At 48.6% G+C, this 143,053-nt stretch overlaps 3 protein-coding genes across 7 annotated transcripts; 2 read left to right on the top strand and 1 right to left on the bottom strand.

Annotated features, from left to right (window-relative positions):
- Positions 1 to 34,798: 34,798 nt before the first annotated feature.
- On the top strand, positions 34,799 to 102,739 carry Myo7b (myosin VIIB). Its single transcript, XM_042055159.1, has 48 exons — positions 34,799 to 34,885; positions 36,284 to 36,428; positions 37,879 to 38,099; positions 43,049 to 43,162; positions 44,063 to 44,215; positions 45,660 to 45,844; positions 48,684 to 48,805; positions 53,199 to 53,341; positions 55,110 to 55,223; positions 56,941 to 57,094; positions 59,275 to 59,351; positions 60,230 to 60,349; positions 60,509 to 60,651; positions 61,818 to 62,028; positions 62,438 to 62,573; positions 67,410 to 67,573; positions 68,427 to 68,564; positions 71,902 to 72,054; positions 72,595 to 72,693; positions 73,662 to 73,756; positions 75,707 to 75,791; positions 77,293 to 77,511; positions 79,302 to 79,472; positions 79,586 to 79,795; positions 79,955 to 80,119; positions 82,999 to 83,126; positions 86,031 to 86,157; positions 86,758 to 86,877; positions 87,904 to 88,077; positions 88,891 to 89,118; positions 90,319 to 90,486; positions 91,611 to 91,728; positions 91,820 to 91,946; positions 92,970 to 93,133; positions 94,035 to 94,216; positions 94,835 to 94,965; positions 95,113 to 95,270; positions 95,725 to 95,878; positions 96,352 to 96,507; positions 97,497 to 97,602; positions 99,158 to 99,271; positions 99,554 to 99,641; positions 100,017 to 100,120; positions 100,562 to 100,747; positions 100,976 to 101,092; positions 101,943 to 102,026; positions 102,148 to 102,267; positions 102,638 to 102,739. The coding sequence occupies exons 1-48, from the start codon at positions 34,799 to 34,801 to the stop codon at positions 102,737 to 102,739; spliced, it is 6,780 nt and encodes a 2,259-aa protein (XP_041911093.1).
- A 756-nt stretch (positions 102,740 to 103,495) lies between these two features.
- On the bottom strand, positions 103,496 to 138,742 carry Lims2 (LIM zinc finger domain containing 2). 5 transcript variants are annotated; one of them, XM_038329239.1, is made up of 11 exons: positions 138,425 to 138,741; positions 136,129 to 136,264; positions 120,133 to 120,292; positions 117,490 to 117,556; positions 117,120 to 117,240; positions 107,812 to 107,961; positions 107,053 to 107,203; positions 105,868 to 105,960; positions 105,128 to 105,176; positions 104,822 to 104,897; positions 103,496 to 104,290 (listed from the first exon to the last, which is right to left on the bottom strand). In XM_038329239.1, exons 3-11 carry the CDS (start codon positions 120,286 to 120,288, stop codon positions 104,143 to 104,145), a joined length of 1,011 nt encoding a protein of 336 aa, XP_038185167.1. In that variant the 5' UTR covers positions 120,289 to 120,292; positions 136,129 to 136,264; positions 138,425 to 138,741; the 3' UTR covers positions 103,496 to 104,142. The 5 variants fall into 5 exon arrangements, with proteins under 5 accessions (XP_038185167.1, XP_038185169.1, XP_038185166.1 ...); XM_038329241.1 differs by lacking the exon at positions 136,129 to 136,264 and having other exon boundaries at positions 138,546 to 138,742; XM_038329238.1 differs by lacking the exon at positions 136,129 to 136,264.
- Gpr17 (G protein-coupled receptor 17) lies at positions 113,556 to 114,575 on the top strand. Its single transcript, XM_038329242.1, has one exon. It carries the CDS (start codon positions 113,556 to 113,558, stop codon positions 114,573 to 114,575), a length of 1,020 nt encoding a protein of 339 aa, XP_038185170.1.
- Positions 138,743 to 143,053: the final 4,311 nt, after the last annotated feature.

Raw genomic sequence — 143,053 nt, 5'->3', positions numbered from 1 at the left:
CTTCTGGATTATGTAGAAGATGTAGAAGATGTGGCAAAGTCTGACACTGGACAAATGAATGTAGATCAACAGTAGACAGACAACTTAACCCAATACCATCGGGAAACTCCTTGGTGGGTCTCTCACAGACCCTCAAGTTAAATGTGGTCCAGTCTTTCCTAATCACTGTGGAGAACATGTCTTGCCAGGAAAATTAAAAAATCCATTGCCTGTTGTGAAAAACCATACTGTTTTGGATGATGAAATAAACATGGAGGATGAATCAAAAATTCCAATAGGAAATAGGAAGCATTTATTTTGGCAGACTTCTATAAATGATCAAAGACCAAAGCTAAGAGTGCATGTAAATAGCATTGTAATTGAGGGATTACTGGTCACAGGTACAGATGTAACTATCCTTACTCCAGAATCTTGGCATCCAAATCGGCTTCTTTAAGAGGCAGATGTTCAATTCCTAGGAACTGGAACCCTATCTCCAGTGAAACAAAGCAAGTGATAGGTTGAATGCATAGGGCCAGAAGTACAGAAAGGAAGGCTGAAGCCATATGTGGCTAATATCGTATGAGTTTATGGGGTAATGACCTGATGCAGCAATGAAATACTCAAATTAACATTCCTACAGTCCCAGAAACTCATATTTCTGGGAAGGATATTATAAGGTACTATAAAGAAAGGTCACCAGCTATTCAGGCTATAGAAGAACACAAAGCAACTAGAAAGTCTTCAGAGGTACTAATACCTTTAAAATGGTTAACTGAGAAACCAATATGGGTTAGACAATGGCCTTTAACAGAAGACAAACTACATGTTTTAGAACAGCTGGTACAGGAGCAACTAGATGATCACCATATTGAAGAACAAATCATCCCTTGGAATTCTCCTATATTTGTTGTTAAAAAGAAATCTTGAAAATGAAGAATGGTGACAGATCTAAGAGCTGTCAACAAGGTTATCCATCATAGGGCCCTCTACAATCTGGAATTTCTTTGCCTTCCCTATTACCTAAAGGATGGCCTCTTATAGTTATTGATTTAAAAGATTATTTCTTCACTATACCTTTACAAGAAAAGGACAGAGAAAAAATTTCCTTCACAATGCCTACTTACAATAATTCTCAGCCTACTAAGAGATATCAATGGACTATCCTCCTACAGGGAATGCTCAATAGCCCCATTCCATGCCAATGCTTTTTAAGTCAGACATTGGAAATAATTCATAAACAATTTTCAATTTAATGGTAAATCTATAATTTACCATTACATGGATGACATTTTACTATCTGATTCAAATGCAGATACTTTAGAAAGAATATTTGAAGAAGTAAAGAAAGTTTTGCCTAAATGGGGATTACAAATTATTCTTGAAAAAATATAAAAAGGAGATTTTGTCAGTTACCTAAGTTATAAAATAGGTTTACAGAAAATTAGAACACAAAAGGTACAAATTAGGAGAAACTGGTTATGGATTCTTGATGACAGAAGGCACGTGTGGATCAGGTGAATACAAATCTTAATTGCGTTATATCATATTACTTTCCAGAATTTCTCCTACAGGAATTTTAATGCAGAGGATATTATCTTATCTTTTCACTACATAAACCAAGAAAAAAATTAACAATAGACCCAGGAGAGGTTATAGTGCCTTTTACTAATGATGAAATTTTAAAAATTATGGGAAGACAATGAACCCCGGCAAAGAGCTTGTGCTAATTTTTTTTTAGGAGAGATTAATAGCAATTATCCAAAAAGCAATAGAATTACCTTATAAAAAGAATTACTTGGATCCTTCTCTGCATTGTATGTGACACACCAATAACTGGAGCCCATACATTCTATACTGATTCAAATAAAGCAGGAAATGCAGGTTACAAATCAGAAGATTTAAGTAAGGTAGAACTCTCATGGTACTAAGGAATTTAAAGAACCTCTCAATATAGTTACTGATTCACAATATGCAGAAAGAGTTGTCTTACATATTGAAACCACTAAATTTTTACTAGATGATACAGAATTGACTTCATTACTCATTCAGGTTCAAGCTATAATCAGGAATAGGCCTTGTCTTGTATACATAACATACATCTGATCCCATACAAGTCTGCCAGGTCCTCTAGCACAAGATAATGCAGAAATTGATTATTGATTAGAAATGGGCTGAAGGCCTCAGAATTTCATTTAAAAAATCATGTCAATAGCAAAGGTTTAAAGAAAGAGTTTCCTATTACATGACAACAAGCTAAGGAGATTATAAAGAGATGTCCTACTTGTTTTTCCTATAACCAAACACCACTACCTGCAGGGAATAATCCAAAGGGTACTCAAAGGAATGAAATTTGGCAGATGGATGTGTCCCATTTTGCAGATTTTTGGAAAATTAAACTATGTACACACCACACCACTGACACTTATTCAGGTTTTCAATGGGCAACTGCTTTGAGCTCAGAAAAGACTGATTCAGTAATCACACATTTATTAGAAGATATGACCATCATGGGTATACCTGCACAAATAAAGACACAAAAAAATGTGTCTAAGAAAATAAAACAGGTTTTTGCTTATTATAATATAAAGTATATTATAGGTATACCAAACAATCTTACTGGTCAGGCAGTTATAGGAAGATCAAATCAACTATAAAGGATATATTAAATGAACATGAAGGGATGGAAAACACCACCAGAAATAGATTGTATAATGTTTTATTAACCTTAAATTTTCTTAATGCTAATGAAAAAGGAACAACAGTAGCAGAGAGACTTTGGATAATAGAAAAAGCTTCTGAATTAAATCAGCTGGTGTATTTCAAGGATGTGTTGACCTCACAATGGAAACCAGGAGATGTGCTATGTTTGGAGAAGGGGGTTAGCTCTTGTTCCCACAAGAGAAGAAAAGCTATGGATACCTACAAAATTAATAAGGATTCGGTTTGATAAAGAGAAACCTCTTGAGTAAGAGAAATGACAGTTCATTCACAGAGGAGATAAACATACAAGTGGTAAGGAAACCTCGTAAGGTTTGGGGAGAGTTCTGTTCTTGTCTTTACAGGAGAATACACATCTTCAGAAAGTCAAGAGACCCTGCATATTTGGATGCCTAAAGAGGAAAAGATAACTATCTAGAAAGGATCACCGAGCAAAGAGAATTATGAATACAGGTCATCTGCAGGGTAAAAGTCCCTGATTTTTTAGAGAAGACTATCCTTTTCTAAATCCAAGCATGTTGTTAAAAGAAAAATTCAGAGTTTCTGTCTCATGTCAGGATTCATCTGGAATGGGACAGAAAGAAGAAAGAATTTAGGAAAAATTTTACTTTTCTCTATACCTATTTTATACCTATTTTTGTCTCTATCATACCTTTCATTGAATATATGTCTACATAAATAATGTTTAAGTTTTCCACAATGAACAATAAATTTTCCTTCAGTAATCTTTTAAGTTTCCAGGAAGAAGATAGGGCCTTACAACAATGATTCCATGTGGTTGATATGATGTCATGATGCTGATAGCGCTACTTTAAGCCTGGTTTTGGGTACCAGCTGCTCAAGATGGTTCCAACTTGGTTAGCTGAAATGGTGTACCTTCTTACAATGTTCTGGCCAGAACTTCAAATAGGAACCTCAGAAAAACCCTATTGTCTACTCAGAGACTTTTTGCAATTATACCAGATAGTAATCTAAAAGCTTAACCATTATTTTACTTTCACAGGATCCCATAGAAAGAACATTGCCCCTATGACAGCTGGAAGTAATTCTAGAAGACAAAGTCCTCTCTGCCAACAAAGTTTGTCCTCAGGATTAGGGACATCAATTAGGGGTTGATTATAACTGGTATAGGATTGGAGTTTGGGGTGGAAATTATGTAGGCTCAAGGACTTCTTTGAAAAAAAGGGAAAATGGATGGGATAATAGGTAGATTAGTGTGAGCTTACTCACACTAATAATAATAGTGATAAAACAGAGTGAATGCTTGTGAGATATTATTTATAGGCAATTTACATTGGTATAGATTCTTATATAGTGATACAAATTGAAGTTATATTGAATATGCTCCTGTTTATAATATTTGTACACCTATGCAAAGTTATTTTGTCATATTGCATGCATGCATGCTTCTACCTCTGCTTAAGACATTTTGTATATTGATACAATTTTAGTATATATTTATCATACTGCACTATACATTTCTACCTCTGTTCAAGATACTTATACATTGTTTACATTTTGAGGTCATTGTCCTCATTTGCTGCACAATTGTTTAAAGATTCTATTAAGAAGTCTTAGCCTTTAAGCTATATAGATACTAAGAATTATAGGTCAATAGTCATCCATGTTTGTCATACTTATAGTTAGACTAATCAGGATTTTTATATACAAAGAGATTGTATTCCGCATAGATAGGTAATCTTCAACCACTTCAAAGAACTGTAGAATATGGCATTTAAATAACTCAGGGTCCTGTTGACATGAGACACAATTGTTTTTGGCAGCACCAATCTATTCCTGAGAGAATGTTGAGTACTGAAGACACTCCACTTGGAGCTTGTTTTCTTCTTGGTAAAACTGGCCTTTGGGCAAGGAACTGCCTATGCCTCGACCACTGACAAAATGCACAGTGTCTAGACAGGACAAGTAGGATACAAGAAAAAAGCCTGTCAAACCTTGCCAAAACAGGGTTAGACAGTTGTGAAATTTTTCCTGCCCCTGAAAATGGTCTGTCAGTTACTCTAGGCCTTAGCCAAAGTTGGTTGCCCCAACTTTGCAAATGAGACTTTGAGTGATGGCCCAGGTAGCCAGGTGTCTCTGTCATTTATTGCACATGTTGGAAGCTGCTTTATATTTTAATATTTTAATATTATTTCCCTTCTCAGGTCTTCAATGGGATTGAAGAGTAGATAGTCATAGTTACTTTCCTCTCATGATTTGAATATAGTTTTGTATTAGGCTTAGAACTCTCTTAGACAAAAGGGAGAGGTGCTGTGGGAACTCCTTCAGACAATAGCCTTTAAGTTACCAGACCACTTGGGTATGGTCTCTTATACTATAAATGCAGCCATAAAGCTTGTGCACGAAGGGTTGTACATGTGTGTGATCTCTATCCACTACTGGATTCAGTTCCTGTTCCCCGTTTGTGCAGAGGACTGTGATCTGTGAGTCTACCCCCAAATAATGAACCCTTTATTATACTCAATTCTGAGCTAGGGTGGGATTACTTTAAAGCATTCATCTTCAATAAGCCTTCTCTAGGGAGGAGCCCCCTAGTATGTTATCCTATAGCAAATGGTCAGCCTTTCAATCATATGCATGAGCAGTTTGTATTTATATATTTATGTGTTTATATATGTAACAACAACAAAGAAAAAGAGGTCATGATTTTGAGAGCAAGAGAGTAGGGCATAGAAGAGGTTGGAGGGAAGAAAAGGAAGGGAGAAAATGATGTAATTATATTTTAATTTCAAATGAACAAACCTAATAAAGTGATTTAAAAAAATGAGCTTATTTTAGCTCATATCTTTGGGTTCTCTAATGTGGTAAGGCTTTGAAGCAAGAAGCAGAGTGATGAATGCTAGACTTGCCCCTTTCTCTTTTTTATTTGGTCAGGCAATTAGGGTGGGTCTACAGTTACCCTAATCTGGATAGTCCTTCACAGAGACTCCCAGATGCTAACCCAATCCAGATACTTCCTTATAAATATGCCCAGACACTAACCTAATCCAGACACTCCCTTATAAACATGCCCAGAGGTCAACCCAATCCAGACACTCCCTTATAGACATGCCCAGACACTAACCCAATCCAGATACTCCCTTATAGACATGCCTAGACACTAACCAAATTCAGATATTCCCTTATAGACATGCTCAGACACTACCCAATCCAGATAATCCCTTGTAAACACACCCAGAGGCCAACCCAACCTAGACACCCCCTTATAGACATGCCCACATGCTAACTCAATCCAGACACTCCCATTTTTCTTTCTTTTTAAAAAAGATTTATTTATTTATTATGTATACAACATTCTGCCGCTATGTATGCCTGCATGCCAGAAGAGGGCACCCGATCTCATTACAGATGGTTGTGGGCCACCATGTGGTTGCTGGGAACTGAACTCAGGACCTCTGGAAGAACAGCCAAGTGTTCTTAACCACTGAGCCATCTCTCCAACCCCTCAGACACTCCCTTATAAACATGCCCAGACTCTAACCCAATACAGATACTCCCTTATAGACATGCCTTGACACTAATCTAATCCAGATACTACCTTGTAGACAGTCCCATAGAATCTTAGAATCTTAGATGGTTCTAAAGACTGTCAAGTTGACAATATTGATGACACAGGCTGCAGTGGCAAATGCTTATACGTCCCATTACTCAGCAAGCAGAAGCAGGAGGATCAGAAGCTCAGTGTCTTCCTTGGCTATGTAGCAGGTTTGAAGCAAGCTTGGGCTACGTCAGAGTCTTTCTTAAAAATAAAAGGGAGGGAGGGTCTAGACAGGCGATTCAGCCATTAAGAGCTTTTGTTTGCTCTTTCAGAGGATCAGAGTTTGGTTCCCACTACTCGTGTGGGCCACATACACCCGCTTGTAACTCCAGATCCAGGGGATACAGTGCCCTCTTCTGGCCTCTGCGGACACCTGCATGAGTAATAAAAACACACATGCGTACATAACTGTTTCTCTTCTAGGGCTGTCACCAGAGCTTTCTTGTTTCCCCCTTCTCCCAGAACAAAACACTTGGGGCTCATTGCGTTAGTGTTCTGCTTAAATAGCTGAGAGGAAGGGCACAAATGTCTCTCCTTAGACTGTCATAGTTACATGGCTCTCCTTATTTTGTCTAAACAAGCTTTCATTGCTACTTTAACTGTCCACCTCCCGAAGACCCTAGAACAGTGGTTCTCAACCTTCCTAATGCTGCAACCCTTTAATACAGTTCCTCATGTTGTGGTTATACCCACCCCCCAAGCATAAAATTATTTTCATTGCTACTTCACAACTGTAAATTTGCTCCTGTTATAAACTGTCATGTAAATAAATATTTGAGTTTTCTAATGATCTTTTGGGGTCACGACCCACAGATTGAAAGCCTCTACCCTAGAATCACTTCAGAACAAAATCAGATATCAGAGCTATCAGAACATCTCTGACATCGCTGGCCGCCGGTAAGGATGAAACTGCTAAGAGTTCCAAGAATATTTCTGGCTTTTAGTCAAAAAGGAAACTGGCTACATTTCTCTTCTGTCTTTTTACAGTAAACTGCCTAGTCAGTTTCTACTTTCTGTTCTTACCATCCCTTCACCTCTGAAGAGGAAAGCCTAACTGCTATTGTGGGGTTGGGACAGTGACTGATCTGTCTTCTCACAGCTGAACTTGGGGTGTCAGGTAATGATATGGCTCAGCAGGTAAGAGTACTTGCTATATCAGCATCAGACCTGAGTTCTGATTCCAAGTACCCATATAAAACAGCTGGATTTGGTTGCATACATGCCTGTAACCCCAGCATTTGGCGGGGGATGAAGGTTGAGGGGTCACTGAGCCTTGTTGGTTGTCAACCTAGTTCTAAGTTCAGTGAGAGACGCTGTCTCAAGGAAAGCAGATGGAGCAGTGGCTCTCAGCCTTCCTAATGCTGCGACCCTTTAAAACAGTTCCTTACGTTGTCGTGGACCCCAACCATATAATTATTTATTGCTACTTCGTAACTGTAATTTTACTGTTATGAATCATGATGTTTTCTGTGCTTTCCGATGGTCTTTGTGAAAGGGTTGTATGTAGACCAGGCTAGTCTCAAATTCTTAAAGATCCACCTGCCTTTATTTCCCTAATGCAGGGATTAAAGGCATGAACCAACAGGCTAGCTGCTGATGGTTCTTATGAAATTAGGAAGGACAGTTTCAGGAAGGGTACACAGTCACACCCAGTCCTTGATATAATCAAGAGTTAAATCTGCACAAAAGGCTGAGCTTTAAACAGGGAATGCCATCAGCAGAAAACAAAGCAACTCACATTTACTCTGATATACATTATGTAATAAGAGCAACATAGAAACAAAAAGAATGTCTAACCTCCTCCAGCCAACCTATGCAAAATAGTTAGCAGATCTTAGAACTGCTAGATGCTATCTATACATTTGTCTAAACAAGTAGTAGTCATCATTAAAATCCCAGAACATTCTAAAACAAGAACTGAAGAAGCAAACATCATAATTGGGCTGATGAAGCAGGAAAAGGAGCTACACTATATAAAACTACCAAGAACACTAAGGATGGAGTTCAACAGAGGCAATTCATAGCAGTCCAGAACTCCATCTCCCTTAGCTGATAACACGGAGAAACTGGATCTCTTGAATGAATATACGATTTTTTTCAACAGTCTCAAGGGACATCGTGACCTGCTAAATATGTCAGAGAGTCACAGTCTCCAAAATTTAAGGATTAGCTGGGCAGAGCTACCAACTGCGGACATAGAACCCAGTTTTGTGCCTCACTCTGGTGAGCTGGAACAAGCCATCAGCGTTCTGTCAGCCTCAGTTTCCCCACATGACAAATAAGGGGTATGTGTTCGAGTAGAAAGTTCAAGTCCTCTTAGTTGAATTATTCAAAGTCCAGGGAATTTCAATCTTTAATTCTGACCCCAACTCTTGTACTGAACCACTAGGTGGCCCTATATGAGCAGAAACAGACAAAGCCCCTCCTTCCTAAGACTGTTGGTCTGCATGCTTTCTCAGGAGCCACTACACACTGAAGCTACCAATGTCAGTGAGGAGGCGCTTTTGCAGCCATTTGCATGGGAGGATGTCAGTGTAAAAACAGGTTTAGGACACTCTAGACCTAACACGGACCTCTGCTCCAACTCATGCACACTCAATTTCAAAAAATTTTACATGTCGACTTGATTTAGGAGCCCCTAGTACCCTGATAGGGCATTATTTGAGTTTCCTTCTGGAGGACATCATTTGTGTGAGCTGGAGTGGTCTAAGAGGGAAGTATCTGTCATCGATGTAGGTCAGCTCCATCCAACTGGTTAGAGATCCAGAAAAAATAAATGAAGGTGAACTGGTCTGTTTTGTGGAATCTGGGACAGATATTTTCTGCTGCCTTGAACATCACACCTCCAGGCTGTTCCGCCTTGGACTCTAAGATTTGCATCAAGAATCCTTAAGTTTCCCAGGAGTTTGAGGCCTCTGGCTGTGGGTTGAACCAACTTGGAAGCATCCCAGGGTCTGTAGTTGGCAGATGGGTTGAGATGTCTCTCAACTTCCATCAGCTTCTTAAAAAAATATTGTGACTTATTTTTAATTTTATGTGTAAGTGTTTTGCCTGAATGCATGTTTGCTTGCCTGGTGCCTGTGGAAGTCAGAAGATGGCATCAGATCCCTTAGAACCGAAGTTACAGGTGGTTGTTAGCTGTCATGTGGGTGCTGGGAATCGAACCTGGGTCCTCTGCAAGAGCAGCCAGCATCCTTAACTGATGAACCATTGCTCCGACCCCTCGTCAGCTTCCGTAATCACATGATCCAATTTTCCTGGCAAATCCTATATTATAGCAAAATCAGTGAGCTCTCAGCCAAACTAACCAAAAGAAAGAGCAGACCCAAAGTAATGAAATTTGAGATGGGAGAGGCATTATAATAAATGCGGCTGAAATTCAGAGGGTCACAAAGAAATACTTTAAATAGTGCATATTCTGATATATTTAAAATCTACAAAATTAATAAATTTTTAGATATATATGATCTACCAAAATTAAGTCAGAAGAATATAAATAACATAAACAGATCTATAACAAGCAATGAAATTAAGGCAATAATAAGGAGTCCTACACTTAATACAATAAAGCCCAGGACAGGATGGATCTACAGCTTAATTTTACCAATATTTAAAGATGAACAGCCTAGTGTGGTGGTCTATACCTTTAATCCCAGCACTTGGGAGGCAGTAGCAGGTAGATTCCTGAGTTTGAGGCTAACCTGGTCTACAGAGCAAGTTCAGGGACAGCCAGTCTACACAGAGAAACCCTGTCTCGAAAAAACCATAAGAATCAACACCAGTTCCCCTCCAACTGAAAAGAAAAGGCCATTGCAAATTCAATTCAGAAAGACAGCGTAACCCTTATTTCAGAACTGGATGAACACACAAGGAAAGAAGGAAAGCAAATGTGAAGCAATTTCCTTGATGAATACTGATACAAAAATTCTCAACAAAATGTTTGCAAACCAAATCAAAAATCACATTTTTTTAAAAACCACACACCGTAACCAAGTTGGCTTTATTCCGGGCATGCAAAGAAGGCTTGACACATGAACATGAAAATCATAGTCAGAAGTAAAGAAATCACTGGCCAGAAACTGTAGTTGAAACATTGAGCTGTAGGTTCAGTAAAAGAGACTGTTAGAAACCTAGGATGGAAGGGCAAGTGGGATGGCTTAGCAGATAAAGGTCCTGGCCTCCAAGGCTGACAACCTGCATTTAATCCCAGGGACTCATACAGTAGAAAAAGAGAAGTTACTCCTGCAAGTTATCCTCTGACCTCCACATTCCGTTGTGCCCCCTTCTCAACAAATATATAAATTCAATTAAGAATAAAAGTATTAAGTTTAGTTCTCTGTGCATTAACTTCTTCAACCATAAGTTAGGAATAGCAATAATATTTATCTAACAGCTGCTATGATGATTAAGATCATATTAATAGTGATTCCTAGTACATAACATATATTGTCAACATTGTTTAATTAGGTTCAATGAAGATACAAAAGAACCTAATCCATGATTCCTGTATTAGTCAGTTTTTCTTTGCTATACTGAAATGCTAGAGAGTGGATGTTTTAATAAGGAAATTGTTTGTTTGTATCCTAGGAGAGCTTTAATTTGTTATGGAGCTAAAGATGACCTTGAATTTTTGATAACCTTCCAGGTGCTAGCATTAAAAGTGTGCACCTTCTTGTTTATTCAGTGCTGGGTACTGAACCCAGGGCTTCATGCATGCCAGGCAAGCCCTCTGCCAACTGTGCATGGCAGGCGAGCTACCTGTCCTAGTCACATCGTTGTGCACACCAAAACCATGAGTTTCAGTGACTCGGCATTAAAAGTTTAGTTCTTGTTTTTGTCAATAACATTGGCTTCACTAACAGGGCGGAAGTGGCACTGGACTTTCTAAAATCCAGTGGTGTTCCACCCTCCTGATGCTGTGACCCTTTAATATAGTTCTTCATGTTACGGTGAGGACAGTGTTATAAAGTTATTTTCTTGCTACTTCATAACTTTAATTTGCTACTGTCATGAATAGTAATGTAAATATCTGATATGCAGAGCATCTGCTATGAGACCCTGTGAAAGTGTTATTCTGCTCCCAAAAGGGTTGTGACCCACATGTTGAAAGCCACTGCTATAATCAGTCAGGGGGGTCCATTTCTTTCCAATGGCTTTGCTGTTCATGATAAGGAATTTAGCTCTACTTCTGTATGCTTACAGAGCAAGGAAGGGAAACTACAGGTTGGCACAGGTTTCAAATGAAGTTTCTGTGACTTCAGTCTGGTTTGTCCCCTCTGAAAGTAATGTTGAATTTTGATCGCCACTGTGGCAGAGTTGAGAGGTGGGGCCTTTAGAGACAATTAGGTCTATAAAAGAATTGTTAACAAAGCAAGGCCAAGTGAGGACACATCCCTCAGTCTGTGCTCCCTGCTGGTCCGAAGACTTCCACCTTTGCCCTCACCAACGAAGTGGGTGCCTTTTTCTTCCAGCGTGTCTTCCATCAGAACTCAGACCATAGCATTGATGAGCATGCCTACAAAGGGAGGCTTTGAAACATAAAGCAGACACATGAGAACAAGAAACAATTCCTCACCACATAGGGGCCAGTGGGACAGTCCCATCTACTAGCTGTCGGCCTGGAACTGGGGACTCAGTCTGAGGATAAGTCTCAAGTTACTCCTTGTGGATGGCTTATAGCTATTGGCAAGCTATGGCTCCACCCGACAGACAGACTCTTAGTTTCTGCTGTGCTTGACTAACATTATCAGCAGATAAATGTAAATTGTTCATGATCTTGATTTTTTTAAAGGCATGTCCAGGTGCTAGACAGACATCTCTATGGGTAAGAACACTGTGTGAGCATGAGGAGCAGTTTGGATTACAGCCCCACATATGGTGGGGAAAACCCTAGTGCTGGGACCTGGGGGAGACAGGAGGATGGTTGGAGCTTGCTGGCTCTCAGCCTAGCTCCAGTTCTCAGGGGAATAAGGTGGAGTGTGATAGAGCAGGACCCCTGATGTTCTCTTCTGGCCTCCACATCTGTCTCCCCACGAACGTGTGCCAACACCACACATAAGCGCGCACAAGCGCGCGCGCGCGCACACACACACACACACACACACAGTGTGACCCTCATGAATTGTGACTCATCTCTCCCATGCTTGCTTTTCCTTTCCATTTTCACCATGCTATGACGCTCCTGTCAAATGCCATTGACACGCCCTTGAAGTTCACAGGCTCTGGAACTGGCAGGCAAGAGCAGATTCTTTCCTTTATGAATTCAGCTACGGAAAACAGAACACACAGAAGTATGATACCTACATGTGCTCTAGGTCAGCTCCTCGGCATGCATGAGGCTGGGAAGAGAATTACAGCGGTAGACCAGGAGAAAAGGGAAGCTTGTCTTTGTACACACCTGGGAGGGGTAGGAAATCTATCCCAGGGCTTAGTGGCAACTCATTGAAAGTGCTTACCTAACATGTACAAAGTCTTGCGTTCCATCCCCGGCACCAGCGATGACTATATTGACAAATAAATTAACTAGATATGTGTAATCAAATATCTCTTAACAACAAGCCAGGAACACAGCAACAGCATTTGCCTGGAGCACTGAGATTTCACACAGCCAAACTTTGTTTCTCCCTCCCAAGCCTTTCAGGCTCTTCAGGGCAATAAGAGTTGAAGCTGGGGGCATGGCTTTGTTAAGTGCTCTCTGCATAAGTGTGAGAGCCCTAGTTCAGATCCCCAGCACCATATATGATCCATGCATGTGCACTGGGTCCCAGTGCTGGGGAGTTGGAGATAGAGGGGTCTTGGGGCTCTGTATAGAGAAGAACGTGGCAAGTGACTCATGCACACTGAGTACTTCTCCCCCACCCCCTGTTGACTTGGATGACCCTCTGAGTGAGCACCTCAGAGGCTTTGTGATAATAAACCACCATTAGCTGGGGGCCCTTTCACCCTAGGCAGAGAACAAGGAGGCTATCTGATCCATCAGGACTTTGGTTCTCATCCCATCCATTCTAGAAGGGCTATATCAGGGCTGCTGGTCTAGAAAGATGATAAGCACTGTGTGTAAGGACTTCAAAGTCCTCTACTGACCATTCCCTGTGTCTTCCCTCCTTGATGAACCTTCCTGCCTCCTAAGGCAACCATGGGCAGGGTTCACATTCCAAGACATTTACCTGACCCTGTTGGCCTCTTTCTTATCCCAGCCTTTATGGCACCTATGACCCATCCATGGTTCCCAACTAGGTGTGCCTCTGTTCCTCCAGAGACACTTGGCAATCATGTCTGGAGACATTGTGACTTGTCACCACTAGGTAAGACACCTTAGTCAGTGTATTCGTTACTCTTCTTATTGCCGAGATGAAACACCCGATAGAACACTTGGCATGTTTTAGAGGCTTTCAGAGAAGAGCGGGATGGTTACTACTGTCAACTTGACTGCACATGTCGGATCACTTAGACTGTCTTGAGATGGTTCTCATCTAGGAGGGATTTTGTTGTTTGCTTTCCACTCTGGAGACCAGACTGGAGAAGTATGGAGTCACCCTCACAGTGGGAAGTCAATAGTTTCAGAGCCTAAGAGAGCTCTCATGCTCTGTATCCTTGGCCAGGAAGCTGGTGCCCAGCTCGCCTTTCCCTTTTAGGAAGTCTGAAGCTTTACCCCACAGAATGGTTCTGCCCCCAGTGAGGGTGCAATGCCCACCTCAGAGGCCCCACCCCACAGAATGGTTCTGCCCACAGTGAGGGTGCTATGCCCACCTCAGAGGCCCCACCCAATAGAATGGTTCTGCCCACAGTGAGGGTGCTATGCCCACCTCAGAGGCCCCACCCCACAGAATGGTTCTGCCCACAGTGAAGGTGTGATACCCACCTCAGAGGCCCCACCCCATAGAATGGTTCTGCCCACAGTGAGGGTGCTATGCCCACCTCAGAGGCCTCACCCCATAAAATGGTTCTGCCCACAGTGAGGGTGTGATGCCCACCCCAGAGACCCCACCTTACAGAATGGTACTGCCCACAGCGAGGGCGCTATGCCCACCTCAGAGGCTCCACCCCACAGAATGGTTCCATGCAGCGAGGGTGTGATTGCCCACCTCACTAACTAACTAACTAACTAACTAACTAACTAACACTCTCCTAAGTAACACTAGATCCAAGTAACTCTAGATCCAGTCAAGTTGATAATCAATGTTAACTATCACAGTTTCTTCTCAAAGTCTCTGAAATAGGATGTCTCAGGCTGGACCTGGTGGTACAGGTAACCCCAATCAGTTTGTGGGACGCTAAGACAGGAGTGTTGCAAGTTCAAAGCCAACCAGGGCTACAGAGTGAGTTCAAGGCAGATTCTGGGCAACTTAGTGATAACGTGTTTCAAAACCAAACATTTAAGTTTGTCTGGGTTCACTTACAGCAAGAAGGAATAGGAGGAGCGGGAGGAGGAGGATGGAGGGGAATGTCTTATCCATCACGGTAGGTGGGAGAGGATGGAATCAGGATTCAGTGGGATTGGCACATTGTAACCCAGTGCAATAAGCCCTGGGTATGGCATCAGGCTTTGGGCTATAGTTTATCCCTGTACCTTTGGACATATGACTTGAGCAAGGTTTTCAGTTCCTTTGACCATAGCTTTCTTACTACGACATGGGGATAAGCAGTCTTCCTAAGTGGAGTTTTTGAAAAGGACTGAAGGAGACCGCATTGCAAGGAGGCTAGCATGAAGAACAGACTCGTTACCCCAGTTCTGTAAAACACTGCGAAGAGTAGCTATGTTGCTGTACAGAGTTAAAGACTAGCGTGGCTCTTATAAACCAGATGGGAAACTAGGAGACCACGGATGGTAGAGCTGAGATGGAACCTGCACTGGGCTGTTTCAGCCGCTGTAATGATGCTACAGTGGATTGTCATTGGATAGTGTGCCCCATGGCCATTTTCTGCCTCATCTCAGAAACGCCATTTAAAGGCTAGCAGAGGATGGGGCTGGGGAGATGGTTCAGTCAGTAAAGTGTCTATTGTGCAAACATGAGGATCCATAGGACCCGTGTCCAAAGTTGCCAGCAGCATGCACCTATACTCCCAGCACTGGGAAGGCAGAGATAAAATGATGTCTGGGGCTTGTTTTTTTAAATCATTGTGCCTCTTTTTTTTCCCTCCCAGAAAGCATAGAGGATACCGGGTAACCAGGCAACCTAAGTAAACAGGCAGGAAGCTAATGGTTCCTGATCTGATTTGCACATTCACCAGACGCAGCAATTTCTATGGCTTTGGTCTGGAGTTTGCACTTATTGCTCTAAGTGGTAGAAACAAAGAGGAGACCCGGGTCTCTAAACTATCAGTTTCGGTGTATGCTGTTATCAGCCATTCCGATCGTGGTCATTGTGAGTCTGTGGCACCAGCAGGACGTGAGTTTTTCTCTGGGTTGTGGTTAATTATCTCTTCTGCTGTCCTTGAGAGTAAAGCACAAGCAGTAAATTTCCTGAACTAAAATCATCAGTGAACTGAGGTGAAAGTGAGCATAGGGAGTGAGGAATCTTTTAAGTGAGGTAAAACCAGGGCAGCTTATTCTATCTGAGCGGCTATGAATCAGCAGCTTTGGGCAAGTAGAAATTCTGTGTCCTTTGAGATCTGTGAATATTTTAAATGGGACGCTCTCGCCTGGCCCCTGTACACAAGTCAAACACCTGCTGATAAAGATAATTGCAGGAAGGCAGATCTCTGCGTTTACCTAGGAGAGAGGAGCTAGGTCTGGCAGCGAGAAACCGCTTTCACACGTAGCTAGGGGAATGTGATCAGGGAACCCCAAAGTTGTAGGAAACAGTTCTGAACTGTGGGAATTAATTCCCACCTATGTAACAGAAGGGGAGACAGCTACGGTGAAACAAACTGAGGGAAAACTGAATAAATCCTCTTTCCTTTTCTCACTCACTTTCATTTTATTTTTATTTCTGAGGCAGCCTCCAGCCCAGGCTGGCCTCCAGCCCCCTAAGCAGTTTAGGATGCCTTGAACTTCTGACCCTGCTGCCTCCACTCTGCTGAGTGTGGGATCACAGGATGGGTTCCCATGCCCGGGTTATGCGGGGTTGGGGAGGAACCTGGGGCTTTCCTGCGTTCTGGGCAAGCATTCTATCAACTTAGCCATGTTCCCAGCCCTCGTTCGTTTAGTTGCTTTTATTACTCAGTCTAGAGATTGTCAAGTGAAGCCTGGTTTTGTTCGACTCCTGTTGGCATTGCTGAGGAAAATTGTAGTTAGACTTACTTTAGGGACTGCCAGCCCCCAAATAATAACACAAAAACTTAATATTAATTACAAAAACTTGGGCTTTAGCTTAGGTTTGTCCCCAACTAGCTCTTAAACCTTAAATTAACCCATTTATATTGCTCTATATTCTACCACATTTTTTTTTACCTCTTCTCCATTCTGTACGTCTGACTTGCTCTGTGTCTTGCCAATGTCTCTCCTGCACCTACATTCATCCCCCTGAGTTCTTCTCTCTGCCTGGAAGTCCCACCTAACCTCTCCTGCCTAGCTATTGGTTGTTCAGCTTTTTATTAAACCAATCAGGTACCTTAGGCAGTCAAGGTAAAACAGTGACACATCTTCACATAACAGAAAATACCTCTACATGGGCTCATGGTGGGAATGGTTACTACATGGCTTTTCAGGACTTGGAAGTCACTTCTGTCCATCCCTGTCAAAATGACTGCTCTTCCCTTGGACCTTTGCAAATATCTACTAGGTGGATTCTTTGACAGAAGGCTCAACACAGCACTTTCAGAGCACAGTAGCCCTGACCTCCTCTGGCCATGGGCACCATGAAGGTGCCAGTAGATGGGCATATACCTAGACCCTTCATGTTCCTTTCCTAACAACTGCCTCTTTCAACTCAGCTCACCCTGCTTCTGCAGCATTGTTTTCAGGACCCTCAAAATAAAAATTTCACTAAATGTCATTGGCACTTGCCTGAAATTTTAAACACACAAGCATAGAGACAGAGTCAGGATTAAAGCTTGCCTTACTTCATAACGAGTTCAAGGCCAGCTTGGACTACAGATGATCCTGTCTCAAAAGAGAAAGAACAATTAGCTAGGTATCCTAGTGTATTCCTGTAGTCAGTCTCAAAACTTAGGTGATAAGGGCTAGGGTATCAGTAACTCAAGGTCATCCTTGGTCACACAGACAGTTCAATACCTGTCTGGACTACAAGAGACCCTATCTGAACTTTTTCTTCTTCTTCTTCTTCAGGAAATCTCATGCGGGAGTGAAATTAGCTGGAATCCCTGGAGCCTGGTGAGGAATGGCTGAGGGTGGATCTGCAGAGGGGTGACTGTTGCCAAGGAATATATTTTGGGAAATAAATTTTTATATGTGTATTTTCTGGGTTTTCTTATATCCTCTCTATAAATTGTAACACTTCTGCTGGCAAAGCCGGGAGAAACAGAGTTCTGGCCCAAACTGTGACTAAATCCTGTTCCTTCTACTAATTCTTGATTGCTAGGATTTTGGTAAAGTGACGAGCGCAGGGCTTCAGATCCCAGCTTCTTTACACCTAAGGGCCCCTACCCCACACCCCGAAGATGGAGAGCCAGACTTTTCTCCCTTATCTTTACTTGTCTAATTTGTAGATAAACCTTTGCAAAGCCGATAAACTCAGTGCTTGTTATGGGCAGGACTTACGATAGACATAGCAAAAACACAGCACCGATCCAGTAACCAGACGGGAGTTTAGGTGGCTACGGGCTGGTCAGAGCAACGGCGCACTCTGAATGAAGGCTTTGACTGTGGGAACAGGTGACAATATTATGCCCAAATCCACGAAGTCTCTGCAAAAGCCAACAAGGAAACCGAGTCCCGTATGTAAAAGCAAAGAGCCTTTATTTTAACCAAGTTTGTAAACTTGGTCTCTCCGCATGTCCAACGTATTGGAATAATTGGAGAGCTCCAAGCTCAATTAGAATTGGGTTTTTACAATAGTAAAGGTGGGGGTGAGGGGTCTCTGAGGTCCAGGACCCCTGATTGGCTGACATTTGTCTAGGGGTGTTCTGGTGAGGTGCGCTGGCAGGTGATCCTATCTACAGCAGTTGGAATGCTAGGCATTTCCTTTGAATGGTCTGCTCCTGGGTGGTGGTGGGTAATCTGAGCTTGTGGTTCACCCTGCAACCAGGTATTGCCTCAGGTACACTACTGAGACAGACCTCTTATTAAATTTATTGAGGTGATATGACTAGCAGGTGATATGACTGGAAATAAAGAACTTCCTTTGGGTGACCTGTTCATACTTGGTTTATCATGGCTGGCCCCCACAGACAACTTTCTCCAAGTACCCCGGGTTACCCTCCAATTCCCAGTTCTGGCAGAGGACTGTCTGGTGGAAAGACCTGGACCTACTTCTGAAATAGGAGCATTTTTTTTAGGCAGGGTCTCATGTAACTCAGACTGGTCTCAAACATACTTGGTAGCCAAGGATGACTTGTGACTCCTAATCTTCCTACCTCTGCATATTGTTTCAGGCTACAGAAATGGGTCGGTATGCCCTCTCTAGACAGGGCTTCATGCTCGCTTGGCGTGTACTCTGCCAACTCTACCAACCAAACGCCCTTCAACAGAAACGTTTAGAAAAAGCAGCCTAGAGGCCTCATGGAGTCCTCCCTGAGAGAGCGCAGGAGGGTCTCTGGCCGTGGACTTCCGGCAAGTCTCCACCCTGCCGCTCACCCCTTTATTCTCCACTTTCCTACTAGGGCTTAGTTTATGTTCTCAGTATAGGCTGGTGCAGTGCTTCTCAACCTGTGTCTTTCGGGGTCCTAAGAAACTTTCACAGGCGTTGCTTATCAGATATCCTGCATAGTAGATATTTACAGTGTGATAAAGTAACAAAATTACAGTTAAACGAAACAGCAATGAAAATAATTTTAAGGTTGGGGGTCACCACAACCTGAGGAACTATATTAAAGGGTCGCAGCATTAGGAAGGTTGAGAATTACCAGGCTAATGGTTCTGGCTGCTTCCCTGCCTTGGCCTCAGCTTTCTCTCAACTGGGACAGCTCTCTTCCAAATTGCTGCCTGCAGGGCCAAGTACCTCCGAAATCCTGAGAGGTGGGAGGGAGAGAGGGAGAGAGAGAAGAGAGAGAGAGAGAGAGAGAGAGAGAGAGCAAGAGCGAGAGCTGACTGGCTCTAGTTCAGACAATGACTCCTGAGGCTTCTTGTATCCAAGACCTTTATATTGCCTGCCTGACTTTGTTGGTGTGGACAGCCCCTTCTAGGGCTGCCAGTCCTCTAGGGCCAGGAAACACTCCTTGCTCCACTTCCCTCCAAAGTATCTGTACTCGGAGGTGGTGGATGTGGCTCAGTTGCCTAGTGTGTGTGAACGCTATGACAGATGCCCATGTTGTTCTCCAGTCTCCTCCAGCTGGGGTCCCCTATAACACAGCCCAATTCTGCCGCTCTTTCCCTGCATTTAGAATTAGCTCTTGAAGGTGAAGAGCTCCCATCTCCACCTCGATGATTTTATTATTGTTGTTGTGTACATCTGTGTGAGTTGGCTGTGTGGGTGTGCCACAGCACAGATGCTGAAAACCAAAGGTCAGAGGACAGTTTGCAAACCCAAGTTTTTTTTCTTGTACCACAGGTCCTGGGAGTTAAACTGAAGATTTCAAGCTTTCATAACCATCTCTCAGGCCCCTTCCTCAGCTCTGCTAAGGATGGACTCTCAGAACTGGGAAAATGCTTAGAGACAAGGATGGAACAAAGGATGTAGATGAATGGCCAGGGGGAGATATACAGAGGCCATGTGTGGGGACAGCAGGGCACAGACCCTTTGTGCCTTCTCCCGTGCCTCTCTCCCAGCATCTCCTGGGCTCAGTACCTGAAAGCTAATGAAGTCTTGTCCAAGAGCTTTACTTTCCCAGAGGTCGTGGGAGTGGAAAGTTTAAACTCTCCTCTTAAATAGCCGTTCTGGTGACTGGTATCATCCCGAGGCCCTCTGGGGTCCCCCACCTAAGTCGCAACCAGAGCGTAAATCTCAAGTATTATCAGAGAGCTGCGCTGTGAGTAAGGAAACACACTCCACACACCTGGGGCACGCTAGGGTTTTGTGGGTTCTGTGATACAAACTAGGAGGAAAGATATTCTAAAGAGATGCTGTGTTACGAGAGCATTGAGACAAAGGTACCCAGAACCAGAACTCCCTCGGGAACCTCGTGCTGGCAGAAGCTGAAGCTTGGTGCTCGTCAGAAGAGGAGCTTGTCCCCATAGGAGAGATTTCACACAGAGCCAAGAAGTTCTGATAACTTGTCAGGCTTACCCTGCAAGAGAGATGAGCGGAGACAATGGTGGGTAGGTCAGTAGTGGGCAGTACTGCATCCTGGACCAGGAGTGTTGAGTTAGACCCACCTCTTGCCCTCTGTTTAAAACTAGACCCCATGTCAGGATCTAGAAGGTGGACTTGGGAGGGTCACTTGATCTCTTTGTCCCTCTACACAGTGTGGCTATAAAGAATGTGGTGGTTTGAATAAAAGTGGACTTTATAGACTCATAGATTTGAACTCTTGGTCACTAGGGAGTGGCACTATTTGAAAGGATGAGGAGGTGTGGCTTTGTTGGAAGAAGTGTGTCACTGGGTGGGATTTGAGGTTTTACAAAGCCCATTCCAAGTCCAGAGTTTCTCTCTTCCTGCTGCCTGTGGATCCATATGTAGAACTCTCAGCTACTTCTCCAGTACCATGTCTGCCTGTGGGCCGCCATGTTCCCCACCATCATGACAATGGACTACACCTCTGAACTATAAGACAGTTCCTGTTAAATGCTTTCCTTTATAAGACTTGTCATGGTCATGGTGTCTCTTCATAGCAATAGAACATTGACTAAGACAATAAATAAACCTCCCTTTTCTGTTTTTGGTTATTACTTTTTTTAAAAAATAGGCCTGTTGATGACGACTGGCTTGGCTGAGTTGGCTAGGGATACCAGGGCCCATCTAGGTTCTGATTCTTAACTTTTTAAAGATTTTATTATTTCACATACATTCACATTTTGCCTGTATGGATGTCTATGAATGTGTCAGATCCTCTGAAAATAGAGTTATAGGCAGCTATGAGGTGCCATGTGCTGGGAATTGAACTGGATTCTCTGAAAGAGCAGCCAGTGCTCTCAACCACTGAGCCATCTCTCCATCTCCCCACCCCAAGATCTGATTCTTAAAACTCCAATATCAACACTCTATCTCAGCCCCTAGTCAGTACTCGGATGCTCAAGAACAGAGGCCCTGACTGTCTTCCATGGAGTCTCCACCACCGTTTGAAGACACTGAACTGCCTGGACAGTCAGCTGACTGTCACCTAGGGCTTGGGAAGTGATAAGCAGAGCACTTCAGAGGACAGACCCTGAGGCCTCTGAGAAGAAATGGTCCGCGGGGCCGCTGAAGAACAGTTTCTGGGCTGCTGGCTGGGGCTGCAGGAGGCCTGTGGGAGTGGATGTTCCCGAGACAGAGGACAAAGTCCTGTAATAAATTACGTATACCCACAGTGCTTAGCCACTTCCTCTTGGAGCCCTTCTACGTCTTCTGTCCTTTCTCTCCTATACTACCCAAAGCTCGGAACCTGTCTCTCTGCCTGGATCTTTCAGGTGCCCAGGGTGGAGGGACAGAGAGTCAATAGGACCCCCATACTCTGATCCTGACAAGGTAAGAGAGTCCTGGGATATGTGGAAGGAGGGACTCGAGGTAGGAGGTGGGTCTGGAGACACAGACTGGGGAGCAGGGTGGGGCAGGCCTGCGGAGCTGAGGGCTGGGATGCTCCTCCAGATCTAGGAAACCCAAAACCTCAGTTCAGCAGGTAATAGGGCAATTGATGTGGGCAGCAGGCTTACGCTGGGAGGCTGAGAAGGATGAAGAAGGGCTATCGAGTCCTATACTACAGGAGGGGCGGGCCCTGCTCAGAGAAGCAGTCACTGCTGCTGCCTTCTGTCTAGTCCTCTCTGCTGGAAGGCCTCCCATGAAATCCAAGGGGCTGAGGACAGCACAGATACCAGGCTGAGGCCCTGTTGTGCCATATGAGGAAGCCCTCTATATTTGTGAGATGCTCTATAGGCAAGAGACTGAGATCTGGGGCTGAGGTGCCTCAGCAAGCAGCACAGCTGATCTTGATTTCCACCTGGGTTCATCCACTTGATCCACAGAGGCAGGTTACTGTGTTTAGTCAACTCTGGGGAGCTAAGGCACTAGTTTGTGTCAAGACAGGCACTCACTGGCTTCAGAGCCTTCTCAAGGTTTGCCTGTTGGGTAAATGAGATGGTAAAAGAGATAGATACAAGGCTGTGGATACATCAGTTTTGGGATTGGTGTGTACCACCCCCATCATGGAGGAGGAAATTGAAGACTGAAGTCAGTAGAGACCGCCTGAGTTTTGGTAGCTGGCAGTGTGGGGGTCCCCACCCTGAGTCTCCTAAATTGGGTGTGTGTGTTTCCAATTCCTAGACACCCACTCAGGATCTGCTTGATATCTGTGGGTGCCAATTTTGTTCTAACTCGTAAGACCTCTGGACCATGTTCAGGATTGTAGCTTTAAGAAAAAGAAAACTATGAGGATTATGAAGCTCTCATGCTTGCCCAGTAAGCACTTTACTGACCGAGCAATCTCTCCAGCCCTCCCTTGTGCTTGAGGCCCGATAAAGCTCACTCCACTGGTACTGCTTGCTCTTTGGGATTTCCAGCTCACACTGAGCAAAGGCACAAAGGGACAAGTGGCATCAGCATACCTGATGAACGCAACAGCCAGCCTCTTCTCTGACAATGCACACACCAGCCAGCCTTTTCTCTGACACAATGTTTGGTCTGAAACCCCAAGAACTGTCTCTAGCTCCTACAACAAAGCAGGGACTCAAGCAGGAGCTGTCATGGAAGTTTTGGGGTACTATCCTATTAATTTAATCTGAGCCCAGAAGACACCCCAATTTCTAGGCTCTGTGTCCCAGAACAAAGAGCTGGACCAGGGACACATGGATAATGATAGAAATGGAGACCGTTTATTAAGAAAGAGAAAGACACTCTGATAAACACCTGCATTATTGAAAGGAAACAAAACAGTGGCTTTATGTAGTTTTCATATACAGCAATAACAGAACAGGATTAAAAATAAACAGGAAGCCAGGCAGTGGTGTCACACACCTTTAATGCCAGCACTCAGGAGGCAAAGGCAGGCAGATCTCTATGAGTTCGAGGCTGACCTGGTCTACAAGAGCTAGTTCCAGGACAGGCTCCAAAGCTACAGTGAAACCCTATCTTGAGAAACTAAACAAACAAACAAACAAAAAACCAGGAAAGCAAGAGGAAGAAAAAATTCAAGGTAGGAAAATATAGTGTAACTGGGCAAAGAGAATGGAAGTGAGTCAGAGGGCTGGGAAAGGTCCTAGGCTCCAAGGCCCTGAGCCACAAGTCTCCACCTCTCATAGGTCATTGATGTAACCACTGCCTTACCTGGAATATGGAGATTTCAGGGTGTTTCTTAGCATCTTCTTCACTGTTCCTTTTCCCTCTTTTCTCTTTCCCAATAAGTTTCCTTGTGCCCTTGCTGGGAACCCTGTTTGTTAGGCAAACAGGCTCTGGCTTCTCACCACTTTGCCGAGGTTAGTATGCGTGTATACATATATATGTATATATACACAACATACATACACATGCATATATACAAAATGATTATCTTGCAACTAAAAGGAATATTATACCTGTAACTCTTGAACTAATAAATTCCTTAACAGCAACAACTAGGGTGTGGCCCAGTTGGTAAGCTGTTTGGCTCGCATGAGCTAAACCCTGGGTTCAGTCTTCCTCAGTGCATAAACTGTATGTGGCGATGCATGCCTGTAATCCCAGCATTTCAGAGAAAGAAGGAAGGTCAGGAGTTCAGTTATCGTTGGATACAGAGTGAGTTCGAGGACAACCTAGATTCCATGAGACTCTATCTCAAAATAGATATAGATAGATAGATAGATAGATAGATAGATAGATAGATAGATAGATAGATAGAAAGAAAGAATAGGTAGGGAAAGAAAGAAAAAGAAAGAGGAAAGAAAGCAGGAAGACAGGAAACAAGAAACAAGCTTGCTCTTGTATGAGAGAAGCATACGAGCTTTTGATTTCTTAGACTCTGGCAGACTCTTTAAGGTTGACCATTCACAGTGACCTTTTCTGGGATTCCTCTGGACCACTAGCCAGGCCTGAATACTGTTTGCCTGGCCTGTTGAAGTGTACTGATGTCCACTGAACCCCTGCCCTGGTTGTGGTTCTTTCTCCCTGCAACAGCCTTGCCTTTCATTGGGTGGTGATTCCCCATATCCTGGACCCTGGCTCTGGTACCATGTGGAGAACAGGCAATCTCTGGTGACCCAGATAGCTTCTGTGACTTAATCAGTCTTGCCTGGCCACAGATGTCCTTTCTGCCCAGAGAATACGCATACCCTTTGGGTAGGCAAAACTCTCTTATCCTTGGGACTGGAATTTCATAGTCCAGGGTCAATGCTGGATTTTCTTTTTGGAACCTAGTCTTCTTGCCTGAGAGGCAAGAGGTCTCCGAGAAGAGCACAGGTTCTGTAGCTTACATGACAGAGTCTGGGCTAAGTTCCCCGCATGCTCTGGGAAAGCCCACAGCACATAGCACCCACTTCCTTCAGCACTCTGGTCTCCTCCCAGCCCATTCCACAAGTGTCCTTCTGCTGCTCAAGAGCAGTGACATACTGCGGTAATTCTGTGGAAAGCTTTGGGAACCGGAAGTTCACACTCCACCCCGTCGGGGACAGTCACCTGTTAACCTCAGGTTAACCGGGATGGTGACCCCACGTGTTCATCTCCATTTTTTTCAGAGTTTTCAAGGGGGCCTGGGCTAGCATGAAGGCCTCACATTCTCAAAGGGCAGAGACTTTCAAATATAATAGTGTTCCCTTCAGGACTGTGCCTCATCTGCCTGTCTGAGAAGATCTATGTATGTATGTATGTATGTATGTATGTATGTATGTATGTTTGTATGTATGTATGTGTGTGTGTATGTGTGTATGTGTGTGTATGTATGCATGTATCCATCCAGCCTTTTGCTAATCAGTTCACCCACCGTCCATCCATCTATCTACACATCCACTAATGTAATCATTAATCTGCTCTCTTACTCACCTCAGTCCGTTTGTCAGTCCATCCATTCGCTGGTCCGTGTGTTCATTTAGGCAGCAGACTGATGCCCAGTGAGTTCTCAGGTCTCACACAACCGTGGGAGAGCCATACACAATGCCACATAAAAACAGGCCCAAGTGCTAAAGCAGAAAATGGAAGCTTCTGCATGTAACGTGACTAAGTCTGTGCGTTCCAAACCCAGGTCAAACACAGAGACATGAAGATAAGAGAGAGCATGAGGTATTTCAAGGCCTGCATGAAGTTCAGGGCATCCTGTGTGTAGGGATGGCTTGTAAGATAGACTATAAGCTAAAAAACTAGGCAGGTGATGATACTGAAGAGTCTTAAAAGACAGCTAGGGCATTCAAATCTGCGGGTCTCTGGGGGCCATTCTTATTCAAACCTCCACTGTTCACTCCCTGACCACAGTCGACTTGTTCGAGAGATTTGCTTGTCCCAGCCTTCCCATCTGGGATTACAGGGGTCCACCCTGATACTAGCAAATTGCATTTTGGGCTTTTCTTAATTTTATTGAATTTTTTGTTTGTTTGGTTGGTTGGTTAGGCTTCTGGTTGTATTGAATTTTCTTTTTTTGATTTCTGGAGGGGGGAGTTGTACCAAATTCTGGTCTATATTTTTAAAAAATTATTTTTTTCTCCTCTTTACTTTAGAATTATATTCTTCTTCTTTCCAGTTTCATCACACAGAAGCTCAGGTTCTAGATCTTAGATCTTCCTTCTTTTGTAATGTGTTCTCTTGGTGATCAACATTGCCCATGTGGACTTCCTTCTCTGGGCTGCACAAATTTTGGTCAGTTGTATTGAGTTGATATTTATTTAGTTGATATTATTTCACTTTTTACTTGAGACTTTTTTGGCCCATGTGTCTAGAGATATATTTATTAATATCCAAATATGTTAGGACTTTTTATTTGTTTGTTTGTTTTGTTTTTCTGAGACAGGGTTTTTCTGTGTATGCCTGGTTGTCCTGGAACTCCCTCTGTAGACCAGGCTGGCCTTGAACTCTCAGATCTGCCTGTCTCTGCCTCCTGAGAGCTGGGACTAAAGGTATGCTCCACCACTCCCTGGAATTTTCTATTTTTCTTTTTTCTCTTCTTCTTCTTCTTCTTCTTCTTCTTCTTCTTCTTCTTCTTCTTCTTCTTCTTCTTCTTCTTCTTCTTCTTCTTCTTGTTATTAATTTCTAGTTCAGTTGAATTGTAGTCTGAGGAGATGCTTTACATGATTTATTTTTTTTTTTAATCTGGTAAGGTGTGCTGTAGGCAGAAGTTTCTGTCCTGCCCACTAGTTCCTGAATAACCGACACAGAGGTTTAATATTGATTGTAAATGCTCAGCCTATAACTCATGCTTGTTACTAGCTAACACTTAAATTTAAATTAACCCATATTTCTTATCTATGGTTTGCCACATGTATCTGTAATTTTTTCTGTTCATATGAGCAAAATCCCAAACCCACCACTCAGTGTGCTGATGGAGCTTGCATTGGTGGCTCAAGCTCGCAGGCAGTAGCTAGAGACACCTTTCTGTCTAGTGGCCTGTGTGAGAGACTATGGGAACATGCCATGTGGATTAGCTCATGGTGTGCTGTCAGCTGCCAGGAGATGTGTTTTACTGTGGCCAGCATGAGAGACATGAGACTGGGAAGCCGAGTTGGCTCCTTTTTTGTGTGTTTAGAACCTTTTTTATGGTTTTATGTGAATCTTCGTTGCCCAAGAGTGGGCACCAGTATGCATTAGTGCCCAGAATGAAATGTGAACCCCCTTAGAAAATGTTCCATGTGAGATTGAAAAGAATGTATATTCTGCTGTTTTGGGACAAAGTGGTGTATAAAAATCAATTTGTACACTTTTAGTGTTGTATTTGGTTGGTAGTGGTATTGAGTTAGTCTATTTTTCATACTGGTTTTCTGCATGCTGATTCTCTCCATTTCTGAAGAGCCAACTGTAATGGAGGATTCTGTTACTTCCTCTTGCATTTTTATTCCATTTTGCCTTATTATTTTAGAATTCTGGTGTAAGGTGTATAGATGTTAAGGACTATGTTTTCTTTGAATATTTAATCCCTTACCATCACGTAGCATTTCTCTTCATTTGTTGTCTTTTTTAACCTAAAATCTGTTCTCTATGTAATTGTATGTGTATTCCAGTTTTCCTTCAATGAATGTTAGTGAGATAAGTCTTTCTTCATCTCTTTAATAACACTTCTGTCTTTATAGTTGATGTAGATGTCTTGTAAACAGCATATAGTTGGCAGCCACTAATTTTTAAAAGAAAAATAGTGGCCACTCTTTGGATGTGAGGGAAGAATAGGATGACTCCTTCAGCAGTTGCTAATGCCATTCATTGAGATAAAGAATGCAAGAATGGAGAAATTTGGAGGAGTAAAGAGATGAAGTACTGAAGTCACACAGAGTTTGCATACTCAAGGCAGATCTTCGGGAGAAGTCCAGAGAAACAGGCCTTCGTTTGGGCCTGGTGGTGGATATGACCACCAGAAATGTCGCTTTAGGACCTAGAATTGTTAGGAGCCTGGCAGTAGCCCTAGGCCTTAGGAGAGGTTTAACTGTGGAATCTGCAACTGGAAGAGAGTACAGTGAGGTCAGCTAGAATTCTTTAGCCCACATCAAGCACAGGACAAGAGACTTGGGGACTTTATGGGCTCTGCTTAGGCAAAGAAATGAGGTCTGACCCCAAAGCAGCCCTGTAGCTGAACTTGTCTCTGCCCCTCAGTCACATCTTCAACCTCCAGTGTCTGTACCTTCCCACCACTGAGTCTGGTAGAAGCTCTAGTGGAAGAGTTAGCTAACTGAACGGTGGAACGGAGCATAAGAGCTGCATGGCAACAGCATTGCTCTGCCAAGTCATAAGCAAATCTGAGATGACCTGGGCAGAGAGACAGAGCTGTTCAGAAGAAAACCCATCTGTAGGGTTCTGTCCAATCCTCTTTAACAAGTCTCTGAGGCCATGGCAACTCTAGTCCTGCATCAGGCACTTTGTAAGGTCATGTATCTAACCTTTATGCCCCTCTTTGCCTCTTCCTCAGGCACAATTTTGAAGCTAAAGTCTGTGAGGTCCAGCCTCATAGCTTCTCGCTTGGCCAGCGAGGATTGAGGATGAATCACCTCAGAAACCTAAGACTTGTTGATGGCCTTCTCAGCATTTTGACAGACATTTGTACTTCCTCACAGCAGAGGATATGGGGACGAGGCAGATTGTAGAATTAGAGAGAAGATTCTCTTTCTTTGCTTACCAGTTGAAAAGCTTTGGTGAACAAGGTAGCTCAGTTGGTAAAGAGCTTGTAACATGGCTAGATTCCCCCAGCCCCAAATCCCACATTACAAAGAAAACCTGGGCATGGTGATATACACTTGTAAGTTCTGGGAAGGTAGAGATAAGTTATTCCAGACCAACGAGAGACTGTCTCTCAAACCCAAGATGGATGGCCCCTGAGGAATAGCATCTGAGATTGTCCTCCGGCTCCTGTTGTGTGACGTGATTCCTGGGAAGACGTGAACAAACGTTTACTCACCCCAGAGCCCACAACAGGCCACTGAAGCCCTACTTGGTGAACCAGTGAGTTTTATTGGGGTTACTTACAGGAGTAGAAATAATTCGAAGACAGCTGCTTTGCCAAAGCCCATCCCAGCATGGGTGACAGGGGGCAAAAGCTAGAAACCTGGAGCATACCACACAGCCTGCAGGCAGCTTGACAAATGGGAGTGTCTCTCCTGGGCAGCTCAATTAGTCTGAGCCTCTTTCCTTCCTTATTTCTGTCCTTCTTTCTTCCTTCTTTTAGATTTTATTTCTTTTTATTTTACATGTATTAGTGTTTCTTCAAAAGCATGTCTGTGCACCCTGTGCACAGAGTGCTTCTGGAGGGCGGAAGAAGGTGTCAGGTCCTCTGGGACTAGAATCGTGGTGGTGCTGGGGATTGAACCCAGGACCTTTTGAAAAGCAGCCTATGCTCTTAACCACCGAACCATCTCTCCAAAGCCAAAGCCCCATCCCATGACCTGGACTTTTCCAGGCAACCTGGCTGCTCTCTGCCTCTTCTGACTGGTTCCGTTGGTATGAACCTGCTCTAGGCATCTCAGTGTGCTGAAAGTCTCTCTCAGTTGTTCTTACTGCTCATATAACTTGTGGGATCTAGTGACTCTGATGTGTTTCAAGGACTTCATGAGGCTGTTGCGTTGTTTGCTTTCTGTTTTAGCAACACTCCCTGCTTGATGGAAGATGGAATGTTTCGCCTCCCTTTATAATGCCCTGCCTCTTAATGAGCTTCCCTCTAAAATGAAATGTTTTATTTTGGAGAAATGATTAAACAATGCCTTCATCACATATTTGCATTCATGTACATACGTACCTGTTAGGAATAATTCTTAAGACGAGCCTCTCTGCCAATGCAAATAATTCCATCAGACCAAATCAGACCAAATAAAAGATGCCTGTGTTTAATAAATGCAGTGCTCCCGGGTGGCTGGGAGCATGGCGCGTGGGGCGGGGGAGGGGGGGGGACAGAGAGGGAGAGACCACGCAAAACTCGAGACCACGTGTTTCTTTTCTGGGCGGCAGCCTAAATAGCCTGTGGGAGTGGTCCTGACCCTCCCTGGGGAGTGATCAGTGCTTGGCAGGCTTTCCTGGAGGTGGAGTTCAGACCAAGAACTCCCAGGGGGAGGGGGTTTGAGATGGAGCTTTCTGCTACATCCCTGCTCCAAGGGTGGGTGCCAGGGCCTGGGGTGACACTTTCAGTCAACCATCCCAGACTCCTTAGATGAAGGTGTGTTAGAGGGCTGGGGTCTCACTTTCAATCAAACAGTACCCACACATACACGAACACACACATGCCACGCTTTGGGAAAGTCTCAGCATTCTCCAGCTTCTGTGTCCCCACCCCCCACCCCATAGAATGGTTGCTGCCATCAGAGCTGCCCCATTACTGGGCATCCTTACCCAACCAAATAAGCCATTATTGTAACAACACCATTTCCAGGGGTTTCCCATGCCCTGTCAGTAGATAGCTAATGCCTGTGTCCCTTCTGGCTCAGGCCTATGCTAAAGGCAGGCAAATGAGAAATGAACACCACAGATACAGCAACTGCCTCTCCCTTCTAACATATCAGAAAAGGAAGGACAATAGCATTCAAGTCAGAAGAACAGGAAGGACATCTCCATGAGTGGGAAGATTGGGGACCTGACTTCTCCTGCCACCTGAGTGCTTCCAGCCAGAAGCTGGGACAGATTTGGAATGTGGTTGATCTGGGCCTAATTTCCAACTATATTGTTCATTAACTAAGTGACTTTTCCTTTTTTGAGCCCCGGCTAAAAATCAAGAGGCAGGTCTGTAATCCCAGAAATTGAGAAGCTGGGACCATTCTGAGCTATATGAGATACTGATTAAAAGGTTTAGATCAAGTACAGTCTTACTATTTTATTGCTATGAAGAGACACCATGACCACAGCAACTCTTATAAGAGAAAGCAGGCTTGCTTTCATGTTCAGGGGCTTATTTCATTCATGATCATTATGGCAGGAAACATGGCATCAGGCAGGCATGGTGCTGGAGAAGTAGTTGAGAGCTACATCCTGATCCACAGGCAGAGAGAAAGTCTGGTCTAGCATGGACTTTTGGAACCTCAAAGCCCACACTCAGTGACATGCTTCCTCCAACAATACCTCGGTTACTCCCACAAGGCCACACCTCTTAATCCTTTAATCTTATCAAAGATTTCCATTCCCTGGTGACTAAGCACTCAAATATATGAGCCTATGGGGGCCATTCTTATTCAAACCACAACAACTAAACAACCAGTGTTGAGCCCTTTCCAAGACATATGGTGATGGCTAGTTTGCATGGATATGGGGACCTGTTAAAATTCTGGACTGGGTGGGCATGGTGGCAACATGCTTGTAATCGAGATCTTGGAGATAGAGACAGGGGGATCCCAAGGACTCACTGCCCAGACAACCTAGCCTACTTGTTGAGTTCCAAGTCCCAGTGAAAGACCTTGTGTCAAAAACCGAAGTGGGTACTGAAGAAACGGCTTATTGGGTAAAGTGCTTGCTATATAAATACGACAACTGGAATTCGGGTACAAGCACCTATGTCTGTACCATGAGCATGGGGCTGCCTACCTATGGAGACAGGGATCCCCAAGGAAAACTGCCTAACTACACTATCTGTGTCAGTGAACTCTGGGTTCAGGGAGAGACCCTGCCTCAATACATAAAGCAGAGATGACCAAGGGAAACATCCAACATCAACATCTGGTCTTTACATACATGTGGGCACATGTGTGCATCCCTCATCACACAATATACCACACATACACAAAAGGGAGGAAGGAAAGAAGGAAGGAAGGAAGGAAAGGAGAGGGAGGGAGGGAGGAAACAAAAAAAGGAGAGACAGAAATGTGATAAATGGTATCTTAAGAGTTTCTATTGCTGTGAAGAGACACCACGACCTTGGCAATTCTTATAAAGGAAAACATTTAATTTGGGTGGCTTATGGTTTTAGAGGTTTAGTCCATTATCATCATAGTGGGACATGGTGGTGTGCAGACAGATATGGTACTGGAGAAAGAGTTGAGCGTTCTATATCCTGATCTACAGGCAGCAGATGGAGTCTATGTCCACTTGACTTGAGCATAGAAGGGAGTAGCTTGAGCATAGAAGACCTCAAAGCCCACCCCACATTGACACGCTTCCTCCAACAAGACACCTACTTCAGCGAGGTCACCTTCCTAATAGTGCCACTCCCTATGAGCTTATGGGGGTCAGTTACATTCAAACAACCACAGATGGCTCCTGGGAAACAACTCCCGTGGTTGATCTCTGTCTTCCACGTGTGTGTGCACACAACATGCGCATACATACACAGGAATACTCCCTCTCCCCCCACCCCAAAACTTGGGCTTTTGGATGACAGGGCACTGCCCTACTCCCTGAATGGAGCCCAGAACCAAGGGCCAAGTGTTCTCTGGAAGGGATGTAGAATGAAAAGAACAAGAATCACCTTCTTGCCCACAGCTGGGAATGTGACCCACACATCCAGCTATTCAGAGCTGTTCCTGGGGTCAAGCTCCAGTCAAGACTCTCATGGACAGGATGGGTGGTCAAACCCTCACTGCACCTGTGCCTCAGGGGTTCCATGCTGGCAGGCCCTGGGGCTGACACTCTGCTTTGTCTCCTACAGGACACAGGGAGCCGCTGCCCTGGGATGTCGGCGTTCCACCTGGTAAGGACAGCACTTAACCATGGATGTCTCCCAAGGCTTGGTCGAATCACTTTCAAGGAAAGAAGAGTCAAAGAGACCCCAGAAGGAAAATTCCAGGGACGGGGGTGGTGATCAAGGAGTAGGAAGAATTTCTATTCTTATTGGAAGAAAACAAGTGTGGCTAACACTTGCATCTCTGCAAAGTGGCCACTTGTGCACAGAAACTTCTCACTTATATTCAGGGGCTTAAAAGGGGGGTTGCTGGGGCAGGGAGACAGCTCAGTCCGTAAAATGCTTGCCTTGCAATCATGAGTGCCTGAGTTTGATACCAAGAGCCTATAATAAAAAAAAAAAAAGGAAGAAAGAGAATAAAAGAAAGGGGGGAGCCAGGTATATTAGGTATTTCCTGTAATCCTAGTGAGGTTCAGTTGTCACCCTGCCTAATTGAGTCAGTCAGTACCAGTATCTTAGCTCTAAAAGCATGGTGGACAGCCCTAAGGAAAAGCCAAGTTCGTCCTCTGGCCTCCACACACATGTGCGTATCCATCTATTCGCATGCTGTCACCTTTGCACGTGCACTTTCACACTTGGGGCAGGAATGGGGACTTTCCACTTGTCCTCCACGACCCTGGCAGAGAGCCTGCTCAGGGATGACAGGGTAGGCACGAGCCTGGGTGATCCTTGTTCCATTCACTCAGTAAATGCCTGTGTTCCTGTGACGAGGTAATGTCTCCATGTGTAGGAAGTGGAGTGAGATCTTGCTAATTTAATCAAGAAACCCAGAGAAAATGCCCTAGCCTTAGAGTGATTCAAAAGGAAAAGAAGTGGGGGTGTGCTCTTCTTCCCAGGTACTGTGAGATGCAGATCACGTAAACTGTGATAGCTGAGCCCCTCGCAGGGCATAGAAGAATGGCAGTTGTTTGGCTCAGAGGACAGTGTTGCACAATACTACTTTACCAAAAGAAAGCTTAGTTCAAACTTACAGACTTAGGGCAATGCAATACACTAATATGACCAGTGCACACACTGTTAAACTTTATGGCTTTGTGAGTTTCCGGGTAAACCTTCTAGAAAGCTCAGGACACTCTTTATATGGTACAGAGTGAAACCATAGCTGTGCTTCTGGTTTTGAATGAGTGTAAGGAGCTGCTAGAGAAAAGCAGTAGACACATAGCAAACATGTGTTATGTGCTATTTATATATTACATGTTATAATTGATGATTATAGCATCCGGAAGAGTGCAGCTGAGGAAGACCTGTCAAAACTATGACCCTGGAGTTAGAATTTAGAAAGGGATGGCACTGTCCTGTTCTTTCTCCATAGTCTGTCCATGGACCTAGTGCTGGAGGGTCAAATAAAAGCCAGAGCACCCAGGGCTCAATGGGGTAGAAACAAGCAGACAGAAAACGAGGAGCAAAGGGGTCTTGTGAAGGGGCAGACTACTCTACCCTAGTCAGAGAAAACAGGCTTGGAAGTACCAGGCAGACCGAGCAGACCATCATCTGAAGGGTGAGCATCTCCTGGCTCTCCAGTCTCCCCACTGAAATGACTTCTCTTTGTACCCGTCTATTGCAGCTGCTCCTAGCAGCAGCTTGCCCAGCATTCTGCAATCTCTTCTCTAGATTCTGGCTGGGCCTGTGCCTCCCCAGGTTGTTCCTAAGTTATTCTGCACACTCACAGAATTTTCCACACCTGGATGTCTCCAAGTGTCAGGTCCCATTGGTGCTGGCTAGTGTTGAAGACATGCAGCTGGAAAAATTCTTAAGTCCTCTCTAGAAGTCATTAAATATGTAAAATAATGTGTCATAATTAAAACAAATGTCATCATCAACAACAAAATAACCCATCATGAAGGTCTGGTGTCTCCTCTTTAGTCTAATGTGAAAATACATTGACTTTATTGCTCTAAAATATGTCCTATGTTGGGGCCCCCATTCCCTTGATCTCAGGGAAAATCAGAAAGTAAAGAAAACACCTGGGGAATGGGATTGGGACATGTGACTGAATGCTCTTGGCACAGGAAATTCTAGAGGTCAGTGATCCCCAGAGGGCTCACTGGTACCAAGAAGCTTGACCGGCACCACCATTTTAGTCCATTCCACGTGGTTCATTAACCAAGATGGCAGTAAAGTCACATGGTGGTCAGCATCTTAATGATGTCACTAACAAAGATGGTGGCCAAGTCATGTGGTCATCTCCATCTTGATGAGGTCACCAGGCAAGATGGTGATGAAGCGACATTTTGCTTGTTGCTTATGGTGAGCTCAGCTCCATGATATAATGAGCACATCCCTCTATCAAAGCACAAGTCTCTGTGGTATCCACCACATATATCACAGAATGAACACATCTTCCCATCAAAGCAAAAGTCTTAATGGGATTCCACCACACATATCACAAATTGAATGCGGACAGTTACCCCTTCTCTTAAAATAAAGGCGCCAATTAGATTAGCATGGGTATAGACAGCACATGTGGCTTGGGCATATATAACTATAACTATATAGGCATATATAAAATATAACTGTGAACTTTAAATAGTGTCATTTAGATCACATTTTTACCTCCCCTGAAATCCTAAGAACAAGCTGTTGTTAGGGAAAGAAGCTCATAGAAGAAACAGAAGGAATGAGGGGGTGCGCCTCATGAGGGGGTGTGCCCCATGAGGGGGTGTGACCCATGAGGAGGTGTACCCCAAGTCCTAAACATGACGTTATTGTTCTAGGAACACATGGAAGAAACTTGGAAGGAGAAAGTTTGGTTTTTGAGTTTTTGCTTTGTGTGTGTGTGTGTGTGTGTGTGTGTGTGTATGTGTGTGTGTATGTGGTGTGACATTTTGTCCCACCTGAGTATGGTGTGGGCTGAGAGCAGATGGATCTGTAAGTACTGATGGGTAGGGGAGCTCTGGATTGGCCCCAGAACTTGAGAGTTGGTTACTGTCTGCCTGGTGAGTCTGTTTCCTTAGACTCCTTTTTACCCAGTTGCTTCCCATCCTGGCTTTGAGAGAGTTAACCTCATGCCATAGAGATTTCTCCAACTCCAATAACCAATCAGATTGGCACCCTCTACTAATGGAGGTTCTATTTTTCATATTTTGATGTTGAATGTTGTCCTATGTTAAGTCATTTTTTTGATTAAAAAATAAGTCAGCAAGGACACCCACGAAGCTATGGGTCACAACCCCACATTTGTGTCAACAGCACATCTCATCCACTCTCATTCAACCTCCAGGAGGTCCCAACCAACCAGGAAGTACTTTGTCATTTCTCTGTTTCCATACCTACTGTGTCTTGCACACAAGAGTTACCTGGTTGCCATGGTATTTTCCAACCCTCCCCACATTCCTGAGAAACTTTCTGTCCTGGTATCTTTATTTATCCAAAAGAGTGTTGTTTACCCTAGGTCCTGGGGGTAGGCAACGCTACAAAGGGAAAGGGGTACATCTCCCCCAAGTAAGGGGATCCAGCACTCTCTGCTATGAATTTGAAATCCCAGAGAGCCCCCAAACTGTTGGGGAAGAGTAATCTACTTCACAAAGGAACACATTTCACAAAGTGAAAGTACCTTGGCAAAGCAATTTCTCTTTTTTGCAAAAGGATGTACCTGAACCCAACCCAGGCTAGTGAACATACTCACTCTGTTTATCCCTGACCTAGGTGGTGATTGCAGCTCATTCTGTTGGTGGGAACTCAACTTCACAGTCTGACAAGTTGGCTAATGGGAGCAGAGGGAAGGGAGCAAGCAGTTCAGGAAATATGAGCCCTTGTCTAGCTGATAAAAAACAACAGACAAGCCCAGGAGGTGGTGGCACTCACCTTTAAATCCCAGCACTGGGGAGGTAGAGGCAGGGGGATCTGTGTGAGTTAGAAGCCAGCTTGGTCTATAGAGAGAGTTCCAGGACAGCAAGGGCTACACAGAGGAAAAGAAGAAGAAGAAGAAGGAGGAGGAGGAGGAGGAGGAGGAGGAGGAGGAGGAGGAGGAGGAGGAGGAGGAGGAGGAGGAGGAGGAGGAGGAGGAAGGAGGAGTAGGAGGAGGAGGAGAAGGAGGAGGAGCAGGAGGAGGAGGAGAAGGAGGAGGAGCAGGAGGAGGAGGAGCAGGAGGAGGAGGAGAAGGAGGAGGAGCAGGAGGAGGAGGAGCAGGAGGAGGAGAAGCAGGAGGAGGAGGAGCAGGAGGAGGAGGAGGAGGAGCAGGAGGAGGAGGAGAAGGAGGAGGAGCAGGAGGAGGAGGAGCAGGAGGAGGAGGAGCAGGAGGAGGAGGAGCAGGAGGAGGAGGAGCAGGAGGAGGAGGAGGAAGAAGAAGAACAAGGAGGAGGAGGAGCAGGAGGAGGAGCAGGAGGAGGAGGAGAAAACAGAACAACAAAAACCCACAAACATTTCTCACATGGGCTGACTCCATTTCTTACCCATTGTGAACAGAGCAACAATGAACACAGATATGCAAGTATCTCTGTGGTAGGATGCAGACCTTTGGGTGTGCCCCATGTATGCGAGGGGACACAGTAGAAAAAAAACTGCTGATACAAAGTTTTTATTGTAGATGTGAAAAAGAGAACAGCCAGAGGCATCTGTAGAAGTCCAGAGCAGAGAGAGAAAGACGTAGACCGAACATGGTTAGCAGACTGGACATGGCTATTCTTACAAAGAAGAGAATAGCCAGAGAGAGGGAATAGAGATAATAGTGAGAATTCATTAGTGGAACAGGTGGGGGTGGGGTGAGGGGAGACACTTTGTAAAGGAAACAAAGAAGTAGGTGTCTGGAAAGAGAGAAGCCTGAAGAGGTGAGGTGGGCTAAGCTGTGTGCCGGGGTACTTGTGATGCTGAGAGGGCCTGGAGGCCTTTGCGCTTTGATATGCTAATACAGGTATATGTCAATGGATCCATATGTCCCTTCTGCCAGAGGTGAAGGAAACAACTCTGTTTGGTAGATGGGGACTGGTTTCACAGGTTCCTGAGGAATGCTGGCTTTTATCTAACCCAGAAATCTTCCTTTAGTCCAGGTTGAGCTTATTTCTGGATATTTGGCCTGCTTTTTGGAGTTTGCAGAATTGGGGTTTCCTTCAGACCTGACACCAGGAGTGGTGTAACTATGGGCCAATTGCTACCGTTTGCACACCACAAATTCTTAGCAAGTTGCTAGCGGCTTCTTGGCTGCTCATCTATTCCTTAGTGAGGGTCGTCCAGGCAGCAAACCAATCCTTTTCTCTCCTTGCAGTCTACGTGCCCTGGCTCTTTGTTCTTTGCATTCCCATTAGCTGACACCTCATCATTTGGTACAGACTGGGAACACTCTTCTTCTCTTTCATCTCTGGTTAACGTAGGTTTCTCTGCAAGGTATTTCTTTTCTGTCTTTGGATCCAGCATGCTGTTTCTGCTGCCCAGTGCAGTTGTTCGCACAGAGTCTCAGCCTTACAGTGTGTTGCTCACATTGTCTTATGCAGCAGGAAGCAATAGCTTCACTTTACTTGATAAAGTGGTATAGGCAGGGACCTGGGAGATAGATAACTCAGTTGGTAAAGTGCTTGCCTTGCTAGAAATGGATCTTGGGGCTCTCTGGTCAGTCAACAGAGCCTACCTGGTAAGCTTCAGTCAAGTAAGGGACTCTATCTCAAAAAACAAACAAACAGACAAACAGAAACAAGGCAGCCGACACCTGAAGAATAACACCTGAGTTCGTCTTCTCACTTTCCCATGCTCATGCATGGATGTACCTGTGTGTGTGCACACATGTGCGAACACATGCACATCAAGTTAGATAGACAAAAAGTTTAGAGGATTGGCCCTTTGGTTTTCTGCAGCCTGCTGAAGCTTTTAGTGACTCCCTTTAATGTCCCCTCTACCTCCCTAAAGAACTTATGGTTCTGCCTGATATTTTGGTTTTAAGTGTTGTCTGTTGTTGACTTCCTTAAGTGCCAGCCCCACCACCTGCATGATTACAGTGTCTATCTGTCTTCCACAAAGGGTTACATCCTAGTTTCCAACAGACACCCAGGCTTGCCTTCTATATACCCAAAGATGACTTCGAGCCTCTTTTCTTCTGTGTGTATATGCATATGTGGTGTCTTTGCCTGTTTAAAGCATGTTCATACATGTGGGCATATGAACATGTTTGGGTATGCATATGTATACGCACATCAAGGCCCATGGTGGGTGTTTTTCTCAGTCTCTCCACCTTGAGCCGAAAACTCATATACCAAGGTGGTATAATGAGACCACCATTCTGCATGTGGCCATTGTCGACCTAATTGTTCTTATGTTACCTGAGATCCTATGTGAGCTTTTCCCTTGTTGTATTTTTAATTGGTTTCGGTCTGTGTGATGGTTAATATTGGTTGTCAGCTTGGCAGGACCTATGCCCTAGTTTGCTTTTCTGTTGCTGAGATAAACATCATGACCAAAAGCATGTTGGGGAAGAAAGGGTTTATTTGGCTTACAGGTTATAGTTTATTATCAAGAGAAACATGACAAAGAGCTCAAGGCAGGGACCTAAGGCAGAAACTGAACCAGAGGCCATGGGAAAATGCTTCCTACTAGCTCGCTTCCCATGCTTGCCTAGCTTGCTTTCTTGTGCAGCCCAACACAGGACCACTGCTACAGTGGGCTGAGCCCTCCCACTCCCAATCATGAATCAGTACCCCATAGATAGGCCCACAGGCCTATCTGATGGAGGCAGTTCCTCAAGTGAGGATCTCTCTTTTCAGGAAACTAGTTTTTGTCAAGTAGACGGAATAACCGGTATAATTTAGAATCTAGAGACAGGCCTGTGTTTCTGAGGAAGTTTCTAGACTGGGTTAACTGAATGCAGGTGACACCATTCCTTGGTCCCAGAATAAATAAAAAAGAGAAGGTGAGTTGAACATCAGTGTCCATCTTCTCGGCTCCCAGACTACAATCTTTCCTTTTCTTGGTTTACTGCCTTGTTTTGGCCTAGCATGTCCCGTGGTAGTTATCTGAGAGAGGATGCACATTCTGAACAACTCCTGTGTTCAGATATAGTATAGGTATGTGAAGTCACCAGAACACAATTTTCCCTGAAAACTGGGAAGCCTCTTACTGTTGACTTCTGACTTCTGGCATTGCTGTGGTGGAGTCTAAAATCATCCTGTCACCAGCTCTTGATCTCTTGTGTGACATTGTTTCTCTCTCTCTACATGCACTTCTGATCTTCATAATATTGTCCCCAGGAACTCTGAAACATCACTGTGATGTGTCATGACTGGGTCTGTTCACCGAAGTTCTCCGTGAGCTCAGTTGTCTGTTAAGAAAGCTTATGGGAGTAACAGCGACTCTTCAAAAATGTTTGTACTGATCAAACAAATTTTATAGGCACACATGTATTTGTTCTTTGCCTTAAAAAGCTTGTACTAACATGTATAAGCTAACATGTATTAAGCTTATTATTGTAGCCATTTATCATACACAGTAGTGTTAAGTATCTTCATGTCATGTATCAGATCTCTAGAAAACCCGGCTCTAAACCCATTGAACATTGCTTCTCTTTTAGCCCTTGAGAACCATCTTTCTATTTTCTGTTTCTATTATTTTGACTCATTTACTTACTTCTTGAACAGAGTCATGTGGTATTTGTCTTTTTATGATTGGCTTTTAAAAAAGATTTACTTATTTTGTGCGTGAGTGCCTATATGTATATATACGCACCACTTATATGCTTGTTGCTGAAGGCATTAAAGCCCCTGGAACTGGAGTTACAGATAGTTGTGGGTTGCCATGTGGGTTTTGGGATCCAAACCCCAGACCTCTGCAAGAGCAGCCAGTGCTCTAACTGCTGAGCCATCTCTCTGGCCCCGTTGTTTTGTCCCCTCCATTCCCTATGAGCTCTGGAAGCTCGAGTCTCATTCTTCTCCATTGTTTCCTGACTCCTGAAATCTTCTGCCTCTTCCCCGCACTTCAGTACAGCTTTATAAACCACATTAAAACACTGGCCCACAGCACCCAGCACTCAACGGCCTTTTCCTTCTTTGTGGCTCCTTCCCTCCCTTTTACTACAGTATCTTCTTATGCAGAGCTGGGAAATGGGAATGGGCTGGCTGGGAAAGCATGAGGACCTGAGTTCCAAACCTGGCACCCATGTCAAAAAGCCAGGTATAGTGGCGTGTCTCTGCCACCCCAGCCTTGGAAGGCAAAAACTCGCTAGACTGCCCAAATCTGTGAGCGCCAGATTCAGTCAGACGTCCTGTCTCAAATAAGATAAATAAGGCAGAAAGTAATTGAGGAAGACATCTGACATTGATCACTGGCCTTCACATACATGTGTACACACACACACACACACACGTGCACACACACACACACACAAGTACACAGAGACATGTGCACACACCTTCCTAGGTTGGCTCCTTTGGTATCACTTTCGTTGCACGAAGTTTTCTTTGTTGTTTTTTTTTGTTTTGTTTTGTTTTTCGAGACAGGGTTTCTCTGTGGCTTTGGAGCCTGTCCTGGAACTAGCTCTTGTAGACCAGGCTGGTCTCGAACTCACAGAGATCCGCCTGCCTCTGCCTCCCGAGTGCTGGGATTAAAGGCGTGTGCCACCACCGCCCGGCTGCATGAAGTTTTCTTAAATCTGAAGGAAGTTTCTGTGGCGATGGTCATGGTGGGTCAACGTGATGTGAGACTAGCAAAAAAAGAAAGAAACAAACAAACAAAATAACTGTTGAGCATTTTTCAACGAAAATTTTCCCAGTCAATGACTGCAGTGATCCCCCAGGGGGCGCTCCTTCTTTCCTGCCCCGCAGACATTGATTCCTGTGAATATGGATCCACTCTAATGAAGGCAGGCCAGGGAAGCCCCAGCTGCTGTCTCTAGTCCTGACCTCTGCTGAACAACAAGACGTGTAGCTGCTGCCTGTCAGGACCTGAGCCCAATAGACATTCTAGATCCTTCTGGACTCTATGGATGGCAGAGGATGCGGGGAGGTGTCAGTTTCCTCCTGCAATTTCCCTCCTGTCTGCTGACAGCTCAGCCATCTCCCAGGGTCATGAGGAATGATTTTTGTCTCTGTTGTCATGCTCCTAGTCACTTACGGTGACTCTTGAGAGGATGCAAGTAAAAAAGCTGACTCCACTCTTGTGCCGTTTTCAAGGTTATTTATGGTTACTCTTTCTTTCACAATTTGTGCACATGTGTATGTTAGTGTGCTGAGGGGACACATGTATGGGCTTGAGGGGATGCGTAAGCGTGGACGTGGAGGCCGGAGCACTCTCTTGGCATCATTCCTCGAGTGCCACCCGTCTTCTTTGTTTTGATTTGTTTTTTATTGCACTTATTTTGTTTATTTGTATATTTGGAGTGTGTGTGTGTGTGTGTGTGTGTGTGTGTGAGAGAGAGAGAGAGAGAGAGAGAGCCTACATATGCTTGCACACACATGGCACACATAGAGGCCAAAGGACAACTTTGGTTTCCTTCTTTGAACTATAAGTCCTGGGGCTGAAACTCAGGTCATCAGGCTTGACAGAAAGCACCTTTACTTGGTTTTTGAGATGGGCTCTCTCACTGGCCTAGGACTCAAGTCATTCAGCTGGCTGACCAGTGAACACTAGAGATCCTCCTGTCTCCACTTCCCTGGCACTGGGATTACAAGCATAGATCATCAGCATGCCCAGCTTTTTTAAACAGGTGGGTGCCAGGGATTGAACTCATCTCCCCAGCACCCCATTTTCAAGTCTGAGACAGTCTCTCCTTAACCACCCTACCTCACTGCCTTCCGTGATTATTTGGATGCTATTTGTTTCCTCTGATTTTTTCCATCTTAGTGAGAGGTGCTGTGGGCAAGGCAGAGCCCCGGCCCTGCCGAGTTCATTGGTTGATGTAGGAGTGTTTTTATCTATCTTCTGTTTCATTGGTTAATTAATAAAGAAACTGCTTGGCCTGATAGATTAGAACATAGGTGGGTAGAGTAGACAGAACAGGATGCTGGGAGTGAGGCAGATGCCTCGGGCAATCGTCATGCCTCTCCTCTCTGGGTCAGACGCGATGGAGCCAGCCGCCAGGTCAGACATGCTGAATCTTTCCTGGTAAGACACCACTCGTGGTGTTACACAGATTACTAAATATGGGTTAAAGCAAGAGAGAGTTAGCCAGTAAGAGGCTAGAGCTAATGGGCCAGGCAGTATTTAAAAGAATACAATTTGTGTGTTGTTATTTCGGGGCATAAGCTAGTCAGACGGCTGGGAGTCGGGTGAAAAGCAGGCCTACTCACCTCTCAACAATTGGTCTAGACACAGGCAAGCTTGATTAGCGGTGAAGAGCCTTCTGAGAATGGACAAAGGAGAGGGCAAAGAGATGGGAGAGAACCCTTGCCACCAGGGAGCTTGGGGTTGCAGGCGACAGCCCCAAGACATGTAAGTCTCTAGTGGGAAAGGGAAGGGAACTATGACTCAGACCAGTGTCCCTTCTCTGATCTCTAGGGTGATCATGTGTGGCTGGACCCTCCCTCCACCAGCAAGACCGGTGTGGCCATCGGAGGCATCGTCAAAGAGACAAAACTGGGAAAGGTCTTGATTGAGGATGATGAGGGCAAGGTTGGTATTGGGGTGCCTCTCCACATCCCTCCCCACAGGGCTCAGGCCCTTGCTTGACAAAACCATCAAGGAAATCCATTTATCCCTGAGGCAGCATAGACCACAATGGAGTCCTGCACAGGTGGAAGGACATATTTGTCTTGAAAATGTTTTGAGAGTAACAGTTGAGAACTGTCAGGGGAGCAGGAAGAAGTGAGGAGACGGACTGAAGCAGGGAGGAGGGAGGTCCAAAGACTGACGTGTGGAGCAAAGGAGGCAGGAGCAGCATCGTGGTGAGAAAGGTGAGGAAGGGACACCGATGTCCAGGTTAGAGGTGGACAGTTCAGAGCGGTCAGGCTCATCCATCTGAGCAAGACAAGGACAGCCAAGGGCAGTGAGGGGCAAACACCAGTCACTTAACTCCTCCTAGGGCTGACCTCCCTGTCCCCTGTCCCCCAGGGGCTATCAGGAGAGACACATGCAGACAATGGCCTACAAAAAAAAAGGTTCTGACTACCTAGACGTTCCAAAGACTGGAAGGAAGTAAAAACAAACAAACAAACAACAACAACAACAACAAAAACCCAGTTTCCTTCAGTAGTGCTGTTGAATGCTAAAGCTACTTTTATTTGCACTATTCTACACCAAGAACTCTGGAGGCTTCCAACAGCAGCCTAATGTTAAAGCAAACTCCCAACTGCTAGTTCCTACAAACCTATAGGAAGCTCATCTCCAGGCCCAGCTCCATATGGATCCCAGTCTCTAGACAGGTGCTGACCAAAGCCACAGATGGATCTGACTTTGTCATAGGTATCCCTTGACTCAAACCAAGATCAAGCCTGGCTAGAAACCTGAGACTATGGAGGGGGGGGGGGGTTTAGAGGGCTCACCTTTGTGGAGAGTTTATGCCTGTCATTACAGGAACACTGGATCTCTGCAGCGGACCTCAACACCCTCAGCCCCATGCACCCCAACTCAGCCCAAGGAGTGGATGACATGATCCGCCTAGGTGACCTGAACGAGGCAGGTGTGGTACACAACCTCCTGGTCCGCTACCAGCAGCACAAGATCTACGTGAGTTCACTGGTGTGGTGTCCTCGGGGAAGCTGGGGGAGTGGGTCAGAGCTTGGCACGGCTCCCCTTCCTTACTCAGTGAGATGTTTGGGTGCTTGGGCTTCCTCAGTCTCAGCTACCAACCCAAAGAAACAGGAGCAAGGCTAGAGAGCTACCTCAGTTGGTGCTCGCCTAGAATGCATGAAACCCTGAGTTTGATTCCCAACACACAAACTGGGTATAGTTGTGTACACCTGTAATCTCTGCGCTAGGAGGTGTTGGCAGGAGGATTAGAAATTCAAGGTCATCTTCAGCTATATGAGTTTGAGACTCGTGTAGACTGGGCTGCGTGAGACTGTTAAAAAAAAAAAACAAGTCAAACTGGGAACACCATACCATGCGGGCTGAGAGGCTAATGCAGAGGGACAGCACAGTGCCAGGCACACAGTAGACATCCAATGAGTGCTGCCCTTCCGTAAGTGCCCACTGAGTCTGCTCTTCTCTCTGTGTGCCGAGCAGCCCTGATCAGACAGGCTGGGTGGACACTGGAGGATGGCGGGGTGGGCATAGCCTTTAGTCTCCGTCAGACATGTTGCAGAGACAGTGTCATCAACAGAAGACCCTTACCCACTTGGAATAGAATCTTGTGACAGCCTAAATCCAGGATCCCTTCCACAGGGTGAGGGGAACGTATGGACAGATGAGGGTCCTCTTTCCAAACAAGGCAGTGGGTGGAGGCTGGACCCAACTCTCATCTCACTTCTCCAGAAGTCCGAGATGGAGTTTAGGCTTGGCATCAGTGTCTCTTGGTGTGCTCAGGGCTCTGTTCAAGGGGATGTGATCCAGAGAGTCACTGTCTGGAACTCACTTCTGTGTGGCCTGAGCAGGCAGTCTGGCTAGCTTGGGAGTAAACTGGGGAACACGAGCAAAGGGAGGGTTTAGAGAAGGGGGCAAACTTCAGGGAGGGTTGCTGAGGCAGTGTGCTTCTTCTTTGGCCCCCAGCATGTCAAAGCTGGTAGGACTGTACGTTTGGAGTGCTGCCTCCTCCGTATTCCTTCAGGGGTCCTTCACAGGTCCTCAGAAGAATAATCCAGTGGCCTATTGTGGGACTCTCTGGTCTCCCCTCCACAGGGGCAGCTGTTCTGAGTGGGGACAGGGTATTCAAGAGCAGGCTGTATCCTGGGCTGAAAATCCATAGAACATGTGATTGGGGTCAGTTGGGGTCGCAGATGTCACCCAGCCATCACAGAGATCTCTAAAAGAAACAGCCCAAAACTCATCTATACACTCAACCCATTTTGACTGAGCCTTTTGTAAAACTAGATAGCGTGCTATACATCTATAGTTACTGACAGCAAGCCCCCAGAAGCTCACCGTCCTAGTGGCTACCCCATGTTCGCAGAGGAAGGAGCCAGAAGCTCCCTCCCAGGAGCGGCAGGGGCTAACCACCTACTCCCTTCCCCAGACCTACACAGGCTCCATCCTGGTAGCTGTGAACCCATTCCAGATGCTGCCCCTGTACACCCTGGAGCAGGTACAACTCTACTACAGGCACCACATGGGCGAGCTGCCGCCCCACGTCTTTGCCATTGCCAATAGCTGCTACTTCAACATGAAGAAGAACAAGAGGGATCAGTGCTGCATCATCAGGTGAGCTCAGGCCCCATTCCTGTTGCCTCCAGGGCCCAGCGGATCCTGGAAAGAAAAACACACCCCTCTCCCTGAGGCTCTCCCAGGGCCTCTCTTAACCACAATTCTTAGCAGAGATGTTTGTCCAGAACTGCTCCTGCTGCCCTGCTCCCAATGACATGTCCCCCGCACCTAAGGACACGTTCCTCCCCATCCTAAGGACATGTTTCCTGCACCCTGAGGATATATTCTTTAAAGACATGTCTTCCATACTCTGAAATCTCTGGGGGCTAGCAGGGTCAGGTGCCCCTCTAGCCCCAAGCCTATCTCTGCTTCCCTGCCCGTCCCAGCCTGACCTCCTCTGCACGGACCCTCCTGCTGAGGAAAGAGATTGTGAACGGAAATAGAATCCCTAACTTGGTATTGCAATCATCACCCACTTATTCATGAATTTCTTTATTCATTCATTCGAAATCTTTTTGTACCCCAGGCCAGAGACGTAGCTAAGCTGCTAGCATGTTTGCCTAGCATGCTAAAGCAGAGAGTCCACACCACCGCATAAACCAGGTGTAGTTCTGAACCCCTGTAATCTGCAGCATTCAGAAGGTGGGGGCAGGAGGATCAGAAATTCAAGTTCATCCTTGGGTATACAGCAAAATTTAGGCGAGCCTGTGTTACATTTTCGTGTAACCCTGTCTCCAAAAGAAAAGTAAATAATAAATAAAAAGATCGTATTGGCCCTCCCTGTCCTAACACAGGAAACAACAGCAGGGAAAAGAGATGCCAACTTCTGCCCGAGGGCTCATTTTCGCAGAACAGTGGCCTGGCAGGTGGCAGTAGCACGTTTGGATGCAGGTGGTAAGAGCGTTGAAGGGAGCGTGACTGACGGGGAGGCTGCCTCTCTGAGTAGGGACACCAGGACGGCATCCTAGTATAGATGCATTTCATGCTTCCAAGTCACCCAACCTCTATCTGGAGAGGTCGGTGTTCTTCCCCAGTGATGTTACAGGCGTGGATCTAAGCCCCAGAAACACCTGCTGAAGTTTCTCAGCTCTTGGGTCCCAGGCTACGTGGTTAGAAATAGATATCATTTTAAAGAAAGGAAATACGCCCCCGAGAGTGGGAGTGGGCTACTGAACTGGAGGAAATCATCTTCTCTAAAAGAGCCAGGCCACCAGCCACAGAACCCTTTGTAGGTTGTTTACATAGCCGCGCCCCTCTCCCTGTAGTAACGTGAGCTTTTCTCACATGTGCCCTGCTGTGCACAGCCCACGTAGGAAGGGCTTCCAGGCCTTCTCTGTCAACTGGCTTCTCTCGTACGTTAAGCTTGGTGAGCTTCCTCCAGTCCCTGTTTTCTGCTACAGGTCCATAGATAGAAAATTCAAATTCAGTGCTCCAGAGAAGATAGGGAGGCATTCTGGAACCTTTATCTAGTCCTCCCTGCCTTGCTGCAACAGAGTCAGGCAGAAGGGCAGGCTCCCTGGAGCCTGGCTCCTTGTGGTGATCTTCCGTGGCATCTTGAGTAAGCCTGGGTTCTCCTTTGGCCCTGGCCTCTTAGCCTTCCCTTGGTTGCTGTCACAGAAAATCAGGCTTGAAGGTGGCTCAGGAGGGTGGGGACCCTAAGTGGCATCAGCACATCTTTTACCTAATCACTTTTTTTGTATTTGTTTCTCAGAGACAGAGTCTTAGGTAGCTCAGGCTAACCTCAAATTTTCTATGTAGCTGAGGATGGCTTTGAATTTCTGATGCTCTTACCCCTGCCTCCTTAAGTGCCGGGATTGTAGGCACATAACACAATGATTTGTGTAAGCAACACTGGATATTGGCATCAAAGCTGGCTCTCCAGGACAGTGAGCAAGTTCCACAAGTCCTGCCGTAGGAAAGACATCTAACAAAGCAATGAAGGACGAACACTCACTGTTTCATCATGGTGGAGAAGGCACCAAGGCAAGGGAGTGAGGCAACTGGTCAGGTGGCATCCTCAGTCAGGGAGCAGAGCAAGACGAACACTGGTGCTCAGCTTGATTGTTCCTTTTTATTCATCCCAGCACCCCAGTCCATGGGAAGATGGTAGGTTTTCCCTCTTCAAGCAACCATTCTAGATAAGTGCTCCCCGACATGCCTAGAGGCTTGTCACTATGGCGATTGCAGAGCCTGTCAAGTTGGCAACCAATACCAACCATCACACAGAGCTCCTTGCTGATGGAACCCGGGATTCTGGACGTCTGTCCAGGTGACGGATGCTTCTGCCCGGGTGCTGCACTGTCAGCTGAAAGACACTGAGTCACCTTACTTGTTCTTTTTTTTTTTTTTTTTTTTTTTTTTTTGGTTTTTTGAGACAGGGTTTCTCTGCAGCTTTTTTAGAGCCTGTCCTGGAACTAGCTCTTGTAGACCAGGCTGGCCTCGAACTCACAGAGATCCGCCTGCCTCTGCCTCCCGAGTGCTGGGATTAAAGGCGTGCGCCACCACCGCCCGGCTACCTTACTTGTTCTTTAAGGCAGCCCTGGAATAACCCAGGTCACAGTGTGCCAGGAGTCTTTCAGCCTAGCAGGAAAGAAAAGACAATACACTGGCTTCTACCAGGGGTGCTCCGCTTGTGGACATTGTCTTCTACAACCGTACTGAGTGACATCATAGTCATCCTGGAGCACAGGTGGCCCACAAGCCACAGGTTGGGCATGCCTGCATCATAGATAGTCTGAGATGCCCAGGGGACATCTCAGTGTTGGATTTCTTCATGGGCAAATGTGTCCCTGTCAGCATGGGCCAGATACAGGCCTGAGGGATGGGGGCAATAATTTTTAGAAAGTGAAGAGGCACTAGGTGGTGTTAGGCTAAATTTCCCTGCACTCTCTGGCAGTGGTGAGTCTGGGGCCGGGAAGACTGAGACGACCAAGCTCATCCTTCAGTTCCTGGCTACAGTCAGCGGCCAGCACTCGTGGATTGAGCAGCAGGTCCTGGAGGCCAACCCCATCCTGGAAGGTGAGCTTTGATCCTGAGGACTTGGACAGCAACAACCCTCCCCTCTACACAGTTATGGCCTTCAAGTCAGGGTGGGTAACAGTGGTGTGCGGTCCCCAGGCAGCACGAAGGGGACAGCTGGTTACTCTACACTTCCCTGGTGAGTATTTGCCACCAGATGTACAAAGATTTCAGTCAGATGTAGTAGCATGTATCTTTAACCCCTGCTCTGGGAAGGCCAAGATGTGAGGACCTTGAATTTAAGGCTTGGGCTGCATAACAAAACCCTATCTCAGTAAAAAACCCAAAGCAGAGGCTGTAGAGAGATGGCTTAGCTGGGAAAACGCTTGCCATATAAGCATGAGATCCTAAATCCAATCCTCAGCACCACGTCAAAGCCAGACACAGTGGCACTTGTAATCCCAGCATAGGAGAAGCAGAGACAGGCAGATCCCTGGGGCTCAAATGCCAGCCAGCCCAGCCTAACAGGCAAGCCTTGGATCCCAGAAAGGGAGAGACCCTTTCTCAAAAACACAAGGTGGACCACCTGAGGTTATTCTCTGGCCATACTGCACACACATACACACACACACACACACACACACACACACACACACACTACCCCCAAAGGAAAAAATGCAGTATTCCTTTATATATAATGTGTATGTGTGTGCAGTATAATGCATTTTTTATTTTTTTAATTTAAGTAACATTTTTTTCATTTATTTTACATACCAACCAGTTTCCCCTCCTTCCTCTCCTCCCATTTTCTGCCCTTTCCCATTCATCCCCCTACCCATTTGCACTTTCTCCATCTCCATTCAGCAAGGGACAGGCCTCCTGTGGGCTTCTACAAAGCATGGCACAGTGAGTTGAGGTGGCTCGTCCCCTTGTGCTGAGGCGGTATAGTATTCCTTTTTAAATGGGGTCCCAAGATAAAGCCAGTCTGAGAAATGTCTGTGTGTGTTTCTAGGTCCCTGAAAAGATGCTTCTGGGTTACTTACCATTAAGGTTGCAACGGGGAAGCCTAAAGAAGACAAAGAGGAAAAAGCAGGAGTCGGCAGAGCAAGGATTCAGGCTCAGCTGCTGACTAGATGGTTAGGGAAGGGAAGAGAGGAATCAGGATTGGACAATGAGGAGCTCAAGCTAGATGCCTTGGTAGCATAGGAGCTAATGCCTCACGGCCACCATGCCTCACAGCGAGAGGCCCTCAAGTCGCATTTTTTTTTAGCGAGCTCACAAGACCAACCTAATGACAGGCTCTGGGTCAAACTTCCCCTTAGAAGAGTTGCATTAGGTCCCAGTGCCCCACCACTGGGTGTAGTCCCTGGTAGAGGTGGCCCACACACCTGTTACACTGGCCCCAGGTCTGGTCACTGCTGGGCACAATTTATCTCTTTCTCTCCCCCATTTTTACTTTTTTTTAAAACTTTATTTAACTTTATTTCATGCGCATTATATAATTATATATAATGCGCATTATATATTATATAATGATGTCAGATTCTCTTGAATTGGAGCTACAGACAGCTGCAAGCTGCCACGTGGGTGCTGGGAATTGAACCAGGGTCCTCTGGAGGAGCAGCCAGTGCTCTTAACCACTGAGCCATCTCACCAGCCCTATTTTTACTTTTTTTAATCCTATGGTGGGATGAACATGTGTGTGCAGATGTGCACATGTATGTTAAACATATGAAGGTCAGAAGCCAACCTTAGGTGCATTCCGCCTTTTGTTTGAGACACTGGCTTAGAACAGCACCACGTAGGCTAAACTGATCAGCTCCAGATACTGCCTTCCACTTTACCATCGGTGAGATTATAGGCATGTACCATTCTGCCCAGTTTTCACGAGAGTTCTGGGGGCTCAAACTCAGGTCCTCATGCTCACAGGGCACATGTATGTGTGCACATGCAGATGCCATAGCACACTTGTGGAAGTCAAGGGACAACTTGAAGGTGTCGTTCTTTTTCTTTCCACTAAGTGAATCCCTCGGATTAAACTCAACAGGCTTGGTGGCAGGCACCTTCACCTGCTGAGCCATCTTGCTAGCCCACGAGGAGTTTAGAGTTGGGATGTGACCTTGAGGCCTGCCTGTATTTAAAAACAAATTGAGTGGAGTTTTGTGTGTGTGTGTGTGTGTGTGTGTAATAAACACGTGTGTGTGCACGTGTGTGTGTGTGCGCGCGCGCGCGCGCGCGCGCGAGAGAGAGAGAGAGAGAGAGAGAGAGAGAGAGAGAGAGAGCATGTGGTGCTTCTAAATGTGGCTGTGGATGTCTGAAGAGTCCAGGAAAGGTGTCAAATACCTCGTAGCCAGAGTTACAGGCATTTGTGAGCCACCAAATGTGGGTGCTGGAAACCAAGCTCTGTTCTCTGCAGGAGCAGAACAAGCAAGTGCTCTGAACTGCTGAGCCACCCCTGCAACCGCCACCTCGATTTCTGATCTGAGACTCTCACTGAACATGAAGCTCTCTGATGGGCTAGACTACCTGGCCAGCAAGTCCCAGATCCTCCTGGGTCTGCCTGCCCTTCACAGGCAAACACGCATGAGAGCCCTCCCAGTAGTCCCAGTAGACTGTCATTACTACATGTTTGACATGAGCTACTTCATTTTGATTCTGGCAGTTTTCACGGTGCTGTGTATCACATGAGAAGCTGGCAGTAGCAGCTCTACCCAAGTTTCTTTGGGTCCATACTACAACCCACATACCTCCTTCTATAGCCAGCTTCTCTGGGGCGGAGCCAATCGTTACCACTCCCAAATGAGCTCGTGATATCCTTCCCCACCTCCACCTTGTCACCTGAGTCATCTTTCTTCCCTCCTTCCTTGATTGCTTGATTTCTGAGCATTTCTTCAGGAATACAGTATTGACAACATTTCCATCCTTCCCCTCTCCTCCTCCAACTCCTCCTGTGTCCCCAGCTTTACTTATGACCACTTCAAATGTATTTTAACAAACTTCCCCTGAGAAGAGTTGCATTAGGTGCCAGTGCCCCACCCTTGGGTGTCGTCCCTGATAGAGGTGGCCCAGACGCTTGTTACCTTAGCCCCAGGTTTGGTAGTTGCTGGATACAGATTATCTCTTTCTGCTTAAATTCGTGACCTCTTCTTCTACAATTATTCTTATATTTTATTTATTTATTTATTTTTATTTTATGTGTACGAGTGGTTTGCCTACATATATGCCTGTGCAGTGCCTGCAGAGACCATAAGAGGGGTCAGATACCCTGGAGCTGGAGTACAGATGATTGTGAGCCACTATGTAGGTGCTGGAAATCAAACCCTGTGCTGGAAGGACAGTCAGTGCTCTTAACTGTTGATCCATCTCTCCAGCCTCATCTTCTTCAGTGTGTGTGTGTGTGTGTGTGTGTGTGTGTGTGTGAATACAACATGCTAAGCCTATTTAGTGTTGCTCATATGTGTGTGTATATATATGTATATATATGTGTATATATATATATATGTATGTATGTATGTATGTATTTTTGGCTGCCCACTTAAGAAACACACCTGAGGCAGGCGATGGTGGCATATGCGTTTAATCCCAGTACTCAGGGAAGCAGATGCAGGTGGATCTCTGTGAGTTCAAAGCCAGCCTGGTCTACAGAGTGAGTTCCAGGACAGCCAGAGATACACAGAAAAAAAAAAATCTGTCTTGAAAAAACAAAAACAAAAAGGAAGGAAGGAAGGAAGGAAGGAAGGAAGGAAGGAAGGAAGAAAGAAGGAAAAGAAGAAAAGAAAAGGTAGCACACCTGCTGTGTTGGCCTCAGAAGTCTCCCTGCCCCCTACAGGCACTCGCAGAAGGCAGCCTCAAATTCTGAGCCTAGCACTGACAGCTGTGAGCCACCTCCTGCCACCGCTGTCTGGGTCAGCCTTCTTAGCTCTTCCCTTGGGTCTACAGTCAGGCCGGACTCCTATTCTATAACAGCCCCCTGAATTCTGACCAGCTTGCTTTCCTGTACTGCCCTTTGCCTACCTGGACAGCCTTCCTCAGCCTTCAATTGCAAGCTTTCCACTGTCAGATTTTAGACTATGGGCTTTGCAAGCCATATTCACCTGAAGCAGCCTCTTTCTCACGCTGCTGAAAAGAAGTACCAAGGCCCCTACCAGAAGTCCGGCCCCCACACTCCCATTCCTTCCTCAAATGCAGCCTACTCCTCAATTATGCGGCAGGAAACCTCCCCTTCCTCTGCCATGTGGGCCTGAGCTCTCCTCAGGGCTTCAGACACGCTGCCGATTGGCAGTGTTGGGGTCATGCTGTCTGTCTCTCTGTCTAATAATAAACTTCTTCCACAGAGGATAACCGCCTTACTGTTGATCCTTGAACCCTAGACTCCAGACCTCCCCTCCACCTCCCCTGAGACAAGATGACCCCTAAATGGAAATGGTCTCCTTTCTGCCCCTTCCACTTGCAGCCTTTGGCAATGCCAAAACCATCCGCAACGACAACTCCAGCCGCTTCGGAAAGTACATTGACATCCACTTCAACTCCAGCGGGGTGATCGAGGGTGCCAGCATTGAGCACTTTCTTCTGGAGAAGTCCAGAGTCTGTCGGCAGGTGAGACTCCACTCCCCCATCCCCACCCCCGGGGTTCTTCACTGTCATGCTCAGCCTGCCTCTGTCACCTCCCGGATTCCATGTGTTTCTCAATGTTGCCGCAAAGGGAACAGTTGCATTTTCCCAGCATTGAATTTCTTGCCTATATAGCTTGCACATATGCATATATAGTGTATGCATGGACACATGTTTGTGTGCATGCAGATATACATGTGTGCACATTTGTGTGACGGCCAGACGGCCGATCTTGGATGTCTTCCTCTATCACTCACCACCTTACTTTTGGATACAGGTCACTCAGTGAATTCGAGCTCACTGATTCAATAAAACTAGCTGGTCAGCATGCCCAGGGATCCTGTTTCTGCCTCCCCAGCACGAGCATTACAGATGTACCCCACCATACTCAGCTTTACAAGAGTAGTGGGGATTTGAGCGCATGTTCTTGTGCTTGCGTGGCAAATGTTTTACCAACTGAGCCACCACCCTAGCTCCAACACATCTATGCTCCAACACATCTATCTTTCTGCCTTTCTTTTTCCCTTCCTTCCTTCCTTCCTTCCTTCCTTCCTTCCTCCCCTCTTTTTCCTTTTTTTTTTTAACTTGCTATGTAGGTGCAGGGGCAACTTTGAACTTCTCATCCTCTTTTCTTCATTCTTTGGTGCCTACCAAGCCTCACCTTCACTTGAATTAACTGAGGCCTGGCTTGAACAAATCTATGGCAAGGTGCTTTGGAAACGGTGGCAGAGGGAGCTGGATAACAGAATAGAAGGTCATGTGCCAGGACTGGGGTCAGAGACAGGAAAGTCCCTGGGGTTTTCTGGACAGCCAGCGTGGCCTACCTTCCTGGTTCTAGGCCAATAAAAGACCCTGTCTCAAAAACCAAGACAGACTCCCAAGTAACTGCATCCAAGATTGTCCAGTGGCTTCCATATTCATGCTCGTACATGCATACCTGCACACACAAGAACACACACTCTTACACAAACAGAACTATATATAGATACATTATATAAGCAAATTTTATAAATGAATTTAAGGTCTAGAAGAAATACTAGCCCTGAACTGCTTCTGTGGAGGGGGAAGTGGAGATTTGAGGAAGGGGAGAAGCAAAGTAGAAAGAAAGCTTACTTCATGACGCCACACACAGATGAGAGTCTGAATTTTCAGTGAGGTTATGGTTATAAATAATATGTATAAACCCCACATCTACCCAGGTGGTGCTACCTCATGCCTTTCATCCCAGCACTTGTGAGGCAGAGACAGAAAGATCTCTGTGAATTCTAGGCCAGCCTGATCTACAGAGCAAATTCCAAGAAAGCCAGAGCAGAGATGTTATACAGAGGAACCCTGTCTCAAAAAAAAAAAAAAAAAAAAAAAAAAAAAAAAAAAAAAAAAACAAACAAACAAACAAAAAAAAACTAAACAAACGGAAACCAAGCAAATAAACCCACATCTACACAAGCTCACGGCCACAGGCTCTCCAGAAATCACAGAGTGACTATAAACCCCAGGAAATGCTGAATTGCAGAGCTCTGGACGACCTTCTGGGCTAGGAAGTAAGGTCAAGGGGAATCTAAGGCCAGGCTAGCCTCTTGGCTCCTCAGATGGTGTCCAGAATCTTCTGCTACTTAGAACACAAATGACCAAGGGCTTTATACTGGTCCTGCCTAAATGGCAGAGCCACATGTGGCTGGGAGTTCTTCAAGCTGAAACTGGAGACATTCTGAAGGACTTGCTAACACGTCTCTTCCGATGTCCTTCCTCCTAGGCTGCGGAGGAACGTAACTACCACATTTTCTACTGCATGCTTATGGGGATGAGCCCGGAGGAGAAGAAACTGCTGGGGCTGGGCATGCCCTCTGACTACCACTACCTGACCATGGTGAGCCCCCAACTCCTCTTCCCAAAGGGAAGGGTTAGCACATGTTCAAACTTCAATCTTGACTGCTGAGGTGCTTCTCTTCTAGTTGGGCCCCGAGGTGAATGCCTGGTCCCCTTCCCTCCTGTTTGGAAGCAATTTTGTGATCACCTTAGTAGCCCTTCTCCAAGCTCTCAGAACATGAGCTGAGCTCTCCCTGACCCCTGCTTTCCAGGACAGTGAAATTCAAACAGCTATGGGTGACATGTTCTACCCCTTGGATCACTTTCTTCTCTTACCCCTTTGACTTTGAGGTAGTGGTCAATACTTCAAAGTCTTAGTCAGTCCTTGCCTAGAACATGGCAGGAATTGTGTTTTGGGGTGTCACAGTGACCAGATTTGACCTCTACTCTATCATCTATGTGCCGCTCTGGAGGTCTCACCATGCAAACCTCTCTGATAACCATTAGTTACTATAAATTCGAGACCCTTGGCACAACCTCACACTTCTCCAAGATCTGACCCTTGCAGCAGCCTTTGGGCCCCACCTCCCAACTCTGTCCCATCAACCTCTGCCGTGAGAAGCCCAGCTCAGACACCTTCTGCAGGAAAACTTTCTCCACCTCCCAGTAGGGCTAGGCTTGGCCTCTTTGGTCTTAACACTGGTAAGAGCCCATGGCAGGTCTTTGGTCTCTTACCTGCTTTCTTAGATCTACAATAGCTGTGAAGAACTGTGGGTAATTGGTTCGTAACTCCTAGCGAGGAGCACAGGCCCTGCTATGTAGTCAGAGTTAGAAGTGCTTCCTAAGGGAACAAGCCCACTGGATGCCCTAGAGGCAGGCCAGGCTCAAGATGGCTGGATGATGCATAGAAGCGCAGAGAAGGGACTCACTCATGGTCACCCAGTGCTGCCTGAAATGCCCCGGTGTGCTTTAGCTGTGGTGCCAGCAAAGCTGTCAGGGTCAGAGCCTGGGCCCTGGCAGCTCTGACAAGCCGGGCTCAGCCACCTCTCCTCAATAGACTAAGGAAGCAGACAAGAGTTCAGGCAGACACTCGGGAGGCAGAGGCAGGCGGATCTCTGAGTTCGAGGCCAGCCTGGTCTACAAGAGCTAGTTCCAGGACAGGCTCTAGAAACTACAGGGAAACACTGTCTCGAAAAACCAAAAAAAAAAAAAAAAAAAAAAAAAAAGAGTTCAGGCAGAGGACAGAGAAAGATCTCTTCAATGTGGCTACACCCGGAAGAGGCATATGGTCAAGTGTCCTCCAGGCTGGTCTGTATGTGGGGTCCTGATGTGAAATTTAGCTTTAAATGGAAGGCAAGAGCTATGAATAACTAAGCAGCCTTGCCTTAGCTCCAGTCCTCACAAGACGTGGTCTGACAACTGTCAGATCTGTGTGAAATCTCTCCTTCTGGCTGGCACTGGCCTTTTTTGTCTCCCAGATGAAATTCTTGTTTCTTAGGGTCTATTGTTTCAACAGTCTAAAAGCCAAATGAATGAGCACATGTGTCTCCTTAGAGGACCTCTGTGTGGTCTTGCCTCTGGGAATCCATTGATTGATTGATTGATTGATTTTGCTAAGTTTGGTTACATGGATGTTGCCCTTCAGAGTCCACCCAGGGCTTATAAGTTGACTTTTCGGGGAAACTTTAAGTTCCTAAGCTGTCTTGGCCTTCCCGGCTCCTAGCTGGGGAAGGTGAGATCCCGGTGGTTCTGTCAGCTGAAGTGTCCTGTTCCGGTAGGGGAACTGCACATCCTACGAGGGGCTCAGCGATGCCAAGGACTATGCACACGTTCGCTCGGCCATGAAGATCCTCCACTTCTCAGACTCTGAGAACTGGGACATCAGCAAGCTGTTGGCAGCCATCCTCCACCTGGGGAATGTGGGGTTTATGGGTAATGTTGCTCTTGTCTTGCTAGCACCCCTGGGGAGAAAAGGGGAGGGATAGGGCAGCAGGAGGGAGAAGTCTCTGGGTTCTTGTGCCAGAGGGACCATGTGATTCCACCCAGTCTTGGAAAAATACATCCTAAAATTGTGGCTATGATTTTGCAGACCTCACAGGTCTGAGGAACAGATGTGAAAGCATGGGCCCCTACAGGGAAAGAATCAGATCCTGGTCCAAGCAGACAGCTCTCAGTGAGGCTGCTGACATGCAAGCATGGGACCTGAGTTTGGATCCTCAAGACCCATGTAAAAAGCCAGGCATGGTGGCATGTGCCTGCAATTCCAGTGGTAGGCAGGCAGAGGCAGGAAGGTCCTAGACCTCACTGACAGGCCAGTCTAGCTGAGACAGTGAGCTCTAATACGGGGAGAGATTCTGTCTCGAAAAATAAAATGAAAAATGGTTAAAGAAGACCTCCAGCATCAACCGCCAGCCTCCACAGGTGCACACACACCCACACAAAAGATCGTTTAAAAGAATCAAGTCAGTCACTCCATGGTTAGCGGGGACCCCAGAGAGTTACCCACTCATGGCCAGAGTGAACTAAAGTACACGAAGCCACTTGTAAACCCACAAAACCAACCTGTAAGAAGTGAAAGCGCTAGGAGGGTTAAACGGTACTGGCCCGCAGCATCCTTAGACACTGGCCAAGGTTGACAGTTCTCTCCAGAGGAAAATGCTGATAACCTAGGTCAGTAATAACTCTTTTGAATAGTTTTTCAGACACAAATCCATCATGCAGCTGGAAACAAAATAGGAAGTATGAAAAAGAAAGGCGGGCATGGCATGTGGAGGCGGACACAGTGGTGGGAAGATTGCCTGGCCAGACCAGATAGAGAGCTCATGCCGACATGAGCTCAGGCCTCAGGGCTGGACAGATGTTTGTCACACAAGCTTGAGGGATTGAATTTGGATCTCTGGAACCCACAGAAAAGTCCTGGATCCCAGTGCTGGGGAGGCTGAGACAAGAGGATCCCCAAGGCTCACTAACCAGTCAGTTCAGCTAAACTGGGTGAGCGTTAGGTTTAGTGAGACCCTGTCTCAAAAACGTAGGGTGGAATCTGTGTGTATTTGTAACGCCAGTGACAGTGAGAAGGTGGTGGCCATGACAGGCTGGGCCCTAGAGCTCCCTGGCCAGTCAGTCAAATCAAACGACCAGCCCTGGATTCAGTGGTAGACACCATCCCTTAAAATATAAATGGCCAGCAATAGCTAAAGATACCCAACATTGACATCAGGCCTTCATACTTACATATATGCCTGTGTAAATGCACCCACATCCACACATTAATGCACAAACACTACATGTGTTAATGATGTACACATACATATACACTACACACATGTACATGTACCACATAAACACAAAATATAAGGTGGAAAATGATCGAGGAAGCCACTTGTTGACCTCTGGTCACACATATGTGCACACACATGGACAGGTACACACACACACACACACACACACCCCACTCTAAGTTTTATGAAAGCCATTTTTTTGCTTTTTAATTACCTTTTTATTGCCTACGTTATGTTCCCATATGGCACTTAGGAGGTGTGTGTGTGTGTGTGTGTGTGTATGTGTGTGCTGTGTGATGCTTGCTATTTAACCCAGATTCTTATGCACAGTAGGCAGGCACTCTACCATGATGTCACACCCTCAGTATCTGATGGACAGCCAGCCATTCCATCAAAGAGGAGGAACTGGAAGCAGAGATGTAGTCAAGAGACTGCTGCCTCCGGGTGGCATTCCGCTACTACATCACCTGACTTCACAAATACATACATGCCTGGGCTACTAAGGACAGCACAGTAAGCCACAGAAGCTGGCAGCCTGTCTTCTCTCATAACAGATCCCAGTCAGGCTCCCAAGAGCCAGTGTCTTCTCAGTCTTCCCCCATTGTCCCAGGGTCCTGACCTAGCCAGAAAAGAGGACCATAGCCTGTTTCACCGGTTCAGCTAAGTTGCTAATGACTGGTGGCCAGTGGGGACATTCAGCCTCCAGGGAGAGGTTCCGGGAGAGGTGGTTTACTTCCCTGAGTACAGTGCTTGCTAAGGTGTAGACACAGCCTGCCTGGGCCTTCTATGAATCACATCAGAGTTTTCTCTTAAAAATACTCCTTTTCTCCGCAGCTGCGGTCTTCGAGAACCTGGATTCCTCTGATTTGATGGAAACTCCAGCCTTCTCCTTTGCAATGAACTTGCTAGAGGTATTGGATCATCACATCTGCTAGTTCAGAGTCTTGTGAGAAACCTTGGGGGCCTCGGCTGTTAGAGCCCAAAACCTGATTCTCATAGCCCTGTCCAGTTCCCCATGAGTGTTCCCCACACTCTCCCAGGTTCTCAGCCCATCTGCATACAGTGGACTCCTGGAGTAAGCACCAGGGTGGGGGCAGGGTGAGCGACTATGTACTTCAGTGACATGTCTTCCTCCTGTATTCCGTACCTCCCCTACCTTCCAGTGGTTCTATGCTCCACGTCTTTACTTCTCACCCACTCACTCCCTATGGGTTTCTCTTGGACTTCAAGCCCCGTGCCCATCAGAGTGTGCATTTTGTCTTATTCCACATCAGGTGTGCATTTTTCTGGTCCAAGTTAGTCTGTGGCTCAGCACTGAAAGTTCCAGAAAGCGAAAGAAATCCTCACAAACGATTCGCCTCCCAAAGTTCCCTTTCCAAACATCACTGACACATAAATTTGGGGATCATACGTCCAACATAGAAACTCAGGGGCACACATTCAAACTATATCAGGTGCTCCAAAACTTGGCTCATGCCATCTTTGTCTTCTCTGCATGGTGGGGAGGGCTCACTCCCCTCCAACCTTCCTTTGCTCTTTTTCCCAGGCCCAAAAGACCAGAATGTTCAGGTTTACCAACAGGCCGTCTTCCACAAACATTGCAAAAGGCACTCGTGAGACCAAGGCTGTGATCCCCCACGGCCCTGGTTTGGGTCCAAAACATTTCCCACCATCAAGGGGTCTTTGGTCACAAGAGGGACTAGGAACAGGTGTGAGTCCCGAGCCAGGCTCTGCTGCGCAGGTAATGATGCAGCCCTGCAGGTAATGATGCAGCCCGCTCCCTTCCCAGGTGCAGTTCCAGGCTCTCCGAGAATGTTTGATCAAACACACTATCCCCATCCGTGGAGAATACGTCACCAGGCCCTTGAACATTGCACAGGCCGCAGACCGAAGAGATGCCTTTGTCAAGGTACAAAGCCACAGGGCAGGGCAGAGATGGATGGGCAGGTCCCAGCTTTGGGGGTAACATCCCTTGGGAGGCCAGTGTGAGCAATCTACATGCAGCCTTTCTGGGTGATAGCCTCTTCCTTTGCCTTAGAAAGCAAAGCTTCACCCCATGTCTCCCCAGGGCATCTACGGGCACCTCTTCCTATGGATTGTCAAGAAGATCAATGCTACGATCTTCACACCACCAGGCCAGGATCCCCGAAGTGTGCGGAGGGCCATTGGTCTCCTGGACATATTTGGCTTTGAAAACTTTCAGAAAAATAGGTATAAAGACCTTAGCCTCCATTATTTCTGAAAGTAGTACACGAAGGGTGAGGAGGACAGCTTGTCATGCGGGCTTGAGTCTTCTCCTTCAGAGCTTATGGGGAAAGCTGGGCGTAGTGGCTGCACATGCGTGTAATGCCAGTGCTGGGAAGGTAAAGACAGAAGGACCCATGTGGCCTACAGCCTAGCCAAGCCATCTGAATTGGTAGAGACCTAGTCTCTAAAAGCTAAGTTGGATAGCATCAAGGACCAATATCTGAGGTTGATTACACACACACACACACACACACACACACACACATACACACACACACACACACACACACGCACACTTGCACAATGCTCCCATGCACACCACACATGTGCACAGTGCATCCTTACACACACACACACACACACACACACACACACAATAAGCAGTGATTCTGACCAAGCTTAAGGGTACCTGTCCCCCTTCCCTGACCTTAGCCTGCCCACTAGGCTGGGAGCAAAGACTTCACACTCCCAGCTTATAATGCCGGGGTGTCTGCAAGCAAGTCTGGGCCTTCCTGCAAATACAGCCTGCATACATCTTAACATCCCACTGCCCAAAGAAGTCTGTGTAACTAAAAGCCATCCCCAAGAGTCAGCTTACCCCAGCATTGCTCACCCCGTGAACCACTTCCTGATCTACGGTGACTTGGCACATGGGGTCAGGGTGGTGGCAGAAGTCAATAGCCTTGACTCACCTAGGAGATTTTGTGGGTCATCTTTGGCCTTTGAGTTTGGAAATGAGTAGGCTCGGGCTGAACGTCTCTGATCCAGTGTCCCAGAACAGCTGGAAGCAGGTGTGGGCATTGTCACCAGATGCCACTGTGGTGAGGGTTGGGCAAGGAAACTAGGTGGGCAAGAGAAGCAAATGTGGGCAGGTGATACCCAAGGCAGAGTCGAAGGTAGAAGGCATGCAGCAGGGAAGTGAAGGTAGGGGTACTGTTCCAGAGCTTTTAAGGTCAGAGTCCAGGCCGTGATAGTCCCCTGGAGTTGGAGAAAAGGAAGCATGTACTTAGAGGTCTATACGCATGAGGTTCTGGGTGCACATAGCACAGCTGCCTCCAGGGCTTCCCAGCTGCAGTGGTACCCAGCTGACCCTGCTCCACACTAAGATGATGGTGGTGGTGATTCCACAGCTTTGAACAACTCTGCATCAACTTCGCCAATGAGCATCTTCAGCAATTCTTTGTAAAGCACGTGTTCACAATGGAGCAGGAGGAGTACCTTTCCGAGAATATCACCTGGGACTACATCCGCTACACGGACAACCAGCCCATCCTAGACCTGCTGGCCGTCAAGCCCATGAGTGTCATCTCCCTCCTAGATGAGGAGAGCCGCTTCCCACAGGTATGTGTCTGCATCCCCCTCAGAATAGAGCCTGCATCCCAAGGCTCTTTTTGGATGTCAAGAAACTCCATGGTGCTCAGTGGGGAGGGTATACTCGTGCATAGGGTTGTCACCACCTTTGCCTAACAAGTGCCAGTATAGCACACCTCCTGCAGGAAGACTTCCCAGACTGCTAAGGATCTGGATGATTGGCTAGTTGGTAGAGTAGGAGAGTTGGCAAAGGAATAGCCCCTAGTCTCTGTTCCTGAGTCTTCACTACCACAAGTCACCAGCCAATGTGAGCTAGTTGTCCACCAATAGTGAGCTGTAAGTCATCCTAAACCCAGATTGCTTTGCCTCCTGTGGGTTGGCCTCCTGACCTCCTCATGACTCTGAGGCCTCTGCCCTTAGAACATCTGGGTTCTTCCAGGGGACAGACGTCACGATGCTGCAGAAACTGAACAGTGTCCATGCCAACAACAAGTCCTTCCTACGACCCAAGAACATCCATGACACCCGATTTGGAATCGTGCACTTTGCGGGTGAAGTATACTACCAGGCAGAAGGTGAGCCCAGCTCTGTGTATGACCCATCTGTGGTCATACACTCCAGGATCCCAGCCAGGGAATGGTTCCACCCACTGTGGGTAGATCTATCTCTCTGACTAAGGCAATCAAGATGATCCCCCACAGGCAGGCCCAGAGGCCTGTCTACCAGGTTGACTCTAGATTTTGTCAAATTGACAAGACACTAATCACTGCAGGTGTCATCTACGCCCTTTACGACTGGTTTCTTTCACTTACTCTAAGGTTTTTGAGGGTTGTCTGTGTTAATGTAGGTGTGAGGGATCAGCCCCAAGTGCTCACGCTTGCACACTAGCACTTTACCAATGACGTCACTGCCCAGCCATTGTTTCTTGCCATTACAGAAGAATAGTCTGTGTTACTGGCCTATATTTGGTTTCTCTCTTCAACTGATGATATTTGAGTAATTTCCACTACAGCTATTTTATATAGCACAGCTGCAAACATCCAGTGCAGGGTTTGTGTGCACATAGGTTTCCGTTCTCGCAGCATATATCCAGCAGTGGATTGCTAGGTCATGTGTAGACTTTGAGCACCCGCAAACCTCTTTCCAAAGTAGTTGTGCTGTTTTACATTTTTCATAGGTATGTATGGGAGTGATAACTTCTCCACATGCTTTTGAACTTGTGTTATCAGAGCCTGATTTGCAGGAGTCTGTCCTCTCCTTCCACAGTGTGGGTTCTAGGTCATCAGATTTGGCAGCAAGTGCCTATATCCCAACTCCTTGAGTCTTGTTTTTGTTTGTTTGTTTGCTTGCTTCCTTGTTTGCTTTTTAGATAGGAGCATGATGCACCTCCGACATATCTGGCATTACATGTGTGAACCGCTATGCCTGGCTTCATATCACTTTATTTTTTTTCTTTTCTTTTCTTTTTTTATTGATGTTTATTGAGCTCTACATTTTTCTCTACTCCCCTCCCTGCCTCTCCCTTACCCCTTCAACCCTCCCCCAAAGTCCCCATGCTCCCAATTTACTCAGAAGAGCTTGTCTTTTTCTACTTTCTACTTCCCGTGTAGATTAGGTCTATGTAAATCTCTCTTAGTGTCCTCATTTGTGTCTAAATTCTCTGGGATTGTGGTTTGTAGGCTGGTTTTCTTTGCTTTATGTTTAAAAACCACCTATGAGTGAGTACATGTGATAATTGTCTTTCTGTGTCTGGGTTACCTCACTCAAAATAATGTTTTCTAGCTCCATCCATTTTACTGCAAAATTCAAGCTGTCATTATTTTTTTCTGCTATGTAGTACTCCATTGTGTAAATGTACCACATTTTCCTTATCCATTCTTCAATCAAGGGGCATTTATGTTGTTTCCAGGTTCTGCCTATGACAAACAAAGCTGCTATAAACATAGTTGAGCACATGTCCTTGTGGCACGATTTTTGTTCTTCTACACGTTGACATATCACTTTTTAATGGCGCCAAAGGTTTGATTTTAAAGAGGTATGGTTTACCTCTTGTCCTTTGTCGCTTGTGTCATAGCTTAGCCTCCACTGTAAAGTCTAGTGTCGTGAGACTCTCTTTCTCATTGCTTTTGTTTAGGGACAGGGTCTCCCTATGCAGTCCTGCCTGCCCAGGAACTTACTGTGTAGCCAGGCTGGCCTCTAACAGCCCCGCCTTCTGAATGTTAGAATTACACCGTGAGTCGCTTCTCCCAGCTTTCTTTGGTTGTTGCTTATTTCTGATTTGTTTTATAAAGCAGACTCTCCTGTAGCTCACGCTGCCTTAAACTTACTATGTGGCTGAAAATCACCTTGAACTCCTGATCCTCCTGCCTCCACCTCCCAAGTGCTGATATTCACACCACCATGCCCAGTTTATGTGGTGCTTGGAATCGAACCCAGAGAATCATGCACGCTAGGCAAGCAATCTACTAGCTGAGCCAGATCCCCAGTTCCTCTCATACGTAGTCTTACAAGAGGTTTAGATTTTACTTTTAGACATTGGTTCCATGGGTTAACTTCCTGCTGTAGTCAGGTCACGGTTTTGGGTAGAGAAGCAAAAGTCAGCGACGTCAGTCTGCTGTTCTTAGAAGAATGGGAAGGTGGCCAGTGTGCTCTCGTGGTCAGGAAAGCAGAGTAAGCAAGCATCATCCGTAGAAGTTTCTAAGTAGAGACATGAATCTAGGAGCAATCTTTGCATGCTTTTCCTGTAGGGAGACAGAGAGAGGCTGGTAACATGCCGAGAGGAATCAGGGTGCTGGAGGTGGGGGAGTTCTGTTGGAAAACTGGGAAGGCAGGGCTCCTTCACAGTCCCTCACACCACGGTTTAAGCTCTTGAGAAAGGGAGAGTTCCTGTATTAGTCGGTGTTCTCTAGAAGAACAGGGCTAATGGCTATATTAAAAGGGCACTTATCAGAGGAGTTTACAGAGTCTGGTTCAACAATGGCTGTCTCCTGACAGGAAGGCCAAGAATCTGGTCATTGTTCAGTCCATGAGATTGGCTGTCTCAGTTGGTCTTCAGTCTATGTAGTGATCCTGAAGAAGTAGGTTCCAATACCAGCAAAGGAGTGAGCACCAGGACTATTGAATTTGCCACAGAGAGTGAAGGCAAGCAGGCAAATAGCAAAGCTTCCTTCTTCTGTGTCCCTTTATATACTCTGCCACTAGAAGGTGTGGCCAACATGGGTCTTCTGACCTCAAATGATACAGATTTAGGGCGGGTAGTCCCATGTCAGATGATCCAATTAAGCAAAATCCCTCACAGGTATGCCCAGCTGTTTGGGTTTTAATTGATTCCAGATGTAGTCAAGTTGACAACCAATATTAGCAATCATAGTCCCAGAACCCAAAGAGGACATGGAGCCCACCCCGCAGCACCCCTAAGTATTCCAGAGTGAGGGTTTTTGTTTGTTTATTTGTTTGTTTTGCTTTGTTTTGAAGTGAGATGAAACTTATGAGTGAAGGGACCAGAGTTGGCACAGAACAGATCAAGACCAAGTTCTCAGCACAAAGGAGATTTATTTGTTCTAGAGGGACAACGAGCAGGGAATAAGAGCCAAGAAAGAGGGTAGGAAAGGGGCAAGGGAGAAGGGGAAGGGATGTCTGCCCCGAGGGACAAAGGACTGCCTCTGGATAGAGAGGAGATGTACGTGGCCTACAGGCAAATGCCAGTTTATAAGGGGAAAGGGGTAAACCCTGTGTTAGGATGATGTGTTTAATGTTGACTGGACAGGCTAATCAGATGAGCTAAAGTGGGACTTTTGATTGCTGGACTTCAATACTTCCATAGCTGAACCTTGGTAGTCAGCCGGGGGAGGGGGGAAGGGCCAAATAAGGGAATGGACCTTGGTGGCTAGCTTTAGGAGTGTAATCTAACAGTTTAGCAAAGGAGAGAGAAGGAGAGAGAAGGGTGGGAGGCAAAAAACATCCTTCAAAGAGGATGCTAAGATTCAGGAAACTTTTTTCTCCAAGCACAAGGACCTAATTTAGAATACCCAGAATCCATGAAAACCATACAATTCTGTGATCGGGCACATCTCCCATCTTAGTCTTAGCACTGCTGTGCTGAAATGGGACACAGAGACAGGGGGATCCCTGGAAGCTCAAGAGCCAACAGCCTTGTGTATATAGTGTTGAATAACAAGATATTTAGCTTCAAACAAGACAGAAGGGGAATCCTGTGAGCTCCACAAGGCACCATGGCATGCTAATGCCCATACTTTCACACATGAATGTACCTCACACACATTTTTAAAAACGAAAGCAGAGCTGTGTATTTAGCTCCAAATCTTGCCTAGCATGCATTAAGCCCTGGTATTTGCTCCCCAGCACCACGTAAACAGGCATAGTGGCACATGCCTGGAGTACCAGCAGTTAGGACATGAAAGCAGGAGAGCTAAACATTCAAGATCATCCTCAGCTACAAAGCAAGTCTGAAGCCAGCCTGGGCTATATGCCACCTAGTCTCAAAAAAACATAAAGCAATAAACAAAAATGCTGAAGTGTATTGTTTTCCTTTGGGCTACCTTGGTGTACCCATGACCTCATATGATCATGGCTCATAGGCAACCATCTCTCCCTGTGACCTCACACAGTTCTCGCTCAGAGTTTAATGACACTGGCCATACTGGGTCAAGGTCTATGCCCATAACCCGATTTTACCTTCATCATTTCACCTCTCAGGTTGGAGTGAAAGCTCAGTCAGTAGTGCTTTCTGTGCAAGCATGATGACTGGGCACAATCCATGACAAGAAAAGTCATGACAAGAAAAAAAAAAATCTGGACACAGTATGCTGCCTTACTGGGGAGGCAGAACCCTGGGCTCTCTGGAGAGCAGCTTAGCCTATTTGATGAATTCCAGGCTAATGAGGGACTCTGGCTTTAAAAAAAACTGTGGACAGCAACTAGCCTCTACATACATGTTCTCTGACCTTCACATACACGGGTACATATGGGTACCAAACCTGCACAAGCACGCACATTTGCATGCACACAAAGCCTTCTCTTCAAACAGGAAGGAGGTCCATACTGAACCCGGAAGTACTGGAAGCAAAGACCTCTAACAAATAAATTTGGATAGATACAGTTCTGAAGGCTAAGTGTTCCCTTTGGGAAAACTCCAAACTTAGCAGAATGCCCAAGACCTCAGAAGCAGAATAGCTGTGTTCATCTAGACTGTGGTGGTGAGCAGGAATGGGATGCAGGGGTCTGAGAGTTCAGAGGTCAGAAGGGACAGTGCTGGTGGAGACAGAAGTTCCGAGTGGAAGACAGACAGTGCTTCAGGGGCACATTCTGGAGTCCCCCAGCATTCTCATTTTATTTGAGGGATGGGAGAGATGGCTCTACTGGTCTGAAGGGTGGCCCTGCTCTCTCCACAGGCTTTCTGGAGAAGAACCGAGATGTGCTGAGCACAGACATCCTCAACCTGGTTCAGTCCTCCAAAAACAAGTTCCTAAAGGAGATATTCAACCTGGAGTCACCACAAACAAAGATGGGCCATGGCACCATCCGCCAGGTGAAGGCAGGAAGCCAGTTCTTCAAGGTGAGCTACCACCTGCCACCCTCACTCCGAGGCACTGTCCCAGACAGATAGGACCAGGGAGAGCCTTTATGCACTAGGAGTCCCCTGCATGTGACATCTCCAGCATGCAGCATCACAGCATGTGACATTTCTCAGCATACAACATCACCAGTGTGTAGCATCCCCAGTGTGTAGCATCACAGCATGCAGCATCACAGCATGCAGCATCCCAGCATGCAGCATCCCCAGTGTGCAGCATCCTAGCATGCAGCATCCCAGCATGTAGCATCCTCCAGCATGCAGCATCCCCAGTGTGCAGCATCCCAGTGTGCAGCATCCCCAGTATGTATCTGGTATCCAACGAGGCTTGTGCTGAAGTGAAGGAGAGAAGAGGAGAGAAGAAGGGAACAAAGGAAAGAGAGAGAGAAGGAAGGAGGGAAAAGAGAGGAAGGAAAAGGAAAGAGGGGAAGGAGAGAAATACAGAGGGAAGGAGGAAGAGAGGGAAATGAGCTGGAGGGATGGCTCAACAGTTACGAGCACGGGCTGTTCTTTCGGAGGACCTGGGTTTAATTGCCAGAACCCACATGGCAGCTCACAACTATCTGTAACTCCAGTTCGAGAGGATCCGATACCCTCACACAGACATGTACGCAGAAAAAAAGAAAGGGAAGAAATGAAGAAGAGGAGGGAAGGAAGGAAAGAAGACAGGACAGAGGGAGAGGGGGAGAGAAGGAAGTGGAAAAGGAAAGGAAAGAAGGCATGGGGAGGGATGATGGAAGAAATGTGTCCTGGGTGGCAGCCCTCGCTGTGCCATGGTCCCTAGTTCCCTGGACATAACTTCCCTGCCCTTATGACCCTTGCTTTCTCTTTGCAGCCGTCAGACTCCATCAAGCGCCCACTCACTCTCGCAGGCCAGTTCAAGCAGTCCCTGGATCAGCTGATGAGAATCCTGACCAACTGCCAGCCCTACTTCATCCGCTGCATCAAACCCAATGAGTACAAGAAGCCGCTGGTAACTAGGAGAGAGTGGGGGTGTGCCAGAATGGGGTGCAGCACTGAGGAGCTGAGTTTGACACCTAGAGTTGACATCCGGGGCATGGCCAACGTTGTAGCTGTCCACCATCCCTGGGTCACACCTCAGCGACCTGCTCGGCTTCAGCTCACTCTCACCCTAGCTTTTTAGCCCTCCCGTCATCTGCTGTGTATGCTTGGCCGGGCTCTGAGACTCATTTTTCTTATCTTCTGTGAAGTCAGACTTACTCTTGTCTATAGGCAGTTAGCAATGAAGCTGTGGTCACAAGAATGCCCACATGACCCAAAGTATTTTGGGGAGGCAAAACTTGCCCTCTGCAGGTGGGTGATCAGCAGTGGCGTGCTCTAACAAGCAAGCACGTCTAGTGGGAAGTCTAGGACTCCAGGGTGCCATGCTGTGCTCTTGTTGGTCAGAGTCTGGCCTCACATTCTTACACGAGTGACTCATCCGTGTGGTAGGGACAAGGTGGACTCCTGTGATTCCCTGACTCATAGAACCTGCTCCCCAAAAGGCTGTAAGCACAGGGACTTCACAAGCCAGAAAATACAATTTGCAAAGATAAAATAACTAAAAACTGTGTCATAGGGGAATAATACGATATTTGTTTGTACATGTTAGCATATGTATGCATGCGTGTATTGGAGGGTGCACATATGTGTAATGGAGGATAGAGTTTGTTTGATATTTGGTATCTTTTTTATTGCTCTCCCAGTTATATAGTTTTTAAATTATTTTATTTTATAGGTGTAGATATTTGGCCTGCATGTATACTAGCACCACGCATGTGTCTGGTGCCCATCGAGGCCAGAGTGGAACTAGAACTGGAATTCCCTAGAACTGGAGTTATGGACAGTGTGAGCCATAATACAGGTGCTGGAATGCAAACCCAGGTCTTCTAGAAGAGCAGTCAGTGTTCTTAACTAGTGAGCCGTCTCTCCAACAACCACCCCCTTTTTAAAAAGTATGTGTATGCATGTGTGTCTACGTGGGCACATGTGCACGTGAATGCAATTGCTTGTGGAGGCCAAAAGAGAGCACCAGAGTCCCTGTAGCTGGAATTTCAGGTCATTGTGAGCCTCCTGGACATGAATGCTAGAACTAAACCTAGGTCTTAGCAGTAATACATGTGTCTTAATTGCTGAGCCACCTCTCCAGCCCCTCCACCTCATTTGTTGAGACAGGGTGTCTCAATGAACCCGGAGCTTGCAGGTTTAGCAAGACCAACTAGCCAGTAGGCCCCTGAGATCTGCTTACCTCCTCCTCCCATCACTTGTATTGTTGGTACATGCTTAGGTTTGGTAGTGGTGGTGGGCTCAGTGGCTCAAAAGGCAGGTTGTCATACTTCCCTAGAAAGTACCTTACTAGCTGAGCCTTCTCCCATCCCAAAAAAGAAAATTACATTTGGGCTAACAAATGGCTCAATGGGTACAGGAGCTTGCTTCCAAGCCAGATGTCCTGAGTTTGGTCCCTAGGACCCACATGACAGAAGTAGAGAACCAGCTTCCTCAAGTTGTCCACTCACCTCCACATACATGCTGTGTCACGCATGCACCTTGGCACACGCACTCATGTACACACATAATAGATAAATGTAATATAAAATAAGTCTAATGAATAAATATTACTCTAAAATGAAGCACCTTTTAAATAGAATGCAATTGTATGTATTGAGGCTGTTTTATAAAAGCTAGTCGTCTTAGGGTTTCTATTGCTGTGATGAGACACCAGGACCACGGCAACTCTGATAAAGGAAAACACGTCATTGTGGTGGCTTACATGTCAAAGGTTCAGTCCATTGTCATCATGGTGGGACGTGGCAGTGTGCAGGAAGGCATGGTACTGGAGAGGGAGTTGAGAGTCCTGCATCTTGCATGGGCAACAGGAAGTGGTCTGAGACACTGGGTGGTATCTTGAACATAGGAGACCTCAAAGCTCACTCCCACAGTGACACACTTCCTCCAACAAGGCCACACCTCCCAATAATGTCTCTCCCTATGAGCTTATGGGGGCCAATTACACTAGTATAGACAACTGCTATTTAAGGAAGAGACCTGGTCAGTCATTCTCATCAACTTAGACCATGAAACCCAATATGGACAAGTTCGATAGAACTACCATATGCAGGCTGCCCATGCATGCTTCAGCATTGCCAGGGCATACATTTCATTTTTCATTTCAGATAGTTGCTATAGACAGCAGCTAGACAACTCTTTGTTTTGTTTTTTGAGACAGGGTTTCTCTGTGCAGCCTTGGTGTCCTGGGACTTGCTCTGTAGATCAGGCTGAACTTGAACTCACAGAGATCTGCCTGCCTCTGTCTCCCAAGTGCAGGGATTAAAGTGTGTGCCACCACCACCAGCTTAGGCAACTCTTATTCCTCATGCTGGCAAAAATTGTCTTGCTCTTAGAGGTCCTGCAGGTAGCCACACCGTCTGCCCTAGGCTGAGGCTCACATTCTGGGGTGCCTCTGACCAGAATTCATCTCAGTGGCTACGCCTGCATGCTGTGAGTTGGGGAGAGAGACCTAGGCTGAGGAGTAGACAGGCTCCGCCACTGAAGAGTATGGCCCTGCCCTTCAGGCATCTCATCTTTAAACCAGCGCCAATCATGCCCGTCACGTACATTGTTGTGGAGATTAAATAGAAACTACAGGCTCTCGGGACACACCCATTTAGTAACAACTGGCTATTCACCCAGGGCTAACCACGGTGACTTTCACCAACCTGCCCATGGGCTTATCTATTTAAAGGGAGTCATCTCCCCTGAAACTTCAAGTTGAGAGTACCCTCTGGAGTCCTGGAGATGAGGGAAGCCACACCAGATTCCTGTCAGTCACACTGACCTCCAACTTCAGCTCCCTCTCCCTCTGTCCAGCTCTTTATGCCCATCCAGAGGAAGGGAGGACAAGATTGAACCAAAAGAGCCTCTGCCTCTAAATAGATTTGCTTCTTCCTTCCACTGAGGAGGAGAGACACGCGATGCTGCCTTTCTCAGGGCAGCATCCATGTTGCTGTAAGCCAGGCCCACATAAAGACTTTGCATTTCTAAGGAGGCGATATGCAAATGACTCCACCCCGAGTGTGTGATGTAGGTGGAGGCCAGAGGACAACTGGTGCTGTCCATCCGACACTTAGACAGAGCTTCTGCTGCTGTGATGAAACACCATGACCAAAAGCAACTGGAGGAGAAAAGGGTCATTGGAGGATGACTGGACAGGTCCCTAGGCAAGCTGACCCCCCACCTCCAGCAGTAGCAACAGTGAGTGGTTTTGGAGGGTGGGGTCCTTGGCTCCTCAACCCAGCCTTCTCTGCCCGCAGCTGTTTGACCGAGAGCTGTGCATTCAGCAGCTGCGCTATTCCGGCATGATGGAGACGGTGCAAATCCGCAAGTCAGGTTTTCCCATCCGCTACACGTTTGAAGAATTCTCCCAGCGGTTTCACATGCTACTGTCCAGCCCTGAGCGCAAGCAGGTGTGTGTCTATGAGCTGATAGAACCTTGTGCCTCCCGCTGAGTCCTCTCCACCTTCCTGATCTCCTGGACCTCCCTGGATCACCAACCCCAGCTGTCTGTCCTTCCTGTTGTCCCCTACTCTATCTTTGCAGGCAAAGTGCCTGGCTTGCAGGCAAAGTGCCTGGCTCACAGGCTTCTGGTTGATGCTGGTGGCTGTGTGTATTCCCTTTAGATATCTGTGGGTTTATTCTGCTCTCCTGAGATCACCAGGTCCAGTGTCTGAGGGGTGGCTAGGAAGATCTATGGGATAGAATGTTCTGCCATTCTTTTGCAGCCTGCGGCCATCCTAACATTTGAATTGGTCTGAGGCTAAATGCTCTCAAGCTACATGGAGGCCCCAGGCTCACCAAGTATCTTATGTGTCCCTCATTCCCTTAACCTGGAGTGTAGGCAAGTGCCTGAGTATAGTCAGACAGCCCTTGCTGGGAAGCCTGCATGACCCTGGAGGAGACCCTCACCTCTCTTCAGAGTCCCTGATCACCCCTGGTTTTCTCAACAGTATCAAGACAAACACCGCCAAATGACCTTGCGCATTGCTGACCTGTGCCTGGGGACAGACAAAGACTGGAAAGTGGGAAAGACCAAAATCTTCCTGAAGGTGAGATTCCATGGCCTCCTGGAAACCATAGGGAGGGGAGGAAGTATTCCATCCTGCCTGCCCTGTCCCCACCTGGGCTATGGGCTCTTTTAGCTATTGGTTCACGCACTGTTGGTCCCATAATGGGGATCTGGAATCTAGACAGGAAGGAAGTAGTAGAGAGACAGGATAACAGAGAGACAGTCCCAAGGGAACCGTCCAGGAAGGTGAAATTGCCAATGAAAAGCCACACAGAGCAGCACAGGGTAAAGTTGGTAATAGGGAAAGAATGAGAATAGAAAGTTCACCCCTGGCTCCTTGCGCCCATGCCCAAGATCTGGTCCAGGTCTATGTCTCTAAGCTCACAAGGGCACATGAGAGACTCAATTCTCCTGATGCTAAATAGAAGAAGGAGAGGGGGAGGGAGAATGAGGTGGGAAGGAGGATGAGAGACAAAGAGGGAGAGAGGGAGGGGGGAAGGGAGAACGGTTGAGCCACCAACATCTCTCCACCAGCCACAGAACCACTGCTCTCTGTAATGTAAAGACAATCCCTGCCTTCCTGGGGCTACCATGGCAGGCCTGTGCTTCCCGTATCAGGCCTCAGAATTAGGAGGGGTGAGAGGCAGGAGAGGACCTCACCCCACCCCCATTGATGAGGACAAGCCATGCTGGCTCCCGTGATCTCTTCTCACGGGCTTTGGGAACTATTTTTACACAAAAATAAGCTCAGGTGTGCTATATAGTCTAATGCAAATTGTGAGTGACTTTGGATAGATTGAAAGAGCAAAATAAGACGTGAAAGGAAGTTTGGTACTAGGGTGAGCTGTGGCTGCAGCTTCATTCCGATCCACATCAGGGTCCCTCCTTTCCTGGTCCTTGTAGGAGCGTCTGGGACAGAACTGACCCTGGAGACCAAGACCTGGTCCCAAGCAGGGGTAGAGGGCTGAGGGAGGGGTAGCAACATGATGTGATCTCACCCACCCTCAGGATCATCAGGACACAACGCTGGAGATCCAGAGGAGCCAGGCCCTGGACGGAGCAGCGACCTGCATCCAGAGAGTCCTACGGGGACACAAATACAGGTGTCTTCCCCATAAACCATCCCAGAGTTTGACTTGATCTGGGCACTAAGTATTCTACAGCTATTTGGAGACCACAGGCCCGCCAAGTAGCCTCACCCCCTTAACCTGGAGGGTAGGCAAGTCATCCAGCACAACGTGTCCCTCGGGCAGGCCTGGGAAACTGAGGCACAAGATCTCAATTGGGACACTCAGTCAATATACATTTTACACACACACACACACATGCACACACACACACATGCACACACACACACACACACACACACACACACAGGTACAAGTGCAGGTTGTCATGTTTACAAGGCAAGCACTTTGTTGATCAAGTTATCTCTGTCAGTAAAGTGATCTCTTCCTTCCTGGCTTCTGGGTCTTTGAAGACACCAGTCTTAGCTCCTTTGTCATAGCCCCTTTGGTCCCTGGGACCCTGCTCACTTTCTTCAGCCCATTTCCTCTCTGTCCTGCAGACTGAAAAATTCTTTCGTTCTACCTTCAAGCTTACTGATTCATCTCTGCTCTCTCTGTTCTGCTACTTGGTCCAACCACTAAGCATTTGTTTTTAACTACAGTGGTGTGTGCGTGCGTGTGTTTCTGTGTGTGTATGCACAGGTATACACAATTAGAAGGCTGACTTGTGTGCATGTGTATACATAGGTATATACAATTAGAGTGTTGACTGACTCATTCTGTGTCTGTGTGTCTGTCTCTATCTCTGTCTCCCCCACCCCCTGTATACACTAGACAAAGAGCAAACACTCTGATATAACTGTTCTATATGGGACCCAGGAATAATCTTTATTGAAGTACTTTGTATGGTTTTAATATGACTGGAATATACTATGCTAAACCTAAGAAACTCATCTGCAAAAGTATTAAAAGTGGTAAGAAAACACAATTGAGTACGAAATAAAAGGTCTATGTGGGCCAAGCTCACTTGAGAGGTCTTTGCTCTCTGGAACCCTGCTTCCAGATTCTGTCCCAGTCCTGGGTTGAAGCTCCCTTCTCAGATGACTCTGGACTGTGTCAAATTGACGGATAGAGCTATGTAGGACGCAATGTGGATGACAGATGGGTGTGCTGTCTTCCCATCGCTTCAGCTTTAGAAGGTAGAGATGGGATCTTCAGCGCAAACTGGCTGTTTAGCTAGTCATATCAGTGAGCTCTGGCTTTGCATGGGAGACTCAAGGAATGGAAAGGGAGAAGGACGGAAGATAATTTTATATCATCCTCAGGCCTCCACATAAAGGAACACTCAAACATATACACCTACACACATGCAAGAACACATGCACACATACAACACACATACACATGAAAACAGAAAAGAAAGAAGTGAGCCGGGCGGTGGTGGCACACGCCTTTAATCCTAGCACTCGGGAGGCAGAGGCAGGCGGATCTCTGTGAGTTCGAGGCCAGCCTGGTCTACAAGAGCTAGTTCCAGGACAGGCTCTAAAAAAAAGCTGCAGAGAAACCCTGTCTCGAAAAAAAAAAAAAAGAAAGAAAGAAGTGAAAAAGTGCCCATTGATTCTGTTCCTTCATGTATCGTGGTGGAGTATGAAGGGATGAGAAGGGATTTCTTGATTATTTAAGAAAAAACTGGCTTATCATCATTCAAATATGAGGAGAGTTTGTTTTCCTTTAGTTTTGTCTGTTTTACCTGAGAGTTTTTTGTTGGTGATGTTGAGGGCTGAACTTAAGACCTTACACTAGACAAATGTTCTCTCACTGAGCTACATCCTTAGCCCAGAGATGCGGGTTGTTAATAGTAAATCCCATGCACATCTTTAGGTCTTGCTGAGGCATCCGAGTATGCGAGTATGCGCCATACAGTTCCCTTCCTCTCTGATATTTTATTACCCACCTTTGGTTCCACACCGGTCCCTTTGTTTTCACACCCCTCCAGGACCTAGGAGGAGAGTTATTTAGTACTTCTAATTTGCATTTTCTCTCCAGGAAGGAGTTCCTGAGGCAGAGACAGGCGGCTGTGACCCTCCAGGCAACGTGGCGAGGCCACTGCCAAAGAAAGAATTTTGAGCTGGTGAGAGAGAGAGCCCGGGAAGATGGGCCTTCAGGGGCAGCAGAAAACGGACCCATGAAAGACACATCATTCACGATTGTTTCTCTGAATCATAGCTCCAGGCAGGAAGCATTCCATTGCGAGTTGATATAGAATTCAGATTTTTTTTCCTTTTCTTTGCATGATCTCCAGCCCTCTGTTGGGGGTGGGGATCAAAATGTTCCCATCCAGAATTCTGGGCATCCCCCAGAACTGGACTGGATTGATGGCTTCTCTTCTCCCAACACGGAGTCAGTAGACTAACCAGCCGGATGGACCTCAGGTCACAAGCATTGCTTCCTCATTTTACTTCCCACCACAGGCCCCAGATAGAGACTTTGTTCTCTATGAACCAGAGAGGCCGTCACTGCACTCTCTTGGGCCTCACTTGACCCCTTGTTCCTGTCATGACTGTGACTATAAATGCAGCTTAAAAGGGTCACATCAGCAACAGGCCCCGACTTTCAGCTCTGTGCTCAAAAAGTACGTGGTGGTAGCTGACAAGGAGGAGCCACATGGGGACCTGTTGTACTGAGTGCACTGTTTTATTTAATATTAATCACTCTGCAAGTAAAGGAATTAAAGCACAGAGGGCTTACCTAACAAGATTTTCTCATGAGTGGGTATATCCGGCATCTAGGAGTCCTTGTGACTTTCATACCCTTAAGCCGGTCTTTGATCAGTCAACAGGGTCATCTGGAGACCCAGGGACCTCTGTGGCCTGGTATAGATTGAGTGTTCACGCATTTCTTACTCTCCTATTTTAAAGATACTGACTCTGCCTGCATGGACTCCACAGGAGCTCATAGTCCAGCACTATGATGAACCCAGCTGGCTGCTGTGAAGCCCATGCCCGTCCACTATTTACGTCACATTGGCTATTTCCCTTGCTGCAGCAACAAAATGTCTGACTAAAGCAACTTAAGGAGGGACTGGCTTATTTGGGCTCACAGTTCAAGAGGATACAGCAGTCCATTATGATAAGGAGATCACAGCAGCAGAAACATGAGGCTGCTGGCTGCACTGCATCCACAGTCAGAAGGCAGCGAGCAAGGAGTTTCTACACTCAGCTAGGCGTCTCCTTTATATACAATGCAGAACCCACCCATGAAACGGTGCTGTCTGCGCTTAGGGTAGATCTACTTATCTTAATTAACCTTATCTTGAAAACCCTTCACAGACAAGCCCAGAGCTTTTTCTCTAAGGTGGTTCTAGATCCCGCCAAGTTCACAGTCAATATAAACCATCACATATGCTATTTGCCAGGTGCTTATCAAGCACTTATTTGACTGATAGGCTCTGCTCCAGTTTACAAGGAATTGATTGGCTCTTGCTCATTGACCTGTAAGGATGCTTATAATACCAGCACCGCATGAAAAAGAATAGGTGACTAAATTATACCGAGGATCTCCCAGGGAGAGCCACTCTCTGATCTCTCAGGAAAGTGTCTTGCAGTAAATCTAACTACCTTCTGTTCCCACAGATCCTAATAGGGTTTAAGCGTCTGCAGGCCATTGCCCGGAGCCACCAGCTGATGAGACAGTTCCAGACCATGCGACAGAGGATAGTGCAGCTACAGGCCCATTGCAGGGGCTACCTAGTGCGACAGCAAGTCCAGACCAAGAGGAAGGCGGCGGCGACCATTCAGGTACATGCCAGAGGCCTGGCTGCCGGGCGGAGCTTCCAGCAACAGAAAAACGTTGTAGTTGGTTACTTGGTATGCAAGGGAGGTAGGGCTGGCTGGTGCCAATAGAAATATAAATAGGGTTGGGGAGCTGACTCAGTGGATGAGAACATTTGACATAAAAATCAGCGTCAGATCCCCCCAAAACCAAGCCAGGCACAGTAACTTGAGCATCTAAGCCTACCACTCTCCTGAGGAAATGGGAAGCAGTCAGTAGACCCCCAAAGCCTGAAGCCAGCCTGGTGTGTACAGGGGTGATGAGACCTCCATATCGGGGAAAAAAAAAAACAAAACAAACAAAAAAAACAGACGGTAAGGACTGATGCCTGAGGCTGTCCCCTGATTTACACACATACGCTGGCCATAGGAGATTGAGAGAATGGGGAGCAGTAGATCAGCATCAAGATGACCCCTATATTCGAGGGGGCAGGGCTAGGGAGGGAGCTCAGTTGCTGCTGTCCTTGTCTCACTAACCTGAGGACTTGAGCTGGATCCCAGAACCTACATGAATAACCAGACATGGTGGTATGCATCTGTAATCCTAACACTGGGGACGTGGAGACAGGCAGATCCCTCAAGGTCACTGGTCAGCCAGCCTAGCCTACCGGATGAGCTGTCAATGAAAAATCCTGTCTCACAAAACAAAAGCTTACAATGTAGACAGCTCCTGAGGAATAACGCAAGGTTGTTCTCTGGTCTACAGAGAGAGAGAGAGAGAGAGAGAGAGAGAGAGAGAGAGAGAGAGAGAGAGAGAGGGAGAAGAGGAAGAAGAAAAAGAAGAAGAAGAAGAAGAAAAAAAAGAAGAAGAAGAAAAAAAAAAAGAGCAGGAGGGAGGGGAGAGATAGAGAAGGAGAGAGAGGGGAGAGAGAGAGAAAGAGAGAGAGGGGAGAGAGGGGAGAGAACAAGCTGCATTTTAAAATCCCACTATGCAGGATCTTTCCACTTCCATGATGTATCTAAGAGCCAATCTCATCAACCTCATTCTTTATTTCCTGGCTCAGTGGCAAATATGATGCAGCAAAGGGATGGGATAACATGGGCTTCATCTCCACAACATACTAGGAAAGCAAGCAGGCCAGGTGAGAGGAGAAATCCTCAGGCCATCACTGGCTGCAAAGCACTTAAGCCAGGTCCCAAGGTCTCCCCTGTGGTCCCTTGACAGAATGAAGGTACTGAGGGGGCCTGAGTGGTGGCTTAGTAACTGGCATCTGGGTTCCTAAAGTTTGTGGAGTGTCTCAGTGATCAAACTCTACTCCCTGATAATTGCTAGAAAGGAAGAGGCCTGATGAAGATCTCCACTCGTTCTAGATGTTAAATTTTATGATTGGGCAAATTGAAAGGCTCAGTTGGTAAAGTGTGTGAGTAAGGACCTGAGTTTAAATCCCCAATATGCATGAAAAAAATCCAGCGACGGTGACATTCACCCGCAACCCCAGCTCTGAGGAGGCAGAGGCAGGGGTCTCCCTGGGCTGGATAGTCAGCCCGTTTCACCAAATTGGTGAGCTCCAGGCTTAATAAGAAGTTCTGTCCTATGGAAGAAGGGGGAACTGTGGTTGGTATGTAAAATGAACTAAAAAAATCTGTCTCAAAAAAATTAATAGAGAGCAACTGAGGAAGACACTTGTGCACATATGTCCATGTACACAAAATTATTATTATTATAAGGGAAACATCTTTATTCGGACAAATGGTGGCAAGATAAGAGTCCCTAGGCTTCTGGGGTGCTCTGTCCTGTGACAATAGGCAATGTTGCACCCTGGAGGTCATCCCTTCCTGTAAGTGACCTTCTCTCTATGTGGTATATACAGGAACCTCCGGTCATTCTGGCTAGCGAACCCAAGGGTCAAGGTGCTGTCCCTGACAGGAAGCGTAAGTCCATCTATGACACTGTCACCGACACAGAGATGGTGGAGAAAGTGTTCGGCTTCCTCCCAGCCATGATCGGAGGCCAGGAGGGCCCAGCTCCAACAGGCTTTGAGGTAAGACAGTCCAAGCAGGGATGGGAGGACCCTTCTCGGGCTAACTGGGACTTGTAGTGTGCACTCAGTTGGCTGAAAGCTTGGCCTATGTCCTCTCTGTTTGGCTCTCCCAGGATCTGGAAGTAAAGACTCAGAAACTGCCCGAAGTTGATCTGGATGCAGTACCCATGACAGAGATGCCAGAGGAAGATAGGGACGGTCTGGCTGAGTATACCTTCCCCAAGTTTGCTGTGACTTACTTCCAGAAATCAGCCAACCATACCCACATCCAGAAGCTGCTCAAGTACCCACTGCTCTACCATGAAAATGAAACTGACCACCTGGTACCAGCTGTTCACTGGTTTTCTATGTAGCCCAGCCCCGCTCCCCTACTACCCCAGAGCCCAAAGTCTGAGCTGTGGTTAAGAGGAAATAAGCAATGGGCCCAGGTCACCGTGGACTCCAATGCTGGAATCAACCAGGCCTTCTGTCTCATTATCCAGGCGGCTCTAGCTGTATGGCCCATCATCTTGAGGTTCATGGGGGACCTTCCGGAACCAGTGCTCTACACCAGGAACAGCCTGAGTGACTCAGTGACACGGCAGACCCGTAACAGGCTGAGCAAGGACAGTGGCACCCAGGGCCCGCAGCACAACGGATATGCACAGGTATGTGGTGAGGGCAGCAGACAGGAGAACTTGGGAAGCTGGGCAGAAGCCTAGTCCTCAGACATGACTGTGTCCGGGAAGGCACCAGTCAAGAGCGGCACCAGGACGGTTGGGATGTTGCAGTCGTGAATGGAGAGGGGTTTCTAAACTCCAAATATTAGTTTTGACTAATTAACACTTAAAAGCAACAACAGATTTTTGAGGCTGGGGCTATGACTCAGTTGGTAGAGTGCTTGCCTAGCATGAACAAAACCCTGAACTTGATCCCTAGACGAGGTGGGGGCATACTTGTTATTCCAGCGCTCATGTCCTAGATGCAGGAGGATCAGGAGTGCAGGCTCATCCTTGGCTATATAGCGAGGTGGAAGCCAGAGGAAAAGATATGGAGAAGGAAAAGAAATAGGGCTGGGGAGCTGACTCAGTGGATGAGAGCATTTGCCAAGACAGATGGTGAGGACTGGTGCCTGAGGCTGTCCCCTGACTTTCACACATATGCTGGCACTGTGCACACGCATGCATGCACACACACACACACACACACACATCAAAACAAAACAAAAAGCAGATGCTACTACTGAATGATAGCTCACTAGAGAGAGCAGTTACTTTTCTTCATTTAATCCCCAGGTATGCCAGTCCTATAAAGTATCGATTATTATGTTTATCAATCAGAGTGAACACATATGCGGGAGCTGGTTTTCAACCCACTATGCTGACTCAGAGAGTGAGTTCCTTTCTTATTCCTTCCTGTGTCTGGAATTAAACTCCAACCCCGGTATGCGCTAGACATGCTGAGCTGTACCCCCAGCCCAAAGAACAAGTTTTTGATCCATGACCTACCACGAGCCCTGATGGAGCTTGGGGAATAGGGAGATGGCTAGTCTGGTAACATGGCGCTGCCCAAGTATGGCAACCTGAGTTCAAGATCCCTAGTGCTCTCATAAGAAGCTGGTGTGACTGCAGCTAGAGAGACAGCTGAGCTGTTAAGAGCATGTACTGCCCTTCCAGTACACAAGTTCGATTCCCAGCACCCATATCAAGCAGTCCACCAGCACCTGTAACTCCAGTTCCAGGGGGACCCAATGCCTCTGTCCTCTGGGGACATCTTCACTCATCTGTACACCCACAGACACACATATTTAAAAAATAATTCAAATAAAAGCTTTTCTTTAAAAAGCTATGTGCCAGTAACCTTGGCACTGGCAGGGTAAGAAGATTCTTGGATCTTACTGGTCAGCCAGCCCCGCCAGCCCCACCAAATCAGTGAGCTCTAAGTTGGGGAAAAGACCCCGATTGAAAAAGAAAGTGGAGGGGCTAGAGAGACGGCTCAGCCATTAAGAGCCCTTGCTGCTCTGCTTCCGAGCACCCAGTCCAGCTCCATGGTATCCAATGCCTTCTTCTGGCCTCTTTGAGCACTACACATAAAAAAATTTAAAAATTTTATTGTGAAATTATTGAAGAAGATCCCTGATACTGATCTCCGGCCTCTATCTCCACTCACATACATGTGCATGTATACCCGTGCCCTCACCCCCCCCCCCCGACACACACACAAATGCCTATACAGATGTTTACATACAGACAGTTTAAAAATAATTCACAGTATCTTTTGGCCCAAGGCCTCCTCCAGTTTCATGCAATGAATTAAGCAAAATCAAAAGGAATTACTTAAGTAGCAGTGACAGTAGCCAGGGAGCCACTGCAGAAGTCCAGGAGGTCACTGAAACATGAGGCCCCATGTTCCGACTAACCACAGAGGAGTCTAAAAGCCTCCACAGCCCTGACTGTGTGGACAACCCAGAGTCAGGGAGGCTTCCTGATCTCCAGAGGCCTGAGCTCCCCCGAGTGTGTTAGGTAGTGGCTGCTGGGTAATTGAAGCATAGCAGCTTAAGACAGGGCAGACTGGTTCCTTCTGAGTCGGGAGTGGCTTGGATGGGTTTGAATCGGAGTCTCTCGGAGATGCTGCCAAACTGTCAACTTCCACTGGAATGATCTGTAGGATTGACCTGAGTCCACCCCCAAGATCATGGAACGGTACATCGGTCCCATCTATATGGTGTCTGTCCTGAGCTAGCTAAGAATCCCTACAACATGCTTTTTCTTCACACTGAGTGATCCAAGAGGGAAGATGTAGTGTCTAGTCTTGGAAGTCACACACTTTGTGAGGCAGGGGCATAGCCAGAATGGGGATGTCGGGAGATCACATCGGAGGCAGATAGCCTTCCCAGTGACTCCAGAAGACAGTCTGTCCTCTAAAGGGTGGACATAGAGACACTGGACTGACTTCCTAGGGTCGGGTCTCAGTTTTCTTTCACACACGTTTGTTCCATAGGCCAAGCAAGCCCTGCCCATTCTCCAAGCCATGTTTGTTCCATCAGCCAAGCAAGCCCTGCCAATTCTTCAAGCCAACATTTCACACTTAGTTTCTGTATCCCAAACCAGCTTTACCCAGACAGAACTGGTACCTGGCCCTGACTTGACCTCAACCCAAGCTCAATCTCATACCAAGCTCTAATTTGGGCAGCAAAATCTCACAGTGATGTCATGGTGGCAAGGTGCACCCTCTGTCCCCACTGTGCTACTGGCTTTGTAAATTGAACCAGAAAGTGACTGAATGTCAAAGACAAATGCCCTAGCCCTGGTGGCTACAGGGTCAACCCCGTGAGCACTAACACTCCCTTGGTTCCTTGTCTGCTTCCACAGAGAATAAACAGCTGGGACCAAGAGTCCTGTGATATCTCTTCATAAAGCCAAAGTGGTCCTCATGGATCACTGGCCGGATGAGCCCAGATAGATTTGTCTGTCTTGGCTTGGTATCGAATTGGTGTGGGGTTCCAGGAGGGTCACAGCTGTGCTAACAACTGTCCGTGAACTTCTAGGTGGCCAGAAAACTGAATACTGGTGAAGAAGCATTCAATTCTGATGTCCCTGTCTCAGAAAGACCCATGTCTAACCTGGAGAAGGTGCACTTCATTGTGGGCTATGCCATCATGCGTCCCGGACTCAGGTCAGTCTACTCTGGCTTCTGTTCAGGACATCAGGCCACTTCACTGGCACTTAGCCCATGGTGGCATCATCTTATTATCTGCCTAAGGTTCAAGCTCTTCTCCTACTCTCTGGTCTGGGCCTCTTCTAGATAAGGCCTTGGCATAGTAGATGACAGAGCCATCCAGGGCTCTCTTCCTGACTTATTAAGAAAGTTGTGAGATGGTTTGGTTGGAAAAATGTTTGCCAGACATGCAAGATGACCTGAGTTTGATCCCCAGAGCCCACATCACAAAATAATAATATAAAAAAGCAAATCATGGCCGGGCGGTGGTGGCGCACGCCTTTAATCCCAGCACTCGGGAGGCAGAGGCAGGCGGATCTCTGAGTTCGAGGCCAGCCTGGTCTACAAGAGCTAGTTCCAGGACAGGCTCTAGAAACTACAGGGAAACCCTGTCTCGAAAAAACCAAAAAAAAAAAAAAAAAAAGCAAATCATGAAAAATAGTGTGAACTTGTAATCCCTGTGCTGGGGAAGTAAGGTCAGGGAGATCTCTGGGACTTGCTGGCCAAATAGTCCAGCAAAACCAGTGAGTTCCAGGCCAAGAGACCCTGCCTCAAAACAGAAATGAGTAGTATGGAGAGCAACCAAGGAAAATGTCTACAAGATCACACACATTCCTGTGCACAAGAGGGGAGTGGGGAAGACCACTGGTCAAACCCAGTTCTTGCTTTTTGTTTCTGTTTTTGCTGGAGAGAGATTTAGTACAGAGCTTATTAATTTTTTATTGAAAGATTTTTTTAAACAAGATTGAATTTTAATATGATTCCTCCTATAAACCTTGGTCTCTGTAATAAGTACGCCTGAAGAATGTAGTAACTGTTTTCTAAAGTTATTTTCCCCAACATGATTATTTTTATTTATTATGGTCAGTTTTAAGACAGGTCCATATAGGCTCGAGAATCACCCGCTTCATTTTGTTGTTTTGTTTTATTTTTTGAGGCTCACTGTGTAGCCCAGGCTGGCCTGGAACTCCTAATTTTCCTGCCTCAGCCTCCCAGGTGCTGGGATTATTCTGGCTCTGGGTCTTTTTTTTTCCTTTTTTTTTTTTTTTTTTTTTTGGTTTTTCGAGACAGGGTTTCTCTGCAGCTTTTTTTAGAGCCTGTCCTAGAACTAGCTCTTGTAGACCAGGCTGGCATCAAACTCACAGAGATCCGCCTGCCTCTGCCTCCCGAGTGCTGGGATTAAAGGCGTGCGCCACCACCGCCCGGCACTGGCTCTGGGTCTTCATTTTAGTGCAGGCTTAATACAGGAACCTGTAAATGTGAAAGTTCTTCATTATATTATATATGTTAAAATATATGTGCTTATATTATATATACTGCATGTACAATTTATTTTATAAGAAGTAGGAGTCTGGGTTACCTCACTCAGGATAATTTTTTCCTACTTCCATCCATTTACTTTCAAATTTCATAATTCTTTTTAACAGCTGATTGATAGTCAGTTTAAATGTGACACATTTTCTTTTTCTATTCTTCTGTTGATGGACATCTCGGTTGTTTTCAAATTCTGGCTTTTATGAAGAAGAGCAGCAATGAACAAGGTTGAGCAAGTGTCTCTGTAGTGGGATAAAGCTTCCTTTGGGTATCTGTCCAAGAGTGGACAGTTGCATCTTGAATCAGATCTATTCTCAGCTTCCTGAGGGACTGCCACAGTGATGTCCATAGCGGCTGTACAAGTTTGTACTCTCACCAGCAATGAATGAGTGTCCCCTTACCCCACATCCTCCCCAGCATACGCTATCATTTGTTTTATTGATCTTAGCCATGCCAACTGGTGTGAGATGGGATCTCAGAGTAGTTTTGATCTGCATTTCCCTGGTAAGTAAGGATGTTGAACATTTCTTTAATTTATTCTAGATCATTTATATTTCCTCTTTTGAGAATTTTCTGTTTAGATCTGTACCCCATTTTTAATTGGGTTGTTTGTTTTCTTGAGGTCCGGGTTTTTTTATTTCTTTATACATTTTTAGATACTAGCCCACCATTAGATGTGTAGACAGTAGAAATCAACAGTAGGCAAGAAAGAACGCACACAAATTCATGAAAGCTAAACAACTCACCACTGAATGAAAATTGAGTCAAGACAAAATCGGAAGAAGGGAATTAAAAATTTTTTAGAATTAAATTAAAATGAAAACAAAACATGCCCGTATTTTTGGGGCAAATTGAAGAGGCAAGCTCATAGGACTAAGTGCCTACATTTAAAAAAATGGAAAAATTTCATCCTAGGTATTTCTTTTAAAAGATTTATTTATTTATTATGTATACAGTGTTCTGCCCAGAAAAGGGCACCAGATCTCATGATAGACAGTTGTGAGCCACCATGTGGTTGCTGGGAATTGAACTCAGGACCTCTGGAAGAGCAGCCAGTGCTCTTAACTTCTGAGCCATCTCTCCAGACCCATCATGGAATTTCTGGTAAATTGACACTCAAAAGTAGACACCACATCCCCTCTCTTCTCGCTGCTGGAGGAGGTGGCCATCTCCAGAGCATGGAGTAGCCACTTAAGGCAGAGGAGAAGAAAAGTCATTTGAAGTAACTGTGAGGTTGAGGGAAGCAGGTTGGCCTACACATGAACCAGGGAGAGGACCACAGACAACAGCAAGGGCAAGGAGGCCACCCTGGGCAGAGGGGGGTAAGAGGAACAAAGACCCAAAGGAGGGGATATCTTGGAAAGAGGACTGAAGGCCACACCCTGATTAACTAGGAAGGGGGAGCGGGAAGAGGGCACCTGGAAGACATCAGGTGATGGGCACTTTCCTAGGCTGTGCTAAGACTGGGAAATGTGGGATCCTCCATTGCCGTGTGCCTGAGCGCCCCGTTGTGCTCCTCTCTCAGACCCTGTGGTCTGTGTCTTTCAGAGATGAAATCTACTGCCAGATCTGCAAGCAGCTCTCTGGGAACCACAAGACAAGCAGCGTGGCCCGGGGCTGGATTCTGCTCAGCCTCTGTCTGGGCTGCTTCCCTCCCTCAGAGAGATTCATGAAGGTGAAGAGAGCTGAGCTGGGGTGGGACTGGACTTGGGAAGGGAGGCAGTCTACAGCAGGGACAGGCCCTGAGTCCTGAACCCTGGACCAAGACCAGAAATCACAGCTAGCAAGTAGCAATGCAACACTATTCTAGGCCTCCATTTTCCCATCTGAGAGGATGCTTTCCTTGGCTCCTTTAAGCCCCAATGCAGAACTGCAGGGTCACTGCCTCTGATTCCAGGCACAGAAACAGTCTTCAAGACTAAGTTGGAGATGGGCTGGGGTGTAACTCAATTGTTAGCATGCTTGCGGAGCATGCGTGAAGCCCTGGATCCAATCCACAGCACCACATAAACATGCAAATGATGAATGTCTGCAGCGGTCCTGCAGAGGTAGATGCAGGAGAAGCAGACATAACTGTCCCACAAGAGGTTGAACTTACTGATGGACAGTTAGGGTCTATCCTAATGTGACTAGAACTCAGAGCTTCCTCTATGCTGGGCAAGTGCTATCAACTGAGCTACACCTCCAGCAATGAAGAGTTTTAAGTTGGCTTGGGCGGAAAACAGAAGGCACCTCCATTCTAAATGTCCTCTTCTTCCCGCCGTTTTCTCACTAGTATCTGCTGAATTTCATTAGTCAAGGGCCAGCCAGCTATGGGCCCTTCTGTGCCGAGCGCCTACAACGTACCTTCTCCAATGGGGTGCGCTCAGAAGCCCCCACCTGGCTGGAGTTGCAGGTAGGTGCTGAGAGGGATGGGAGACGGGCAGTATAGGGTAGGACACCCTTATCCTTGGCTCCTTCCACCTTCTCTATGGCATCTTCTTTTTTTAAAAAAAATCACTTATTTGTGTGTGTGCGCGTGTGCGCGCACGCATGACAGACAGAGGTCAGAGAACAGCTTGCTGGAGTCTTCTCTCTCTTACCGTGTGGGTACCAGGAACTAAACTCAAGCCACCAGACTTGTAAGAAGTACCTTTACTTGCTGGGCCATCCCATTGGTGCCTCTGTTGCACTTTCTGGGCCATTCCTGGTACTTAGCACAGCATATCCTTCAGTCCGCCTTCCTGTTTCCTTCCTGTCTCCTGCCCACCTGGATAGAAGATGCAGCTACTGTTCTTTGTATGGGGCACAGATTGCTCTTAGCTTCCAGAAAGTGATGGCCCTGCGAGTCGGCTGCTTTTGTAGCTCTGCTGTCTCAGGAGCTGGCACCACCTCTCCCTGCTTTGTCTCAGACCCTGTGAGTTCCCACCACCTCAGTTACTCCAGACACCCAGGAGAGAAGCGTTCTGACTCACACGGTGCCCTGTGCTGCCCCACATGGAGACAGCAGGCCTCCTCTGGCTACATTTCTTCCACGGTCTCTCTTCAGTTCCTAAGTCCACAGCGCTTCCTCCCATTCACCCTGAGCTGTTGGTGACAGTGAAGCCACTCACATCCCCACAGTGCTATGCTGAGGACCCAAGGGCTCAAACCGTTGATTGAGTCAACCTCAGCACCCTGGGTTTTCATCTGAGTGTGGCCAGTTATGGCCTGCAGGCTGCACCGCGGGGGATACAGAGACCACTATGTATCAAAAGTCCACGACTCACCAGCTACAAGTGGGCAACACAGACCATTGAACAGGGCATCAAGTCTCAATACCCTGGTATTCTGAGGGCCTCACCCTCAGGACTTCACAGGGACAAGCAAGCTTAGGGATGGGAGCCTCTAGAGCCTGGCAGTTCTGGGACCAGGACTACAGGCGCCATCTGTCTGTCCCCAGGCTGTCAAGTCGAAGAAGCACATCCCCATCCAGGTCATCCTTGCCGCCGGAGGGAGCCTGACTGTCTCTGTGGACTCTGCCTCCACATCCCAAGAAGTCTGCCAGCACATCGCTCAGAAAGAAGGCCTCAAGGACCAACTGGGCTTCTCCCTCCAGGTCGCTGTGTACAACAAGGTATCAACGGGGGGGGGGGGGGTGTCTTAGCCTACACACGGCCTTCCATACACACCAGAGCCAGAGAACCCGGAAGCTCAAGTCTGTACCTCATTAACCTGCCCTAGCTGCATCTCAGCCATCATACACACACTCATAGGCATGCACATCCACACACATGTGTGCACAGACATTCATATGTACACGTGCACATATATACACACATCAGAAATGCCCCATACGGGATGTCCAGTCCTTCTGCCTGCATATTCTTAGGCCAACAGTTGCATCTTTATCCAGACAGGACCAGACATGAGCCTTCCCCACCTCACCCCCAAACTCATGAACACTAACTCTTGCCCGGGAGAGTCTAACTCTACCTCCTTTGGGAGAGTTTTTGGGAGCGATGGAAAGACTATGATCCTTATAAAGACATCTTCTGAGGGCGGAGGAGACAGTTCAGTAGGTAAAGCATGGGCAGTAAACATGAGGACCTGAGTTCAATCCCCCAGAATCACGTAAATAATCTGAACAGGGTGGCATTTGCTGCAGTACTTGCCCTAGGTTCTGTGACAGATCTTATCTCAAAAACTAATATGTAGATCCATTAAGGAAGACTTGCCACCCACCCATGACCTCCTCGAGCATGCAGATGCACACATATATATATGTACATACAAAAAGGGAAAAAAGGAAAGAAGCTTCGGTGTTCAGGTGGACTCAGGAGTGGCTTCTTGGCTGACACAGGGCATCACAGTCTCTGTCTTCCACACAGTGTTAGGGTCTTGGCACATACTAGCTGCTAACCTCTCTTGCCCCCAATTCTGGCCTCAGTTCTGGTCCTTGGGCAATGGCAGTGACCATGTGATGGATGCTGTGGCCCAGTGTGAACAACTGGCCTGGGAGAAGGGAGAGAGCCAGCGCCAGTCCCCCTGGCGCATCTACTTCCGGAAGGAGTTCTTCACCCCCTGGCATGACTCCCGGGAGGACCCTGTGAGCACTGAACTCATTTACTCCCAAGTACTCCATGGAGTGTGGTCTGGCGAGTATAATTTTGAGAAGGTGAGGAGCCCTGAAAAGTAGCCCCATTACTGGCCTGTGGCCATCGGGATACTCCATAGCAGAGGGACCCAGAGACAACGAAAGTAATAAAGAATGAGGCAGATAGGAGGCAGAGGGATGAGAAGGTAGTTACAAGGGTCGGCTGTGGGACCTAAACTGGGCACAGCCACCTCCCCGCAGGCCTGGCCTGTCTCTTCTTCCTGTAGGCTGTAGGTTTGTTTGGGCATCTAGGATCCTGGGCACCCACAGCATCTGGCAGGGAAGGCCTCCCTATCTGCCTCTCACAGCAGCCGCTCCACCAGGTCCTGGGGACCAGGAACGTGGCCCTCAAACCCGAGGCTGTAACCCAGTTGGTAGATTGGTCCCTAGCCCCACATAAACTGAGCCTTGTAGTGAACACCTGGAATTCCCACAACTATAGGGTGAAGGCAAGAAGAGCAGGAGTTCAAGGTTATCCTGGGCTACATAGGGAGTTTGAGGCCAACCTGAGATACATGAGATCTATACTAAGCTCGGGGGAGGGGTCCTGGAGAGGTGGGGACAATGAGGAAGAAAGTGTAGAGGAGAAAAAGGAGGGGAGGAGAGGGGAGGGGAGGGGAGGGAAGGGAAGGGAAGGGAAGGGAAGGGAAGGGAAGGGAGGGGAGGGAAGGGAAGGGAAGGGAGGGAGGGAGGGGAGGGGAGGGGAGGGGAGGGAGGGGAGGGGAGGGGAGGGGGGGGGGAGGGGAGGGGGAGGAGGGAAGAGGGGAGGGGGAAAAGGGAGGGGAGGAGAGGAGAAGGGAAGGGAAGGGAGGGGAGGGGAGGGGAGGGGAGGGAAGGGAAGGGAAGGGAAGGGAAGGGAGAAGGGGAGCCTTGGGTCCACATCTGGAATGTATAAAATGCCAAGAGCTCAATCAATGGGGTGTGCTGTGGTGCTGTGGCAGCAGGTGCAAACACTGTGGCATACCAGGAGGCTGCTGGGACCCAGCAGCCACAGCCATCCCAGAGATCTGCCTGATAGGACGGCCACTGTGCTGTCTTGGCATGGAGGACTGTAACCACTCAGAGCTGCAGTGCTGGGGAGAGGTTAGGATAGGTGGCTGCTCCTGCTTCCTACCTCATCTGAGGGGCCGGTAAGACCCACGGCGCTGAGGCAGGAGCAGCCTCACGTGGAGACCTGCAGGCCCTTATGCCTCTCACGCTCCCGTTGTTGCTGGCACACAGGAGGAGGAACTGGTGGAGCTGCTGGCCCGGCACTGCTATGTGCGGCTTGGGGCCACGGTGAATAGTGAGGCTGTTCGGGAGCTGCTGCCCAGCTGCATTCCCGCCAAGCTGTACCGGACCAAGTCTCCAGAGAAGTGGGCTAGCATTGTCATGGCTGCCCATGCCAAGGTCAGCTGTGGCAGGCTGGGCACTCTGGCCCTGAGCCTTTCTTTGAGGCAGTTTGAGAGGGATTGGTCCCTTCCCCCATAACTCTCCCCATGTGCCAGGGCTTGGGAAGCTTTAACAGACACAACCCTGACTCAAGGGACAAATGTCTCCTTTGGCTCAACACCTCACCACAGGTGCCTGTCACCTGCTCCCCTCCTCCCTCTCAGTCTCAGGTTTGTCTGCCCAGCAGCACCTAGCTGGCCCTGTCTTCAGGGCCAGAGATGCCACAGCTGCTGGATGCTGACGATTCTGTGACCCTGGCCTAGGCTCATCATTACTTCCCTTCATGCTCACCCCCACGCCTCTCAATGTCCCCTCACTGGGCACATGGGAAATCTTAGGTCAGCGTGTAGACAGACATCTTCAGTGTTTGGTGCATGTGGCAAATGGCCAGTACACCCTTCCTATATGATGTGGCCCTGGACAAGTTTAAAGTCAGTGCATGAATGTTTCAAAGTAGAAAGAAGAAATGGTGTTTGGTCCATCACAGACACAGCATGGTGGAACATGTTAGGAAAGGAAAAGACAAGCCAGATAAAGAAGGGAACTAGAAGGAAGAAAGAAACAGACACCTCTGCAAGAGGTTCTCAAATATGAAGAAAGCCAGAGTGAGGTACCCAGGAACCAGGGACACACAGCAAGACAGTCCTCATAGGCATGCGTTGGCGACAGTGAGCCTATGCTTGTCATCTCCTATTGCTGTGACGAGACAGTGTGTAAAAGGAGGAAGGGGTCTGGGGATGGCTCGGTGGATAAAGAGCTTGCCGTGCAGTGCAAGGCTGACAACCTGAGCTCAGATCTCCAAACCCATGAAAAGCACATGTATAAAAAAAAAGCACATGGGAAAAACCCATGATAGCACAAGTGTGTGCAATCCCAGTGCACACCCACAGGGAGATGGGAGGCAAGGATAGGAGCGTCACCCAACAGAACCCTGGGAGGCAGCTAGACAAGCACATGCCACAGTGAGCAACAAGAGACCTTGTGTCCGCTTGATGGAAGGCAAGGACCAACACTGGAGGTCCTTTGCCCTTCCATATGGTGGGGTGATGGAGGTGGTGTCTGGGGTTTTCTGCTCCGCATAGGCCCCGTATACCCAGTCCAAAGCCACGCCACTGGCGGTGAAGGAGCAGACAGTGGAGGCTGCCCGTTTGATGTGGCCCCTGCTCTTCTCCCGGCTATATGAAGTCACCACGCTCTCCGGTAAGAGCATCTGGTGTGGTGGTATTGGGGAGGATAGGGGGCTGCCCCGGGTGGCCAGCATGGCCTTCACTCTGGGTCACCTTCTGGCCAGGTCCCAGCCTTCCCAAGACACAACTGATTTTGGCCATTAACTGGAAGGGGGTGTACTTTCTGGACCAGAAGGAGAGGACACTGCTGGAGTTGTCCTTCGCAGAGGTCATGAGTCTGGTTGCCAACAAGTAAGCCTCAAGTCTGTTACTTCACAACCTGAGTCCTTGGTTTAGATGTATGTGGAACTCAAAGACAGATATGGAGAGGGGGAACTTGCTGTCCTCAGGAACCAGGATGCAGTAGCCAGACAAGGATAGCAACCACAGCACGTAAGCACACCCCGACTCCTAGGGTTCCAACTCGTAGGGATTCTTCTAAGAAATCTGGGAAGTCCTCCCCCGGCTCCACCACAGCTCCTTGGTCACAGTTTCAACAGGTGGCCTGCACCAGGTACACAGTACCACCACTCCCTGGGGTCAACTGCCCAGCACCTTCCTGGACAATCGACATCCTCACAGCATCCCTTGCTGTATTAGTGAATTGTCTTGTTGCCACACAAAGCTACCTAGCATAAGCAACTTAAGGAAGTAAGGTTTGTTCTGACTACAATTTGAGGGTCCAATCCATCATGGCAGGCAAGGCAGGCAGCTGGTCCCATTGTGTCCACAGTCAGGAAGCAGAGAGAGAGGAAGGCTGATACTCAGAGATCTGAGCTTATTGGAATGCTGCACCCACACTTAGGGTGGGTCTTCCCACATCAGTTAGTCTGGTCTAGAAACCCTATCCGGTACACCCAGAGGTTTGTCACACAGGCAGTCTTGATGCTAACAAGGCCACAATCAGTATTAACTATTAACCCATTCTGTAGAGAAGTAAACTGAGGCACACCAGCTGGGCGACTGTCCCAGGGTCCAGGGTAAGCCTATAACATTCTGTGTGGTGTTCCTCACTATCTACCATACATGCAGGGGAATGGTGCACCCCACTGCCTCAGGCCCAAACATCTGCTGGTCACTTGTCCATCACCTAAGATACTGCCTGGGACTTGGACCAACCTGGATTCAGACCAAGCTCTTTCGAGGACCCTGGAGGACTCCCTTGTTTCCCCAAATGTAGCAGTAGAATTGTGACCTTCTCAAAGGCTGCTTGGGGGCTGAAACAAGAGAGAGTAGGGCAGACTCCAGGTCACACTGCATGCTTTGTGCCCTCAGGGAGGCCCCAGGTGGTCAGAGACTGCTCCTGTCCACACTGCATGAAGAGTATGAGTTCGTCTCCCCCAGCAGCGTGGCCATTGCAGAGTTAGTGGCCTTGTTCCTGGGAGGCTTGAAGGAGAGATCTGTGTTCGCCATGGCCCTGCAGGACAGAAAAGCCACAGGTGCCCACTGGGAAAGGGATGGGGTGGCAGCTCATAGGTCTAGTGGATAAGGGTGGCTTTCTCGTATCCACAAGACCCAAAGCAGGGCTTAGAGATGCAAGCGTCCATATTCTGGGGTCAGCAAGGTCTCCATCTGAAGGGGGTAAAGGAAGACATCTTACTTACACATAAATACCAAGGCCGCTAATGCTTCCAGTTATTAGCAAGGTTAACTCATACCTGGAGGAACTTACACACCATCCCCACAACCACCCCATTGTCCCATTCTACAGACACCAGACCAAAGGCTCAGAGAGGGGATAATTCACCCAGCACCACACAGCTACCATGAAAGCCCTTACTCCAACAAGAGCTGGGCTGGAACCTATAGACCAGTGTCAGGCTCCAGACCTCAGCCATAGACATTGATTACATTTGCAGGCAAACTGATTGAAAACCAGATGAAAAGGCTCTGTAGGAGCCTTAAACTCTGTGAGGAGCATCAGGCCAGAGAGGGTTGTCCTGAAACCCCGTTAGTCCTCACTCACGGCCACCTATGAAATATCAGAGGCTTACAGATCTGCACACAGGCTCAAAGGTCAGGTCATAAAGCATTCTGGTCAGACATGTGAACCCCAGCTGTGTATGCTACCTCCTGCCCAGTTCCCACCTGGCTCCTAACCAGGCCCCAGCAGTCTATGAGGCTGGAGTTGCAGTAGGAATTCCTATGCCTCACCCACCCAGGGCACTCAGGTGACATTTCTGCACCATCTCCAGAGTGGCCTTGGACCCACGGTTCTGTGCCTCAGTTTCTCCATATGCCAAAGGATACCATCTATAAAATGCCAATGTGTTCTGGGGACTTGGAAGAGCCCTCAGCAAATGTGACATTCTTGTCTGTCTATATGGCGGGGATCTGCAGATGATGCTACCCTTCTGCCATTCAAGAAAGGGGACTTATTGATCCTGACCAAGAAACAGGGACCGTCGGCCTCGAAGAACTGGATCCCAGGGCAGAATGACAGAACAGGCAAGACAGGGCTGGTGCCGGTGGCCTGCCTCTACATCATCCCCTCGATCACCAAGCCCTCAGCCCAGCTGCTGGTATGTCACACACAGTCTCTGATAGGATGGGGCACTGTGAGCAGGGTCCTGGGATGCTTAGCCTGGGGTCTCACTCACCATCTTCCTTTAGAGATCCAGAAGGGCCACATGGGCTTTAGGGCATCTCTGCCAATCCCCATTAACCCCAGAGTGATGGTGAAGCTGACATACTTATGCAGGCACTTAGTAGGAATCAGTGAAGGTTGTTCTCTTCCCCTCACTCACGATGGAAATGTTTTTGGGAACAAACTCAACCTCCCTCGTCCCAGGGTGTCCACATTATCACCTGCCCCAAGAGTACCCGTGTGTGCCAGCCAGCCCCAAAAGCTGTCCTTTGGAAAGTCAGAGACAGGCCTGTAACTCAAGGTTGCTGTCCACAGCAGCTCCTAGATCCCGGAGCAGAGATGTCCTAGGGTTGTGAGACCCATAGTGGTCACCCCGAGAACAGGGTGGGACAGTCTCCACAGCTATAGATGTTAATCTAGCTAAAGAAAAGGAACAGAGTCGGCAAAGGCCTGTGGCCGCCGTGTTCTGGCCTCTGCCAACTCACAGAGGCAGCTAACTCAGGAGAAGCCTGAGGGCAGTGGCTCCTGGGTAACCATGGGGCTGCCCCCGCAGAATTTGCTGGCCATGTCACCAGAGAAGCGGAAGCTGGCCGTCCAGGAGGTGCGGGCTGCAGAGCCACTAGTGGAGGAGCAGTCCACGGAGTCACCCTACACCCTGGAGGAGTTCTCCTACCAGTTCTTCAGGTGCCCCCTTCCCCCGCCAAAGACTGCCAGAATGGGGTGGCGGGTCAGCCGTGGGTACCAGGAGGGGAAGGCAGCGGCCGCTGTCAAAGGCCAGACGGGCAGAGAAAGCCTTGGCACAGGCCCTCACGAAAATTCTGTCTCTGGCAGGGCCCCGGACAAGGAGACCATCAGCAGGTCCACCATGCCTATGGCCCGCAACCGAGGCCACCTGTGGGCCTACTCCCCAGAGCCGCTGCGCCAGCCGCTGCTCAAATGTGTCCACGACAAAGCCAAACTTCGGGATGCCGCCTGTCAGATCTTCCTTGATATCCTTCCCACCAGCCTGTCCTAGCTGCAGGCAAGCCTACCGGCTTACTCACCTGGGGCCGCGCCAGGCTCACAGTTACCTGTGAGAAAGCACCTTGCAGAGTCAATACTCAGCTTCCTGCAAGGATATCTGAGGCCCAGTAAAGGGCCTGGAGAAAATGTACACATGAGGTGGAGCCCAGTTTAGGGGCCAGCATGAGCCTGGGTCAAGGGCTGTGAGGGGCTTGATTCAGGGTGTCAGTGTGAGCCTGGATCAGGATTTAGAGTGGACATTGGTCCATAGGTCAATTTGGGATTTAGTTTGGGGGTCAGTGTGAGCATGGTTCACAGGGTCAGTGAGGGGCTTGGTTCAGGGTTCAGCCTGGACCCCGGGGTAGCACTGGGCCATGGTTAAGGCTCTGGTGGAGGTCCAGCCTGAGGCTGCCTGGGTACTGTTCTCCTTCACGGTCACACCCATTCTCAAGTACACAGGCGACTACCCTTCTCGGCAGTCATGGAACAGCCTGGAGCTTACAGACCAGATGTTCTCCTTAGCCCTGCAGGAGCCGGCCTTACAGGATGAGCTCTACTGCCAGATCCTGAAGCAACTGACCCACAACTCAGTCAGGTCTGCCAAGGTGTAGCCTCCTGTCCTAGGCCCTGGACTAGGCCTCTGCTGGGAGCAAACAGCCACACATATGTCTGGATCCATACCCAGCAGCCAAAGCAGCACGGGAAGCCTAGGGCCCTGTGTGGTCTGCTAGTGTCCCAGGATGGTTGACGAAGGAGGGACAGTCCTGCCCCGCGCCCTACACCCTGCCCACTGCCATCCTGCTTCAATGTGACCTGGGCAGGCTGTGACCTCCCTGAACCCATTTCCATGGACAGTAGCATGTCATCAGGGCATGAAAATGCCCTGTTGCACTGGGCAGCTGGATTGTAGGCTGGCTAACGTAGCCTCGGTGTGTACTGTGTCCCTCTCCCCACTTCCCATCCAAGCGCCCAAACCCACAGACCCAAGTGATCCATCTCTGCTTCAGAAGTGTCTGGTTGTCCTGGGCACAGTATAGAGTCCTGCCTCTGATGGGAGCTTCCCCACAGGTACAGTGAAGAGCGAGCCTGGCAGCTGCTATGGCTCTGCACAGGCCTCTTCCCGCCAGGTAAAATGCTGCTACCTCATGCTCAGAAGTTCATAGACTCCCGGAAGAAGAAACCTCTGGCTCCTGACTGCAGTCGCAGGCTCCACAGGGTTCTGAGGTAAGCCTGCTGCCTCACACCCTAGAGCACCAACCCTGGGCCTCAGGGGGATATAGAGGGACGTGGCTCTGTGTGACCTTGTATCCCCTGCCAGGAAGATGGGACCAGGCAGAGGAAGGGACAGAAGGCCCAGGAGGGTCTCAGGGAGGCCTGGGTGGTCAGAGATGCATCTATCAAGATCAATTGCCATCTTACCCATGGCTCCCCTCTCCCACATCTGCCCACTCAGAATTTAGAAGAGTCAACTGGTGGCCCATCAGCCCAGGGTGGCTGAGGCCAGAGGCCTGTATCTCTTAACCTCGGTACCATCTCCTTCCTCCCTACTATCACCAAGAGGGTCTTTCTTTGGAGCTCTGTCAATCCCCATTAACCCTAGAGGAGCAGTGAGTTTGGTATATTATGCAGGTTCTTAGTAGGTGCTTGATAAAGGTTACTCTCTTCCTCTCACCATGGATATGTCTTGGAGACAAACTCAATCTTTCTTGGCCCATGCTTCATTCAAACATGAGGCCAGCATGCCCATGTCTTCCCCTACACCTTGGAGTCTCCTGCCCTCTCTGTCTTGGCCTTTCCCATGACAACTGTGGGTTGAGAGAGTGAGTGGTCCCACATTACTACAGTCGTAGAGGAAATGGCACCCTTTGAAGGGCCATGCTGGAGTCCCCATACTTGACCAGTGAACACAGGAGCGCTCCTGTCCATAGTGCCATAGCCAGCGGTCTCTGGTATTGCTAGGGAGCCCATGTCTCCACCGCCTTCTTGAAGGTAGGTGGGACTGGACTCGTCTTTATCCCAGGATCGCATGCAGAGCTCACCAAGCAGAGACAAACCCTAGGAAAGGTGAGAAGCAGGAACCTACCTGTGCCCCTCCCTGGTCATTGAGAGTTCTTGTTTTCAGCACCAGGCTAAATGCCTCAATTGAGGTTGGCAATTGGGATGGGTACAGGAATAAAAGGAGTGGCATTGATGGCACCCTCTGTCCTCCTCAGGATGGGACCTCGGAAGCAGCCCCCACATCACGTAGAGGTGAAGGCTGCTGAGCAGAATGTCTCCAAACTACGCCATGAGGTGTACCTCCCCAATGACACAAATAAGGTGAGCACCCAGCCTGGTATCGATAGTGAGTCTCGGGCTGCAGAAGATTGCAGGACACAACTTGCTCATGTAAATAGATTCATATTCTGGGTTCCAAATGGACTCTCTCACCCCCACTGCTCCTACCCCCATCTGGATCTTATCATGCCTGCTTCCATACTCCAAGCCTGCATGGGGAGCAGTGCACCGAGCTAAGGGGCCACAACTACCAGTGAGCTTAGACAAGGGAACTATTCCGAAGGTATGAGTTAAGATTCTAGGCCAAGCCGGGCAGTGGTAGTGCACGCCTTTAATCCCAGCACTCCTGAGGCAGAGGCAGATGGATCTCTGTGAGTTCGAGGCCAGCCTGGTCTACAAGAGCTAGTTCCAGGACAGGCTCCAAAGCCACAGAGAAACCCTGTCTTGAAAAACAAAACAAAACAAAACAAAAAAGATCCTAGGCCAAGGAGGAAAGAGAAAGGAAGCCAGAGGACTTGCAGCAAGGCAGATTCCTGGAGCTTGTGGGCCCCTGGAGGCATCTGTGGTGAGCAATAGCCATGGGCTTTTGGTCCAGAACTTGCTCTGGAGGCTTGAGGAGGCAGAAGGGACAGGTAGGAGACAGGTGACCACTGGGCCCCAGCTGTAGTAAAGAAACATCAAAGTAGAATGTGACCAAGGCCACCCTCACACTCTGCCCTGTGCCACATGAGCACCTGTGGCTTGGGTACAGTTAAGTACCTGGAATGAAAGCTCCCACAGTATGGCTACAGGGTTGCAATACAGGTTCAAAGGGCCGGACCTCCTGAGTCTAGCCTGGACCCAGGACAGTAGGAGTTGTGACCAAGCGGTGTGATATGTGGGTGGCTTTCTGAGGCCTGTCCTTCTCCAGACAGAACATGGCCAACCCAAGGCTTATAGATGACAAGAGCATGTCCTAGGTGATGGCTCATTCAGTCATTAAAATTCTTGTCACACAAACAGGGGGACTCTAGTTCAGATCCCTAGAACTTAAGTAAAAGCTGGGCTTTATAGTTCTGGGGAGTTAGAGACTCCTGGAGTTTCTTGGCCAGTCACCCTAGCCAAATGGATGAATTCCCCATCCAGTGAGAGACCCTGCCTTTAAAAAAAGGTGTGGAAAGCAATGAAGAAAGACACTTGAGTGACTTGAGAGTCTTTAAACGTGTGGTGGTACACGTGGGAGACAGAGGCAGGAGAATCCGAGTTCAAGGCTAGCCTGCTCTACAGAGTGAGTTCTAGGATAGCCGGGCTACACAGAGAAACTCTGTCTCAGAAGGAAGGAAGGAAGGAAGGAAGGAAGGAAGGAAGGAAGGAAGGAAGGAAGGAAGGAAGGACAGACAGACACTTGAGGTTTACATGTGCACACAAATGCACATAGACCCACATGAACATGGATTTAGCACATACACAAACACACACACACACACACACACTCACACACTCACACACACACACACACACACACACACACACAGAGGAGTGCATATCCCAGAACAGAGGCTTAAGAAGTCTTCTTGCTGAAGCCGGGACCTGGGCCTCCTGCTCTCTCTCTGTGCAGACAATGGAGGTGGGAAGCAGTAGCCGGGTGCGGGACCTGTGTGAGAATATTGCCACCAGGCTGCAGCTGGCCTCCTGGGATGGCTGCAGTCTCTTCATTAAGATCACAGACAAGGTGAGCAACTTGCTAGGCCAAGGAGCAGAGCAAAATCCTCTCGCCTGAGGAGGCCTCCCTTGAGCAGCAGACCTCAGCCTGACCAGAACACTGTGCTAGGCAGGCCCTGCTGTGCACAGCCGGTCGGCTATTGGGATGAAGGGGGTAGAGCCTTGTAGTCACAGCCTATGCTGGCCAAACCCAGGGAGCCCCCACCCACCCAGCCAAAACATAAGAGTTTCTGGATCCAGCTCCACTGGATCTCCCGGAAGCTACCATACCTGCCTCTGCCTCTTCCCTAAGGTCATCAGTCTGAAGGAAGGAGACTTCTTTTTTGACAGCCTGAGGCAGGTTTCTGACTGGGTGAAGAAGAACAGGCCCCAGAAAGAAGGTGAGGGGCATCTCTTGGAGGGGCAGCTGCTTGCTGAATCGCTGGTGTAGTTCTAGACCCTTCCATCTAGCTTCACTCCCCCAGGTCCCCTAGACATGCAAACGGTTAACTCCCTGCAGGGTGAGAGAGGCAGCCCAGGGCTCCACCTCATGGCAGCAGGGGGGGTAGAGGTGGCAGGGTGTCCAGGGACATTTCTGGAGGCAGCTCCTACACTACTTGATGAAGATGAATCAGGAGCCAGGGAGGAGGAGGGACACAGACTTCCCAGGACAGAAAGCAGCAGGAGTCACGTGACAGCTGGGAGTGTTTCCTCCAGGATTGAGTCTTTGGCGCCTACTGGAATAGGCTTGGTGCTGACTGACGCCCCTCTTCTAGGGGCCTCCACACTTCCCTACCAGGTGTTTTTCATGCGGAAACTGTGGCTCAATGTGACCCCAGGGAAGGACGTGAATGCAGACACCATTCTCCACTACCACCAGGTACCCATCGGGCAGTCCTCTTGGAGTCATAAGAGCCAGTACCATCCTATCCCAAACCTGTCCTGAGACTGGGAGAGGGGGGATCAGAGTGGGACTCCCTTGCCCCAGGCACTTGCAATGAAGTGAGCAGGCCAAGACCCTGAGGGTTCTGGGGACCACAGAGCACAGCAGTACTGGGGACAAGGTCTACAGAATGAGCCGGGGAAGAAGACCACACAGGAGGCTGAACTTGACACACCGCTTGTAGCTTGGAGGGACGACATCAGGTGGACAAAGCCCATGTCCACCCCAGCACAATGCCAGGGAGCCCTCACTTAGGTCTCTCCGCTGGCCAGAAACTCTTCCCAGAGGCCTTCAGTCTTTGCCTGCTCAGTGAATGTGGAGGCTAAGATCCCCACTCCAGGCTCCTGTAATCTAAGGCCTAGCATGTCTGCCACTTAGGAGCTACCCAAGTACCTGCGAGGTTTCCACAAGTGCTCCAGGGAAGACGCCGTCCACCTAGCGGGCCTCATCTATAGAGTCCAGTTCGGCAGTGACCGGTCTCAACTGGCCAGTGTCTCAAAGATCCTGAAAGAACTGGTGCCTCAGAACCTCACACGCCTGATGTCCTCAGAGGAATGGAAAAAGGTCTTTAACGGAATCTGAGTGGATGGGCAGGCTGGTTTGCTTGGGACATGGCTGCCTGCACCTGGCCTTCCCTGCCCTATGCTCAGTACTTCTGAGGCCCTCCCCAAAACTGACTTCCAGATAGGTGGGCGTGTCTCTGACCCGAGTCTCAGAGCCCCTGGGTGTCCATGCCCTGTATGGAGCGCAGGGCAGCCTGCCCAGGTCCTCACTGGCCCTGTTTTCCATCAGAGCCTCCTTCTGGAATGTGACAAACACAAAAACAAGACAGTGGCAGAGGCCAAGGTGGAGTTCCTGAAGAGGATCTGCCGCTGGCCTACCTTTGGGTCTGCCTTCTTTGAGGTGAAGGTAGGTCTTAAGTCACGCCCAGCCCCTGCCGCCATACAGGCCCCATTCTGCTGACCCCTCAGTGCATCTGACAGAAGTGTGTGTCTGACTGTAGCCCGAGCAAGCATTTAAAACATGGCCACGTGGGGGCTGAGAAGTCTCAGTTTGATCCTCAGAACTCGTGTTGAAACACAATAACAAAGCTGGCCATGCTGTTGCCTGCTAGCAATCCTAGTGCTGGGGAGATGGAGACTCACTGGCCGGCTGACCTAGCCTGTGTGGTGAGCTCCAGGACTGTGAGAGACCTTGTCTCAAAGTACACACATACAAACATAGATATACACAGTACGTACATACACATATACTTACATGCATACAGCCAGTGAGATGGCTCGGTGGGTTAAAACCCTTGTCACCCAGGTCTGATGACCTTTCACTCCCTGGGATCCTCATGGCAGAAAGAGGGCATTGACTCCAGCAACTGTCCACTGACCTCCGCTCACACACGTGCCATGAGCAGGCATACACAGATAAATATGTTCATCACACGTGCCATGAGCAGGCATACACAGATAAATATGTTCATCACACGTGCCATGTGCAGACATACACAGATAAATATGTTCGTCATACATGTGCCATATGCAGACATACGCAAATTAAATATATGTTAAGAAAACAAGGGTGGTTGTCACCTGAGGAATGACATCCAAGACTGACCTCTGACCTCCATTTACAGGCACATGTGTGCACAGACCACACACATATGCACGCATGCCCACCCTATATAGACACGAACACACATACAAATAGAAACTGGTCCTCTGACCCCCTAGGTTTGACTATGATCATGGTGTCTCTCCCTCTGCAGCAAACCTCTGATCCTTCCTACCCAGACATTCTCCTCATTGCCATCAACAGACATGGGTTGCTACTCATCCATCCCAAGACCAAGGTAGGGCTTCAGGGGCTGTGTAGGCAGCACAGCCGTCTTCCAGTCTGGGGTGGGATGCCCGCCTTCCTGCCTGCCCCTCCCCAGCGGCCTAGCCTCCTGCCAATTGCCTCTCTGTCCCCAGGAACTACTGAACACCTACTCCTTCACCAAGATCTCCAGCTGGAGCAGTGGAAGTACCTATTTCCACATGGCACTGGGGAGCCTGGGCCAGGGCAGTCGTTTGCTGTGTGAGACCTCTCTGGTGAGCACTGGCCCCACCTCCCACCCCTGTGCAGCACCCAGAGATGCTGGTGTGTTCTGATTACTCCCTTCCACGTGGAAGTTGCTTACCATGAGAAACTGTTTGCCCAGGAGCAGGCTAAGCCCTCCAAGGCTTGCTGGGAGGTTAGATGCATCTCTAAGGCTAGCAGCCAGCAGTGCCCAAGAACTGTACGCTGACTCTGAGCCATGCCAGCCCATTCTGGGGAGAGGGGGGACTCAGGTCCACTAGAGCAAGCAGTAGTGAAGTCCAACGTAGGGGAGCTTGCTTTCCTTCTTTCCTTCTGTTCTACCACGTCGCCCCAGAGCTCTCCCTGCACCCACAGCCTCTGACCCCACCCTGTCCTGTCTAGGGCTACAAGATGGATGACCTGCTGACCTCGTACGTCCAGCAGCTTATGAGCACAGTGAACAAGCAGCGGGGCTCCAGGGTCCCAGCCTCAGCCAACCCCTGACGGGTCCCATCTGCACACAGTTCCCATGCCAGGCTTCCATCCCCTTCACTACACACCAGATCGCCCCTCCTGGTGTTCACTGCAGAGGCCAATGAAGGTCTCAAGCCTCCTGGAAGGTGATGGGTAACTCCCCTGAATTCACAATAAAAACTCACCTACCAGGAGGGAGTGTGAGTCTCTGAGGGGAAGGGCAGGTGCTGGGTGGGCAGCCTCCAGTCTGGGGAGCTCTCTACCTACCTGAGGGTCTCGTCCAGAAGAAGCAAAGGGCACTGTGACTTTTCCCAAAGCATAACAACCATACTCTCCAGGAATGACTTCATGCCCTTTCTCCTTCTCCCTCCCCTCCCTCTGCCACGTCTCTCTCTGCTCTCTTGTTCTCGGTCTTGGGAGAGGGTGTCCTGGGGAGCCTGGTTCTTGGGCTTTCTGCACCAGGATGGCTGCTGTGCTCCTGGCTGGCCTGGTGAAAAATACATGTCAACAGCAGTAAACAGGGTGTTGGAGACCTGTCCAATTGATAGGCTCTGAGAGATAACCCGCCATCACCATACACTTACCAATGAGCCAACATGGCCACTGCCACCTAGGCCTGAGGGGTCCTGACTGGTTTTGTTTATAAATTCTCATAGCAACAAGCCTGGGAAACCTGAAACTCTCTGGTCTGCCCATCTGGGGTGTTGCTGAGTGTTGACCATCCCCAGCAGGGAGCATCTTTACAGCCCCACCCTCCTTCATCCCTTCCACAAACCACACAGGTACTTTCCACAGTGAGAATCAGCCTTCATTGTGCAAGTACGTATCCACTTGCAGGTCAGAGCTGGCTGGGGCCGTGTGTCCTGCTGGGAAGTGGGACCTCAGCCTTGGTGGGCAGCTAAGAGGCTTTCTGCAGAGTCTCCTGAGCAGTGAAGGTGATGGGAATCTCAGCCTCCAGCTGGTTCATCCCAGAAGTGGCTGGGTTTGTGATGCGGTGTAAGCACAGGGGCTTAACGTGGCTGAAATACTGATGTCCCTCGAGCCCAGAAGTCTCCATTTGCATGGGGCTGGCCCTGGGGCTGGGATAGCTCTCCCACCAAGCCCAAGGACCTCTCTAAGACTGAAACTCTCCCAGGAGAGTGGAAAGGACAGGTGTCAGGCTGGCATCTGTGAGCCAAGCAAATGGCAGATGATCCTGGCTCCAGTTTGCCCCTATCCCCAGAGGCTGTGGGCACAGGAGGAAATGCCTGTGAGACTGGACCAGGTCTCAGTGCGGAAGAGCGTACCATGTAGCCCAAGGTAGACTGGGAACAGAAAAGGTGACATACCAGAAGGAGGGGCCTGGGATGGAGCAGAAATGGGAGGTGGCCAGCAAGAATTGGGGCAGGGAGGAGAGGGCAAAGGGTCTGCAGGCAAAGGGAGGCCAAGGATCTTTAGACTGAGTTGACGTCCACAGACTTGGGCTGGGCCTTGCGTGAGGTCATGTCAGACAGCTTCTTCAGCCTCTTCTTCAGCTCCAGGGGGAACCTTTCATAGCACCTCTTACACACGGGCTTCATGTCGAACTCCACGAACTTGTTCCTGCAGACGGAAGCCCAGCAGTCTAGGCCCTCCCAATCCTGACTCCAGACAGTAGCCCAGAAGCAGAGGAGCCAGTCTCCCTCAGCTGCTCCCTCTGCCTGCCCACCCCAGCCTGTCACAGCCAGCAGACCAGGTTCCAGGGTAAGATACTGGCCAAAGAGCACTGGGGAAGAGGAGAAGATGCTCCAGTCTCTCTCCCCTCATGCAGGCTTCTCTCCAGAACCCTCTATGGCTCTCTGCTGCTCTTGGAAGCTTGAGCCTACCTCATTTCATAGTTCCAGTCACCCCCTACCCTTGAAGGCTCCATGAGAGAGCAGCCACCTGGCAGCTTGCCTTGCATACACTCTTCCCCGAGCCTGAATGTCTTTCTCCAAAGCTCAGGGTCCTTGATCATTCTCTGGGGTCCCTGGGCTACCTCAACTGCCTGGCCTGCTCCTGCCTCACACATGCCCTGGGCTTTCCTGAGGCTGGAGTTCCGGGAAAGTCAGGGCTACAAAGCTCCCAGCTCCACTCCCACCCACCCTTACTCACTTCAGAGTGAGCTTCATGTTGCAGGTAGAACAAGAGAAGCAGTTCACACACCAGGCTTTGCTGAGGGCTGACACCACTGTGAGGCCAGATGTGGGATTAGCAAGCCCCACCCAAACCAGCTGCAGGCCCAGCCATGCAAACCAGAGCTAGATGGACCTGCAGCTGTAGGACAACCTCTCCTCCATCCACCCCGACCCCCACCATCCCCCCAACCCCCAACCCCTCCCACCTCTCACCACCCCACCAGGAAAACAGACTTGTTGGGAGAAAGCAAGGGAGGGAGGAGTTTGGGGACAGAGGCCTCACCGTCACCCTCGATCACATGACTACAGTTGTAGCAGACATCCCCAAAGAGCTGTGGACAAAGCAAGCCATCAGTGCTTCCCACAGGGTAACAAACCGGAGTCCTTTCTGAGCACACCCAGGCCACAAGAAGCACTCCCCGGAAGAGCCACAGGTTGAGACATTGTTCCCCAAAGTTCCCATTGCTCCCCACTGATAACATCCTACTGGAGTCCTCCAGCAAGGATGAGGGCCAGGGTGAGACCTCATCCCATCAGCCTCTGGGGCCACAATGGCATTCCATCAAAAGAAGACACGATGTGAACATCTCTTACACACAGGCTTCAAGACTAAGCCGGGACCCAGGGCCTGAGCACACAGGCCTGGCTTCTAGTGTATACAATGGACTCTCGGGTGCCTATAGCATGCCCGCCCACATAAGAGGGGACCCCACAAGCCCAGAGACCCTAGGAAGCATCTTGGTGTGCTTCTCAGCATATGAGAACACATTGTTCCCCCTGAGACAGGGCACAGCAGAGCTTGTAGCCTTTCCAGGACTTTCTCCAATGGGGCACCCAAGTACCACTTCTGGACACGGAGACACCTGAACACAGTCCCAGCCCTGCTCTCTCAATGTCCTGAGGCTCCTCACTGCCCTCCATCCCTGTGTTCTAAGGCCTCTGACAATCCTCCAGCCCTGGGTCCTGAGGCCCCCTGACCACCCTCCAGCCCTGTGTCTTGTCAGGATCCGTTCCAGGCCATACCTGGTTATAGTGGGTCTCACAGTACGCTAGGCCCTTCTTCTCATAGTGTCGGTGCCCCAGGAACGGCTTCTCACACTTGGCACAGACAAAGTGCTAAAGGAAAGAGGGAGAGGCTGGGCAGCATCGGGGCTGCCCCCAGGAGCCCCAGAAGACAGGGAAAGGGGATGAGGCTCACAGCGGGAAGAACGGACACCAGTATGAACGCTGCAGAACCAGCTGACCCTTCTGTTTTTACTTTACTCAAGGCAGGATCTCATGTAGCCCAGGATGTTTCAAACTCACTGTGTAGTCAAGGATGGCATTGAACTTCTGAGCCTCACAAGTGGTAGGAGTACGGGCATGCTCCACCAGGCCTGCCTTGATGCAGTCCTGAGGACTGAACTCGGGTCTTTGTGTATATAATGCAAACATCCTACCATCTCAGCTACACTGCCAGGAGCCCTCATCCTTGTTCTTGAACATATCACAGTGATATCCTTTGTCACTGGGATCCTGCTCAGCAAATAGATCATGAGCCCACATAGGTGGAGCTGCCCTGATATTAGTATGTGCCTCCTGCCTCTCTCACACACACCCTCACACACACACACACACACACACACACACACACACACACACATGCACGCACGCACGCTCAGATAGTCTAAGAACCACCTACTATCTTTTGATCCTGTGAGGACACACAAAACCCCAGAGACTGGCAGCACATTCCATAGCTAAGGACTAGTAGGGCCACCCAGGCACTGCTTACGGATATAGAGATGGCCGGGCCACTGGAGGGGCAAGCATTCTTTCCAAGCATATTCATAAGAATGTGGCAGCGCTCAGGGAAAGGGCAAGAGCTGACTCAGGAGCCCACCAGGTCCATATCTGTGTGGGGCTGTGCACCCAAGAGGTCCTGTGGTGCACAGCCCCACAAGTTGCTCTGGGCAGACTGTGCCTGACATTTGCTCCTGACTCTAGGTAAGAGGTAAGGTGAGTGTGACTGTCTAACCACGGCCCATGGGCTCTGGTCTCCTGGCTCCCGTGGAGCTCCTGGCCAGAACAAGGAGAGGTTGCCCTCGAAAACAGTTCTCACCGGGAATCAGCCCGTGCATGGCCTGGGATAAGGTTCCGACAGACTCTTAACCAAGCTGTTTCTTAATACAAATCTGTGTCCTGCTTACAGATTCCCGGCATGCTTACCTCCACGTGCCACTGCTTGCCCAGTGCGTTGACCACGCGGCCCTCGATTGGCCGGCGGCAAGCCCCACAGATGGGGACGCCCATCTTGTCATGGCAAGGCAAGCAGTAGAGCTCTCCCTTCAGCTCACGGGCATCAGAGGTCAGCTCCTTCCTAGAGGAAAGCACAGAGCAACCTCAGGGGCAGCCCTTACCTTCTGTAGGGCCACTGCAACTGTCAGTCTATGGTACTACGCCTGAAGCCCTTGCTCTGGCTGAGCCAGCTTGTTCTGATTTCTGGAGCCTTCCTGTGTGCACCCCAGACGGCCCCAGGGCACAGAGTCCCCGCCCAGGCCTGCAGAAAGGGCCTGTGTCCTGTCCAGCTAGCTTCTTAGAGAAAGGTCTTTTTCTTCTTGTTCCCCTCTAAGGGCAAGCACGAAAGGGAAACTAAGAGACCGTAGGAGGTTGTCAGCTTTTCTCTCTCCTTTCTCCCCTCCTCAACACCAGTACCAACCTTACACACTCCATTCTTTGCTCTCTGTTACAGCTCAGCCAAAGTCCTGATGTCCAGGAGCTGCCCCTTATTCTGCCCTCCTCAAATACATGTGCTCCTGGACAGAGAGTTCCAGAGTGAGGGGCTTCCCACCTCACCCCACCTTTACTCTGCAACCTGTGCTATAGGCTACCTTGTTTACCTCTGTACTGGGTGGGAATCCCAGCAGCCCCATCCTGTGACAGCCAAGATCACCTTTGCCATACACAGGACCAGGACTGGGCACCTACCCACAGTGGGAACAGCTGAAGTGGTCCGGGTGGTAGGGATCATTCTTGAACATGAGGGCCTGTTCGTCAATGGCTAGGTGACACCGTTGGCAGATGAATTTGCCCAGGCCCTTGGCCTTCTCGCGGCTGTGGCAAGGCCGGCAGAGGTGCCTGTAGGAGGTGAGAGCGGTGTGAGGGAGAAGAATCCTTCCTCTACCTCTTGCCAGAATTGTCTGGCCATCACCTGGAAAAGGAAGGTTAGAGCCAGGCTTGTGGCCTCAGTGACAGCTGGGTAATTCAAAGGAAATAAGTCCAAGTTTGAGAAAGGTTTCCTCCCACAAGGCACAGAAAGCCAAGGTAAGATTCTGAAAGGGATACCTTCCCCCACCCTGCAAAAGACAGGGGCAGTAAGCTACGGCAGCAGGTAAAGGCACTTGCCACCAAACCTAACGACCCAAATTTGAACCCCAAACCCAAATCCGGGAAACCGTACACATACACTAGAATGCCTGTGTTTGCTTCTTCTCCAAGGCTTCCTGAGCCTAGGCCTAGGACACTGTATAATACAGAAGGGACATTTAGCTGTCATTTGCTGAGACGTTTTACTTTTCACATGTCTTTTAGCACAAGCGACAGTGAATTTAAGTCTTAGAATGCCACAGTGTGTGGCAGGGTGACGAAATCCATGCAGGGCTCATTCGCCCCTTCCTTTGGAGTCTGCCGGATGAAGAGGGGCCCTAGTGCTCACAAGCGCTTTCTGTCCCCAGAGACAAGCAAAGCTGTGTCACAGGGAGGCTCCTGAACCCCAGCCTCTGTCATCACAGAGTCTTTTTTGTGAGGACTTCAGTCATTTCTGATTCTGCTCCTTGCTCTGAGCAACAGCTGTGGTCTTAACAGAGAAGGAAATCAACACAGGTTCTGTTTCCTCGTCATTGTGGGTGCAAAGAATTTAGATTCAGCTCCCCAGGCAAAGATGCACAGAAACTCCATCCAATGCCCCTTGGTCCCCATTCCCCACTTGTCACTCCAGTGGTGTAATCCTGCTGGGACCTGGCCCTCCTTCCCAGGCTCCAAAATCCACAGGGGCAATCCTCCATCTGTCACTAGCCTCCACAGCCACCTGACCATTGACCCTTTTAGTGTGTGTGTGTGTGTGTGTGTGTGCGCGCGCGCGCGCACGCGCGCGTGTGTGCGCACGTGCATACATATGCGTGGATTGTGCACCTGTGCATGCAGATATGTACACGTGTATGCAGGTCAGAAGTCAATCTCAGATCAATGTTCAATTGTTCCCCATCCTATTTTTTCCGCACAGGGCTTCTCACGGTACCTGGAGCTCACCAATTTGGCTAAATTAGCCAGTGAGCTGTAGGGATCTGCCTGCCCCCATCTCCCCAGTGCTAGGGCTATAGACGCATGCTCCCACGCCAGGCTTTTCCATGGACACCGGGGATCAGACCTCAAGTTCTCATGCTTTCATAACACAATTGAGGCCTCTCCCCAGCCCACACCATTACCCCGTTTCACAGGCTTGTCACAGAGACTGACTCAAGAACCACATATCCGGGTGGATCCCCTGCTACCTCTGTGCCCTTTGGAATCATGTCACGGAGCTTTACTCTCTACCTGCCCTGAGGTCCTATCTTGAGAGCTTGGCATAACGCTAGACGCTCATTCAAGGTGTCTGGTACTACTTGCTAAGCTGCCTACTGTACCTCCACTGGACCATGGACACCCATCATTGAGAAGCAGCTCGTGTTCAATGTATCAAACATGTGAGTGAAGGTATAATTATTCAAGAGGGGAAAGAGAGAGGGACAGTGGGCATAATCTTGTGACAACAGCCGAGCCAAAACCAGGGCCAGTGTCCAAGCACAGGTGACCTGAACAGGCAGCAGGTGTAGCTTGTGGCTACAGCCTTCACTTCTGTGATCCTGGAGCCCATCCCACCCAGGAAATTTACCCGGCAGCCAAGGACACCGGTGCTTTGCCCAGTCCGCCACTGCAGCCAGCTCCTCCTCTCTGTGTCTCTGCCACAGTTATGGTCTTGCTCCCCATGACTCCCTTCTACATCTGGGAGCTCCTTCTTAGAATCAATACAGCACCCAATCAACATGGAAGAATTATTCTTTAAAGCTGTAGCAAGATATGGTGGCTCTCCACCGCAGTTCAGGAAGCTAAGGCAGGAGGATAGTGAGTTTGAGCCAGCCTCGTCTACACAGTGAGACACTGTGTTAAAACCACCCAACCCAAGGGCTAGAGAGATAGTTCAGTTGATGAAAGACTTGTTTTTGCAAACATAATGTTTAAAGAATCCATTCTTTGAAAAGCTGGACACGGGCCATTGAGATGGCTCAGCAGCTAAAGGTGCTGGCCACCAAGCCTAATGACCTGAGTTCCATCCCTAGGACCTACATGGTGAGCGAAGAGAACCAACTCTTAAAAGTTGTCCTCTGACTTCTACCACATGCCATGACACTCAGACACTCACATAAATAATCATAATAAATTGGTTTTTAAAGCTGGGCATGGTGGTATACATTTATAACCTCGGTGCTGGGGGGAGGAGCTGGGTAGAAGCGTGGAGTCTACTATCAGTCACTGTAGCCTGATTGGCAAGCTACAGGCCAGTGAGAGACCCTATCTCAAAACAACAATAACAAGAGATGGGTGGCAGCCAGGCGATGGTGGCGCACGCCTTTAATCGCACCACTCGGGAGGCAGAGGAAGGTGGATCTCTGTGATCTACAAGTGAGTTCCAGGGCTACACAGAGAAGCCCTGTCTTAAACCCTCTCCCTTGAAAAAGAATTCTCATGTCAAAATGCACCAGGCCAACAGAAAGGAACAAATGCACATAAAGCGTTACTTCTGCAGTGACATGTGCCGGGGTATAGAGGCAGGCTCTGCCACTTGCTGGAGTCTGCCACAGGGTGAATGACTTCCCTTCTCTGAGCTTTGGCTTTCTCAGCTGTCAAATGGGGCAAAATTCCCAGCTGCACAGCGCTGCGTGAAAAGACAAACCGACAAGAGATACCCTGGGCAGTAGAGCCTCCCCAGATGTTAAGCACGCATGATTGTAAATGCATTGCTTGTTTGTTTCTGAGCCAGGATCTCAAGTAACTCGGGCTGGCTTCAAACTCAACGCGCGTAGCCAAAGATGACCTTGAACTTCTCATCGTCCTGCCTTCGCTTCTCAAGCGCAGGGAGCAGAGGAGTGAGCCACCACACAGTTGAGGATGGAACCCAGGCTTTTGCACTCAGGCTAGACAAACCCTGTGCCAGCTGAGCCATCTCCCCAGCTGTCATTTCAAACATTTCAACTGAAAACCTTAAGTCTTTTGAGACTAAGAACGCTGGCTTGAGTGTGCCGTACGGCTGCCCCTTTAGTGATATCAGCCTTGCTGAACTTTGATGACTCACGAGCAACACCCAACCCATCCCAGCTTTGAGCCACCCCAGAAGGAGCAAGCCATGGTCAGGGAGCCACTGAGGCCCTCCTGCTGGCCATGTTCAGCCGCGAAGCCCTCCCAAGCCAAAGGCAGGCCTGCCGGGCTGCGCTGCAGCCCCGCAGCACAGACAGCTCCCTCTTTATAAGGCGCCTGCAGCTGTGCAGAATTCCACATAAAGGCCATGATTTATTCCACACACCCGAACGGGGCCTAATTATACAGGACAGGACACAAGGACCCTACAGCAAGTGTCTGAAAGAATCCCCTCTCATCTGGCCCAAGACTCCTCAGCTCCAACCCTGGCGTGCATAACAACACCCCCCACCCCCAACCCCCCACCCTGCTGCCAGCCCAGTAAGCTTGGGATCCTGGCCTGTTACCATGGTAGCTGACCCCTCCCTATCCCCCCACTAGTAGAAAATCATCCTCTTCTGAAATATCCTGTTGTGTCTGTCAATTCCAGCCCAAGACCCCCACCCGGCCCAGCCCTTGCCCACTCCCAGGCTCCCAGGACAGTCACACACTTGGCCTCTGTGATGCTCTGTGGCCTGGCTGGGGGATGGGGGTACGCACAATCTGAGGACACACTGGAATATTCAGTGCGTACTCCGTGGAAGCAGACCCAGCTGGAAAAGCAGCCTACCCCACAAAGGACCCCTCGGGAATGAAGCAGCTTTTCAGGTTCACAGGCTCTGTGGGCTCGCTTGCTCTCCTTAAATAGTCAAGCCTCCCTCCTGCAGCTACAAGGAGTCTACCTGGAGCACCATCCACGGCTGGCTCACAGGCTGCCTGCTTCCTGTCCTTTCCCTCCTGGGTCCTCTGTGAGAGGTAAGGGGCAGGGGTGGGCAGGGAAGGGTGGGGAGCCTCTGGGGACTCAGCAGAGGTGACAGAGTAGAGACAACATCCAGTCCCACGGGGCCCTGAGCTGTTTGACAATTTCCACTACCCTGAAATTCTTACTTTCAAGAATATTATTATTATTATTATTATTATTATTATTATTAGTCATGGTCTAAGTTGGTCTTGAACTCTATATAATTGAGGATGACCCTGACCGCTTGCTCACCTTCCATGTGTTGGGATTCCAGGCACTCGCTACCACACCCAGTTTACGTGCTGGGAATCAAACCCAGGGCCTCATGCATATCAGACAAACCCTCTACCACCTAAGTTACATCCCCAACCCAAATTCTTACTTTTTGAACAAGGGGTTATGCATTTTAATTTTATACTGGGCCCCCAAAGTTAGGTAGCCAGTCCTGGAAATGTCCCACAGAGGACGATGGGCAACTCCAGGGCATGTTATGTGATGAGCCACACTCCCAGTTCTGGCCACAGGGTCCCCTTAGCCCCCAGAGGTGAAGCTGTATCCTGGAAGGCGCAGGACACCCTCATACCCCAACTTGTGCTGTGGAATGCCTTGACTTGGAAGGGACTCCCTGCTGGTCTGAGGCCCTGGCAAAGGTGTCCTAAACCCAGCCCTCACCCAGAAAAGCTGGTCAAAATGGAGTTGAGTAGCTAAGTGTGGGAAACTCCAGAGACACCGGGGTTCTTGGGTGCCGTGACAGAAAACATGCCCAGTGTGGCTCTGATGGAACCATGCTAACAAGTGTGGGAGGAGCCAGAAGGTGGGACAAAGAGAAGTGACTTATTGCTCCTTGTGGGCCAGGTCAGAGGTCAGAGAGGTCCTGGGACTCGGAGTAAGCAGGCTCACCAGGCAAGCCAACACTAAGGGACTGGTGGATACGCAGCACTAGGCTTTCAGCAATAGATCCTGCTTACTCTTCCATGGGGAGAGAGTTTAATGGACCCCAACACACAACGCTATGCCTGCCTTAGGGTAGGAGTAGAAAAGAAAGTAAGGGCTCTCCCTAGCCTCATAAGTCCAGACAATCAAGCTTGCTTCCCTTCCCTCTGGTACTAACTCCACCATCTAGGCCTGAGGGAGTGGATAGGCACAGGGCAGAAAGTAACTTCCAGATTCTGGGTCTTCCAGCAATTACCCCAGGACCTCCTTACTTTCTGGGAAAACCATGCCTCGGCTGGATTTGGCCTGTGATTGCTGTTTAAAATGTCTGAGACTCAGTCAGCTCCAAAGGACGCAGAAACCCCCCCCCCCCCCCGACCCAGGAGTGTCCCTTAGCAGTTCTGCGGCTGTGTTAAGCTTAGAGTAGCTCCACTCCTCACAAGTTAATGACAAGAGACTCTGAAGGCATCAGAGGTCCTGCCTCTGACCTTGGGGGATGCATCCTGGGATCCCTAACTGGTTCTGTATTCCCTCCAGCTCTGTTCCCTGTTCTGCTTTTAGCCACACCATGAATGGCCTGGAGGCAGCCCTACCGAGTCTGACAGACAACTCCTCCCTGGCTTACTCTGAGCAATGTGGACAGGAGACCCCCCTAGAGAACATGCTTTTCGCTTGCTTCTACCTTCTGGATTTCATCCTAGCTTTTGTGGGCAATTCTCTGGCCCTGTGGCTCTTCATATGGGACCAGAAGTCAGGGACCCCGGCCAACGTGTTCCTGATGCACCTGGCGGTGGCAGACTTGTCCTGTGTACTGGTCCTGCCCACTCGGCTGGTTTACCACTTCTCTGGGAATCACTGGCCATTCGGGGAAATCCCATGCCGACTCACTGGCTTCCTCTTCTACCTCAATATGTACGCCAGCATCTACTTCCTCACCTGCATCAGCGCTGATCGGTTCCTGGCCATCGTGCACCCTGTCAAGTCCCTCAAGCTTCGGCGACCTCTCTATGCCCACCTGGCCTGTGCCTTCCTGTGGGTGGTGGTGGCTGTGGCTATGGCCCCACTGCTAGTCAGCCCACAGACTGTGCAGACCAACCACACGGTTGTCTGCCTGCAACTGTACCGGGAGAAGGCCTCCCACCACGCCCTGGCATCCCTGGCTGTGGCTTTCACCTTCCCCTTCATCACCACAGTCACCTGCTACCTGCTGATCATTCGCAGCCTGCGCCAGGGTCCCCGCATAGAGAAGCATCTCAAGAACAAAGCCGTCCGCATGATCGCTATGGTTCTGGCCATCTTCCTCATCTGTTTTGTGCCCTACCACGTCCACCGTTCCGTCTATGTGCTTCACTACCGCGGCAGGGGGACTTCATGCGCCGCTCAGCGTGCCCTGGCCCTCGGCAACCGGATCACCTCCTGTCTCACCAGCCTCAACGGGGCCCTGGACCCTGTCATGTACTTCTTCGTGGCTGAGAAGTTCCGCCATGCCTTGTGCAACTTGCTCTGCAGCAAACGGCTCGCGGGACCCCCTCCCAGCTTTGAAGGAAAGACCAACGAGAGCTCCCTAAGTGCCCGATCCGAGCTGTGAGCCCTGAGCTGTAAGCCTCCAGGACATCTTGTCCCTAGGCCAGCTGTCAGAGAACCAGCTCTCCACTGGGGCACATGCTGCAAGGGCCACCTAAAGACCTCTGTCTTCCCTCACCACTTCCTGAGCAAACCAACTGAAATGTCAGCAGTTCATGCCCTGCTCCAAGGTCTTCACTGCAAGGCCATCCAGTCTGAGCAAAGGCATCAAGAGGGAGGGCCAACTAGCTAACTACAGGATGCCCTGCCCACCCTTCCACAGGGACTCGGTTGGCCTGCCTTATTTACAGCTCCCAGACACCCAGTGACTTCACTGGTGCTAAATAGAGAAGAGCCACAGGGACATTTCTGGAACAATGGGAATCTTTCTTCCCCACTACACTGTCAGCTTCTTTCATATACAGATGCCCACAGCAACAAAGCCCTACAGAATAACCCAGAAAGCAAGCTGCCCAAGACCCAGAAAAAGAAGCATCACAAATCTCAATGGAACACAAGGGGTGTCCGATACTTCCTGTGAAGTGCATGGTATATCGTGTATCCCTTGCCAGCCTTGGGAGATAACCTCTTTCTGATTTTAGGGGACACAGACTCTATGTAAGCCACACATGAGTGAGAACATTTCAGAGTGGTTGCATGTGAGCCCAGCAAACACAGCTCTGGACTCTCCTGCTATAACCATGTTCCCACGCCTGCCTCTAGCCTGACAATATCTAGAGTTTCTCAGTAGAAGGTGGCCTGGTCAGGCATATGGCATAGATGGACAGCCATTAGAGCCTGCTAGAGGCAGGGAGCCTGGTTGGGGAACCTGTCTCCATTATTCAAGCCCAGAAGGGGCATCCGCACTCCCTCCCAAGAGGCTTCTACTAGCCTCGGCTGCCTGGCTTTGAACTGTTGAACTTGTCAGCATGTGTTGGACATTTGTATCCTTTTTTTGTACTTGTTTGTATTACTCTTAAACATAATAGAGCCTTAAGGTGAAGGAAATTATTGTGCTAGTTCAACATGACACATATGTCCTCCCCTGGGATGCTCTTACCTTCCAAAAATGACCAAGCAAGGCAATGCCTCCCTTTATTGTGGTTCTGGTGGACCAGGCAGACCTGAAGCTATGCATCATGGAGTTCCACATGCCATTCTAGGTTAGAAGGGCTCTCAGACTTATCCCTACAACCGCATCAATAGAAAAACCCTATATTTTTCTATTACATTTTGTCTTCCAAAAGCATGGGGTAGTGGCCCATGCATGGCTCATCTCAGAAAGAGCACAGCCCAGACTGATGCCCCTGATGCTCAGCAATGCTTCTCACCAGTACAGGTCTGTCCACCATTGTGGTCCCTCACCAAGACAGCCTGCTGAGTACAATACCATATCAGCCTTTCAGATGCCAGGACCAGCGAGAGGTCATGTGCCTCTCCGGTGGCATAGCAAAGGGACAAGATCACTGTAGGCTGAGACAAAAGTGACAGAGGGGCTTTGACAGAGAACCAAGTACCCAGACAGGAAGGGCATTCTTGCGGGAAGCTGGAGGGTCTCTGGAATGCCTTTTCTGGCACAGTGGGGCATGCAGAAGCAGACTTGGGTCAGAGGAGGAGGATCTTGCAGCTCTATTTGGGTCCTGTTGTGTTGGAATCTCGAATGGAGATGTCACACAGGCAGGGGCATTGAGCAAAGGAGAGACCTGGAGGAGACCCCTGGACTGTCCAGATGTGCCATTGAGAGACCCAAAACTTCATCTTCAAGGGCAGGTATGGATATGGGCCCAAAGAACACCTCTGTGCAGAGAGAGGCTGGAGGAAGTTAGCACAGAACAGAGGTCTCACTGGGAAAGGAGACGGTTTAGGCAAGAGGGCCCTGCTGTGAGGCCACTGGAGGCCAAGGAGAGGACCTTATGCCATCCAGTTTTGACCTGAGATAAAGAAAAGGTCAGCAGCTATGCTTAGGACTTCAGGGCACAGAGGTGTTGCTGGGAGCTCCCCCAAAACTTTCCCACGCAGGTGGGAGATGAGGTCATGGCTACAGGGGAGGTGTAGAACCCACAGTGAGGGAGGCAGGGGTGGGAAGAAAAAGAAAGGCTTCTTGGAAGGAAAAGAGCCAGAGTACCAGTGAGGCTTACGGTTCTGAATTTGGATAACTTGGGCAACTTGGTTAAGGGCTATCTGTCCAATATCCTCCAGTCATGTGCGTACAGGAGGGAAGGCAGACAACTGAGGTCAGCATGGTGTGGTAGCAGCAGGTGGGGTGTCAGGGGTAATAGGGATTTGTCAACTGAAAACTCCTCATCCATCCATATCCACTCAAGACCCTTCACCCCAAAGGAACACCCCTTACCCAGAGGCAGCCCTGTCTGTCCTCACTCTGCTGCCCCCGTCCTGATCCATGCCCTTGGGACTGTGTTCTCCTTCTAGTAGGGGTAGGACAAGGTCCGCAGCCAGATCAGTACAGGGCACCGCAGAGCCTGGAAGGTGCCTGGTACTTCGACGGACCATGTCTCCTAGAGTGGGGGCAAGAGACCCTCCTCTCCGCCCACAACTGCAGCAGCCTCACCTGCCTGCGTTCTTCACAAAGCCCAAGTCAGCCAGCTCCACGTCACACAGCTCACAGCGGAAGCAGCCTGGATGCCAGTTGGTGTTCATGGCCTTGATCACGCGTCCAATGACAAACTCACCTGGAAGAGGAGCGATCTCAGCTGTCAGTCAGGGCACACTCAGCCTTTGGCCCCTCCCAAGTCCTATGTGCCTGGGGCTTCTCCAAGTTCAGCCTTGTCCAAGCGCCCCTCTTTTAAGGACCTGAGAGCAATGCTCAGAGAGACAGAATGGGGCGATAGGTAAAAGTCCCCAGGCTAAGTAGTGTGCCAGTCTTGCCCGTTCCCTACCTGTCCCCTCCCCACTTCCTAGGTGCTGTCACCAGCTCTTACCACAGAATCCGCAGCATGGAGCAAACAGCATTTGGAAGTCATGTTCGCAGTACTTCCGGCCCTCAAACTGCAAACGGGACCACAGACAAAAGACAAGCAGGTCATTCATCATCGCCGCAATCCCTTGTCCCTAATAAATAACAGTGGCCTGGGGTCTGAAGAAGAGAGCCTTCTAGAGCTAGCTGGAGCAGGGGACTAGCCATGCAGTTTAGCAGGGTGCAAAGTGGGGGTTTCACAGAAATGCTGAGGGGCCAAGGTCAGCTCTTGGGGATTCTTCTATCTGCTGAGGACCCGAGGATCTTGACAATAGACCAAGCTGAGGTGGGAGCTGGGGCTGGGGAAGAATGGGTCAAATCTGAGTTACATGTGCCACTTTGTCCTGCATGTCTGACCAGATCAGTGTCCCCAGAGACTACAGAAGACCCATGGAAAGAAGAGGGGAGAAAGAGAGCACAGGAAGGGCCTGGGAACTGGCCCAAAAAAGCAAAGTCCCCGAGTGCTGTGGTCAGCCACTGTCATGTATTGTCCCAAGAATGACCAAAGCTTGCCTCTGCTTTCCTCTCCCTTAACAATTTGCTTTAAAAAAAATCTGAGGCTGTACCTCAGTTTGTAGGAAGCCCTTGTTTCAGGTCACAGAGCTGCATAAATGGGGTGTGGCAGTGTCCTTGGGAGATGGAGGCAGGAGGCAGCAGAAGTTCAAAGTTGCTTCTTCTAAAGCAACACACAGCTCTCCCCAGTGAGCCAGAGAGGCTAGAGGCTTGAATTTCCTCAGCAGCAATATCTCCCAAACACCCACTATGTGCTTTACTTGGCTCTGGTCTGAAACCCCTCACAGAGATCTCCCCAGCCCTCTGCAGCTTCTACAGCCCGCCAGCATCTCTCAGGAGCCTGGAGAGCAACAGGAGATTTTCATCTGGCCTGCGGGCCACATACCCACATCAGTCAACCGATGATGCCCAGCAGCCCCCCCCCCGCAAGAAACACAGCCCTCTCTGAGCTCTGCTCCTGCCCTCCTCCACTGCAGCCCAGTGGAGCATTGCAGTCAGTGTTTAACCAACTCTGGCAGAAGGCAACAGAGGCCCTGACTCTGGGTCTGCCAGATGCTGTGGTGTAGATCTTACTGCCAGGCTAGTACCATGCCGACGTCACAAATGGCACCACATAGGCAGAAATAATTTCAGACGCATACAGGACATGAAAGTCTAATGAAATAATGAGAGAAGTAGGTCATTTTAAGTGTTTGTTATCTTCATTTTTAATAAAGTACTATACCCCTGTACATTGATACGATTTATTATATGTGTGTGTTTATGTGAATGTAGGTACCCCCTACCCCCCGGAACAGGGTCTCTCGCTAGTCTGTGGCTCACCAAATAGACCAGACAGACTGACTGGCCTGTGAGCCTCAGGAATCCACCTGTCTCTCTCTTTCCCCAGTTCCGGGACACAGCACAGGCTGGTATGCCCTGCTGGTTTTTTACATTGGTTCTGGGATTAACCTCAAGAGCTCATGATTGCGAGGCGAGCACTCTGATGACCGAGGCATTTCCTCAGCCCGGGCGTGAGTTACTTTTTAAGAACAGCTGTGTTTAGAAAGGATTTAACTACTTGCTCTTGTGAGCTGGTGTGGGCAATTCAGGGCCCTTGACTTTTCTCTGAACTATTTCAAGACTCAATGACCCCACTCCTGGTCCCACCTGGTATCCCAGCTTCTTTCCCAACTGCCCCACAGCCTCTGTGTGGCACGATGCCCAGAGCCTTTCTTTCTCTTCCACTTTGTTTCTGAGACGGTCTCATTGCGTAGCCTCCCACGATCTGGTGTTACAGGCACATGTCACATGCCTTGAGTAGAGGGATCTTCTTGACATGTGGGACCAGGGTGTGACTCCTCTGTTCCAAACCCAAGTATCTCCAATCTCTTACAGAACAGAAGACCCCAAGGAGAGCCACTAAGACAGGAAGATGGAGAGTCTCTGTCTAGCTCCTGCCACTTTCCCGCTTGTTCCCTGCTTCTACCTGTGCTACACCAGCCTCTCCCCAAATATCCCACATGCTTCTGCTTCAGTATCTCGTCATGTGCTGCTCCTTCTGCCAAGATCTCTTCCTGCAAAAGAGTGTGTGTGTGTGCATGCATACATGTGTGTGTACATTCACATGTGTGCATGTATGTGTGTATGTGTATGCATGTGCGTGTGGGGATGTGTGTTTGTGTGTATGTGTGTGCATGTGCATGTGTTCATGTATGCATGGGCGTGTGTGTGCATGTGTGCGCGCGTGTGTGTGTGCATGTCCGTGTGTGTGTGTGTGTGTGTGTGTTTAGCTCTTCTCTTCCAGTCTCATCAAACATAGCCTGCTTACCCAACTCCAACCATGAGAATTCTTGTTTCTAAAGCATCCTCCCCAGATAATGGAGTCACTCAGCCATTGCATTCACTGTCTGAGCCAATGGAGAGCGTGTGCCATGGTGGGGTTCTTCCTTCCCCAGGGTTGCCCAGAGTCTGTCCAGGGGCAGTGGAAGAAGAGTGAATGCAGAAGTTCCCAGCTGAGGGACGGGCCAACACAGTGTGTGAAACTCAGCGTTGCTGCCTCAGAGCCTGGCCAAGTCGCTCTTCCAGAACAGGCTACTGCCCAGAACCTCCTCACCTCATAGAAGAGCCCCTCGGGGAAAGGCCGGAAGCACTGTGCGCACACGAAGCAGTGCTCGTGGTAGAGCTCCCCATTGCTGTTGACGATGCGCTCGGTGGGGGCAAACCGGGCCTGGCAGCGCTGGCACATGGCATCGGCCAAGCACTCAGACATGTTGCTAGAGGGAACAGAAGGAGAAGGAGGTCAGCACCGGCCAGCAGACTTGCAAGACTGGCCCGGGGACACACATGCCCCTGTTTAAAAGGTTCAGGTGGATCCAACCTTTAATGAAAACAAACATGGCACGGTATTGTAAATTTCCTTAAAACATGAAATGTTGTTTGTGCAAGGACACACACGGGGGTAGAGGGCTGCAGGGCTGCAAGTCGGACGGCAGTCTCAGCTGTTGTTCCTCAAGCACCATCCACATTGTGCGTGCGTGTGTGTGTGTGTGTGTGTGTGTGCGTGTGTGTGCGTGTGTGTGCGTGTGTGTGCGCGCGCGCGCACGCGCGCATGTGGCAGCATCTCCCACTGACCTGGATGGAACTCACTAAGCTGTCTAAGCTGGCTGACAGGCAGGCACCAAGGACGTACCTGCCTCGCTCTGAGCCCGTCCCCACCGTGCTGGGGTGTAAGTACACGTCCCCACTCATGACTGCTCCCCCGTAACCTCTCCACCACGACACCTGACCCATCTAAAGCCATGTGCTGCTTAGTTTTGTTAATCTGACACAAACTAGAAATGTCTGGGAAGAGAGAGTCTCAACTGAGGAGCTGCCCCCATCCAACTTGTCTTGGGCATATGTAGGGGACATTTTCTTCACTAGTGGTTCCTGTGGGAGGGCCCAGCTCATGGTAGGTGGATCTGGGTTTTTAGAAAGCAGCTGAGCCAAACGTGGGGAGCCAGTGAGCCGCTTTCTTCCATGGAAGCTCGGCTCCTGGGCTCCTGTTAAGTTCCTGCCTGACTTCCCTCAAGACAGACAGTGGTGCAGTGTGTAACCAAACTCTCTCTCTCTCTCTCTCTCTCTCTCTCTCTCTCTCTCTCTCTCTCACACACACACACACACACACACACACACATCTCTGGGGCTCACTGGCCTGCCAATCTACCTACCTGGGTGAGATCCAGGGAAGAGTGAGACTCTCATTAAAAAAAAAAAAAGAAGAAAGAAAGAAAATTAAGGTGGAGTTCTGGGGAGATGGCTCAGTGGGTAAAGCCACTTGACACGCAAGCATGAGGACCTGAGTTTGATCCCCCAGAACCCATGTAAAAGACAAGGACAGTATCTCAAGCGTCTGTAGTCCCCGAGTTCCCATGGGGAGATGGGAGACAGGGACCAGAGAATCCCCCAGAAGCTTGTAGATCCCCAGGAGCTCACAGGCAAGCTAGGCTGACGTGCCCAGGGTGGAAGGTTAGGACCAACACCCAAGGTACAGCATGTCTACACAGTCCAGAGCTAAGCAGATCTCAAACTCCATCCAGAGGGCTGCTGTTTTCCCATAACTCGGGATACATCTCAGAATTCCCCAGCCGTGACCAGTCCAGGGAAGGCCTGTGGCCTCCAGCACTCCCTGCCAGAGGGCGGAGGGTCAGAGACGGACGGACATTCCATACCCTCCTTCACACAGTCAGCCCTAGCGCCAAGAGCAGCCTGTCCAGCTGTCCTCTGAAGAGATAACCAGGCCCCCGCACTCAGAGCACAGCACTGCACATTTCTGAGAGCCAAACCCAGAACTGAGAGTGCGTGCCACCCTGCTCCCTTTCCTCAATGTCCACCCCAGCACTCCAGACACCATAGTCCTGACAGACAACACAAGACATCCCTAGGCCTGGCAATAACAGGCCAGTCTGGGATGAGATGGGGAAGTCTTTCTGCTCCAAACACTAAAGGAGGCCTGCTGAGGATCACCTGGGAATAACTCACGCCTCTTCCTGTCCCCTCATCTCCCTGGGCGTCTCACAGGCCTGGCCATCCTAGACAGTTTCTTCCTCTACTCCAGCCCTTGCTTATGAGTGAGGGGGCCTGGGAAGAAAGATGACAGACTTCTTTTAAAAGTTCTTCTTGATGCTGGCATGGTGACATATCCCTTTAACCCCAGCCCTTGAGGGGTACAGAAGCAGGTGGACCTCTGAGTCTGAGGTCAAACTGGCCTATACAACAACTTCCAGGCCAGCCAGGGTTATGTAGTGAGACTCTGTCTAAAGGAAACATAGGTTTTTTTTCTCTTTGTTCCATTTATTTATTTATGGTGTATGTGTGTGTGTGTGTGCATGCGCACGCATGTACCTTGTTACCATGTACCTGTTAGAGGACAAGTGGCAGGAGTTGGTTCTCTCCATCCACCATGTGGGATCCAGGGATTGAACTCAGGTTATCAGGTTTAGTGAAATGTCTTAGCCTGATCTTGACCTGATCTTCCTGTCTCTACCTCCTGAGTGTTGGGAATCAACCCAGGACTTCATGTATGCTAGGAAAGTGCTCTACCAACTACATCCCTAGCCCATGCATCCAAGTCCTGTGAACTTTAGTACCCTCATCTGTAAAACAAGTCCAGCATCAGCTGTCTATAAAAGGCAATGCCTGCAGGAGAGTCTGTTATACACAAGCTACTTCCTGCCCATCACTGGGTCTTTGCGGAGAGTCTGCACTATTTCAAGCACTAGCCAGGTCTGGGCAGCAAGCACAGTCTCTAAAGTTCCAATGGAAGCTTCCTTTAGCCAGTAGCTTCCACCCCTGGGACAATTTGACCTGTCTCCTTAGCCACATCAGCATTAGAGGTCACCAGGCTGCACACGATTAACAGGGTTTGACCCAAAGACAGCCCTATTTCTCATCGTGAGATACTGGGAAATTAACACGCTGCCTTGGACAGCCGTACACAGGCTGCATTTCCACCGTCAGAAATATATTCCAGGAGCTGAGGATGTGGTTCAGCCAGCAGAGAGCTTGCCTCGCATGCAAGGGAGCCGTGGGCTGGATCTTTAGCCCTGTGTAATACTGGGTATGGTGGCTTGGTCCTGTGATCCCAGCACTCAGGAAGTGGAGGCAGGAGAATCAAGGTCACCATGAGCTGCATAGCAAGTTGGGGACCCACCTGAGCTACATAAATCCTTGTCTGAAAAGGAAGAAGAAGTGCAGGAAGGAGAAGAGAGCAGAGAAGTGGGACAGGGGCAAGGGAACATATTCCTATCCGAATCTCCAAATCTATCCAAAACCTGCCTTCTAGAAACCTTAGTTATACGCCTCTGGTCCAGCAGCTCAGTCTCCTTTTACCAAGAACACTTCAAATAGGTCCCACCTGTCACAACAGAGAAATGGCATGAGGTAGGAACCAGAAGTTCAAAGTCAGGAGCTGCATTAACATGTGTATGCACATTCCTGGGGTCTTGCCGGAACCTATGCTTCTTTATAGGGCCCACATCCCTCCTTGGGCCTTGGTCGTGTTGTTTGTTATATTCACCCTGAGGTCACTTTCAGTCCCTCATTACCTGTATCCTGTCATCACAGTTCATAGCAGACACAACCAAAGTTGACCAGGGAGGACCCCATTTCAACTGACTACATGCAGGTGAACCACAGGTCCTTACCTGAGCCCGTGCTGGCCCGTGCTTGGCCCCCAAAGAAGAACCCACATATGACAGGTATTTTGCAGATAGTCACAGATGGCAGACAGCAGCTGAGTCAGCGTGGCCTTCCCAATACCTTCCCTCTGTCTCTGTTCTCTGCCAAAGATGACGTGTGAACACACACGTATGCGTGCTAGTGTTCCTATGGGTGTGGAGATCAGAGGTTGAAGCCAAATGTTCTCTTCTCAACCTTGTTTTTTAGACAGGCTCACTAACAGTTCAGCTAGGCAGGCCACTGAGCTCCCAGAGATGGATCTGCTTGTCTCTGTCTCCCTGGTGCTGGGATGACAGACAAGAGGCCAGCTTTCTTTTGAAAGATGGGCGCTGGGATCCAAACTCTGGTTTTTCTGCTTGCACACGAAGTACCATATACACTGAGCTGTTTCTTTAGCCCCACAGAGACATTTTCAGAGCTCAGTCCTTTCGTTCCCTTTCACACTTCGCTGTCATTGGCAGGAAATTCAGAAAAACCTGAGTGATGTCAGCCCCGGGATGGCTTCCCTTCCTGTGCTACCAGGTCCTCATCCTGCCCATCTGTGACCGTAGCTCCCTGGCCCTCCTCCCCCACACTTCATCCTCCACCTGCTCCTCTGGGAGCATGTGTTCCTTAATGCTAATGACCCTCTGTCCACTGCCCCACTGCTCTCTCTCCCTAGATTTTCTCGGGTTATCTTCTAGCCAGATGACCCTGGAGCAACATGTATAGGAGCCACGTCCCCTGGTCTCTCTCCTCTGGGACTCCCAAAATCCTCCTAACCCCAGGTTAACCCCCGAGCTACTATGGGGACGACCGCAAACCCCGCTATCCCCGTCTACCTTCTCTCCCTTGTGTAGTCTCTAGAGAATCAGGCAGCTGCTGTTTGAGAGTCTGTCTAACCTGTGCTGGAATCACAGCCATAGTTTGGTAGTGATGTCCTTGACCACTAGCCCAGGTTTGTGCCTCTCTAAGGCGACACTAAAATCACCTATTCCGTAGCTGAGGAGGTGGTTCCATTGGTGGGGTGCTTGCCTGACATTCCCAAAGCCCTGGGTTCAGTCCTCAGCATGAAACACGTGAAACCGAGGCTGTAATCCCACTACTTGGGAGATGGAGGCTGGATCATCCTTGGCTGCATTGTGAGACAGAGTTAGCCTGGGACACACAAGACTCTGTCTCACAAAATAAAATAGCCTCAGTCTGAAAGCCACCAAAGGAACGACATGGAGCAATTGGTCTCTGGTGCCTATCTTTGGTTCCTTAACCTACCCAAGCGTTCAAACCTCAGACTTTATCAAAACCAGCTCCAACAAGTGGTGCCTGCTCCCCCACCCTGGCTCCAACCCAGCCCTGTTCCTGTGCCTTGGGTAGCCAGCCTGTCAGAAGGACCAGGAGGGGTTTCCGAAGCAAGTACTCCAGGCAAGTACTGGCTTTTCCGGCCATTGTTGTTCGCAACCCCACCCAGTCTCTCACCATTTACCTGAGCTCTTTGCAAGCCTTGCTTGGCCAGAGTGGGGAGCAGCAGGTACAGCCCCCACTTAGCTACACACACACACACACACACACACACACACACACACCGCCCCACCCCCACCCGTCATTAGCCGCCTCCCCCTTGGTGAGGCACAGCAAAGAGAACCTCCTTCGCAGGACAGGAGCTCAAGTTACTGGCTGTCGCCAAAGGGCAACAGAGTTAGATCTGAGCAGAAAGGATATTGTTCCTGCTAAGCAGACAGCTCCCAAAAACCAGGCCTAAGGAGGACCCCGAGCCTGGGCAGGTCCCAAAACAGGGCTGAGTTCTATCCCTTCCTATATAGTGGGGAGCCTAAGCTCCTGGGCACACTGCGGTGGGAAGTGAGGAGTATGAGCCAAGCCAATCCTTGGAATGGTTAAGAAATTGATGACTGACAGGCAGTGGTGGAGCACACCCTTAATCCCAGCACTTGGAGGCAGAGGCAGGTGGATCTCTGTGAGTTCAAGGCCAGCCTGGTCTACAAGAGCTAGTTTCCAGGACAGGCTCCAAAGCTACAGAGAAACCCTGTCTCGAAAAACCAAACCAAACCAAAACAAAACAAACAACAACAACAAAAAGCTAGTTCCAGGATAGGCATCAAAGCTACACTGAGAAACGCGGGCTCCAAAAAACAAAAACAAAAAAGAAAGAAACTAACAGCCAAGCAGGCATATGCCTTTAATTCTAGCCCCCAGGAGGCAGGAAGTTCAAGGCCAGCCTGATCTACATTGCAAGTTCCAGGCCAGCCAGGGCCACAAAATGAAACCCTGTCTAAAAGCTGAAGAATAAGAATGAGAAGAAATAACAACAATAAAAGAAAGCAGCTGCAGGACCCCATACAAGTTCACGTGCCACCCTGCTTCCTTCTCTGAGAGCTTGCCGCATGAATGCCAACTTCAGAGCCCAAAACCTGGGCTCTTGTCCCCTAGGATCTTGGCCAGCCAAGAGCTAAGTGCCCATGCTTGAGACTGGCACAGCTGGGAAAGCACTTGCTGTGCGAGTGTGAGGACCTGAGTTCAGACCCCCAAAACCAGTTTAAAAAGCCGAGAGCAGTGGTTAGCCACCTGGACTCCCATAGTGGTGACATGGAGTGGGGGTGCCCAAAGCAAAGCAAGGCAGAGCTCTGGAAGCTCCCTGGCCAGCTGTCCTGGAAAACGTGGGGGAACTTCCAGGCAAATAAGAGACCCAGATAAAATAAATAAATAAATAAATAAAAATTAAAAATAAAAGAAAGAGAGAGAGAGAGAGAGAGAGAGAGAGAGAGAGAGAGAAAGGCAAAGGTATCTGAGAAATTGAAATTGAGGAATAACATCCAAGGTTGTCCTCTGACTGCCATACATGTTCCATGTTCCATGCACACTCACCCTGTATATTCAGCTGCCCATGAGTGCACACACACAAAAGAGCCAAGCATTCCAAAAAGAAGCTCACATTGCCAACATTTAGATAGTCCTCATGATTTTTACTTGACACCCAAAGACAACTGCCCTAGGAGAGTATGGGTAGTGAGTCTACCACTGTAGTCACTGAGACGGAGGCAGAGCAGGGAACTCGGTGAGATCAGAGGGCATGAGTAGCATCTTCCCAAGCCGTCCGTCCTACAGAAACATTCACCACTGCCCCTGACAACCAAGGGTCCTCAGACCACTGAGACCAGGGCCAGCCTTCTGCACTCATGTGCCAAGAACACACATCAGCAAATCCAGAGACAGAGTACTCATTAACAAGCCCTGCCCAGAATACCATTTGTAAGGGTAGCCAACTCCAGAGTTGCCCAACAATGATTGATTCAACAAATATTTTTTAAAGGCCATGTAGAAGCTGAGTTCAAAGAAGACAAAAGGCTCCAAATGCCCACATGCCCACTTTCTGATGTGGATAGCTGCAGACATACAGAGGCTTAGGCAGAGAGTTTTGGTAGGCAGCATTAATTGCATGCCTCCAAAGTATCTAAGCCTCTCCCATAGAGAAGTGTTAAATGTTAGAGTCCAGAACTCTCGACAATGTGCCGTTTTAAAGAAACATGAATGTGGCACGCAGACCTGTAATCCCAGCACTCCAGAGGAAGAAGCAGGAAAATCAGAAGTTCAAGGTTGCTATTGTCAACTATATATTGAATAGGAGGCCAGCCTGTCTTTGATATCTATATTTATTTATTGTGTGTGTGTGTGCGTGTGTGTGCGTGCGTGCGTGCACACACGTATGTGTATGTGTGGTCCTGGTAAGATCAGAAAGGGTGAGTACAACCAAAGATGACCAATGGAGGATCTGCAGAAGCAACCCCTCTATGCCTACCTTATGATAGTCTTCCTCTTTCATGTAATGGCAATTGCATGTTCCCTGCAATGGGCAATAAAACACGCAACCAAAGCCATACCATCTGAAAGCAGAACATCCTGGGGGTGGGGGGGAAATCCCAAGGAAGCCATCTTCCCCTGCATAATATGGGGTGGTACACCTCCTTGATAAACGGAGTGTACCATGCAAGTATGGGAATGCCCCCCCCCCCCGCAAGATCAGATGAATTAGTAAATGGACTCTGATTCCTGGAAATGTGAGCTAGAATCATAGCAGACTAGGGTAGTTGCTACATGGCCTTTGTGTGTGTGTGTGTGTGTGTGTGTGTGTGTGTGTGTGTGTGTGTGTGTGTGAAGCATGTGACTGAGTCATGTGATCTTCCCAGAAAAAAAAAAAAATGACCCATATAAGGGAGGAGTCCTTTTAAAGGGAATGAAGTTACAATAAACAAGCACAAGTTTGCACCCCACCCCACTCACCCTCCCTCCCACATCCCCCACCCTTCCCCGCCCATGCCTTCTCTGCCCCCATTCTGAGATGCTCTTAAGGGACACGGTAGGAAACAAAGCAGAGAGAACCACACCTGGCTTGGCTAGCTGACTATTGAAGCAATGACCCCCAAAATCAGAATTGCCCCGGGACTGAAGCCTGGGGCCAGCCGGAAGAGGGGCTTGTCCCCAGGATTGCAGAAGAGGCTGGAGCTGAGACCATGATGGGCCAGGGATGGGCAGCACCACACCCTGACCAGGACCTCTTGTCTGTCTTTCCTCTGCCTTCTTTTAAAGCTGAACTTCACGTCAGGACCCTAAAGATGGATTGGGGTGGGAGACAACTCAGGCAGTCACAGGACCCCTGCTTCTCTTCCCAGTGCGACCACATTGAATATACTTTCTGTCTTTCATCATTACCTGTCTGTTTAACTGGCTCATTGGAGATGGCGGACAGAGCCTAGGCCCTGACTCTAACAGCTCTGATGACATCCTGCCCACTCCACCTCCAAGAGGCCCCGACCCTGACTCCCAACTCCATCCTCTCGGCCTCACTGGCTGCTGGCCTCCTGGCTGTCTCCCTGCACAGCACCAAGGGGTGCATTTACAAAGGGTGCTACGCCAGGTCTTCTTTGGTGGCTCCTCACAGTCTTCCCTCTGTTCTTGCCTGCCACTACCCCAGGGAGAGGTGACCAGGAGGGTCCTGTGGGGTGTGAGCAGAGAAGCTGTATCCTTGCAGCCTGGACCCAAGTAACATGAAGGACTGGTAGTGGTTCCAGGATCCAAGCCTGAAGACCTGGCCCACCTCACTGAGGCAATGGACACAGAACACATAACATGAGGCTAAGGATCCCCCACAGCTCCCAGGACAAGAAGAGACTCGCCCACTCCAAAGTCTGAGTCAGATGGGTGTTCCTCCCAGACAAGCCTGGCTAGGATCTCTGTGTGTACAAGGGACAGAAGCCAAGCCTGGGACCTGTGGTGGACACAGTGTCAGCTCACAGTTACTTAAAACCCACAAACAGGGATGCCTGAAGGCAAGAGCTGAAGAGAGCCACCAAAATGCTCAAAGAGGGCATCACTGAGGAGCAACACTGTGAACATTCTCTGTGCTATCCCTGTGACTAGGGGTTTCTCTGTTCTCTAGGAAGAACAATAATACCCAGGGCAGAAAAGAGATCGTTGTCCCCTGTGACCCTGTAGCTAGTAGATCTCCCAATCTGTGCTCCCACCACCAAAAAAATCTTCCTGAATTTTTTTCTTGTTGGCTGCCCATGGTTGACCAATCCAGAGAGAGTTGAGGGACCCAGTCTTAGCAGGTGCCTCATCTCTCTACTCTGGATCGCACTTCCAGTTTAAGATAAAGTTGGGTGTCTGACTCTGTGACGGCTTTTCTCTCAAAGCTGAGGGCTGAGGACAGAAAGCCAAGAAATTGGTAATGACTTCTGTCAAGAACTGGGAGGGGGCGCTGAAGAGGACACAGAAGGGGTGGGACAGGTCCTTGCAGTTTTCACACTGGGGAGTACCAGGAGCTGAGGCTGGGAAGGACGCATTAGGAAGCAGGAGGGCAGGGCGGGTCTCACTCCATGACAGACTACATAGTGTTTCCGAATGCAGGGCTACCTCAGGACTCCCAGTCACAGCAGGACAGCAGGACAGGGCTACCACAGGACTCCCAGTCACAGCAGACAGTCTCAGGGACACAGTCTCAGGGACACAGCAGAGTGTCCCTGAGGCAGAAGACTGTCCTGTGCCTCAAGGGATTTTTCAGGACACTAGCCCACACTACTGGGCGTTGCCCTGACTCCCAGGATCCTTAACCAAAGATTGCAAAAGTGACAGGTCTCCCCAGGAACCCCAGCGTAGCAAGGCATAGCACAAAAGGGCACTTCTGCCAACTTCAGGCTAGAAGAGGGCCCTGGTCCTCAGGAACCAGCCTTTCCAGCCTAGCTTGTGTTGGTCACCCACACACTTGTACCCAGCCATATTCCAGAAGTAACTGCAAAGCCAACACTGGCTGGACTCTTGTGGACACGTGACCCACCTTGGGAACCTCTGGAACCTGTATTATCTTATCTGTGGAATGGTACCAAGGGACCTCCTGAGTGTCTTGCCCCAGGTAGACTAGAGGGATATTCCCTGCTTCTCACAGAGCCCTGCACTTTGGGTTTAGAGACAGTTCCCCTACAGACCCCTAAACACCCTTTTACACACACACACACACACACACACACACACACACACACACACGCACGCACCCTGTTTTACAGAGGAGGCAATGGAAGGATCTAGAATGACTATCACCCAGGATAACACACAGAGAGGTGCCAGGAAAGTTTACGGTTCTCAGCCACATTTTTAATGCTTTCATCTTTAGTTGGCTGTGACCTTGGACAAGTCCCTTGGTCTGGGTCACCCTGAGGGAATCACTGGCGTTAGAACTGCACCTGCCATTGCCCACGCACACCCTCGAGGAAGAGAGTGGGACCCCCCCCACACCCGCAGCTTTCAGTCCCAGGGGGTTGCAGCTTAGGAGCAGCAGGACTGCGGGACTTCCCGCTACCACAGTCCACATTCTCCCGCATCTGTCCCAGCCCATGTCACCGTCCACCCGTAACCTAAGACATCTGTTACCTTCCCGTCATGGTGGCCCCGCGCCTGGCAGCCTAGCACCGGTTGGCAATCCACTGGCTGTGTCCCCGACAGAGGAGTCACGGTCCCGCTGAGGGAGGAACACACCCAAACCGCGAGTGCGGCTCCGCCCAGCCGGCAGCCGGGATGAGGGGTGCAGGGGACAGTCTCAAGGGGCACGGGGGATGCCGGTGCTACCGTCAACCCTGGAAATTCTAGAAACTGACACTAGAGACACCCAACTTGAGTGGGTCGGTCACGTCCTCTCCAACCCGGACTCCGTTGCCACCTCCCGGATTCCGGGCATACTTTTCCTTTTAAAGGGAATGAAGTTATAATAAACAAGCACAAGTTCGCACCCTACCCCACCCCCATTCACCCTCCCTCCCACCTCATCCACCCTCCCCCACCCTCATCCCGAGACACTTTTAAGGGACGTAGTAGGAAAGAAAAGCTGAGAGAGCCAGTGCGCGTGTGCGCGCACTTCCTCGGCGTTCCCACAGCTGCCCCAAGCAGGAAAAAAAACAATCGGATTTATGCCTTCAAGACATTTCTGGCCACCAGCTGCCTCCTGGGGCACTAAGGGACTCTATTAGTCCCTTACCCTACTAGAGAGGGCAAGGTCCAAGGTATCTTTCTTGCATGGTGAGCTTAATCTGCCCTAAAAACCTAACACCAGTGCCTTCCTGAAAAACGCACAATTTATTTAGTTAGTTAGTTTATTTTTGACAAGATTTCATGTAATCCATGTGGTCCTCAAGCTCCCATTTATGTTGCTAAGAATGACGGGGGCTCCTCTAGCCACTGCCTCCCACCACTGGGATTACAGAAACAGACTCGGTTTATATAATGCTGGAGGATGGAGCCCAGGGTTTGGGGCAAGCTAATTAAGCACTCCACCGCCTGAGCCAGCCAAACAGTACACAGTATAGACTCCTGCCTATGGTGAAACACCCCTGATAAATCAAGAAAGACACCAGCCCTGCTGTCTGACCATATAAAAGCATTTAGGAAGTCATTTTTCTCCTCACTTGCTGAGAACAACCTGTTCTCATGCAGCTGACATCATCAAAGAGCAGAATCTACAGTTGTTGTTTTTATTGCTTTTTCCGCATGTGTCTTGGACCTTCCTGTCAAGTTGTAATTTGAGGGTTGGTTAAACACAAAGTGTCAAAGATTCTGCGGTCAGGAGAAATGTTTCCACAATTGTCAACAGGCGTGCAAGGCTGAGCAGAAATCGCCTGCTGAGCGGTTTAATCAAGCATAGAGGTCTGGGGGTGGGGGGAGGGAGGACCAAAGAGAATTGAAAGTCAAAGGCAGGGGCTGGGAAGGTGGTTGGTTCATGGAGCAAGCGTGAGGACTAGAGTTCAAATCTCCACTACATAAAAAAAAAAAAAATGGAATTGGTTGGTCCTACATGCCTGAAGCCCCAGTGCTGTTGAAGTCAGAGGCAGAAGGACCAGTGGGGCTCACTGGCTGCCAGTCTAGCTCTGGGCTCCATGAGAGACCCTGTATCAACGGAAGATGGTGGAGAATGATTCCATAGACCACTCAGGATCTCCCTCTGGCCTCTGTGTGCATTTACCTGCTCTCCTACCTCCCACTTAGCATACGCCACACACACTCACACACACACACATTGTAGGACTGTCATACGGATATAGGCATGCAGGGATCTGCTTATGGATCTAAGATCATTTGTTTACCTGCTACTCAAAAGACGTTGCTTAGTAACACTAGAGATGCAGAGCATCCAGACAAGACCAGCCCCTACCATGGGGGCACAGCATTCTGACTAATGGCTACTGGGCACATCCTGCAAAGAATGCGTGTTGCCTTGAGCCAGGAAGCAAAGGGGTCAGGCACTGCATCTTTTGCAACTGCTAGCATTTGCTGGAGATATGGATGTGGGCATGGCCCTTGTTGGGCATGACAGGTGTTATTGTAGCACATGCATGAGTACTTGGTAGGGGTAGGTGTGGGACTGGAGGTGGCTTTCCTGGAGAGTGGTGGGGTATAACAGCGGGGCAGGTGGGTGAGGGGATGTCTAGGCTGTGGGACTGTGGTTTGTTTTGGGAAACTGAAGCAGGGGATGAACTAAGAACTCTACCATAGGTGTGGGAAGTTTGATTCAGGAACATGTTCAACCTTACGGTTAAATGGGTCCCTGAGTACGTCCTTGAGAGTAGAGAACCCTCCATGAGAAGGGAAGGAGCAGAAGTTGTCCAGGCTGAATAGGGCAGTTCTGGTAAGAAGGAGTGGCTGAGGAGACAGCTCAGTCAGTAAAGTTCATACCCTCTAAGCATGAGACCAGAAGCAACTTTTAAAACACAGAAGCCAGGTATGGTCGTACGTGAGTTTGTAATCCTAATACAGGGGAAGCTTGTGGCCAGCCAACATAGCCTGATTGATGAGTTCTTAGCAGGTGAGAGTCCTGTCCTTGAAAAACCAAGGTAGGCAGCACCTTAGGAACAACAGCTAAAGTTGACGCTCTGGCTTCCACACATACATGCGCACACATGTACCTGCATCCACACACACACATGTACAAAGAAAGAGATTCAGGGATGTCATGGAAGTCAGAAGAAGAGCTCTGAGGAGCCAGGGAACCAGTGGCCCCAATCCAAGGACAGGTGCGGATCTGGGACTGGTATAAGCAGGCTTAGGGAAGTGGGGGCTCCACACCCAGAGAGGAAGGGGAGCAGACACCCTAGAGAAAGGCTGAGCCCAGGAGGCAGCAGGGGTATTATAATTGCCCTGAAAGGAGGAGGAGAAACACACAGATCTGTGAGGTCAAGGGGAGGAGTGGTGTCACCTTGTGTCTGAGCTGAGGTTAGTAAGATGGAGACGATGGCACTCGGAGAGAGGCCTGAATCGCATACTGAGGTCTGTGCCTTGGGGAAGGAGCAACAGACGGGCTCTGAGAAGTCTGAGGTCAAAGACAGGACACAGAGTGCACAGGTTTATCCCAGAAGGAAACGGAGGCACAGGAGCTTGCCGGGACGGGAGCTCGAGCTCAGAGCAGATGAACTTCCAGAGAACACAGCAGATGCCCCGATTATCCCTCCGTGTGTCTTCTGTCCAGGTCTTAACCCCATGCTGTTCAGGGATGGTCAAGAACTCATGGATGATGCAGGGTGTGGGGCTTCTTCTAGTCCGTACCAGACCAATAAGATGATGAGGAAGAGAACTCAAGGTCTCCAAGTGCCTCAGCTGGCTTCCTCCAGCCCCTAGCTGAGCCAAAACCAAGTCCCACATGAAAAGGAGAATGAGCAGGGCCTTGTAGCCCTTCCAAAATATGATGCTTAATCTTGTCAATGTGGTTGATTTTAGAATCACCATGGAAACAAATCTCTGGGCATATCTGGAATTATCTAAACTGAACTAAGGGAGAAGGTTCTGAATGTAGCCTTTCCATGGATGAGTTTCCAGACTGAACTAGAAGGAGAAAACGAGTGGCCAGTAAGATGATACAAGTGGGCAAAGGCACCTGACAAGCTGAGTTCTGTCCCCAGGGTCCGCAGGGCAGAACAACAAACTCCCACAAGTTGTTTCGACCTCCACAAGGGAGCCATGGCATGTGCACACCCAGACACATGCACATACTGGGAGCCATGGCATGTGCACACCCAGACACGTGCACATACTGGGAGCCATGGCATGTGCACACCCAGACACGTGCACATACTGGGAGCCATGGCATGTGCACACCCAGACACGTGCACGTACTGGGAGCCATGGCATGTGCACACGCAGACATGTACACATACTGTAATGGCTAACCTTGGCTGTCAACTTGGTCCCAGAATCAACTTAAACCTAATTCTCTGGACTCTACAGTGAAGAATTTTCTTGACTAGATCATTTGAGTAGGAAGTCTCACCCTTAATCTGGATTTATTTTTAAAGGTCTGGAGATCCACCCTAAACTGAGCCACACCTTCCAGTGTCAGATACATAAAAAGAAAAGCAAGAAGGAACCTTGCTTTTGGCCTGTTTGCCCTTCCTCTGGATGGCAAGTTCATCAGCCCTGCTGCCGAGTTGTTCCTTTCAGGCATTTTTGCTGAGTTGTTCCTTTCGGGCATTAGGACCTGCTTCCTAACATAGTCTGAAGGCCAGCTGAGGCATTCAGCCTCATGAACTAAATAACTACTGAATTCTTGGCCTTCCTGTCAGGAGACAGCCATAGCGGAACCAGCCGAACAGCAATCTATAAGGCACTCCAATAAAAACCTTTTTAATACAGACTTATTATGTCCTGTTGTTCCAGGAACTCTGACTAATAAACATACATGCAAATAAATAAATGTAGTAACTTTTTAGAATTAATATTAATGATATTAAAGTGGCTGAGTATAAGATTTCATCTGCTTCCTGAATGTGGATCAGATGCTGCCAGCAGCCACCTGCTGCTGCTGCCGCCATGTCTGTCCTGCCATGAGGGGCTGTATTTATTGGGACTGTGAGCTCAATAAATTTATTTGCCAGAGATTTTGTCTCTACCATGAAACAAGTAACTAATCCATAAACTCACGATGGATAGGCCCTGCAGAGGAGGCCACGTGCCTTTCCCAGCAGACAGGAGGGTGTGTGGACACCTGTTATAGATAGCCGTATGGGATGTGCCAGCTCCCTGACAGCTGGCATACCTAAACTCTCTCCCCTGACTAAAGGCTATGACTGGTTTCTGTGAGGAGTCAGAAAAGGGGTAGGCAGTGAGGATAGAGGTAGGAGGAAGGATAGAACATCCCTACTTGGGAAGGAGACAGTCTCATAACATCTGGAACGTAATTAACCAACATCTATTAACCTGGGCCATCTATCAAACCAAAGTGATTCATTGGGTAACACCATGTGTTTTTCTGATTATTTCAGTCAACAATGCCATCCCTTTGAGGGTATTTTCTGTTGGGGCTGAGGAAATGAAATGTGGGGAGAGGCTCAAAGGGAGAAATGGTCTAGGGAGCCTATAAGCACCAGTTCAGAGACCACTTGCTCTGGAAGCCCTGCCCTTCCTGACAGTGTGTTTTCTGCTTCAATAAATATCCATTTTTTACTCCTTCTGAGTCTTTATTTTCTTTGTCCGTGGGCATTCGGTTCTTTGTTCCCTCTGGGAAGAACCCAGACACCGGGGCAGCTGGCACATGGTACCGACAGTCCCCTCCCATTTCCCTCTCAAGACATCAGGGAGTAAAACCAAGCTAAGGTGGAGTAACCTAAATCCGTATTTCTGGGGCCTAGTCAGTCATATATATCCCCAATAAACCTTGTCTTTTATTCCTTTGAGATATATTGCAATTCTTTATTTGTTTCTTTCTACAACAGTGAGTTCTAGGTGAGCTAAGGCTACATAGTTAGACCCTGTCCCCACCCCAGAAAAAAAAAAGTGGTGGCATACTTTTAAAAAGTACCAGTCACACCCTTCCAAGTGGCCCAGCTGTCATTCAGTCCTGTTCCAGCTGTTTAAACTGATAACTGACCTGGGAAATAAAATCAGTGGATTTCCAATGTGACTATGATCTTCTGGTGATTTAATGGTGTGACTTGCTTTGCTTCAGTTTCTCCTGGTTTGGGGGACAAAGTGGGGTGCTTTGCTGAGGTCCCATTTCATCTTCTCTAGAAGGATATAAGACACCTCTTGGCTAAAGGACTTATTTGTTTACAACAGAAAATGTCCCTAAACTCTTTATCTCACTTAAATGACTCCTGTTTTAGTTGCATTCTTTATAGAAGGCCCTGCTCAGGTCTCAGTCCTAGGAATGGTTTTGTAGTCAAATATTAACTGTTGAAAGCCAAAGGGTAGGTTTGTGCATGACCTAGTATTGTCTGGTAGTCTCCAAACTGACGCACTTGCTCCAGGAGGGAGTAGACTCATGTAAGCAAGAATGTCACATGTCTGGGAGAACAACAGCTCTGGAAGATTCTTCCAATTCCCTCCCAGAGAAGAGAATTTCTGAACTGCCTGCAGGTTTTCCAGAGAGCTCTTGGGCTGCAGCTGGGGTGGGCTTTGGGGTGATGCATCTACCTTTGGGTCATCCCTACTCCATGTAACTTCAGCCACTTCTAACCCAATAAAAGCCATTGGTTCAGCAAGGCAGACATTGGCCTACCTGTTGCTTTGGTTTGCGATGAGCTCCCTTCTTTGGGTGCCCAGTCATTAGGTGTTGCATCTTTCCAAGGAAAATCTAAGACACAACACCACGGGTGTATGTTAATGCATTTCCTGATGATGTATGTGCACCTGTGTGCATTGAATACTGAGGCCAGTAGTCATAGCTTACTATGTAGTCCTGGTCTCAACCACTCTCCATCTTATTGTTTGAGACAGGTCTCTCACTGACCCAGAACTCTCCAAGTAGGCTAGACTGGCAGGCCAGTGAATCCCGGGGATCTACCTGCCTCTGCCTCCTTAGCTCTGAGATTACAAGCTATGTGCCACTACAGTTTTGGGGGGATTTTGTTGTTGTTTGTTTTTAAAAACAGAACAAAACGAGAGTTTTAGGATCAAACTCAGAACCTCATACTTGCAGATCAAGTATTTAGCTGACTGAGCTGCCTCCCCAGCCTAAGAAGGTTAATGAGGTCGGCGTGCTTATAAATTAGACTTGGGGAAAATCGCCGTAAGATGGTATATTCCTAAAGGGGAATGGATGTGGTTTTATGTAGAATTTTTGTCAGTTTCTATCTCTGAGATTCATGTTGGATGAAGTTTAATGTAACTGGTAGATAGATGTTCATGCCAAGCAGAACAGATATTTTTTTCTTACTGTTTGAGTTAGCACACGAAATAAGTTTATACATATCATTGTGCTTTGTTCCCTATCACTCTTTCTTGCTCCCTCTGTGTGTGTGTGTGTGTGTGTGTGTGTGTGTGTGTGTACACATACATGTGGAGGCCAGAGGACAAGCTCTGGAGCCATCCAACATTTTTTAGACCCAGGGATCTTGCTGTCTCTGCTTCCCTAGCCCTGGAATCACACTGTTCCTCAGTTTTTCATAAGTCCTGGGGATGAAACTCAAGCCCTCCTGCCCGCAAAGCATGAGCTTTACTGACCTTGCCATGCTCTGCAATCCCCCTTGTGTCTTTAAAGTCTCATTGTTCTCTAGTCTCAGACTAGAGCTGGACCAAGCAGCTTCACAAGTTCCAAAAACTCCGAGGAGGAAAGTGCCATCCCATCTGTACCTCTGGCCTGGGACGGATGCCAGTCAGCAAAAGCACTTGCAAATGGCCCTTCATATTCAGGAGTGCCACATCTCCGCATCTCAGACCATTTCAGTCTTGGCCGCCCAATTGGAAGCCACTTTGGGGCTGGGGGTGTGGCTGAGTGGCAAAGCATCTCCAGCACAAAGGGAATAAAAACAATGCCAGTTTCCCCCTGCAGGGCCACAGCCACTCACCATCTCTAAGACCACACCACCTACAAATCAGGATACATTTCGCTTCTTCTTTCCCATTGTGACAACCAACCCTGATGGGCAACCCTTCCCTCAGAGCTTCCCCAACCTCATTCCCAAAATGGTCAGCAGCCCACCCTACCATCCCCCAAACCCGATGTGCCTCCAGAGAAGGCTCATTGTGCAACCAAGGTGAGCTACCACACTGGCCAGTCCTAGGAGGGCAGGAGGCCCAGGGCTGTCCCCTTCCCTACTTAGTCGCATGAGTACAGACAGCATAAAAGGTGGCAGGGAGATTCAGGGTTGGGCAGAAGACACAGTTGGTTAGTAGAACAACCCTCCCAAGTCTAGAACTCACACATCACAGCTTCGCTTCTTTACCTTGGTAACTGAGATGACCTTCTGCCTCCCTGGGACCCTCCTTCCCTGAGGGCTTCCAGAAGCTCCTCTGGGCGGCCACCAAGCGTCCCACTACCACAGCTCTCAGGCGCTGCACTCTCACCTCCGCTAAGCAGGAGACTTGGCCTGAGGTCCAAGCCTAGAAGGTGTGGCCGGAAGCACTTTGGGGTCGGCCAAGGACAAGCTAGGACAGAAAAAGTTTAGGAAGGAAAAGCCTGCCTCCAGAGAGATCCAGAATGACAGGACAAAAGTAGTGAGAGCCGCCCTCTGATTTCAGAGGGGCTGGGAAGGACAGCTGTCAACGTGAATTCTAGTTGCGGCAAAGAGGTCATGAGCCTTTAGTAAGGCCAATGTCCACAGGGCAGATGGCCAAGAAAACGGAGCCCATTGTGCCTAGGGAAATGAACCATGTGCCCTTAACCTCATTTACCAAGGTTGGTAAATGCTTTTTTTTTTTTTTCCAAGATGTCTCTTGATAAATATTGCTTCCCCTGAAAGGAGGAAAGTCTCTGGACCACTTATTTTATTGTACTTGTTTTCTTTGATAGCTTTCTGCTATGAAACTCTTACTGTGCTGGAAAATGTGCATGGCTAGGAAGAATAACAGTCACCTCCAGTGTCTCCACCCAGGCAGCTGCTGGCCACCTGCTTACGTGTGGACTCGGTGTTCACTGGCTTGTGTTGTCTACTGTTTTTGTTTTCAATGTTACATTTATGTATATGAGTCTTTTGCCTGCATGCATATATGTGCGCTATGGGTGTGCCTGGTGTCTTCTGATGCCAGAACAGGCTCTCCAGAATTAGAGTTACAGATGTGGGTGCTGGGAACTGAATTCAGGTTCTCCGAAAGAGTAGCAATTGCTCTTAATCACTAAGTCACCTCTGCAGCCCCTTTGGCTGTGTTTTTTGGAACAGTCATCTCCTTTAGCCCAGGCTGGCCTTGAGTTCAAAGCACTTGGCTACTCACTATGCAGCCAAAGACGACCCTGACTTTCTCCTACCTCCATGTCCCTGGGGTTGCGAATACAGCTGTGCACCACCAAATCTGTTATCCTTTGCTGGGGAGGGAACCCAGGCACTATTCACGGTGGGCAAGTATTCTACCAACTAAGCCACGCCGCTAGCCCAAGTGATAGTTTAGTGTTTGTAATATCATAGCCTCTCCGTGGCAATTACAGACGTTTGTCACCCTCTAGGTTCTCATTTGAGTTTCCCTGATCCTACAGCCCCTTTCGAAAGGCTGCCCAGTAAACCTTTGTCAAAAGCAGGTTGTTCTAAACGTTTTGGAAAGTTTCCTGTTCCTGGGCTGGTCATCTAAGTTTCCTGTGTCCTTCATAAACTGGGGCTTCAGAGAAATTGTCTGCAACACTTCTCCTCCTGAATTGAATTGGTATGAGTGGAAAGAACTTTAGTAAGTCTCAATGTCTAGGTCCTTTAAAAGGCAATTTGTATTTGTGGCTTTATTGTTTATTTTATGTCTGCGTGTCTGAGTGCATGTATAAACGCCATGTGCATTTGGAGCCTTTGGAGCTCAGAAGTGTCTATTCCCCTGGAACTGGAACTGGAACTGTAGGTGGAAACTGGCATTTGAGACAAGGTCTCACTCTAGCCCAGACTGACCTGAGATTCGCTGTATATTTCAGGCTGGCCACAATCTCCAGGAACCTCCTGCTTCAGCCTCTCCAATGCTGAAATGACAGGAGGGAACCACCATGCCCAGCTGGACATTTTCTAGCCACCATAACAACTCTGAAGCCCTGATCCCCGCGGCAACTGGTGGCAGGGATTTGTTTTGTCACTGTGTATGTGGTTAGTGATTGAAGGTTGTTTCTTCTAAAGGGGACAGCCTCTGAAGCCCATGTTGTGTTCTTGTTAGCCCAGCTACATGGCTCATTCAAAGTCAGTTTAAGCTATTTATTAGCCAAAAATTGTACGTAAGCCTCTTGTACATTTGGGCAGTTGTGTGCATATTGGGCATATGTGTGCATGTGGAGACCAGGGGACAACCTCTGCTCTTGTTCCTCAGGAGCCACATACCTTTTTGTTTTATTGAAGAAGAGTCTCTCGCTGGCCTGTAGCTCACCAAGCACTGTAGGCTGGCTGGCCAGCAAACCCCGGGGACCTGCCTACCTCTGTATCTTTGGTACTGGGGATACAGGTGCACAGCACTGGGGACCTGCCTATCTCTGTCTCATTGGTACTGGGGATACAGGTGCACAGCACTGGGGACCTGCCTATCTCTGTCTCATTGGTACTGGGGATACAGGTGCACAGCACTGGGGACCTGCCTATCTCTGTCTCATTGGTACTGGGGTTGCAGGTGCACAGCACCCCCGGGGACCTTCCTACCTCTGTCTCAATGGTACTGGGGTTGTAACTGCACAGCACTGGGGACCTGCCTGTCTCATTGGTACTGGGGTTGCAGGTGCAGAGCACTATGCCCAACTATTTTTTTCTTTTCTCTCATAGGTTTTTGGGATCAAACTCATGTCTTCATGATCAAAAGGCATGCATTCCACTGATCAAGACATCTCCCAAGCCCCCAAAGTAAGGTGGTTTTGTTTTGTTTTGTGTGTGGTGTATGAAAACTTTTTAAAAATTGGTTTTGTTTTGGTTTCTACCCTGTACTACTGATCCACATTTAGCTCGAATGCTGCTACTACTATTGTTTTGTTCTATTTTGTTTCCTCTATACTCAGTTGCAGCCAAATACCAGACTTCCTCATTTTGATCACTTCTCAGAATGTTGCCCTGGCCATGCATGTGGTCTTCCAGCTCCCCAGGGACACATGTGATTTGTTTTAAAGTCTGATTTCCTTAAAGATCTTTGGCATTGGAGTAGCTTATTGTTCAGGGAATGTTTGGTCAGAGATCGTGGATCTCTGCGTATCATAATGGTTAATCTTAGCTGTCAGCTTGACTAAATCTGGAATCAACTAAAAGGGAAGCTGCTGGGCACTCCTGTGAGGAATTTTTCTCGATCAGATTATTTGAGGCAGGAAAGCGTGCTGTAAATGTAGGTGGCACCTTCTGGTAGCAGTCCAGATAATAGGACATGGAAGAAGGAAATTCTGGTTTTGCCTGCTTGCCCCCACTCTCCTGATAAACTCACCTACCCTGTTGTCAATAAATTTCTTCACTGATACTAGAACAAACTTCTCTGGGCTTCTGGTATAGACCAAAGACCAGCAGCTCTCAGGAAACCTCCAGGACTTCAGCACAAGTTTGGAACTGCTGAGGACTCCTGGAGACGGACCAACATGCTGGATTCTTAGTCTCTTCTATTCAGCAATTGTTGGGCTGCCCAGATTGACCATGCGTGCTAATTTAACAATATCCCATTTAAGGTGTAGTCGTTCTTCTACCAGTTCTAGTCTTTTTAAAATCATTTTATTTCTTTTTATGTCATGTGCATTGGTGTTTTGCCTGCGTGTATGCCTGTGACAGTGTATCAGATCCCCTGGAACTGGAGCTATAGACAGTTGTGAGCTGCCATGTGGGTGCTGGAAATTGAACCGGGATCCTCTGGAAGAGAAGCCAGTACCCTTTAACCACTGAACCATCTCTGACTAATACAGATTGTGGCACTAGAAGTTGGTTTTAAAGAAACAGAATTGTAAGGATGAATTTCTCTAGTTGATTTGGTGATATCTGGAGCTAGCTCTCCAACTCAATAAAACCTGAAGTTACTAACGACTCTCCTGACGGCACAAGGCACTGAAAGTGCACTGTGTAAACTATAGAAAGAACTACGCAAGACAAATGCAGCTGACGCCCTCGCTCACCTCCTGTGAGGGGCGAAGAACGTGGTGACTCCGTACATAAAACTTCTGGAAGAAAGCAATGACACTGACTAGCTACTTCTAGCATCTCTGGATACAGTGAAAGGGGAAAAGACTAAGTTCAGGGGTAGAAATTAACTGGCCCCGTCTAAGGGTTTCTAAATGTACCCCTGGAAAAGGGTTGCTCCAACTCCAGCAGCCATGGCAGTCAAGCTGCAGAAAATCAAACTGAAACCCTCACCGTGCAACTGGTCAACCTGGAGCATAGCTGAAGTCCAGCCGTGGAGGATGCCAGCAGTGAAACTGGGGGCACTGGTTAAAAAGGAGTGGAGTCCTCTGATTTGTGCGGGAGAGCGCTGAAGAGGTCGTAGCTCTCCAACTCTCGGGTTCTGGTAGGTTTGCTTTGGTTGAGGAAATAGTCTTGATGTAGAAGAAATGTGATTGCTTGCTGATTAATGGGTTTGTTGATGTAAAACCACAGCTGACATCCTAAAGGAACAAGAGATAGTTTATTCTGGAGCCATTTTGAGTGACCATGGCCTGAGAATACAGATTTGTGAGACACCAAATTCCATGTTCCAACATGGAAGCAGTTTCACAGGGCTTTTTGGTTTGTTTTTGTTTTGTTTTATAGTTTTACAGAACAAAGAAAATCACAAAAGAAAATGAATTTTAAAATATATCGGTGAGTACACCAGAGAGATGGGTACAAGAAAATGGGGAGTTACTTAATAGGGCAAAGATGTGACCTGATGAATTCTTAGATCTTGGGTTGGTGCAAGCCAGTGTCCTGCTAAGTTAATAGCTTCTAAGAAGTTTTATTTTATTA

Source organism: Arvicola amphibius, chromosome 5 (genome assembly GCF_903992535.2).
Source record: "Arvicola amphibius chromosome 5, mArvAmp1.2, whole genome shotgun sequence".
NCBI lineage: Eukaryota > Metazoa > Chordata > Mammalia > Rodentia > Cricetidae > Arvicola > Arvicola amphibius.
The sequence above is the reverse complement of the archived record's forward strand: the minus strand, read 5'-3'. Positions and strand labels throughout refer to the sequence as shown.

Bases quoted from the DNA above. Each gene is read 5' to 3' on its own strand.
- Lims2 (XM_038329236.1), bottom strand. The intron at 117,557-120,132 runs GTGAGGAGGTTC...TCCCGTTTGCAG, and splicing joins CCGAGGGGCTCTTCTATGAG to TTTGAGGGCCGGAAGTACTG. The intron at 104,898-105,127 runs GTGAGGCCTCTG...CTGGCCTCACAG, and splicing joins TCATGTGATCGAGGGTGACG to TGGTGTCAGCCCTCAGCAAA.
- Gpr17 (XM_038329242.1), top strand. From the start codon at position 113,556: ATGAATGGCCTGGAGGCAGCCCTACCGAGTCTGACAGACAACTCCTCC.
- Myo7b (XM_042055159.1), top strand. From the start codon at position 34,799: ATGGTGGCCAAGTCATGTGGTCATCTCCATCTTGATGAGGTCACCAGG. The intron at 48,806-53,198 runs GTGAGCTTTGAT...TTCCACTTGCAG, and splicing joins GGCCAACCCCATCCTGGAAG to CCTTTGGCAATGCCAAAACC. The intron at 53,342-55,109 runs GTGAGACTCCAC...CCTTCCTCCTAG, and splicing joins AGTCCAGAGTCTGTCGGCAG to GCTGCGGAGGAACGTAACTA.